Below are 122,341 nucleotides of genomic sequence, written 5' to 3' on the forward strand. Positions count from 1 at the left end.
ATTTTAGTGAAAGTCCCAACTGACCAGGCTAGGGCTTTAGCAAATTTATTTTTTTGTCGTGTTTGTGCACAAATTGTGTGCAACAGTGTCATTTCGAAGCATTTTTGTGTTGGTTTGGTTTCTTACCAACCTACCAACGGGAAAGGTTTGGCGTGATACGTAGGAAAAACTCCAAGATTGTCCTTTCTGTCACTTAATACGAGATCAAGCAACACACCACAGCTTTATTTTGATCATCATGTTCTTTTCTTCTTCTTCTTCTTCTTCTTCTTCTTTTTCTCCAGGCAGATAAAACAAAGATGATCTGCGAATGTCGAATTCTTTGGCTGAGATTTTACACGTGAAATGATATCACCAACACAATTATCTACGACTTAAAATAACATTCCTTTAAAAAAAAAAGTTTGATAGAACACTACACATACAAGGAAACATAAAGGAAATTAACGTCAAATATAACTAGTGTGTCTATGGAATGTAGATAATCTAAACTAGGTGGTACATTAAGGAGATATTTTTTCACATTAACAAAATCTGCACTATACGGTAACCGTGATTACGTGTATCTCTTCTTTGAAGAGAAGGCCTTTATAATGAGCATCGTGTATCGTTGCGATTAGAGTACGTACAAAAAAGCACAACGAAATATTTTGATGATTAGTATAAAGTTAGTAGAAATACAAAATGCTAAATGCTAGTGAAGTCAAACAGTTATGTAATAAATGTCATGTCCAAACGGTTTGATATAAAAATTGGAATATCATATGAAGCAAAACAATGAAAGTACTTCAAGAAGGATCCATTGGGTGGCATGTTAATGCAACCAAGACTAGTTCTGCTCTGAAATGGAATAAAAATAACAGAATGTTTCTCGCGCTTGGCGGATCCCAGATAAAATAATATATTCATGGTGTTCTAATCACAGATTATCGAAAACCAGTCCTGACAAAGAAATACGTACGCTTTAGCTGCGAGAAATATCATCTATCATAATCTGCGCAGGTTGAAGCAGGATAGTACAAAGAAGGAAATTTTTGGTCTAAAATGTGCAGAAATGGTGAGATACTATAATATAATAGTGGGTGTGCCTATTAATAGGGTATTCTTACCAGCTGTATATCGACAGACACGGATAGGCTTTATCATGTTTAATCAATACACGTTTCATGCCGAGAGCAGAATGGTTTAACGGTGTCACCTCGTAACCTTCAGCAACAATCGCTTCCATGCAAAACACGCGTAAAAGTTTTAAAATATCTTCAAAATTCTCGTGCGAAAGGACTGCATATATTATACGTAACAAAAGATAAAGCTCAAGATAAAAGGAGGAAGCGTCCCATACCCTCATCTGGACAACGACATGTATTGAAAATTGTTGTACCACATTCTAACATCCTGAAATCATGCAGTAAGATACCGCCTGCCGCCGTTAATGTCCATACCACGACATTGAACCTCACGTACTCTGGAATCAATTCAAGACGACCCCCTGCCATTACACTTTCAATAGTTCTCATCAATAATAATTTATTCAAACATGTAATAAAAAAACCCCCCACATCTTTCAATGCAATTAACATCCGTTGCAACTACAAAGGAAAGACATTCTTATGTGCACATCTGGTTGCTATCCGAGGACACCACAAGTAATACTTCATGACTTTTTCAAGAAATCGGTTAAAATCTTGCCTCGAAACTGTGCTATCAAACAACGAGTAATTAAATGGACTACATCACGATATCTCTATGGCCAAATACTCGCAGTATTATATTGGCCTTGTTTGCTGCCATCTGGTGTTGACACTTGGCCAGTGACCTGGAACTTGCTGCCAACACATCTCGCGGCACGGTAAATGCTAATTAAATGTTCGCCTCATCCCTATTGCCAACTGCATTTAATTCTTGCTCAATATGATATCCTCTTATTGGAAATATAAAGTAAGATTTTTACAGATCGTATTGCACTAGACCAGTTCTGCATTGTATTAAAAATTCATTTATGTTTTGTTCACAAAAGTATTATTTTGTCCCTAACAAAGATAAAGCTTGATCTACCCAGCAACAACTAAGCAAACTCCTGCTTATGGAACCTTAATGACAAGTTCACCTAAATATCCGTGTGGACTGAGTGAATGACGCAAATTAGAAGAACACATCACTGAAAGATTGAGGAAAATCTAAAAGCCCTTTCAACAGTTATGCATTTCTGAGTTTCTATGCAGTCACGGCTGGATATACTGCAATTTATTATGTAACATGCGTAAAATGATATAAGGAAAACATGAAGAAAATTACACAAAGCTTCATGTCTAGAACAAAAAAACAACAACAACACATTCCCTGAAAATGTCACTGACGTATGGTAAGGGTTATATTCCCCCCCCCCTGCCTTCTAAAAGAAGCAAGTCAAGTGCTCTTTTATTCAAGTTGTGCAATAAAAGTGAAAATAAGTTAATTTTTCTTTATCATTACATATTCTTTGATTATTGTTCTATAAATGTGACATCACAAGCTATAGAATAAATTCTTTTCACCCTGCGCTGGCGGAACTGAAATTTAAAAATTCATACATTTTGAATGGATTGTCCGATTTTCCTCAAACTTTTAGAGATGCTTTTTATTGATATTGCTGTATCGTCTTGTTACACATGTAATGACGAGGTGAATTTGTTCTTTAACGGGAGAGAGCAAGTGGATGAGACACTTCGTTGCTAGGCTGTAGGAAAAAAAAAATCCATGAATAGGACCAGTAGTACATCACAGAAACGGCCTATGCCACACAATGTTCAGTCTCTACACGCAGTCCTCTTCCTGGCAAATCTCACAGCGAGGATTGCAAATGCGCCCTATACAATCATCAGGTATTCATCACCACTGTCCTCCTCGCCTATAAACAGGTTGCGATGTCGTGTCATTTTACAGCTTCGAAGACGAGGCGAAGATTCGCTGCTCCATTTTTTTTTTACGAAGAGCACGTCCTACCTGGCACACTTTCTTTGCACCGGGGAAAGATACATATCACATCAGCTAACAGGGGTGTGAAGGTCGAATCCTTTCTAATTTCTACACCCTTCTTTCTCCAATCCAATTTTCGTTTATCAGAAAGAACAAAAGATGACAATCTATGCATACCATGATCTTTAAAGCAGAAATAAAAGAAACAGAAGGTTACTTGTCCTTGCAAGATCAATGTGTCGTCAGCGATTAATGTTACATTCCTTTACCACTTTTTTCCAGTGCCACTCATTGAAGAAGATCATGCATACGACTTTTGGCACGGCAGTGTTTTCGCGTTCCTTCCTTTATCAGTTCGGCTATACCAACACCACAAGCGTTCACCTTACACTTTGGGATCTGTGCATGGAGCACTACCAATTTCACTCCGAAAGGAGTTGAGGGCGTACCTCGATGACTCACGTGGTGATCACACCAACAGTCTGTTGGATTTCCTTCATTTTATGATGGCAATACTCTTGTAACTGATGACGATTTCATAGAATACCGCCGTCATCCATTGGATACCAACGAATCCTTGTCAGTCTACATTAACCCTCGAGGTCTCGCATCGCTTTACGGGGGAATCCCCTGTGGCTCTACCATTCACTTGATAGTCTGCTTCTCTCGGCATGAACTGTTTTTCACGTACCATACTGATGACAGGAGGCCATGTCCTATACCTCAAACTCCACTTCTCCGTCTGAGTTTCTTCGTATCGCCCCAAAGTGTTGCGGAGAGCGGTTGTACTTCAACGAGGAGTAGTTGTTACCGCCGTTGCCATGGTTACGGTCGCTGGTTCCGGCTCGCGAAACAGAGGGCGTGTGCACGGCGCGATGGTTGCTCGGTTGGGGTCCGGACTGGTGACTGAGGTAAGGGGCTACGGGGATTCCGATGCCGCTGTCGGGCGTGGTCTGGGGATGCAGACTACTGCGCTTCTTCTCCTCCGATTGAGAGGCCAGGTACTTCATCGCTAGCCTCTTCTCGATTTTGTGCTTGTCCCGGAGGTAGTAGACGATGCCCAGCACGATGAGGTTGAGGAGCAGAAGAAACGCACCAATCGCTATCACCATACTCAGTTCCACCATGAATCCCTCCCGCCCTTGCGTGTCGGGGCCCTGTATTCCGTTGGAATTTACCTCTGGCGGGTGAGTCGAATCGGCGCCGACTATTTCATTACCTGTGTACCCGACGGTCGATAGGGCCGTCACGCCGGGCGGAAACGGCACGTTAACGGGCGGCTCGTTGGCGAAACGTTTCTCTATCTTCGGGATGAGCTCCTCCCAGAGGGAGATCTTGTGAACGCGGTAGAAGTCACGTGACTTGGGATTGGTGGACAGGTAGAGGAGCCGCTCGGACCCCCGCCTATACCTGGGCCATTCTTCCAGCGTCTCGTAGTTGAAGCGGACGACGAAGTTGCGATGGAGGTCGGTGGCACTCTGTGAGTCAGGAACATTGGGGTTCCTGGTCACAAATAGAAGGGAAAAACATCAGAAAGTATTGTTGTGTGAAGTTTATTGCTTCTGCAGTCATTAGCGAGCTTTAGATCTGAGACGCGAACGCCAAGACGACGCTAATTAGGCCAAAAATTGTATTCTGCACATGCGCGAGACATCTATTCCGTTGTCCATCCAGGGAGGCTGCGTCGTCTATAAGCTTTCGCGTCGCAAATCTATAGCTAGCTACTCTTAGTCGTTAAACACTGAATATAATTCATAGTCTCTCACAACATGGATATATGAATGTTCATAAAAAATAGGAAAATCGTCGCTGTCTGCAGGTGATATGCCATGTACAATAGCAACCGACAAACATTGATAAAGAGCCATTTCTCGACTCATCATGCCCATGACTCTAAGAGGTGTCTTTGAGCCTTTATTCTGCATTTAAAGAATTCCTCCACTTTAAAACGAAAAACGGGAGGCGGCAAGGAAAAGTTTTTCATACCCAGATTTTGCAAAATTGGCCCAATAAGTCATGAGGGCCAGCGACAGAGCGGACTCCGGCTCGGTGTAGTTGACGGCGTAAATTCCCACGGGTTCCGGAACTACCGGTGCGCCGAAAATATACGGAACTTCTTCCAGATGTACGGTACCTGTTGGTTATAATGGAAATGACGTTACTGCATCACGTGACTTATCTTTCCGACAGCAGGGCCCCGTTTTATCAAAAGATATAATCGATTATCAGTTTCCGTATCACACAGGCTGCAATAGACTTATGATAATCTTAGAAATAAACTATATACTAGTAATCAATATCATAACTCTTCATAAAACACGGCCCTGGGGGCATTTCATGAAGCATTTTGGTCGGATATTTTTCTGACAAACTGTTACAAGCTACTGAAATCCTTGCATCTGATTGGCTGAGGGCAAATTTGTCCGACAACTTTGTCGGACAAAATACTTCATGAAATACCCCCAGATGTTATCACTCTTTAGGCCACGTTCGTTTCGAGAGTCAAGGCAGATTGTCAACGATAGAATTTGCCGTGCAAGGAGAGGAAGAAAATGGATGGTTTCCTTCTCCCATCCCTCCCCCACATCTTGGCATTTTTAAGGAGATACTGCAGTTTTATTTCATGATTATCTTGAATATTCATCCATTTTCCTGCTTGAATATCTTTCTTTCTTTTGGACAAAATCACTGTGGGTTGACGGGAAACCTTTTTGCTCAGTTTCGTGGCGTATATTTGAGAAAAAACGAAAATCAAAGGTGTAGTAAAGATAATCGCAGTATTTCCTTGCTTTCTGGATTTTTGCTTTATTATATTAAAGAGACTGATCATTACAAATGGAAATAACAGAAAACAACTACCACCAGATATATTTTGTTCTCTCTTTTGAGACTTGGCGGGGCCGTTTTATAATCAGTCCTCTGCGATAGAAATAAAAGAAAATATTAAATTCTGAAGAAAAGCTTAAGCGGCAGGATATAGACAATTATGACTACATTCTCTGCAATAATACTAATAAAAAATATACAACCGTTCTTCCTGTCGTTGTTATGACTGTCATGCGACATTTCAGAGAGACAGTTCCGAAAATAATAACATTGATTAATAACTGCGTAACAAGATTGTTGTCATTACTCAAGATTTGTTTTGTGATCTTATTAGGTCCTGGCAAGGCTCGCATTTTACATATCATGTGGTCATGGTGCAGTGCCTTAGTTATTGTTGTTGTTGTTCTTGTTTTTGTAGTAGGATTTTGTAGCGGAGGGCTTGACCTCCTTTTATGTTTATAGAAAAGTAAGATTGAAAAAGAAAATGTAATAACTACCTAGGATGGCAAACATTTCATACATGTTACAATCTAACCTTACAATGTTCATATAAAGTGTCCAATTCCGTATGCGTGAAAATCAGGGTAGTGACAGATTTTGATTCTTGGCAAAGAACATGCTCATAAGGGAGCGTATTACCCCGTGTCTGTCTGCACGTGTTCATGCACATTATCGACATGGGTTGTCGATGATGTGCGTACTGTATAGGCCTACCTGCATGCACTTACCGAGGAGCTCACTAGGGAGCTCGCCTAGTACCTCCTTGCTCTTACCTGCCCAGCGCGGGTAAGCGCTTTTCCTCGATCTATGCGGGAAGAGATAAAACCAGGCGTCCATCGAACTCTCGTCTGCCAGCTTGAGTGTTTGGATGCAGGGCGCCACCCACTGGTGATCCGTTAAAAGGTCTTGGAGGCTGTCCTTCAGCGTGTACCTGTTCCCCTCGCCGCCGCCCCAGTCCGTATACTCGTAGTAGATCGCATCACGAATGACTCTACTGGCAAAACGCAATCCAATTATTGCCACACGCACACCGAGAGATAGAAACAATCGGAGAAAAGGGAGGGCAGGAGGAACGCTATGTTAGTATAACGGGAGTTATGGGAGTGCGGGGCATTCAAGGGTCCACATGCACACACAAAGAGAGACTGGTAACTTTTCTACCTTTTGTTAAAGAACATCATGCAATGGAGTTTCAAGGTCGATAAACTGGTAGCATTCTCTGGAGTGTGAATGAGCGCGGAAATGTTGATTCCCATAAGTTACGCGGCCAACAAACAATGGAGAAACAAACAACACAACATGGAACAAACAAGGAGACCAAAGTTCCCACGATTCAAGACAAAAGGTACGCCCCGGAGCCAAACTCTCACAAAGAATGACGGATGCGAGGAAAAGATGCCGCCATTTTACAGAGGATGATTTTCATGCTTGAGAAACAGTCAGTCACCATGTTAACGGTTAACATGATCTTAAATGTTAATAAATCGACGTACAGCACTGCGGGGTGACGATATGACAGTTAGAAAATCGTTAGATTAGAGTTAGAGATAGTTACGTTACAGTTTAACATCAACATGGATTGTCATTACTTCGGAATTATTCTCTAATGGAGGATGGAAGGCATTATTTCAGTACAACGATTATATATATATATTATGTATATATATCTATATCTATATATATATATATATATATAATCGTTGTACTGAAATAATATATATATATATATATATATATATATATAGATAGATAGATATATAGATATATAGATATATATATACATAATATATATATATTGTAATTGCTATCTGATCATATGTTACGGAGTTTGCAAATGTTTATACATTTTGCTATACGTTTGTTTATGTTTTTATCATAGCTGCAATCTTACCTCTCCAATCATGCCAATCCCTTTCATTTCGTGTGTTTATCTTTGCATCCTGCAGAAAACATTCTGAGCTTTCCCATTACAATCTATTCTGGTGATTATATATAAGATCTTACGAAGCAACTTTTTCCATTTGAGAAAATGGTCTGGACGTTGTTGGGTACGTCCATCTAGCTCCTAACTCAATTTGAGTATATTGTGCCTGATTTCTGCTGAAATTGCAGGATATTGTCGTTTTCTACGTCTGCATGTATTCCGTAAACGTTTACTCCTTTTAGATAGCAAACTATGAAATACAAAGAGTTCCCCTTGAAGACTATATGAACGGGAGTGTTGTCCTATATCTGATGACCCCATGGTTTTACCCACATTCGACGCCCATGAGCATCGAAAGGTGGACCTGTACGTGCGCTATACAAGTAGCCACTATCATTATTATTATTATTATTATCATTATCATCATTATTGTCTTCTGACAATTTGAGGTAGGACGTACGTACCTGGCTTTCATGATGCCACCGAAGTTGTTCTGCACAAACCCGTCTAGGATGTCATTAAATGTCTCCAGGTACATGCGGCCGACCACGTCGGTATCATGTTCGATGTACGAAAATGCTTCATTCCGCACGATGCCACTCATGTAGGCAAAGTTCGATCGACCCGTAGTTCGCTGGCCGGCGATCAGCTGGTCCCAGAGGACGCTCGGCTGCGCCTCGATGACGTCCTCGTCAACGACGGGCGAAAAGGCGTACATGTAGAGCGGAGACTGGATGTCGACGTCGACGAGCTCAGTGAAAGGAACATTGCGCAGGCATTCGACCATGTTGAAGTGAGTGTCAGATTGGCAGTCGACTTGCTCTGCCAGGTACTTGGCGAAGCGGGCAGGTTCGCGGGACAACGCCCAGGTAGATATGGCCGCTCCGCTCTGAGCAATGACCCCAGCTATGAGACCTGCAAAGTGAAACGAGGATGAATGGATGGCTATAATCAAAAGGCTCTTTGAACTTCCATATGTCAAAACTCAGGAGTAATTGTAAAAACATCGTCCACGACGTCAACATCCGACAAATTGCAATAAACAACAGTAAAGTACAACAAACCAACATTGAACTAACGAACGAATGAATTTATGATATGGACATGACAAAAACAAAAAGATAAACACCTCTTGTGTGATTAGACAGCATCAGAAGGCCACAACTGGCGGCTCCCGTCCCAACCCCAAACAACGTCAGTCGATCTGGATTCCCGCCAAATTGGGCGATGTTGGCGTGAATCCATTTGATGGCTGCGATCTGATCCATCAAGCCGTAGTTACCTCTCGCGGCTGAATCGCCAGTACTGAGAAATCCTGCATAGGCGATAACAAAAGAGAGAAACGACCGGGTCATTGCAATGTCAGTTTTAGATTAATGACCGTATTGAGCATAATGATGATGATAGGAAATGCTACATTTATCACCATTCATCTACTACCATACATCACATAGTTGTCATAGCAACTCCATGACACAGGAAGTGATGAAGATGACACAACAATTTGTGTGTCTGTAAATCGCTATGACGTCACTTACTTTAACGTGAATCAGACATGAAGACTGTGGATGCCAGATTAAAGGAGTAAATGCATGACAGCAACATCACTCCTGCTACCCCCCTCTCTTTATTCTCTTTGAAAAGATAAAATACCGTCTGGTGAGTACCCTTTACAGTAAGCTGAATCAATAATCCCAGAGATGTTCCTCATCCCTCATTCAAACATGTCACATTTTTTCCGACTCGCTACGATTTGCAAACAAAGAAGAAATAAGTAATCTCGGGTATTGTTCCTTGCGCCACGGGACAAAAACATTAAGCTTTCTCCTGTATGGGCCAGAAATCTCCTAGGGCAAAATATTCTTCTTATCTTTTATTCATTTTCATACCAGTTGTGATGGATTTCCTTAGAATATCACGAGAAGCAACTGCATCCCAAATTAAGTGGGACGCAACAATTCTCTGGCAATTTTCACTGCAAAGTCTAGACATATTTCAACGTTACTGCATGATTTAGAGATGGGGAAAAGGGAGCTACTGCTATGATCATTTACCCGTGTAAACTTTAAACTGGAAATAGTGAGCTTTTCGCATAACATGATTCAAGCTGCTCTTTACATGTCATTTTTGAGAGAGTCTAAAAGGAAATTACTGTGTATACCAATATCTAAATAGACCCTCCTTAACAGTACATTCGTGGTTTTTAGATTGCATTCACTTAAAGGGGATGACTAGTAACTGATCAGTGGGAATCAGTGGGAATGCTGGGGGATGATTGTTCCAATCCTCAAGGGATTCATATAAGAGTACATTATTGTTGTTTGAAAAGTATTTGCTTCAGAACGGTCTAATATTCAAGTAATGTGCAGTTTAATGCCCCGTCACTGTACAGGCATGCTAACCTGGAACCATTAAACTGCACATTACTTGAATATGAGACAATTCTGAAGCAAATAATTTTCACACAACAATAGATATATAATGTACTCTTAAATGAATCCCACAAGGACTGTAACAATCATCCTCCAGCATTCCCACTGAATCTCACTGATCAGCTACTAGCCATCCCCTTTAAGTCCATTTTAAAGTTGTTGTTTTTTTGTCTTTGATGTGGCATTTTAAGTTGTTATGCAGTGCCTCATCATCTGTCCCAGACGCTTAGGTGTACCTAACAACAAAGTGAACATTAGATAGAAGTCCATTTTTGTGCTGAACACTCCACGTTCGAAGGCGCATGCAAATCTACTCCGATTAACATTCTTCGGGCTTGCTTTTCAAGTGTTTGCAAATATTCTCCTGTTGTTGTTTTTTTTTTTTCAGGAAATATTGGGATTGTGAGGCGTACTTGCCTCTACACATGCAAGGATTTTTGCCGCCAGTGGGATAAAACCTCTTTTTTTTTTTCTTTTTTGATAGGGGGCGTATATGTTCAACCAATAATATTCTTCCAGTACAGGAACCGAGAATAAAAACTTGTAAAATGTACACTGATGATGTCACAAAGAGTAGATATTCACAGAAGCATTAGGAATTATTACACAGAAGCATTATAGGGCCCCATTTCTCTCTCTCTCTCTCTTCTTTCGATCTTTAAAATAACAACAACAACATCAGGAATCCTATCCTTATTTTGTAAAATGGACATACAAAAAACGATGCGTCGAAGTGTTTATTGTCTTTGAATAGCCTAACTGACTATCTGATTTCAACAAGTATATCAATTTATACATTGCTGATGATTGACTGAAAAATTACATGTAGACAATGATAGATGAATGAACAAAAACGTCTCAGTATAATCTTTGAATGACCTATCGGACTGATTTTCTGATTTCAACAGGTATGTTCAGACATTAATGATGATTAACTGTGTAAGTACATACAGATAAATGAACAAATAAAAAATGATAAGAAGGAACAAAATGGGGTTAAGAAACATATTGAAATTCCCCCATCCCCCCAAATAAAATGAAAAGAATGGAGAGGAAAACGGGGAAATTATGAAGTCCATCAGAATATTTGCATATCAAAATATGTTATAATAATTTTTATGACTCACTCCTTCGAACGGAACAACGTCTTGAATGGCATTGCCAGTATGTTCTTCCCTATTCCAAGGGGGGGGGGGGATTTTCCGATGCCCAATGTAATTTGTATGATAAATAATGCATATAACACAAACACAGTCGATGTATAAAAAAAATCCTCAATAAAATCCTTTACTTAAGTATTCATTAATCAATGTGAAACAAACGTGTAAATACAATCTCAAGAAAAGGAAACCAATATTTGACAGATCTATATGAGCCCTCTGACGATCTGGGTCCCGTTGCATAAAACTTTTTTAGCAACCTTAGAAAATTCAGGTTGGGATTTGCCCAACCTGAATTTTTTAAGGTTGCTAATCTAAGAATGTAAAATCCGTTGCATAAAAACTCTGGTTGGGAGCTTCCAACCGGAATTTTGTGATTTCAACCGGAAAAAAATCCGGTTGGAGTTTTATGCAACGGGCCCCTGAATGGAAATTTGTGTATGTCGTGTTCTTAAATTCAAAAGCGAACTTATGTGACGTACTTCGGTACTGCGCTCCTCCCTAAAACCTCCAATCTGAGCAATCTGTTAAAACCCGAGCATAATGGCGACAGAGCCTTCTAAACTTTACCTCTGTTCTCTGAAACTCCCTATGAATTATAAAAAACATCCCAAATCTGTACTTTTATAATATTGATGTGGACACAATTGGGTATCAATATTAAATGAAGCAGTCAAGGGAAAAAGAAAACTCGTAGCAATCAGTCGATGCATTTTGATCTGTAAGATTTTGTTTAACGCGCATTCAGTCTCCTCGTGGTATTAGAGGGGATTGGGGATTGGGGATCGTGAAAATACCCATCAGTCTCCATTCCGATAACTAGACTTGAAAAGGAGCAGGCGGAATAGATTTAACACCCCTTAAGCTATCACGTCCTTGGAGAATTTGCTGCCGGATTCCATCATCTTCTGAATCCTTCTTTTCGTAAACTGCAGAAGGATTTGATTTGATTTGATTTAATTTAGTTTAATTTAATTCAATTTAATTTAATTTAATCTAATTTAGTTTAATTTAATTTAATTCAATTTAATTCAATTTAATTCAATTTGATTTGATTTGACTTGATTTGATTTGATTTGATATAGGTTGTACATTTCAAATCAAAGAAAATTATTTTTTTTCAAGCTCTGAAAAAATGCTCAAGAGTTTGCCAGTTTAACCCTAACCAGGCCGGGCTTTTTGGGGTGTTCTGTGGCCGGGGGGAGGGTTGATTCAACCCTCCCCCCCCCCCCCCCCGAGATCTCGGCCGTCGATCGCGCAATCGCCATGAAAATTGGCACACGCATTACTCGTGGCGTAATCTACCAAACTATACAAACAGAAATTGAAATTTTCATTATGTTAATCAATTATGCTGATATATGCATAAAATCATACATTTTGCTCTAAATAAGAAAGTAAAGCTCCTAGAATCCTGAATTTTGGCGATAGCATTTTTGTAGCATCCCTAACAATGCACTTTACAAAAAAATCTGGTATCAAAGTTAATTTCTTATGTATTTCTTTATTTTCCGACCTTTTGTTTTTTCTTTTTTTTTTCACAAAATTTATTACAGAGCCTATTTTAAGCATAATTATGCTAAAATTAATTGATTTTAGCCGTTGAAAGAGAAAATGATTATATCTTTTTGAATAAGGTGAGACAACTCTATTTGCAAAGACTTTGTACACAAAATCATGTCTTTGAGCCATTTTCGCTCTGACAGGCATGTATAAAAGGTCATGCAGCGTCGTAACGGTATGTGCGATTTCCACGAAAGTGGTGTCAAAAAATGTGCGAGACTTGAAAGTAAAAAGTCAGCTAACGGCGAGGTCAAAAAATTTCGCACGGCGGAATAGTCGCGAAAAATGTCGGGGGGGGGGGGGTATTCAACCCCCTGACCCTTTTAGGGTTAAAAGAGAAACAAGAAGTTCAATCTTCCAACTTAAGAATCAATTACACAACTATTATCATGGACACATAAAAGGGCTCAAATGAAAGAGAATGGTATGTTCTACCTCATGCGACAACAATAGTAAAAGATCTAATAAGACCTAACTCTAAACCCTTGAAGGATGTTTTGGGGCAGTAGGTTCAGTATTGAATATACAGTCAATACGTTAGGTGAGGTCGCTGTGGCATAGTGGATAAGACTCCCGACTCCAGATCGGAGGACCCGGGTTCGATTCCCACCAACAGTGCAGTGCTTACGTCCTTGGACAAGATGATTTTACCCACTATGTCCTTCTCGACCCAGTTGTATAAATGGGTACCTGGCAACGCTAGGATAATAATAATGGCATCTAGGGCCCTCTGTTAGAGCAGTGGCAACACTGAAGAGGCTACCATGGATAAAGAAGACATTATTATTATTATTATTATTATTATCATCATCATCATTGTTATTATTATTATTATTATTATTATTATTATTATTATTATTATTATTATTATTATTATTATTGTAATTATTACTATTATTAATTTACATCTCCACCTGCCTTTTAATAGATGGCCACACAAGCGACACTTAAATTCTTTCACTCTGTAATGCTTGTGCAACTATGTTACAAGCGATAAGCATTTCAACTTTATTCACTATTTTAGTGTTCATGATAATAACGAAACGTTTCTCACCGAAAAGACCCAAGCGGTAGTTTACTGTGATCACAATGACGTTCCGATAGCTGGCCAACACACTGCCGTCGTACATGTTGGCAGTACCCTCGTCGTAGGAATCTCCGTGGATGAATATCATCACAGCTAGAGGACTCATGTCTCTCGTCTCGTCTGAAGTGTGGAAAAAACACACAAACAAACAGACATTACAGTTACAGACAATTTCGAATAGGCTATATTCTTCAGCCTTTATACATGTTATGCAGGAAGGGGAAAAGAAATCAGACAACAATGTTGTTCCTTTCTCAAGTGCGTGTTAAAGAAACACACACACACACACACACCCACACGCAAACAAACAAACACACACAAACACACATTTGAAATAGTCGGATAAGATTAGAAACTTGATGGCTTATTGATTCAAATTCTACATTGTATCATTGCAAATCATTCATTAACACCTCGCCCGACTTATATTCACGAATAATAAGCAGCAATCACACATACATACATACATACATACACACATACAAACATATGCACAAAGTAAATGTACATGTATATCGTCAATCATTCGGGCTAATAAAATAGCGATCAATAACACGCCATTTTCGAAAGTGCTTCTTTAGACAGAACTTGCCATTTCGCAGGAGTTGTAAGATAGGCAAGAACAGCATTTTAGGCTCATTGAAACATAATCTGTTGGAAGAAAAATTTGTAAGCATACTCTCTGAAATAATCTTCTCGCACTTTGATTTCATCCTGTACATTTCCCCAAAACCAAGCTGTAATATTATTATACTGTACAATCACTATTCTAGCCATCTCATGCACAAAGATGCGGCTTTTCGGCGGCGCTGTAATTGGCTTACGGTAGAAGTTGAGACGATTATTGATCTAACTGAATCGAGTTGTGTGTAATTATCTCTGCGTAGTGGAGGCCGGAAGCGCTTCCCGCAATTTCCTCCATACCTCAAAGCCTAGTGTAAAATGTTGTCTTTATTGTTTTTTCTTCCTCTCTTTTTTTCTTGTAATACAAAGCTCGTTTTATCTTTATGCACATCGACTGCTAAGACGAAATGTGCTCGTAATATTCCGCCTAATCGAAAAATACTTGAATCCTTTATAAACTTATCTGCCTAAAAATGCAAACTATAAAACATCCACGATGTACACACAAACACATGGAATCGTTTCTGCGTGTTGTGACTGCAAAGACCAAGGAGGTAAACACCCTAGTATATCGTACAATTCGTGGAGAAATCAGGATCATTCAACTTGTTTAAATAGTTTGATGATAGTGTCATTGATGATGGTAGAAGTAAAAGCAACATAAATTATCATGTCAATGATTACGGTGATATTTGATAGCATTCCAAAACTAATAACAATTATTGACAACAATATTTATATGCATTTTTTTTTTCATGCAAATTCCATCTGGGAGGTTCTCAGTAGGAGCAGCTATAAATATTCTTTACACAGTAATGAAAAAAAAAATATAGAAAAGGAGCTTTCCCGATTATAGTTTGTGCGAAGATTTCTGCAATTTCAAATGGTACAGATTGATGTATGTGTTTTTGATGTAATGAATGTTGTGCGTATTGTATGGTATTATATCATTATTTTCCGCTTAAACAAACTAAAAGAAACATTCTATGTTAGAATATTAATATTATGATAAACGGCTCTGTGTGTCTGCATCTGTGTGTGTGTGTGTGTGTGTGTGTGTGTGTGTGTGTGCTCTTTTTTCTACATTCTGTAGGTGACAACTGTATTTCTCATTTTCAGTATATCATATCAACCAATTGTCAACCCCTAGAGCGAAACAAAAAATAGTCGACCGTTCATCCGCGTCATTTTGAATATCAAATTCATCTTGTGCTGATTTTTGTTTGAGTATAGTGCTGACTATCATATAACCACACACCCTGGTGTGTTGAGGTACAGTATTAGGGTCGTACTAATTTCGAGACAAAAGGCACACCAGTCTACAATGAACACTTCCCCCACAACTCGCCCTGCCCTGATGCGCCCATGTTATCGAACTCGCTCTCAAGCTTGCTTGACCCGTTTTCCGCTGTCTGGAGCACACTCTGCTTGCGCAGCGATCTAACGAGACGATATGAAACATCGACAGCGTATTTCAACCTTTTGAACGAACATATACACAGAGTATTATACTCTCCCTCTCTCCTCTCTTACACACACACAAACCCACAAACATGATGACACACGTGACAAATCATAATAGACACGCGCATTATGTACAGACCTGCTGTACATACGCAAAGCGCAGGGCCGATTTAGTGGCAAGCGGGAGGGTAAATTAGAGAAAAAGGCCTTCTCCGCTCTTGTTTCTTGGGCCTCAAGGACGGCTTGTTTAAATACTGGGAGAGAGAGAGAGAAAGACGAACTCCGGAGCTAAGGTCACCCCGAAGCTGAAGCCAAAAATCATCCCAGGCAATTGGAAAGATCGCCTCCAGGCGTGTTCGTAGAATGTAATCATGAGATAAACGACATTTATGCGGTCTCCCCTTGAATGACGGCGCTCTTCACCAATAATTGTGCGCATAGCATCATTCCAGTCTTAACCCGATCATATAAACAGTTTGAAGATGGCGATCAAGCGAAAGATGGGTGTGTGTGTGTGTATGTATGTATGTGTGTATATGTATGTATGTATGTATGTGTGTATGTGTGTGTGTGTGCTTGAGTGTCTGTGTGTCTGTTTGGTAATGGGATTGATTTACAGGGGAAGGAGAGAATCGTTTATGGAGAAGTTTACGATGTTGGGTGGGGGTTTAAAGAGCAGACCAAAGAATTACTAATAAAAAAAGAAGAAGAAGAAGCGATTGTTGTTTGTATTTGTATACGTGGGGGTGAGGGTGGTGTTAAAATTTCATTTACACTTGTTTACAGCTAGTGTACTCTTTGACATGAGATATGTTCTATGATTTGCTCATCATTCTAAACATTCAAGCGGAATGTTCAAGTTTGACAGGAGGTATGTTTCGTTCATTCATTTTTGTAACATTTGAACATTCAAATGGAATAGAGGGTAATGAATTAAATTGAAATGAAATAAACAAAAAACATCAAACAAAAAGTATGTCAGTGGTCAGTTGAGCGTGCAAGAGACTTAACTGGACGGTGTCAATGCCCTTGGGAGTAATCGCGAAATGTTGACGGCAAATCTTATAATCTTTCCAGGTGAAGAAATACACGCCGTAGAAAGACATGTAAATAGCGTTGCGGAGGCGGCAGGGGTGTGGATAGCAAGTGACTACATATACCTTTGCTTTTTTCACTATGGCTTCGTGAACTTCTATTTCTTGAATTGATTTGAAGTCTGGAAACCCTCGCGTAGGAAGTGTTTGACCTTTTCATGCTGATGTCACATGTTACCAGCCTAGTCAGCGTCCCGCCAAAGATATCTCTCAATCTCCGGGCTTTGCTATTTGGCGAACGTGCTGGAGGCTCTCAGAGGAGCTTGTGACGCTGGATCAAATGTAACCATTCGTCTATAAAAATCGCTGAAAAACATCACAAAAAAAAATTCTCTCTCCCACACACACACACACACACACACACACGCACAGACAACCACGGTCATGAACATATAAACAAAGTCAGATATACTCACACTCATGCTCGAATCTTTGCAGCATGGTGCATGGAAGTTGAAAGTGTATTAGCACACTCTCCTTTCAAAATGTCACGAAAGGTCTGGGTTTTTTTTTTTTTTTACGTTTTTGCTGAAACGTTGTGTCAATTTACCACAATTTATCACCAGCCTAAGCGGTTGTGACCACGATGCATTATGCAAGTAGATGAGCATTTTGATGACTTACAAACATATCTCACCCACTCATGTTTGATTACATATATATCAGAAAATGGTTTCGATTTCACTTGCTGAAAGATCGTGATAGACTGAGTACATTAATGTCATGATACCGCTGAAGTGGTTAATGCTACACTTACAATTATAATTCTAAAGAGTGGGCGAAGTCCACAACCATTCATCGTGACAGGCTGCAGATTAAATACAATGTAAAGCCTGTAAAGATCAACTACATGTAGAATATGACTACGTTAAGGACTACTCCAGTAATAATTATGATTTAACCCGTTCCATATACGGTAACCTGGTGGCCTGTGTATTAGGTCTATGGGGATGTTAGAATTTAGTATGGAACGGGTTAACGTATAAAGTTGTATAACCTATAAATTCATTTTTCTATTATGCAAGTATCGCACTGTGACTACGCAAGGATAAAAAAAGAAATGATTGATTAGTATACGGTATATTGATTTTTTTTTTTTTTTTGGAGTATATCTGGTCAAATGTATTAACCTCCAAAAGAACTTTCTCTCAATATATCTATCTCTCTCTGATTTGTTGTGAGCCCATTACTTTCCAAGATTTGTTTCATTTTTTTTTTGTATGTACATTTTGAGATCATTACTAGCTAACGATAGTACCAAGTGGCAACGCTGTGAATAGATTTTTGTCCACGTGCGTGTAAAGGAAGCCTCGGGGCGATCTTTTTTTTTTCTTTTTTTTTCTTTTTTTTTACGAGGCTGACGTATAGTATCGGAGAGAGCTTTGCAGCTGTTGAAGATGATATTAAGGTATGGCTTGGCACGTTTTTGCCGACGCAAAGCGAGGATTATGTTGTAAAGTTCATGAGGCCACCTTTATAATCTCTCGGGAATTTGTGATGGGAGCTTCAAGACAAATTACAGGTGGTTCACTGATCTTTCAATTGTTACATTGTTAAAAAGCCCGCTATCACACACACACACACATACACACGCACACACACACACACGCACACACACACACACACACACACACATACACACACACACACACACAACATCGTTACAGTTACTTCATATCTACTGCAGATGAAAATGATATGAGGCAACAAATTGCTGAATCTCTCTCTGTTTCTCTCTCTCTTTTTCTCTCTCTTTATATATATATATATATATATATATATATATATATACACGTTTATATTATGTAAGCATATATATATATATATATATATATATATATATATCACTAATGTTGACAAAACTCCCACTTTTTCAGAACGTCCAACGCAAAAATGGGATATATACTAACGTACTCACTGCAAGCAACTTGATACGTTAGCTTGCAAATCATTTAATTCCCAGCTATATATCTTCGTTCCATAACAATTGGAGCAATTTCTTTGAATGTGTTCGGATAATCTTCAGTTGTGGAGATATCAGCTAAAGCTGAAATAGTTTCTTAAATGATAACGTTTATCAGAAAGGACGCGACGCGTATTGCAGTCATTAGACGTGCACATTCTGTACATTATTAGAAAGAATATTCACAAGGACATGTGTTCTCATGTACGCTGCCATGGCAAGGACGTACTAATCTAATACTTTAAAAGGGCATTCCAGACGATTTTCATAATCTCACATCCTTCGGTACATAAATCAACAGCTCCATGTATAGATTTGAGGAGTTTATTGTGGTCCTTGAGCAGAGAAATCAATACTAAAAAACAAAACAAAACAAAACAAATTACACTGAACAAAGATGATGACATAGGACCCTCACATGAATTTCAGAAACGTAGCATTGTAATTCCATTATAATACCACGTGCTAAACAAGTTCACCTGTGTAGAATTTATGCATGCTTTTCTCTTTTGTTCTGTCCCTACTCATGCATTCTTGGAATGAGGCTGCCATGTCATCATCCTAGTTCATTGAGATGTGTTATACACTTTGAAAACACTCCTATTCCTCATCCCAATCACTAAAATTCTGAAACTCACTACCCAGTACACAATTTATAGTTGTTCATAATTATGTGAAAGTATGAACATTATCTGGAGGTCTCCTTTAAAGCTGATTTTTCTCGTCGAAAAATCACTTTTGAAATTTCAAGGGCGCCAACCTTCCCTGCGACCTCGAAAAGGAATGTCTTGGTGGTGGTATTGTGACGTCACAGGCATACTTCCCCATACATGTTTTCTTAAATGGAAGCCCCTTCAATCTTACTTTATAGATAAGATAGCTTCCTCCTTGTCGCTGCTCAAGAGGTGTGATTAAGTTTTGATGTCTTCGTTTTGGCAGTCGTATTTTTGTTTATTCATAAAGACACCATGTGTGATCATCAGATCACTCACTTATATCAATTACCAATTCTGGGGGTTCCTTGAATTCTTTATCAATTTCTTACATCACTCTGCTGATTTGTCCTTAGAACACATTTCCTTTTTTCCTTTTTTTTTTTTTTTGGGGGGGGGGGAGCTATAAATCAACTGATGATAAGAATCATTGCTTCAAGCACATCAAGTAACGTGTATGCTGTAACACTTTTATACTATTCATTCTACCGAGTACACAGTGTTGTTATGCAACATTATAAACAACATATGCATGAACAGTATCAACAATGAGTGTACATGTACAATGACAACACAGAGACCAATGAATCAAATCAAATCAAATCAAATTGTCTATCCAATCAATCAATATTTGTCTATGTCATTATCGTTTAATTTGTATATTAGCAGTACTGAATAACTATAGAACTATTATTTTGTTTTGAATTGCATGTATTTTTTCTACACACTGTATCAGTTCTTCGTTCAGTCGACATGAAAGATACATTCTAACATGAATGATCACTACCATCGTGTGGAATTGATAAATTTGCGGCTCTTTGCGCCGTCCATTCTCATCTGCGCTTGTCCGCTGTTTACATCCCAGAAAGAGGTAGAAATGATTTAATGTGACAGCGACCAATGACAGCCGTCAAAATTGCTGTAGCAGGCCAGTTTGACGTTCGACTGATGAAGGAAAGCAATTCACCCCTACGTCTTACCCTCTTTTCCACGTGTTAGCGGGCAAGAGAAACACGACGACAGCAACTCCATCCCCTTCCTACAGATTTCCAAAATTCGCGCAATAGCCGAAACTACTTTCCGTGAAGGTGCTAAGTTACGCGCGCTTCAGCTACAATACTTATCATGCACAGAACTTGATGACAAGTAATTGAAAAGAAAACATAAAAGCCCACGTAGATTAAAACTGCTCCCTACCTTCGCGATGGCTGAACAAATCAAAAGCATTAGATCGACGCCGCACTTTCTCTCGTCGGGGCAATTAAGCAAATTTGGTTTCATGATTAAGGTGGAATATACTAACACGCTGTGATCGTTCAGCGTAATAGTGGTATATTGATATAGGCCTGACTCCATGCAAGGTATTTGCACAGAACACAACGGTATTGCCGGTTGAGAGAAATCCGGGAATTCTTCGGATGGCTTGTTGTTGTTGTTTTTTCTCTTGTATTTTTCTTAAATAAAAGAACTGTCAAATCGTTCGGTTAGATTATACTAATGCGTTTGTGCGTGCGAAAAGTTTCATTGTAAACACAAAATCGTGCGTGTCCTATCATGACTGGATAGAAATGAAAACGTTATTATGTCTTCGACATGTCTTATTCGCTGCGAGATTATGGAACGGCGGCGTGAAGACATGCTTCGCTTGCAGTATTAAAGGCAAACTATGCGCCTCCGCAAGTTCCACAGTACTCAACTAATTCTGACCCCCAAACTATCTAAGAAAAAAATACTTTACCATCATAACAAAGTAGTTTACTCAAGAAGTGTTTCGTCCCAGTCCAATAAAGTTTTAGCATAATTTTATGATCCTTCGTAATACACCTTCTCCACTCCGCACATACCACCCTGCATGAAACCGATGGCTAACGGTGCATGCTGGCTATACCCCTACTCATGTTTCCAGGCTTCATGCCTTCGCTTCATGATTGACATCTACATACCTCTCAGATGAATTCAAAGGGTTCCGCATTTTTGAGACCACGAAGCGAAGTCTTCTTAAATTACTCTACGTTATTGCATTTGAATATTCTCCAGAACGCTGAAAAGTTAAAAGCAACAACAACACACTGCAGACACATTAAAGGAAAGACACAAGACAAGACCAGCGGGATATTGTGTATATTTGTGTCGAAATAATTAGATGTGAAAGCCAGCCCATAACAATTCGAAAACAGAAGTTCCGCAGAGGTAAATACAGAAAGAACATTAAAAAAAAGTGAATAAAAAGTACATCTTTATCAGAATATGAAGAAGCGATGAGACTAACTGAGGTAAGTAAAGTGACAAAAGAGAAAGAGAGAGAGAGAGAGAGAGAGAGAGAAAGAGACATGGGTGAAGAGAAGCCGGGGTACAAAGCTGAAGAAAGTGGGGGAAAGAGATATGAAGGGAGGAAAAGGATCCAAGACATTGCAAGAGAAGACGATGAAGAACAAGAAAGCATCTTAATACAGTAGAATACTCAGAATATGAGGAGAGCCAAAAGCAGATACATAAAAAAAGGTCGTACACCCCAGGACAGAAAGAGATGGGAGAAAGGGAGAAAAAAAAAAGTTTGTGTGGTGGCGGGGAGGGAGAGATAGAAAGACAGAAAGAACTTTGATAACAATAGGTAAAAACTAGAATGTGGGTGAGATTGTCTGTTGGGAGTCTAGGCGCCACGCCCACACGTGGTTCCCTCTACCTCCGACTTCCGGTTCGCGTGTTCGCGAGGGAAACTAATCCCTAAGAACCCAACCAATTCATCACCGTCTCCTGATGAAGGGAACGGGCTGACATCACAACCAGCTGCTGATTGGAAAGCCATATTATCTTTGAGGACAGATGGATACCGCGAACAAGTTGATGTCATAATGCATTGCAGACTGCGAGAGGCTTCCTTGGAGAACAGGTTGCATATCATTCGTGACCTTTTCCCCCGCGTCTTTTTCACGTCTGGAATTCTGGTTCCTTTCACATCGAACGAGTAACCCACAAAAAAGAAGAAAAAAATATGGAAGTGTTGTGATGAAACTTAGCTTAGATGAGGTATACGTTTCATATAGATTCACGAAAGCGGTGCACACAGACTGTAACCAACTATTCCGACTTTAGCATTAATACTCCCTTTAACATTGTCATCACTTTTGCTCCTATGTCGAATTACATGCACATCGATTCTCTTTGAGATGAAGGGGAGACAAACGCTATGCGTTATGTAATCATTATACATGTACCTTAATGAATACGTCAACATCAAGTTGTGGTATATGAGTAGGCCTATCACTAAGATTTTTTTTCCCGTACGTCACCCGCCAGGTTTTTGGAAAACCCCATGACCCTTTCTGCCTTTTAATTGTCTCGCTCGTTGCCCTATATCCTTTGTAGTCCGCCATCGAAGGAGACAGTTGTCAAATGGTCTTTGCCCCCGATGATCGGGTATGACAGGGGTAAAGAACAGCCGACACGGCTTAACTCGGTATACCGTCTTTTAGCGTGGGCAGGTGGTCGGATGCGGTGCTCAATGCATTAGCCCGCGTGCCGCCGCGACGAGCCCAGATGGTCGAACCCGAGGCGTGTGTCGGCACGCGAGGTTGGAACGAGCTAACCATAACGAGATATTTCCTCCGAAAAACCGGAGGAAAGCAGAAAACACTCACCAAATTTGCCTGAGGATATGAAGTAGTAGGGGTAACCCCCCCCCCCCCCCCGCCCTCACCTTTACTGAGTACGACGCCAAGCGCATTACTGGTAAACAACTCATGCAAGCGACGAAGCAATCTTGTATAACGTTGCACAAGGGTCACATCATTATTGCTGATTTTGATGTGTTTAACGATTTCGTCGACAAGGTTTTCAATATTATTCACATTTGTCATCATTGTGATTACCATTTTGTTTTGTTTCGTTTTGTTATGTTTTGTTTTGTTTTTTGTTTGCAGTGGAAAATACAACGGGCAGTGGCAAGGATGAAGTTCATACTCTGCTTCTACCATTGCAGAATCCCATAATTCATCGCCTCCCAAATAATTCCAAGTCTAAGTAATAACATGGCACATCGTGTTTCGTCGGCAGTGTGTTAACAGCACCAGTATAGTCGCACTTTAAGTGGTAACCACCTAGGTTATCTTGTTGACGTTAAGGGTAGAAGTTATACCAGAGTTAGAAGCAAAAAAAAAAGTAATTAAAAAAAAAACATCGGTTGTGATATACACGAGTTGCATATGTGGTTGAGGTAGCTTTAATGGGAGCAGCGCTATTTTTTATTTGATTTGATTTGATTTGATTTGATTTGATTCGATTTGATTTGATTTGATTTGAGTTGATTTTATTGTTTCAAATCTCAAACACAGATAAAATGATAAATCGATAGAATATGAGACAGGCCATAACCATAATCAAAAGACAATCGTGAGGAACCTACTAAAAAGCAAAGCTTGCATTGCATAGGTCCGAAAAGTTAAAGTCTATGAAAGCGTTGAACGGAGGGAGAGGGACGAAGAGGAAAAGAGAGCAAAAGGATTTTACTGGTAGAATATTATTGGTATTTAAGTAGAAGTAGTTGCGGGAGTTATAGTAGTAGGAGTTTAGCGGTAACGATAAAAATCATTACAGGTAATTGAACACACACATAGCAATAGCAGCCAGCCAAGAGTAACAACGTACTCTATGATTTACCATACCTTTAACCTTCACATGAAGAGATTCTTAATCTCCATGGACATCGTTTAAATTTCCCGCCAGATTTCGTGCTGACACTCCGACGTTAGCCTTAAAGTGGTGTCACGTAGATAATGTTTTAACATTAAGTCAGGCCTTGATCGATAGTGTTAAGAAAGTCCTACCATCTACGCCAGAGAGGTAAATACAGATGGGGAAGAAAAAAGCGTGGGTGTAGATTGGATAATAGGACCATATTTCTTATATCTATAATAATGTGACACTTCTTCAATAATCCAAGAGCCTTTGTACGAAAAAGCATTTAGTACTGATTGATGTTATAGCTTTTGAATGTCCCTCCCTCATTTTTCTTCCGCGATCTTCAACTCATGGGTACGCGTTTACTCACAGGCAAAACAAACTCTGACCGTTCGTAGATATCTAGTGACGCATGGGTTTAGTTTGTTCTTTAATATTGAAAGACACTCAGTCCTAAAGGGACATTGGACAACACTAATGGCGCGAACAAAATGCCACATTCCTACTATCTGCCATGTTTACTTTGGCATACGACTCGAAAATGAAGTGCGATTGTGCTCTTTTAATGAATGCATACACATGAGCGACAGAAGAGAAATGACTATAATTAATGTGTTATGTACCCGGTAAACCTTTTTGTATATTTATGAATACTTTGTCTGTTTAAGAATTTGTGTCATACGTCTCGAGAAGTTTTTCACAATAGTTGGACAAATCATTTTCCTTGTCACACTGTGATGAGCCGTTGTCAGTAATATTGTAGGTGTGACGTACATACCCATCTGCAGTACGTAGCTTCATACAGTTTGAATATCGCAATGGATTTGCACATTCTTTCGTGACTTTTGATAATTGCTTCACATTTTTCATTGATATTATTACGACACCTTTAAATACTAAATCACAACATTTCCCCAGCAATGTTGACTGCAAGAAGTAGATGCTTGACATGAAATGTATACCGAACTACGTATCTGAAATCATTAATCAAAGCATCTAAAACCTTAATCATGTTAATGCTTTTCTGCCTACACAGTAAATGTTTTCAATCGAGTGCGACTGATTTCTTTCACCCCTAATCCTGATTCCTCAGTCCCAGTGCTTTTCTTTCTATACACACGAAGGTCATAGTATAATCGTAGCGCGCTACAGATACTCGCCAGCCGCGATGCTCGTAACACAATACACGGTTTCCACTGTAGTGAACTTTGCATAGCCTTGGCCACGCACTCTATAGCGCAGCGCATGTCGTCTGCTATTCTTAATGTAAAGCAACGCAAGAGGAAATGGCAAATCGAATTAATTCGGTACACAGCGCGAGGGAAAAAAAGGAAAGCAAGCCAAACGCTAGAAAAGGGGGTAGGTGACTGTGTGCTGTCGCAGCCTTATACATGTACTAGAGACGAATTACCAATGCACAGAAAATACCAAGAGAAAAACAGGTTGTTCAACTATACAATAAATTGTAATATCCTGTGCATTTCATTTGCGCAGAGTAACTGATTCAGTGCATGTACAAACAAGTTGTTTTCGCATGCATGTACAGATGCAGTACTATAATATATACATATTACTTATATTATATATGATATACATACATACATACATACATACATACACACACACACACACACACACACATATATATATATATATATATATATATATATATATAATATATGTAATGTAAACATAATGCGCACACATGCATTTATGTATTGTATATACTATCTAGATAGTAATATCTATGGATGATCAAACGTACGAGGATGACCATATACATTGTTTATAATCTTATGAAGAGTTTTATTGCAAAATGTGTTAAGCACCATTTTTAAACATTTCAAAGTAAGTTCATCATCAGACAGAGCAAAATAAAACCTTTTCAGTAATACCTCACTTGGAATTGAAACAAAGAATATTCTAGAAATTATGAGTAAAATATCCTGTATTTTCTTATGATTTTCTTTGCTTTTTCTGCAGCTTTAATCACAAAATATCTCAACTTAACAAGAATGGAGTTAGTTCGTTTTGCGATAAAAACTCCTTATATTCATGCATACACACTATTTACATACTAACAAATTAATGTTTATGTTTGAGATATTGTATTTATGCCTAAACATTACTCTCGTTGCTAAAAGAGATATTAACAGCCGTCAGCGCAATCGGCGATATTATCAGTCGAATTAAACAGCATTTTTCACTGTCATGTCGCATATAGCCACGGTACATTTTGCTGATGAAGATATCATCTGAAGTGAAAAAGAATAGTGAGGTTTAACATGATTTATGATAGCAGATGCAGAATGAACGTGTAAGCACACACGCAGACAGATATATATATATATATATACACACACACACACACATATATATATATATATATATATATATATATATATATATATATATATATATATATATATACATATATTCCCTTAGTCTATTCGACCAGCTTGTGATAAGCATTTGGCGGTAAACGGTTGGCCGATTTTTTCGCTGAGTGTATACGATTGTATGTCTCTTTTTTGTATTGATCACGTATATAATTTTAATGTTATCTCTGACGGGTTATGATTTTCAACGGCACGTAAGTCAAATTTCACATATTTCTTTGTACATTCTGTTGAAAAAAAAGTGAAAATAAAATTTGAATCATTGAATCATTGAATCATTTAATGTTTTTGTGTCTGTTTTTGGGTGCCGACATGATGGTGTTTGTGTGTGCGTGTGTGTGAAAGAGAGAGAGAGAGAGAGAGAGAGGCAGAGAGTGAGATTGAGAGAAAGGATTTGCTGTTAAATCGTTGGAGAGTGATCCCTCTCATTTTCTAACGAAGTTTCGCTCTACACTATAATTGTAGAGGAATATATGTATATATATATATATACTATATATATATATATATATATATAATATGGTATTATATATATATATATGTATATATATATATATATATATATATATATATATATATATATATATATATTCACTTTCAGTTCATGTCATATGCATTTTACCCAAGTCAGAGGAAATATTGACATACGAAACTTGTTTCGTACACCTTCCATGAAGTACTGAAAGCAGAAAAATGAAAATGACAAAAAATGCTCATGTCTACACACACTTAAATGAAGAAAAGTTTGATCATTCAAAAGAAGTATCTATCACCATGGTCATAACTGGGAATGCTTATACCTGTGCCGCGTTAACTACGTCGGTGGTCTTTGTCCGACAACCGTTTTAAAGGGATGTGCGTATACGTCCATTGGGCGAATGTTTAACAGGTGTTTACCCCTTCCCGGCGCTGTGTGCGCGAAAAGATGGTTACTGTATCAGGGAATATCACACGTGGATAATGATACCAGTAGCAGAGCTGCAATGACCTTGGGGAACGGTATATGCTTTATACTTTTAGAGGCAAATCAAGAGAACATTTAGGAGTATATTTGGCTACTGATTCAAGGTTCATAGAAAATGCATGACATTGTTTATGAGAAACTCCCCATGTATGCCATGGTGCAGTATTCTCTTGTTTTTGTCTAAATAGAATCTAACTTCTTATTCGCTGTTGAGCTGCTTTAAGATGTTGCCTACAAAGATATTTTTTTCCATTTTTCATATTGCAAACATCAGATTATGTCATTGTGATTTCAACAGCACCACATCTGTCGTGATGCAGACATGACGATCATCAAATCGGCAACATGCAATCTGATAGGAACGAATAACGTGACATGCAAGATCAGAAATGCTCATCAGCAACTACTTTCGTGTTCCGCGTCGGAGCACAAAACAGGTTAGAGTTGACGGCGGAGGTGGTCCAAATTCTGACTTTCTTCTGTTCTTGGAGAAGTACACCTAAAAGTGATTGCATTGAGAATGTGTGTGTGTGGGGGGGGGGGGGACGGGTGCATTATTACCACGTTTTCGACCACTCAAGATTCAAAGGAAAGTAATTTCTCTATCCTACACGGTGTAGAAATCTGCACGTTAACAACGAAATCAGAACTAGACGCATAAGCTATGAATACTAAGAAGGGCCGAAGTGGTTTGTGCGTGCTATACTCGTTGAAACTGCCAATTGCATTGCTGATAATCTCCTCACAGCTTTCATAGCGAGAGTGCAGAAGTCGCAGAAGAAAAGAAGAACGTCAACACTTTGAGGAAAGCAACGATTCCGAAAAAAAAAAAAAAAGGTTTCATTACTTCTCAATCACTGAGTTACTTTAATATAAAGATATTCCTCTTTAAAAAAGAAAGCCTTACGCATGAAGACCATAGATGTATGACGTGCCACGTATAGCTGTTAAGTACACGTGGGATAAAAACTGAATCCTCCCCGGGGCTTTTCAAAATCTGGTCATCAAAAGTATCCCCGATTTCATCTTCTCTGTCTCGTCGGAGAAACAGACGTCCCGAATAAGCAAAAATGGTCTGCCGTTTTAATTACTTCTCTCTTCTCTCTCCCTCTCCCCACCCCGTCTCCCCCTCTTTCTTTTTACACACTTTTGATGTAGAAGTGAGGGGGAGGCGAGATTAAGAGATAACGCCATCAATAATTTGTAAGGACACGTTCCTTGTATCTTCATGCCCGACTTGCTCTCTCCTATCCCGTCCGTCCAGGGCAGACATAACTACCCACTGCAATTAAAACTCGAGGCACAGGCATCACTCATTCACGCTCCAAGAGTGCGGGGAAACGTGCCTGGTGTAGCTTTGAAGGCGTTGTTGATCGCCGATTTTCTTCGAACTTTTTTGGAGATTTTTTTTTCCTTTTTTTTTTTTCATGTCCGCAAATGGTTAGAGGGTGTTGTGCTGATAAAGCCGCAGAAGAAGAGGATTACAGAGGATGAGGAGCGTCTCTGTGGGGTTTTACCGTCAGCGTGATGTATAGGGTTGTGTGTGTGTGTGTGTGTGTGTGTTTGTATGTGCGTTTGTATGTACACACGCCGCGAACGCGCACGTTTTTCTTTTGTAGTCAAAACTTCATTTTGATTTCTACACACTCACATCTCGCATGACTGATTGCAGTAATGAAAGTGGTAACGTGCCTGGATTCGCAAAAGTCACGTCACTCATCCAAACGCCTCTGCGACATGTTTTACAGCTCATGTTGTTCCACGATCATCATCAAATATGCAACGCCACTCATCGTGTAGGAGCTCACATGTGGGGGAAGGGGAGGGGGGGGGATGTGTATTAAACCGACAATCCAGATTTGTTGAATGTAAATTGGCTCATTTAAGGTTGCGGAGTCATCTTGTCTGTACCATAATACAGGAACTTCGAACTTATTGATGCCCACAAATCACTGTCAAGATGTAATATTTATATTTTGAAAGATATTCTTTTTGGTGTTTTTGTTTTTGTTTTACACATACAATGTATATGTATAAAAAAAAAACACTTTCCCTGGATGACAAAGAAGTAACAGTCGCTCTCATTTCCTATAGCCTGGTTTAAAGTTTGATCTGAATTTTTCAAGTCTAATTCCGAAATCAGACAGTATCTTCGGATGAAATTTGCATGAATGCTCTCCTTCGCCCCTAGGAATACTGCAGAACGCACTTGTCTGACAGATGCCAGCCCTAGACATGCTAACAGTGTCCTTGGTGTACTGTTTTCATGGATTTATGCAACTTTAAAGGCACAGAAATATTTTGAATATCTCGATGAGTAAATAATGTCCGATGATTATGCAGTGGAACAACGCCAGTGGTTGCTACCCAGTCGTAGCATAGGCGGACTTAACACTGAATACTGAACAAATAAATGAAGGCAAACAAATAAACAAACAGACACAAAAAGTTCTAAACTTCGTATAGATTCTTCATGGCAGTCATACGAATCTAGATAACTAGATTATCAATCATTAATCCAATTGTATGATCTATTTATGATAGATATTATTTAATTAGATATACTGGATAGGAAGCGATAATGTTGGGAATTCAAATAGTATTTCCGTTCTCCTGAGAGCTGTTACGATACTTCACACTAATGATTAAAACTTACTTCGAAATAATGGCATACAATCACCAGTCGCTATAATTCGCTATCATATAGATGAGGGTCGCTATATCCGGCAGAGAAAGAGGAACCCTATAGACTCATAACCATGACATTGAGTTTTCTTCCGGCCGTTGAAAAACGAATCTACTGCTGATTTGGGAAAACTGCTTGGCCGATCGACGAACATTATATCATGAACAAGACCCCTGGCCACCGTTTCGCTTCGAATGTGGTGAATGAGTATGTCTGGAATAGCAATCGAGGCGTTTCTGCTTGGCTTCGTTTCCCGACATCTGAGTAATTGATTAGCCTCTATGCCATAAAGTGCTAACCAACTTTTCAATCACGCCGTTTACGAGGGGGAAAAATAATCAAAATTCAGTTCCGCAAATTTCGATTCAAATAGTAGACGATTGTCTTTACGGTTGGTACATGGAACTACAGCTCCATGGCTGGTACATGTATATAGGTAGATGTATAATTAGCAGTCCAATAATTATCTCTTCCCATTGAACGTTATACTCATTCATCCGAACCAAGTAATTGTTGCGAGCTATTCATTTCAAACACAACGTGTATACACTCATTCCAGTATAGTGGTCACTGCGGTTATTTTGCATCCAATTTCTTTTTTGTTTTGTTTTTGTTTTAATTGCATAATTGGTGAGAGAACCCAGGATCTGGCGGTAACACCGTGACGAAATTTGATGAAGTATCCCAAAGATGATTGGCGGGTTTATTGTGGTCCAATATAACCACGCAATCATAGCGAAATTAAATATCAAGCTAGGGATCAGATATGCATGAAAATTAGCATTCCATTTCCCTTTCAAGAATACAAAAACCACCCAAGTAAAGCGAGCAAATTCATGGAACACGTGCAAAGCATGCAGGCGTCACAATTTTCCTTTTTTTTTTAATTTCTCCTATATTAATCAAGCTGGAGCGCGAACTGATTGAAATGTAATAGCAATTGAAATCGATTTTACATACAAATAAAAAAAAAAACACGTTAAAAAAATGTTCGTTCCTTATAGAACCAAACTCCCAGTCAGCGAGTGCAGTATGCAAGATTTTCATTGATATTTAGTGCATCCATATCTACATTTTATGGCGAGTAAACACGACGTTAGGTTGTCAGAAACGTGCTGGGCAAACGGCCTGAGAGCGGAAGAAACGATCGCCTTGATTTGATTTGTGAACTGCTCCCCACCTTTTTCTCCTCCTCATGCACTTGATTTCTTCCCTTTCCCATAATTCTCCATTCGACATCATTGCCTCTCGTAGTTGAAGAGTTGTAGTAAAACGACGTGATGAAAAAAAAAAAAAAACACCCAGCAAAGTCACTCTACAGAGTTTCTGTAGTACCAACCATTATATAAACACTATTAGGATGCCGGGTGGAATTGGCAGAGGATCCGGAAATGATACATGCAGGGTTTATTCCTCTTTCACTTTGGCTTTTTGTTGCTGGCGGCGACAGGGATTGGCATAACCAAATGATTGGAAATAAGGGGGAAGACTCCAATTGCTCCAATTCTATTGAAACATAATAAGGGGCTTATACATTCAGAAATAGCTACTTTACAACAAGACAAAGCGTGGAATTTGTGTGTTTGTGTGTGTCTGTGTCTGTGTGTGTGAATGTACGTATACTACATATATAGAAACATGTGATATCATGTCTTTACTGATGACTATATGTATACATATTACGAGCAGAAATGTATTTATGATGCACACTACAATAAACATATTATATCACAATTGATAGTAGATAATTCAGAGAGAATGTGGCCAAATGGCTTGAAGAATAGTTTGGAACAGATGGATAAAATGCATTGTTTACATACAAGCATTCGCTATGAAATACTACCAAACGTACCGACCCATATTATATACATTTTGTATACGTCATACACCTACCTATACGCACAACTACAATGTGTGTGAATGATATAGTATGTGTTTATTCACGGTCACTTCCACTTACTCATTGCAACCCGTCCATACAAACAAAGAAATAAAGAGAGGGAGAGAGAAAGAGAGAGAGATGGGGGGGGGGGGGTGTAGAGGGAGATCTGATCATTCAGCAGTGTCTAGTATCGTCGTATCGTTGCGCCAATCGGCATTACGTAAGCACTTGCCAAAATGTCAGGACCAGCAGTGCGGTAGCTCGCAAGGGATCGTCCACATCCCTCGGGGGTATACTATCAATATTTGACTGAAACATTATATCCTCCAGCTCGCATGTGAAACCCTACCCAGGAGAAGGAGAGACCGCGTATATACATCGAAATCAGCGGAATACATATCTCAGGGCTCAGCGCTGACGTCAATGAAGGTATACGCCACGACAGATTTTTTTTTCTTTTTCTCTCCGAGTAAATTCGGCGGTGGGAGAGTCGATGGGAATTTCCTACCATAAACAGTCAGGATGCTTTCATTCAATCATGTTCGATGGGCGGTTGGTCAATGACTGAAAATGCGGGGACAGGGGAAGAGAGAGAGGGAGATGGGTGAGGAGAGAGCAAAGGGAGCGATTGAGGTAGGGATGAAGAGGGTAATGAGCACGGCAGCGAAGGGCGGATGAAGGAATGTAAGGAAGGAGCCACAAATGAAAGAAAAGAATATGAGTGAAGGTCTGAAGACAAGGATTAATGAAATTGATATTTAGAGGAATTGTATACAATTTGCGGATAAAACAAAAACCCAGCTTTAGTGCTTCAAAATGAATCTATAATGTGAATTAGGGATAGAAACAATCAATGTAAAAATTTTAATCAGTATAATCAATGTTAAGTATTGTTAAGTATATGAAATGTGAACAACAGTTATAATAATTATATACAAAATTTCTAAAGTAAACCGTCTACAGTTATGGCTTATCGGAAAAATAGTGAAATCTCCTTTTATCTTAGGTTTTATTGCAATATATTTATGTGTTTGGATGTTTTGTGATACAACTGACCTACACATGTGATAACTCGAACATTCTTTTAAATCACTGCTCCCAATGGTGAACAATACCTTTAAGGGAAAGACGGCAAGTGGCAGAATATGGATGGGAAGGAAGAAGAGAAAGAATATAGAGGGCGGTGAGGAGCTGAGGATAGATAAAAGGTGTAAGGAAAAGTTAAAGGGGAAATCCAGGACAACGAAAGTTAGTCTAAAAAGACAGAATAAAGTCATACAACCACAACAGTGAAAATTTGATCAAAATCGGATGAAAATTCAGGAAGTTATGAAATTCTGAAGTTTCGCTATTTTTTTTTTTAACGAAGCAGTTCTTGAACAGCAAATATGAATATGCAAATACTGAATGCTGAATTGATTATGTCATTCCCTCACAATTTGCCATGCAGTATGTACATAAAATAAATTTCCATCTTTTTTTTTTTTATCAAGCGCAATTACGCCCCAGTCTCAAATCCTGATAATGTATATCTGCCTGATCATTATTTTGAAGGTAGTCAGCCAGGAATAACATAATGTGTTTTACACTTGCATAGCATACAAATGTAACTGCTATAATTATGGCGGCTGAGTTAGGAATTCAGTCATTTGTCAGTGAGAGGTAATGCCAAGATAACTATAATAGGAAAAAAAAACACAAAAAGACAACAGTCGTTATCACAACTTAAACCTTGAAATCGGCCATTATACTCTCTATCTATCTATCTATCTATCTATCTATCTATCTATCTATCTATCTATCTATCTCTCTTTCATCCATGTCCATTGTGACTCCGCCAAGCTGACAGCAACACCTGCAGTCTTTCCCTATTGTATCCATATGAAAACATTACACTTTATGGGAAAATCATTTTCAACAGTCGGAAGCCTGGGGTGATACTCATTAATGTAAATGCCTTTAAGAAAAAAAAAGAGACACTTTAGAGCAAAAAGAAGCAGATATTTGAACTGCAGATGACACTTAGTTAGACCTATGATAAAACTCGACAGAAGGAATGGAAACGCTTAATTATGTTACCAGTGACATACAGTATATCAGTAAGTATTCATTGAAAAAAAAATGCAGACGAGAAAAATTATCCTTCTCTTTGCATCCTAACATAAATATGGCATTCTTCATTTGTTCTTCGTTGTCTTCCTCCCAGAGAAGAGCGGAGAAAGCAGTGGTACATGAAGTGAAATGATAGGTATGATAAAATGAAAAAACAACAATAACGAACAACAAAACATAATCCGTGGTTGCTAGATGGCATCCTTAACGATCTGTTGTTTACCTGGTTCAGGGCTCCATCTCGCTTCTTTCAGACCTTTGTTTTTTTCTACATTTGACCAGCACGAGCTCATATTATTCAAACTGCGGAATCAAGAGGTGGTGTTGCTATGGTTACCGTGAGCTGCAAAGCATGTTTGAGCATAATGATTTGTACTGCATTCAAGCGGAGCGTGTGCGCCATGCCCACTGAAAGAGCACGCACGCATTATACGTTTTGGGCAGACCAATTTCCGACTGGATCACTATCAAACATTTGTGATTCTATTTTTTTCTCGAGACCTATAATTTCCGACTGAAAAGAATAACAAACAAAGCATGCACTCTAACTTGTTCAATTCGTCGGAGAAGCAGAGATTGCAACTTCTCCGGTAGCATGGATAGGTTTGCAAGCGTTTCTAAGAGAACAAAAGGCAAGTTTTCTGTCAGTCCCGCACATATTACATTTTGTTGGTTTTGCTAAACACGTGATCTTCGTTATCAATGCAAAATGCGTTCCCAAAAGAGGCATTTGCTCACATGTGCTAATGTTAAAAAAAAAAGCAGAAGAAAAAATGATGTCAGTGAAAAGAGACTTGCAAACAGTATGACTATCGTATGGCTATACTGTATTTATGAGAACATCTCGCAATGGCCAAGTTCTCTCAACTAAGTTGATTTTAATCATTCTTCTCCCTAAGACGTTATCACGGGCTGTCAGTGAGTTGTCATAATCCTTCCTCGTGTTTAGAGAGCAATCATTACAATCGTCTGTCATGTCAAACATCTAGATATTGACAATCAGTCTCAATTACTTTCTGTCAGTCCCACACTAATAAGATTTTGTTGGTTTTGCCAAACACGTGGTCTTCGTTATCAACGTTGAATGCGTTTCCAAAAAGAGGCGTTCTGTGGTATGCTTATGTTAAAAAAAAAAGTGAAGAGAAAAAGATGCCAGTGAAAAGAGACTGGCAAACAGTATCACTATTGTATGGCTATCAGAACATCTAGGAAATGGCCACGTTCTGTCAACTAAATTGATCATAGTCATTCTTCTCGTTAAGATGTTATCACGGGCAGTTAGTGAGTTGTCATAATCCTTACTCGTGTATAGAGAGCAATCATTACAATCGTCTGTCATGTCAAACATCTAGATATTGACGATCAGTCTCAATCAGTTTCTCGATCAGGTGAAAGATATCCTATTAAAGGACGAGTTCATCCAAATATAATGATGTGAATTGAGTGAATGCAGCAATATTAGTACACATCACTGAAAGTTTGATGAAAAATCCGTTCAAAAGTTATGAATCTTTGACGTTTCTATGGAGCCATCGCTGGATGAGAAGACTAAGTCTTTTATTAAAATATAGTTCGTGACGTCACGTATGTACAACAATATAAAGAAAATAGATTAATGTTATCAAAAGTACACATTTCCTCGACTAGTTACTGACAAATGCTAAGGATCATATCATTCCACCTATTACTTTCTGAAAGAGGCATGTGAGGCGCTTTTAAGATTTGCTAGAAATATAAAAGCCTTTTAAATTCTGTTCATGATGATCTGCTTTATATCATTGTACATAGTACGTGGCATAATCATAGTCTTCTCATACAGTAATGGCCGCAGACAGAAATTTTGAAAATTCATAATTTTTTAACGGATTTGTCTGATTTTACTCACACTTTCACTCATGCGCTTTACTGACATTACTGCATTCACTCAAATCAAATATACTTTTTGTGATATCTAGGATATGGATGCGAAGGTTTGGTTTCACTCTCTATCCCTTTGTAAGTTACTATTCTTCTGTTATACATGATACATCGTGCTAATTTTCGTCATGCATTCATAAACGCTGTTCTTTAAAGGCAGGCTATGCAAATTTCTCAGGTGATTATAACTGCTAAAGCTTTGTAACAAAAAAAAAAACACGATTATCTCATAAATGATCATTTGGATGATAAAATCAAACAAAGTGTATTGATCTCCGGGGCCTATTATGGTCATAGCCTTGACGTAAAACATCAGTTAACTTAATAAGTGTTTATGAGTTATCATTTCACTAACATACTTTATAACTATCATTTTTTTTTTGAACAAGCATGTTGGCCTTGACAGTCATTTTCCAATTTTCACTAATAATATTTGATATCATGGGTACAGGAATGAACAAATAGCGAAATTAACAAAACAAGTTAAAACTGACACGCTCTGAGAGAACACAACCGGGAAGGTCTTCTTGCACATGTTTTTTTTTTTCTAATTCTAATAGAAAATTCAACCTTGGCCTCTATTCATTATTGCGTGCGTGTTTTGTGTGGGTGTGTTGATGTCAATGTGTGTGTGTGTATGTGTGTTTTCAATTAACGAAGGAGATGCTATCTTTTTTGTTGTTGTCAATCTTTAATTTCTACTTCTACTCTGCATGAAGAAAAAAGAAAATGTTTCTTTGTTCTTAAACTGTGTCCAAATTAGATAACTGTCCTCGTATTATTTGAATGGAACGGAATAGATACCATTAAAAACATGTATGTGTGTGTGTGTGTGTGTGTGTGTGTGTGTGTGTGTGTGTGAGGTGAGGCGGGAAAGGGGGAATGAACAAACTAAACTATAACTCCACTGTTTAATACACAGCACGTTTGCATGATGATGTCAACTATTGCAGCTGATAGCACAGCGCAAAAGCATTCAAGTATTACAAGGCAGAGCTACATTACTTCAATAACACATATCGGGATTTCGATCTTGTTTCGTGTTAATGTCAATATATCCTGGAAAGTATAGTTCGACAGTGTTGTTCGAACGAACATTGTTTGTTCGGCGAACTTACTTATACCACGTACTTTATAGTATACAGTGTACGCATGTGTATGGAGACATGATTCCTTGCATTGATATTCTAGAAAGGTCATCTCCATCAAAAAAGAAAAAAAAAAGAGAGAGAAGAAGGACATGTGAACAAGTACACTGATATGTGGGTCACCCGTTAACTCATTCTACCGTGCGTCGTCAAAAAGAATTAAAAGATAGGGAGTGATAATGTCTTTATGAATTATACGAATGCAATCAGCAATCATATACAGCGACAGGTGTGCAGGACGTCCGTCTCCTGCATTTTATCTGACTACTTAGACATATCTCCACAGAATGAGGGCATGTGCTAAAGCTCGACAACTTATTAAAGAATATGGTATCTCCATTTACAGAAAGAAATCAATATCTCAGAATTGGATGATTCGTCACTTGCACCCTTTTGCCAGCGTAGCGTGACGCCGTCGTGCCATTAATCAACGCCAATGGCGCGTCTATTACAGGTTGGCATGGCGTGAGGAGTTAACGGATGGCGCAACCGTGGGAAATCAATGACGAAGTGGGGTGGTGGCGTCCGACAGATGGTTCCATCATAGCCAGGCGTAACGGAATGAGGGAGCGCTCCCATGTGACGCGAGCTTGCCAACCGTAACGCGTCGAGTAGAATTCGAGGACTTTACCAGTAGGAGTTTTTCAGATGCTGTATGCATGGCTTTCGTATTTTTCTTTGCCCCCCACTCTGCTGCATACGTGTCACTCTGGTGATGGAATAGGAAGTGTCAAAGTTGAGATCGAACTGCCTCTGCAATGAGCAATTAGAAGGCCACCGCATTCCTCTGAAAATGTGCGTCACATTTAAAAGTCGCAGAGGCGTTTCCAAGTGCCTCAAAGCTGCAGTAGTTTTAAATTCCTGTAGGTAACGTTTAAATTTTGATCATGGTTCAATCACGTGATATGTTCATGTAAGTTCCTTTTTTTTTCTCGCCATAAAACATTCTCTTTTGGGTCACACTGATGCTTTGCCAATGTGGGCTTTTTACAATCTATACGCTATCTATAGTCTTTGATAGTGCGACCTCTCTTCTGCCTAAATGAATTAAAAATCCATATCACATGAACGTTGTTTTGGATCAAAAACTCTCACAAGTGAACAACAGACCCATAGACTTACTGTTTTTAACTCTATCTTCTGTATGAACTTTTGCTTTGTGTTTTTGTTTTCAGTTGGAATCCAGAATGAAAAATAGCGAAATATGACTATCAGTATCGAGCGGAAATATCGAACCTTCCCCAAGGGACTCTACTAAGTGGCAAAATGTCCAGGTTTTGAAGAGGCTCTTTAATCTAATAATCTTCATAATCCAATTTCAGTGCTCAGAGGAGAAATCAATGCATCCATTTCCGTGAATTGTTGACGAGTCTCAAAAGTGTCTTATCTTATTATATACTCTATGATCCTTACTGTATGTATTTCTTACAAGATGATCAAACAATAATTGTGTAATATATATGCTTTGTATTTTGATACAACTTTTGTTTGATGAAAATAAATGATGAATTGAATTGAATTGAAGTAATTCATTGACTTAGCGGCGTAAACGTAATTAGATAAGGTGAGCATAAAACAATTCCAGCAGGATTGAAAACAGGCATATATCTTGCATGAGATTGTAACTTAATTGTTCCGAAATGATGTGTCATCATAAACAGTTGTTATTCTTTAAAATATAAACATTTATTAAAAAAAAAACCAAAACAAACCAAAAAAAACAACAACATAAAGGAAGCCAAAGTAATAAACGCAACTCTCGTTCATGGATGAGGAATTTAACCTAATTGCTAGTGGATCTTTGATGTTTGCGTCTTGACGGTCGTATAGCAAATAATGCGCTTCGAGCAGTCCATGCCAATTACCCGTGTGGCCCGTCATGATCGTACATGAACGGATGAATGTCTTGCGTCGACCAGACAGGTTACAAATGAACGAACAGTTGTCCAAGAAGCAGTAAGCTCCTGATGACTGAAAAAAAAACAATAACGTAGTTTTCCTCTCGATTTGTATCCATTCTATCTTTATATTTAAATCTCAAAACAATCTAGCATTGAGTACACAAGTGTCCATTCTCATTCAACTCGTCATTTTTTTTTCTTTTGATATTCACTTGAACAACCCCAGACTATATATCTGCCCCCCCCCCCCACGGAAAAAAGCAGTAACTGACATTTTTATGAATGTTTACTTTTTTGCAAAAATGAATAGTTTACCCAATGCTCTCCAATGTTAATAGGTCAGTTTTGCAAAAAGAAAAATGAAAGTGACCAAAAATACAATTTTTCACTTTTGCAAAAAGCAGTAACTGCATCCAGTTGATTCAACTTTGCAAGTTTCCCCACGGAAAAAAGCAGTAACTAACAAAGCCCACGGAAGAAAGCAGTAACTAACAATTTAGTCTTTATCATTCAGACTCTGTATAGTCCTTCCTGTATATTTTTTTCCCTAATACCATTTATTTTTTCTACTATTTCTTTTTTTAACAATGTAAACAGCAGTTTCTCCCATAATTTAGGAGAGTAGATATAAAAAGATTGTTTCACCAGTAACTTGACTCTGCCCGCAGGGAATCATATGACAAGTTGTAGAAAAAGCTTCTTTCTGGAGACTAGCAAACCTGGCAGACTCAGCGCGCTCAGAGTGCAGAATACGCGTGCAGCAGCTGCATGCGCATAAATTCTGCAGCATACAGTAACTAGCTAAACATTGCATCACATCACAGTCATCACTTGCATGCACAGTATTGCAGGTCTGGTACAGTTTGAGTGATCATGCCAGTGCTAACCATGCTGTCACACAGTTTCTGCGGTCCAGGCATGCCTGTAAATCTATCATGAATTGCAGAGGAAAAGTCATAGTAGCCATGGCTTTGGCCAGAACCAGAAAATCTAGGTGAGCTGAAAATATATTGAAGGGAGATGAGCACTAGTATTAATGCACTAACGTTAGTCTAATGTTAGATGTAGGCCCTAAAGTTTAAAATAGGTCTAGGCCTACCAGATCTAAAGTTACAGAGATGTTGTAGATCTAGATTCTAATCTATTGTTAACTGTTTAGTGTTACTGTTAGACAAAATGTCAGTAGGCCTAATCTAACGTAATAGATCTAGGTCTAGCACTAACATTGGGCATAGATCTGTAGTCTAGCTTAAGTGTAACGTCAGAGTTCGACTAGGATCTAAGACGAAGAGACTTGACTTTATTGTCTAGTCCAGGGTCATGTGTCAGGGGCCAGGCCGGGCACTCCAAAGTTCAATTAGGGTACATAGGTGTCTACCTTATTTTTACACAGAATGCCATTCAATCTTCAAGACCTAGTCTAGGCCTAGCGATAGGTCCTAGATCTTATAGATCTAGAATAACCAGAAAGTAGAAGAACTTTATAACCTGGTGGTGGTAACAATTCTCCTCCTATGGTCATGTGGCATGTGCAGTTACTGCTTTTTTCCATGGGGAAAACAGCAGACTCCTGGCCGTCTGCAGTTACTGCTTTTTTCCGTGGGGAAACTACCCAGAATCAAGGGTGAGCCACCGCAGTAACTGCATTTTCCTAAATAACATTTAAAAAATAACGGAAACATCATTTTTTCCTAGGTACTGTTAGACAACTAGGTATGGTGCATAATCATACCACAAAATTATTTTTGAATGTTTCTGTGTTTTTAAAGAATCTGCAAAAAACACAAAATCGCATTTATCTCAGCTCAGCAGCTATGCAGTTACTGCTTTCTTCCGTGGGGGGGCAGATATATATATATATATATATATATATATATATATATATATATAATACATATGTAATATACGTATATAAATGTTCTTATCCATATATCAGGCACAGTAGTCATGATGTATGGAATTATTCATTACTCGAATGTATAAAGGCTGCCTCTTGTCTGTTTTCTTTTATGACCCTAATAAGAAGCGCTTGCTGGTGAAATACAACCATAAAGGATTGAGTTAAATGTCAATACCTGGTCATGCTTTCTCTTCTTTTCTTCTTAAACCAAACAAAATCCATCTTCGAACAACAGAACAATGGCAATATTACTTGAAAAAAAAAATCCTAATTTCCATGAACATGCACAGTGCACCATTAGTACACTAACAAACGTGTATGCAATTTCCTGTGAAGATATGAAAAGTGGCACATTATCAGTAGAGTGACACTAATGAATCCTCGACATCACCCAAACATATAAGCGTCTTTTTAGGTACTATTGTTTCAATCAACGGCTTATAATAGTCTCGCCATGAGCATCATTCGAAATTGTATCAATTTTAAACAAGATTTTGTATAGAATATTATGTCTATGTACGCTGCGTTGTTAGTTTGTTTATCATTTGATTCTGTCATTTTTTCTTTCACACCATTCAATACAATTGTTGTTGTAATTCATTATGAAATACATGCAGAAAAAATATCTGCAAGCAAACAAAAAAACATAATCTATCGGCAATAAGTCGAAAGTATGTGAGTCACTGCATCCACACATTGTCAGAAATTCCAAGGGTTGCTGTTTCGGCTTTGCTAGAAAAAAAAAAAATCGCTAGTATAAAGTTAACAGTCGGCTGTAATGAGCGCTGCGAGAGCGTCCCGTAAACCCCTTCTTCAATCCAAGCGAAGACACGATTTTTGTGTTTTCAAATCCCACCATATTTGGAAAACAGACTGCGGCCGAATGGACAGGTGGTGCATGTATGCCATGATGTGGTTAACTTCCGAATAACACCCTAGATCGAGTTAATTGATAACGTGCCACGTCCTGAATATAATATTGCACACTTAATGCAACAAAAGGTGTAGAACGATGGATGTTTTTACGCATGTACACTTTAATAATTGAAAACGGCACGTGAACGTGTGTGAGAAGTAACGGAAATCATTGATAAGTCCATTCGTGAATTATGAACGGCTGACAGCAAGCGATTGGGCTTTTAATGAATGAAGTTAGTCATTTTCCACGTTTCGAATGAAACAGCCGTTGGCTAGTAATCAATTATTGGCAGACAAGTGAACTGACGCGATATTCTGTTGTAATTTTGAAGTCAGTAATTTGCTAAAGGTTATATGAAGTGTACTGAGTGCCAAGCAATTGTACTAGAAATCAGAGGAAAGTATATGACTTTGAAGGATTAATGGAAAGACAAACAACACTTCAGGACCGACTAATGGGATTGGTGAATATTTCACTTGATCGATTAGCAGATTAATTGATTGATTGATTGAATAGCGACATGCAGTGGTGATCAATATAATTTTTCGCTAGAATGCATGGTTGCATTGATGAATGCATAAAATTAGTATTGTCTCCGATAATTTATCCACATGCGAAGAAAGCGTGAAGACTGTGACCGATATATCCAGAGCGGTTTCTCTTCGTCAAACAAAGTCTACCTCACAGAAGTGAAAACGAAATTTTCCATTTGGGAAGCAATTAAACAAAGCCCAATGATTTTCGATGCGTTGTCATACGCTTACAAAACATAACATAGATTTACACGTTCTATGATTTAAACAACAAATTAATAAATATGGGACCACATTTTATTGAAAATGAATATGTGAAAATGAAAATGGATTTGTTCTCGCACACAGCGAAACGTGCAAATGACACCTATACACGCTAAAAGAATGTTTTACTTTTGTGGACTATTATTCAGCTATCGATCAAAATGACGCATACAACATTAATGTCGCTCTGTTTCGCACTCCTCTCAAATTAATCAGTCCCTGAATGGCGACACCGGAGACTTACACGAAATAGTCAGAAAGCCTCTTTGTGGAGTACAAAATCCACTGACTTATCCTGAGCGGTGAACATGGGATGGTGATCAAAATTTGTCCGTTCGTTCAACTCCTGCTATTGCGGCCTACTTCGTGATTGATTAACCGTCGTACGCGAAACCATTGTCACTACGCAAGCCCCCTTTTCCGTATAAACTTCCCTCCTCGGGCATCCATTCATATTAGTCAGCTCTTCATGCAAACATTGGGTAAACGGTGCTATCTCATTTAAAGATTCTTCGTCTATTTGCCTCATGATATTCATCGACATTTTAATGTACAATCATTCCACTGTGTTCATTCTTACGCTACTTTAGTTTAGCAGTAGATTAAACCATATGTCTCGCACAAAGGCTTGACTTTGTAGTCAATTTTAAGATTGACGATCATCGTGTAAACAAGCGAGCCAAGTACACACGCATAAACCATGTTACTTCGAGCCTCTTTAATCTACGTTTACATATTTGTTACTTAGTTGGTTAGTTAGTTTGTTTGTTTGTCTGTTTGATTTGGTTAGATTTCCCTGGTGCAATGTCAATCACACTGGGTAGTGTTTTTTGTGAACATAGCTTAAGTGGTGCCAACTTGTTGAATATTAGTTATTGAATAAGTACCTTTAGTTTACAGAAGTTGAGGTATGGAATTATGCAATAATTTCACTGCTCTCAGGCTAATGTATAGTTTATCGGTAGATTTATCAATATGTCTTGCACTTTGTAAAATAAACTACTCCAGTAAGCTGGTATTGAAATTCTGCATGGGTCATCATTTAGGGCATACATTTTGCATAAGCGGCATATGTCGCTATTTTTTTCTCTTACTATTCTTCTTAATGCATTACTAAAATTCCTTCCAAATATATTACCCAGTAATCTGCCATCTATCATGAACCTCGGATGCCTTTCACTTCTACATAACTCTAGGATTATCCCGCTTCTTGCGCTTTTATGCCAAAATGACCAGCTTTGGATGCCGACATGATAAAGCCTTTATCATGTCGGCATTCCAAAGCTTTATTAAAGGATCTCATTGCGTTGTTACCAGAGAGACACAGCGTCATGTACATGTATAGTCCAACAACGACATTCCCCGCATCTCGGGGGTTTCTGCACTGTTATTTAGTGGTACACTTCTACCTGCTCAGAGTTGCTGTTTGCTGCAAAGTCCTTGATGTATTGGGATGCATGTCCCATACTATAAATCATTTCCATTTTGTAATATTTCACCACGCTGGTTAGAAAAAAAAGGAGGATAATGTTGGAAGATTCTCCATTCACTAAAGTTACAACAAAGAAAGTTTGATATTTTCCTTATTACCTGATGTCGTCTGGGAGAATCGCTGCATGGCGAACTTACCAATATGGATATTGCGACGGTAGCAAATGAGATTACGGGAGGAAAATTGAAGGCTGTGATCTAATTCAGTCAAACTGTTGTGCTGAGTTGGCAACGCGTGAAAAAAAAAAAAGAGATAGGGTTGAAAAAAAAAAATAAAGAGAAGAAGAATCAGGTCTTGTTACTTTTTTTTTTATCGTTGTAAGCCAGCAAGGAAATTTAGCGCAAGCGCGCCAAAACAAGATTGCTGATGTAGACGTACTATGCGGGCAGTTATGCTTCTCTGCCCAATCTCGCTTGCTGCGAATCGACTCAGCCTGTTTCAATAATTAAGTTACTTCGTGCTTTACTTGTCTGTATTTGATTCTCTGTAGCAAAGCCTGTTCGATGTTTACACGTCTGTGTACTCGATACACTTGCACTCGGGGAAGCAAATGAAAGAAGAATGAATACAAACATCAAAATTGATCACGTCGCGTTAACTCTGAGAAAGACGCGTCCTCTGTTTTAAGGACAGGGCCCCTGACACCAATGATTATAACAGCAACAACACATGAGCAATAATAAAAATTGCTTGATGCTAATACCAACACAACAACGGCCATGGGATTAACAGTAATAAAGCAATAACAACAACAACAAAAAGACACTTGATACTTGGTGAAGTTAAACCCTTCGGTAGTTCATAAAGGAAGCTATACTGTGATGAACGTTATGATAATGCTAAAAGTAATGATAACAACAACTTTGCATGGAATGTTAACAATGGCAATGGCAACATGTATAGCAGCAATAATGAAAATAAAAAATAATGATAATGACACCATCAATTGGATAGAGTTATAGTAACAGAAATATGAATTGAACAATGTTGACGATAATGGATCATACTGGGAACACGACATCGGTAGATTTTTTTTTTTTTTGCGGCACATTCTGGTGATCAATGACGCATCAGTCACGTTCAGTCGATTAATTAATCAATCAATCAATCAATCAATCAATCAATCGATCGATCGATCAGGACCATCATTGCAAGGACATAAAAGCTGATTAGCTGATGATAATATACAAAGTGCAATCTCCTTTATTTCATTGGTGTTGTCGTTTGCAAGTACTATTATAAGAACATAATTTCGCTCCCAGCTCGCCTATATATAGTACGCCTCTTATTCGTCTCCCAGGCAACGAATCATAAATTGCCCGGTATATCATTTTAGATTGAGCTTATTTGAATGGTTGTACGATACCATGAAAGAATTCCTTTTGTCCGTGACCTCTTTTTCCTCCACTTACAGACACACTATACATCAGGAGAAGTGAATTCTTGAGTGTATAAAGAATGCATAAAATGGGAATTGACAGTGGTAAAGTGAAGAGGGGCCATTGAGACAAGCCATCTAATTGCGACTGGAAGTGCGCTGTTGACGCCGTGCGCATTCTAGACTTTTGTCAGACATAGATATCTTATGAAGATGTGAAAAGCGGGTTTCTTCCTTCCTCCCACTTGGCTCCCATACAGAGTACAAGATCGCAAAAAGGTTGGTGAGTGGATTGACGCGTACCTTCTTCTAATGCACGGCCATAAATAGAAATCTACACCTGACTGCAACCAGTGAGGCCGTCGCCCTTTTCTTTTTTTATTCCACCCATCATTCTGGTAGCAACGGTAGCAGTCACAATACCCTTGGCGCCATAATTGGTTCTTTGTTACACATGTTATAAGAAAAAAGTGGTAGTTCTCACACACACACACACAAAAGAAAAACACACATACACATACATATTCTCTCTCTATATTAGTCTAAATGACGATATGCACTGTGTATGCATCTGTTCAAAGAAATATATTGACATAACATAGCGAACGTGATCAACTTTGTATCGATTGATTGTGGTAAGAGAACAGAAATACACTGCTATGGGGTAAAGGTGAGGATGTGAGGAATTGGTATTTTATATTTCATACATAAAACAACTGACCCTGATTCTTTTTTATGTCCTTCGCAAAAAAAAAAAAAAAAACCTTAAAGATCGAGCAATACATATATATATATATATATATATATATATATATATACACATTCATAATTATGAAACTCTAAAAATAAATGGTAAATCAACATTTTTAAGGTTGTCACTTCTCCAGATTTTTGCATGCATATCATATCATACATATTCGAAAGCAAGAAACGGTAATAAGCATCTTGATGTTAAGCCTAAACTGGAGCACGTTTCAGTAGATCGTACGGTGGTTTTCAGAGGAGCGTTCTCCAGTTCGTCGAGCTCTATGTAAATGGATGGCCTTTAGGGAGGTGTGAAGTGATCGTTACTCGGTAAATTATCCAGAGAATCGAGAAATCGTGATGCCAAGAGAAGATTATGGATGTGTCCTCCTTATACACCACGGAGCAGCGACAGTCGCATAGCATAGTATTCGGCTACTAGGTAATTTAAATACCTGCTCTTTTTTTTTTCTCACACCATCGACTTCCAATAATGAAGTTGAGGAAATCTGAAGAGCCCAATCTATTGAATAATGTTATCGATGCTGTTTTTCTTGTTTTTTTCTTCTCAGAAGGAGACGGATATTGAAGACAAAGGTGCCTCGAAAACAAGGTTGAGTCGAGAATTCTACGTGGACTCACTGCTATAGGAATATGAGGAGATTGTTACGGATTTTCTCGACGTAGAAATCGACATCTGACAATGTCTGAAAAAATCTTGTTTCTTTCCGTATTGTCAGAGACGTAATGAATAGAAGCAGATGTCACACTGAAATATGGTACTAAAACAAGACACGAAGCAGTTCTTATGAAATAATTCATACAATTATGGTTTTAATGATGCACCAGAACTGCCACACCCCCCAAAAAAAGAAATATAATAAAAACAAAACATGAACTTAAAGAACTTGCAAAAAGCACGTATGTTATTCTCTCCCCCCCCCCCAGAAAAAAAAAGAAAGAAAAGTTAACGGGTATAATGAGATATACATTTACATCTGCATAAGACAAAACTATCCCGGACATTTAAGTTAATAATTATTTTCAATTTCAATTTCAATTTCAATTTCAATTTCAATTTCAATTTCAATTTCAATTTCAATTTCAATTTCAATTTCAATAGTGTATCGGAACTGATGCCGGAACCTCACTGCTCTGCCATCACCCTTGTATTAACCCGGATGGAATACGGAGGTCATGAGAGACAAGATTTTTCTCGCGCAGCCCGAGATCAGGGAAAATCCTGCGTGAGTTCAAACTGACCCATTCACCGGTCCCCTGGAGGAATTCGACGAGTAAATACAGGTAACCGGAGCTTCGTCCTGTGAGCGCTCGTCTTTCACGGGTCATGCAATTTAGGGGCAAGCGAGGACGGAGATACGAACACGTGTGTTCTGCCGAAAGCGTGCAGACACACACGAACACACACACATACACACACACACACACACACACACACACACACACACACACACTCACACACACAACTTGCAATGCCATTGCAAGGTCACCTTGATTTATTCTGGTGCAGAAGACTAATTTCGTGTGGTTCAGTTTAGTGAGGGAGTCCCTTATGAATTACAGTTAGTGATCAAATCATCAAGGTCTTCGAAGTTAAATTTACGAGCCGTCAGTAATCATCTAAATGCAACAAACTTTGTGCCTTTTAAGGCAAATGTTTTAACTGCATTATAAATAAAAGGTATTAATTCTGTCTCTCATCAAGGAGGGTTGTGTAGGAATTCATCGCGTGATATGTATGATTGGCGTAATTCAATCACCACGCATTAATCCGCCACATGTAGCAACTACATTTTTTTACAACGTTTTACTGGCGTCAAAAACGACACGAGTGTGATGTACGTGTGCACCACGTGATAACGCGATGCTGAATGCTAAACAGAACAGAGTGTGCAGGCTTTTGCAGAACAGATGCGAGCGAGGTCGCCGGGGTAATCGATGCGGGTTTAGTACCAAAGGTGATACAATAATGTAATACATTTCGGCGTAAGTGTGTCCTGCGGACACACACACGTCGCATTAGCTCTGAGGACTTCCGGGAAAGAACATCGTTGAACCATGGTGTGAACCTTTACGACCTTTTGTCAATCAGGGGGGAAACCTTGAAGACAACTTCCACGACTATGAGCTGGCTACGAGACTGAGACATGTCAGGGAGTCTCTAGACTGGAGCTGTAGTTTGCCAAAGACAAAATGAGACGGATTTTAGCAAGGGATGGAGACTGCGGTATAATGATGGGTCTGGCGCGCACTCCATCTGTTAATTACGCCGTCGCATGGTCCGAATCAATTACTGGTTTGAACGTCATCGGACTGAAAGCAGACGGTGTCATTCTAGTCTGCCAGGTTCAGAACTAGCAGTTATCAAAAACGTAATAATACACACAAACATTAACAAAAGAAAACTCTATTTGAGGAAAAATATTCATGAAAGTCAGTGATTGTGTGGTACATTTCTTGATTGTGCCGAATTTTTCTTTGAGTGAGAGCAAAATTTGAGAAAATTATATGTACATCAATTCTCGGAGATCACGTTATCTGCTGCAATTTACAAAATCAGAGACAGATGGTTGATAAAGCGAACTGTTGGCGGTTATCAAAAAATGGCTTGCCGTTGTTCAGACATTGTTTTGTTGAATTCGCATTCTCCGCGGTATTCAGTCCTGTTGGAAAACTGCGAGTTAAAACGTATTGTTGCTTATACACACAGATATTATTAGGAAATGAAAACGAACTTCATGGAAGAATAACGCTTATTCACGATGATTATGATGATTTTAAAGCGATGATGAAAGTAACAGTGATAGTTATAACAACACTTCTGATGATGATTATGACACCATAATTCTAATCACGATATAAAGTACCATGCTATTACTAAGTATCGGTAATAGAAGAAAAGACGCGACAGTGATGCTGACTTTAAAAGTGAACAAAACAAAACAAATACAAAAACGACAAACAAACAAACTTGTCGTTGCCATGGGAATAATGCTAATGTTACAGGAATTATGTAACACAAATGTTAAGACAATGATACTTCAGCTAGCATTTACAATGATATACTGACTACGATGACTCTCCTTCTACTGTATATAACCGTTCTCATTATTGATCATTGTTGATTGTCTCTGAAGACAAAAGTCCATGTCATTGCATCATTGCATCCGATGGAGCAAATGGCGCCTGCATGCAGTCAGACTATATAGCGGAATGAGGAACGAGCGTGGCGGCAGCGCACGGTGAATGGCGCCGGGAAACGTTCGATGGCACGCTATCTTTAGCTCGCCAGGAGGAGGCGCATGTTGAATTAGGTATTATGTCCCCGCCGAAAGCGGAGGAATCGCTGAAAATGGCCCAAGACGAGCCATCCATTGCGCATTCATTCTCCCAGACGCCCACGACTCTCTTTCAGGTGACTACAAAAATTCTGGAATATGAGTCCTACCTGTGCACTTTAGATGATGTCAGAGGATTTGTGAAGACTTAATGAAATCTGCTCACATACGGCAGCTATGAGGGAAAGCAGGACAGAAGCTCATCTTTATTCTCTAAATGTACTGTAGAAAAATAATATTATTGCAAGAAGTTACACAAATAGCACTGCGACAGCGTTGTCAGAAGCGATGCATGCATGTGTGTGTGTGTGTGTCTGTCTGTGTGTGTAAATGAGTGTGTGTGTGTGTGTGTGTGCATGTGTGTGTGCACGTTTTTCCTTGCTTTATTGTTTCTGTTTTCTCCTGTCCTCTACGTTTCTGGGATGAAAGCTTAGCTCCTGTCTGATGGGCAGCAGAAGATTAAATACTGACCTCGCACCCTCCACGCTTTTCCAGCACGCGACGTTGCGGGTGAATGTCACGAATAATCTAGTCTGACGTCATAATTGACATCTGTGCGATACAAATCAGCGAAGGTTCAACTTAAATGTGATTAATTAGTCGAGAAGGTGTTATCAATTAGGCCCTCCGCCGCCACTATCAGGACGCGTTCTTTGCATCGTGGTTTAGTGCTGTCGAGAATTCGCCTAAATCGAGCGTTCCTCCCTTCGAAGGACAATTTTATATTCGTCTCCCTTCCAGGCGGGCGGGCAATGATCTCTACAGCTTACGCCCCTATACTGGTGCTGAATGTGACCGCGACGTGTAGATATGGACAAGGGATTTACGGCGTGTGGTGAATTCCAACTAAAATTCAGGGAAGGAAAGAGAAAGAATTCAACCTATTAAGCCGGCAAATAATATACTAAAAGTTGCTCTCTTTTTTTTTCTGTGATGCGGAGGACTGACTTGATTAGAATTCTTCTTTTGCCTTGACATTGACCCAGACTTAACCCCAACGAATTGCCTTCTTAAATAATGCTGTGAATTGCAAAAAGATGCGAGATGACATTTAAAGTCCAGATGGTGTCTCTTTGAACGATTTTTTTTAATCATCCATTACAGATTGTACTGAAGTCGAGCACTTTTGATGCCTTATGAGATTGAATAAGCATCGTCCTTCGATATGAGCAAGCCAGCCGTGTCATCAAACCCGCATGCAGGCGAAGTAGAGGCGTTGATGCAAAAATAACTTGTATCATGTCGGACAGCAGACACCAGACGGCAAAGAGAGCATGCAATAATTTGATAATCTTTATGCGGCAATTTCTCGAATGTCGCCTATTTCATCTTTGATGTGGATATTGCCGTAGAAATATATGCGATTGGATACTTTTTTTTTCCTTTTTTTTTACTACAAACTTCGAAAAATGGGACAAAAGTGGAAATACATTCACTGGGACGGATCAGCTGTAGATGTAAAACATAATAAAAAAAATAGCAACATTCGGACGTATAGGCACTTGACATTTCAACAAATTCACTTCTGAGAAGAAGTCATTTGCGATTACACTGCATTCTAAATCGAGGATAGACGGAAAGGAGATGAAGAGGGCGAAAGAGGCAGGGTGGGTTGCCAGGGGTCGGGGCACTAGAGATTGGCTAGATTCCTTTTCTGGAGTCATCGAACATAATAAGCACTGCACTTGAGGTGGTATAGCTCTTCCTTATCATAGTCACCATGGCTCCCGCATCCCCGAGGAGGGGAGGTAAAGCGACCGGATAACAAGCATACATCCTGTCCGCACCTGGGCATGGCTCTCCTCCTTTTTACACACTCTCATATCAACACTCAGCACACACACACACACACACACACACACACACACATACACACACACACACGTACCTAAATCACTCATATAGACACACACATCCTCTCTCTTTCCGCGTTCTATCTATCTCTCAGATCTCTCTCTCTATCTCCATTCTTCTCACACTTTCTCTCTATCTACTTCTCTGTCCAATCAATACCGATCGATTTCCGTACGCCATTTGCGAACCAAAATTATGCAGTCGTATTTGCATCGCGCTGATCGGTATGGATTTTGGAAACATTCGAGCGAAAGGTATTTCCGTGGAGCGGGAAATCATTTTCTCGCAGCCGCGGGCTTCTAACATAGGGAGAAAAAAAGACTTTAAAGAGAAAAGCGAGTAAACACACAGCAATGCGTGATCTGCCTCTTTCACTTCGAGAGCAGTTTTCTAAATCTGGCATCGGCTGATGTCTCACTTCTCAGTATGTTCACGTTCGCTAGAGTGAAGACTACCCTCCTCTCCCCCCTCCCCCATCCCCTTTACCCCGTATGTGACCCCAACAGAATCTTCAACCCGATCCCATGTTGACTTGTGTCCCTTTATTGTCTCCTGAACGATAAAAGTTGGACGTAAATTCAAATTTTTGCAAGGTAATGATTGACAGGGAGAGATAACGGTGATAACGAATAATGTGTACGTGGTATGTTTATGTGTGGGTCGTATTGTAAGATATTGTGTGTGTGAGTGTGTGTGTGCGTGTGTGTGGGTGAGTGTGTGTGTGTGTGTGTGTGTGTGCGTGTGTGTGTGTGTGTGTGTTAGGTATTTGTGTATAGAAAGCTCGGGGGTAGGTTGACAGGTGAAAGGAGAGAAGAGAGGGTGAAAGGGGATTGAACAAAATCATAGATAAAAGGGTCAGGAGGGGCAGCTGTGTAGAGCTGCGGGGGAGTGGGGTCTTTAGTCAATATATGGTAATAGATTTGTATGACCACATTGTATTTTGCAGTACGTGCTTGTTTGGTGTTACAAAGTGTATTTTCTTTTTCATTTCAATCATTATTGAATGAGACACTTACAGAGTAGATTTTATTTTATTTATAATATTATTACTTCTGCATCTATTTTTCTCTATTTCTCTATATTTCCGTATCCTTTTCACGCATCCCATTATTTTTCGATATAATTCTTTCGAGGATCGCTGGATCTGTTTTGCCTTTCTGTCCGTTGTATTGTCTTCCTGTTATGTTAGTCTTGTCTCGTTCTGTCTTGTCTTTGAGTCTCCCTTTATTAGTTTCGTCGTCCCAGTATCGTTTAATGTTTATTCGCCTGTGTATGTGTGTCTGTCTGTTACTCTGTCTTCTTAGTGGGCTTCCAGACCTTTTTTCTGACTTTTTTCCCAACCTTTTTCCCCTTTTTGCATCAGTTCATTTTTCTATTTGACATTCTGTACCTGAGGGGCCCACATTCTACAAGCTTTGTCTTTTTAGTGGGTCCCTCCATTTTTTCGATGTTTTGCGTATTGTTATATCGTCTTTATCACTTAAGTCAGTCAATTTTCACTACAACGTATTTGTTACCCCCAAGGTTCCACAATTATATTTTTCTCAATTAACTTTGTTTTGATTATGCAACCTTATTCTCTGTTACCAAAGAAAGCGAAATGTTAATGTTCTTTTCGAAAAATGAAATAAAGTTTGAATTGAATTGAATTGAATTGAATTGAGTTGAATTGAATTAAATTGAATTGAATTGAATTGAATTGAATTGAATTGAATTGAATTGAATTGAATTGAATTGAATTGAATTAGACTGAATTATTTTTTTTTTTTTTGATGACTGGAATGCCACTCCAGTTTTAATGTTGTTTTTATAAATAATATTAGGTACATTTGTATGTATCATTACCCGAAACATATGTCAGAGACGAGTCGACGGAAAGTTTTTTTTTTCATGTTTGACTGTAGAAGAATAAATATTATTGAAAAAAAAAAATGTGTGTCTGTGGGTGCCTGTGTGTGTGTCTGTGTGTTTTTGCGTGTATATGTGTGTATATCATGTGGATGCGGAGATTTGAGCCGAACGACGAGCGACTCTATGAATCAATGATGTCCTTTCCAATTCATCACGATGAATACATCATCTGTTCTGAATACCAGGAGGAATCTAAAGGAGATTGATTACGTAAATAAGACTTTATGTGAATAGTTGAGCTAAAACGATAAATTAAGGACATCTGTGTAGCGGTAAACTCCGGTCAAATTTTAAAAAGTATATATCATGTCTAGATTTGTTTGCTGACTATGTCCAATTTACCTTTAACTTCATACGGTATGGATTCTGAGCAGTGTAGGGAGATACTGCACTGTCACTAAGTCGTGTGATCCAGAACAAACCTGTACAAACATAATGTCATAACATAGAGTATTCTGCTGAGTTGAATTCATTTTGCTATCTGCACTCTAAATTGTGTATGGGCATAATTTGAAATCAAGAAACATCGGTTTTGAAAAGAAATACCAAAATTATAAGTAGGAAAATGAAAGATTTCAAACGAACATATCGGTACTTCAACAAACATGGCTTTCAGCATTCTTTGTGCAAACATCATTATTTAAAGGGATGGTATAGTATTGGTGGAGATGAGAATTGGGCTTTTAACTTTTTGTGAGATACCAAGAAAACTCTTATGAAATAGTACAGAGCATACCATTTCAAGAGGAGTTTAAAGTCTATTTGATGAAAATCGGGTTTTGAATGACTGAAACATCCAAAAACAAAGTAAAACAAAGCGATCGTAATAAAAGGTGGGTCCCACACTTTATTAGAATCGCTGTGGATATCTCAGCCATTTCAAAACCAATTTTCATCAAATAAACATTGAATTCCTCATGGAATTACATGTTCTTCCATATTTCATAAGAGGTTTCTCACTATCTCACCAAAAAATATTAGAAAACTGAAATTGGGTCTCAACCAAAACTATATGATCCCTTTAAGTACGCATCTTTTGGTGTGTATTTGTGTGCACAAAATGTCCTGTTGCCACGCTGCAATGTTAGGAAAATGTATTTTGATAGTTGTGACAGTGACTCCACTACTAGCACCGAAATATGAAATAAAAAGTGGTAATGAAGACAGATGTGAGCAGTGTTTGCAAAAGCTGTGTGTTTAAAGGTCAGCTCATCACTGCTCATTATGACGTCACAATTATGGGGGGGGGGAATTACTCTACAAACGTATTTGCGGGAGTGAGGCACTCCCCTCGTGATGCAAATGAGATTTGGACATTATCGATTTAGGACTTACACATGAAGCCTCAATTAGCAGCAACGATCATCAGGGGATGATACGTGCTTTAGACAATGTTGTGCTTAATAGACCCATTTGAAATACAATGTAATACTTAATATTTACGCATGCAAAGGAGCACATCAGTCTACGGCTGGAAGGTTACTCAAACGATATAATTCATATCATCATAAACACTTTGATAAGTGCGCCGGTTGTTTGTTTGTTTGTTTGCTTGTTGTTAGAATTTAAGTGCTTTCACTTCATGGGGTTGAAATGATAATTTCGTCAAATTGATTTTTTTTTTTTAATTAGCAACTTTATATGATAACTGTCATGGGTTGTACACAATGAAAGTTTAAAAAGAAATTTAAAGCCTAAATTTTCAAAAATGAGAATAAAAAACAAAACAGTGAAAGAGTCCGTATAACATTTGTTTTGATTTCGTAGTGACTATACGTATATTACCTTCTGACACAGAATTCGCGGCAGCAAGAATGAATGTACTGATGCCATCTACTGTGACCGTCAATCTTCCATCTCCTATATTAAGGTCGAAATAGTCTCATTAAATCATCTGTGTTGAGCGCAGTAAATTTCACTCACGAGAGTATCAATGAATAATTTCATGCTGCGGTAGCCGCTTTATCTTTTTAACATAACACACTATTTCCATCCGTGATGCAACGTGCACGTAGACTTTTGTCTAATTACACAGACATCTTTCATCGGTGTGTCAAGCAGCTTGACCCCCCCCCCCCCCCAAAAAAAAAAAGAAAGAAAGAAAGAAGAAGAATAAACAGAAAAAACAAAACAAAACAAGATTTCCTACTGAAACGTGAAAATATCATTAGCAAAATTAAATGCCATGTGGGCCTACACATATTCGAATTTTCTTCGAAAGACTCTAGTAAATTAGTGTTACCGACGCATTTTAAGAGACTTCCGAACACAGTGAACCGAATGATGGACCCGCGTTCATATTTTCAAGTATTTTACTGAACAATTTCATGTGATATATTTGGCAAATACAATGCATGTGAAGTGTACATCATTACACCGTTAATTTAGAACCACACAGACACCATAGACGGTAATAAAGAGGTAAGATATTCTGCAGTTGCTACATATAGAATCACCTTTACGATATTTTTATTAACATGATTATGGCAACACATGCATGTACATTGGAATGTCTTTGGAGAGTAGATTATTTTCTGTTTTTTGTGTGTTACACGTGTTAATAATAGTTCCACTCATCCATCTGTATCCTCGTCTATCTGTTGCTTTAATCTCACTCCTCTCTCTTCCTGTCTATCTATCTATCTATTATCTATCTATCTATCTATCTATCTATCTATCTATCTATCTATCTATATATCTATATATCTATCTATACATCTATCTATATATCTATCTATCTATCTATATATATGTCTATTTATCTATCTATCTATCTATCTATCTATCTATCTGTCTATCTACCTATCTAGCTAGATAGCTAGATAGCTATAGCTATTTACATATCTATCTTTTGCTTACATGATTTTGGTTTACAGATGAATAAGGGGATTTCTGTCAGTAGATGTAAAGAAATTAATGAATACAAAAGAATGGTATTCACATTGGTGTCGAAAAATGCACTTCCCTGATGAAGGTTTAGATGATAGTAGAAAAAATATGTTGTGTCATTCCAATTCTATGCATAAACCAATCTAGATTTTGATTTTGCCACCATAACACATTCTCATTATCGAATTTCCTTATCAATCATTCAGAGCTAGTAATGCCCCCCCCCCTCCCAACGACGTCATTACATCGATAAGCTTACAATAATGATGATTATAATGTCATGGTAACCGTGCCAGCCTCGTGCCAGGAGAATTCGAAATACGCAGCGGGAGATCTCCGCTCTTCTTTAATCTTCTTGACAAATCACTGTCATTTCTGTCAAAGATTTGATGCTGTTTATGCCCCGCGTCTACCCTCTCGTAATAAATTTTCTCCGATTTTCAATCGACTGCATGTGTGGGCCATGGAAGATTGACGCAGCGAAGGAGGCGAGCGTAAACTGTATAGATAGACACAGACCTGGATTTATTCGAGGGCATGGCATGTACCTATCAACTGCGATTGCTACATGCTTCCTTCTTCCTGTCAAGCAATACAGATTCTATGCCTCCCATAGCAATGGCAGCGTTTTAGTCTGGTTAGGACTCTATCTGAGTTGCTTTCAATCAATAAAGCAATTTATGAAACGTCTCGAACGCTTTGAATCCATCCCATGAAGCCAGCACTCGAGATATTCATAAACTCTCGTTGTCAAGTGAGGCTCTTGGTAGCAGTTTGGCATTTCGGAATGCGAAGATAGACTCATATCTTGGCTGTTGGAGGATGCTATTTAATGATTGCGTGCTAGACGCTGCTTCACAGTCAGTTATCAATTCTCCGTCTCCCTGCTGCACTTCATTGCTTCGATCCTCCCGGCATATACGAGCTGCAATTCACCTTTAAAGGAGACCTCCAAATGATTTTCAGACTTTTGCATTTGAACATCTATGAATTGGTTATACTGGGTACAGAGTTACAGAATTTACAGTGATTGGGATAAGGCTTAAGCATGTTTTCAAAACTTACAGTGAACAAGGATGATGACCTAGCAGCTTCACACAAGAATTCATGATTGGGTGCTCATTGAAACAGAACAAAAACTGCATAATTTCTACACAGGTGAACTTGTTAAGCAAGTAGTAGTGTAGTGCAATTACATTGCTACATTATTGGAATATGTGAGTCTCCTTCCCATCATCCTCGTTCAGTGTAGTTTATATAAAGGCGTTAAATCCATCATTTTTCAATGGATTTAGCGTCTTTTGGAAGCAAGATCTTCATAATATATATATATATATATATATATATATATATATATATATATATATATATATATATTGTTTTCAGAGAATTGGTTTGTCTGCTGAAATACCACAATAGAGTCAACAAGTCTATCTATATGACACTATCAGTTTATGTACTAAATAGTGTATTGCATTCAGAAGATTTTATTGAATTCAGAAGCCATTTTCTGATTTTGAACAACATTATAATATATTTCCTTAAAGTCTCATCACTTTTATTGACTATGAAGTGGAATCTACTGTGCGCTGCTCATAAGTTGCAGTTTCCATCGATTATCAACAACCTCTTAGTACAAATGTAATGTTGTCATGTTCTTAAATTCTCAAAATCACAATCATGACAGCAAAACCATTTGTATGATCAACGTGGCAACACCATCGTTTATGTGTTTATATGCACGTCTGTAGAGCATTTGCAAAGACTTGGAGATGATCAATCATTTGTTTCTCACTTCACCAATATATTTCTCTTTTCCAAACCTGCAGAAGCAAACACAAAATCAAATGTTCAGCACGGACATGGAATTGTAGCTCCGCGTGTTTTATATAGCTCTGTCAATCTGTGGTCTGAGTTAAGGGCAACGGCCTCTAAATAACTCAGGGATAGCATAACGACATTGTGTGGTCGGGAATGTTACTTAAATTGGGTTCTACGGAGGAAGATAAGGGAGTCAACTCGATGCCGCTGGGTCGAGAGCCCGGAATTCTACGAGGTTATGACGTTGCATATCGCCTTCAGATAAAACTCCCGACAACTCTCTCCGTTTTGTCAGGGGTGCGGCATCGCGCTCTTTTCTTTACACCGCATAATCATTACCTCCCAGCAGTGCACGTATCGATGAGAAGAGGGCCTCTGAGAGCAACGGTGAGAGGAAGGCAACAACGAATGTGATCATCACAGCGACTCTAGTGGCTTTGTTACGTCAGAAGCTGGGGGAGAGATATATAGCGGAATGTGAAGAGAAAGCAGGGATTCATGAGTTTTGTGGCTGGAAGCGACGGGGAAAGATAGCAGGCCTCCATCAAGAAATGTCTCAAGACGCGTGCCAACATAGGGGCCATACATCACCGGGGGGCTGTTATCACGATCAAGTCAGTATAAAACAGGGCTGAGGGCTGGCAAAAAGAGTATACTACTCATGTTGTCATTGCCATCGTAGTATAAAGCGGCATCATTAAACGAGTAGCGTCTCGGAATAGGAAACTATACGTCAACTCATTGAGTTCCCGTCGGCAAATCAAGGCATCAGAACAGAAAAAAAGGGTATAATTTCCTTACGTCAATACTACAGTTTTGAATGAACACAGAGCCATTTATTGCCATTGCGCAAATCTTCTTTTTCATTTGTGCAAAGAAAACAATTACAAAACACGTCAAGAAAGTTGCGAAGTTATTGACTGTTAGGTCTCATGTGCATTTTTTTTTTCAAATTATGATTTGACCCGTCGCCATTAAGTCTTAAAAATTCGACGATTTGGACATGGACTGCCTAATTTGGTGTTTATGAATTCTCTTAATTGTGCACTTGCTAACGATGTGGGCTGTGGCTCTTTTTTATCTCGAACAACAACAACAACCGCAACAACAAACAAACAACAAACGAACAAACAAACAATCCTATGAATACTGAAATGGTAAGGAAGCGGCAGCTTCACGAGCACAGTTTTGAGAAAGTCGGCTTTAAAGCCCAGATGTTATCCAGCGTATATCTAAAATGTATCATGAGATTAAGCATTAGAAATAAAATGGACTAAATCATGTAGTCAATCATACTCAAAACATAGTAACATGAGTTTCGAAACCAATAAGTTTTGACTTTTTAATCTGAAATTCATTTCTAGTTCAGTACGGGTAACCTAATGCCAGGTCGAATTTGTATATCTATATTTTTACATATCTCTTCAAGTGTCATAATTATTACTTTCACAGTTGACTTCAATCTCAATTTGATGTTATGTTTTCAAAGGTTACACATCTCTGTACATCTTTCAGAATTTGTTTCTTCTTATATATGATGTATGCATTTTTTTAATAAATACCATTTGAGCCAGTCACATCTCAATTTAATTGAACATTTTCTTCTGAATAGGACCTCTGAACGGAAACCCTATTTCTTTTTAATCATATCTGTATTGCGTTATTTTTTTCTTTGATAACACTAAACAATGGCTGAAGAACATTGTCCAGAAGTTTCAGAATATAACAGAAAGAAAATATCGATTGTAAAAGCACAGGCAGGGGGCATGTGCTAAAAAAAATCCCAATGGCACTACCGCAAGCTGCCCACACTCCTAATAAACTGGATGTGCGCGTGCCGAAAATTGACACCAGTAGAACATTACGTATATTGCAATTGATACTGGCATTCTCTCACCACGGTAAAATGTCAGATCTATTAAGATAACTTGTAATGTAGCACCTTCGACTGGTCAGCCGTCGATGGTCGTTGTGTGTGAGTGGTAAAGGGTCATGCCGGCAGTCTCCATGTCTGACATGAATCCCAAATGAGGTCTGCACACCGACAACTGGCAGTTCATTTCGCTTTACAGTTAAAATGATGAAAACGAGACCGAGAGTAAAACGCGCTTGCCAGCAAAGTTCTTCTCATCTCCGAGGTAAGGAAAAATAATGCATGATGAAATTATTCTGGGCCGGACTGACTATGCCTTGTGACGACTGATCGTGTTCGTGATTGAAAAAAAAAAAGAAAGGAAAGGAAAGTGCAATTTATTGCGTCTCGTTTATTGTTGATATTAGGACGGCAATAAAGCAACAAATGAAAATGAATCATTATTGTAGTGATATCATGAATGATCGAGCTACTGATGCTCGGTTACTGCAATAAACTACGTTGTACATGAGCAATGTTCATGCGTGGTATAAAGCATCTTTTTTTCCTCTTGAAAAAATACTTTTTCCCTCTTCACTAATAATTACTAGAAGCAAATAACATGCAATGTATTAAGCAAACTTACTTTAGATCAAACACAATCCCCACATCACGTTCCATTCCTTTAAAGATGGCTAGGGCAAAAAAGAAGAAGAAAAACAAACAAACAAAAACAAAACAACCTTCCGGCGATAGGGAAGCAGCAGTAGACACAAGCATGTTTGCTATCACCTTTTTTACCGCTGGATTTCAAAACTCTGTGCACGTAGCACGATCTGTTGACCGCGAGTTAGAACGCCAGAGGCTGGATTTGTATATTTGAAAGCATGACAATCTTTCGGAATACCAACAAGGGGCGACCTTGTCCGAAGAACATTTCGCGGAGATCAGATAGTCCTAGAGCGCTGTGTACAGAAGAATCGATTAGTTGGGGGTGGGGGAGGGTGGGGGAGGGTGGGAGGGGGGGATTACCTTTCTTCAAAGGGGTTACATGACTGTATTCACAGATGCAGTGCACTCCCGTTATAACTAGCACGTTTATAACAGAATTCTCGTTACATCGAAGTGAACATTCAGGTCCCAAACATCTATATCTATCTATACTTGACTGTTCGGTTTTAACGAAATTTCGATATAACGAATGAAAACTGCCGTTCCCGAGGACTTCGTTATGACGACAGTGTGCTGTCCCATGTGGGAAAAGTTTTATAAAGTAGTGACATGATTTATAGTCCGTGGCAGCCAGCCATTTTCGCAAGCTTGTGAGGGCCACTACCAGTTTCAAGCTAACTGAATCGCACACGAAAACCATTGCAATCCGTTGATAATCATACACTGGCAGCATTGCAGAACGCAGAGACATTTTGTCTTTTAAGTACCTGTCATTAGTATTCTACAATCCGGTAAAAAGTAAATTTTGGTCTTCAGGAAAAGAAAAGAAAGAAAAAAAGGAAAAGAAAAGAAACAGACTTGTCATGTGATGGCTCTCAGCCAACCATTAGATTAGGATCCCTATCACCATTTTCATAAAAGCAAATAACTACGGTAGACCCGTTGAATGCTGGTGGTTTCCTAACAAGGAACACGAATTCAGGCTAATGACGTGCTATTCGTTGCTCTGTAAATGTGATAGTCTTTTTCACAGGCTGAAGTCTGCATTCTTATAAGCTTCGGCCTGCTCAATCAGAAGAAAGGGTAAAAAATATGAACAAAGAAAAAAAAAACATATGCTCCGCAAGAAATGAATGTCTCACTTCCGAATTGGCAGTCACGTGGGACCTTCTTACCAAAGGACGGATGAGGACTTTACGATGAGTTAATTATTCAGTGACCACTCGTTTCTCAAGAGGCAGCATGAAACACGGTGTCTTGTGTTCGACACCGACTTCAGTTTGAAATGCACTATATAAACTATACACTATAAAGAAGTACACCGTGAAATTGTACAGACTATGCCTACAATAGGCTCTACACTAAACACTAAGCTTGTTTAGAAGTGCACGTGCTGCTGGTCAAAATGCCCTAGTGAAGCTCCTTGTCATCTCCTATAGGGGCCAAAAAAAAAAAAACAACAACTAGGATAAGTAGTAGCAGAAAGGCAAGAAGAGGGCATCCATAATCATATGGGCATACTTATAAGCGATAAAATCGGTGTGTTTGTGAATGCAATGCACGATTAAAAGCGATTGTTGGACTTCATCAAGTATCGCCGGGCAGTTCTCCTCTATTTATTTGTAAGTGAGAAGCAGAATATATTGCCACGCAGGGGAACAGGGGAAGTGTTTACTGGAATACAAAGTATACTGATCCTTCCTCGGACTGGAAATTTGATCGGTAGTATCGATTGCAATTAAAATGTCAAGCGTATGAAATGAGCATGCCCTTTTGAAAGATGGCGACTTTTCAAAGCTAATGAAAGATAAATGACCCATTGACTTTGTCTCAATAGATTAACACAATTCCACGATATACCAAAGCCGGCAACTAATACGCATTCAAAACAGCAGCCACTGGTAGTTACATTTTCAATTCATTTACTCCTCGCTTTTTTCCGCGGCTATGCATTTAAACAGGATCGAAATGTATGTGGACGATAACTTCGCATGGCATAGGTACTTTCTTCCTTAAATGTGATGACAAATCGCATAAGTTGTGCGGAAAGGGAGCCCATGCTATTTCCAGAACAAAATTTATCAAGGCCCTTTATTTACAAACCCGCGTTATGACCCAACTAGCTTTGATCTATTCGAATTGCGGAGAGCATCAAAGTAAGAAAGGCTACCGCCAATAGACTTGTATTTTCTGTCAGGAGGTCCAGGAATGTTCCATTTACTTCCGTCAGAGAGAAGTCAGAGAAAAAAACCTTCGAAGCCCGTTGCTTCGATCTTCTGTCTGTTGGAAATATTCATGTCAAGAGCCCCCCGTTTGCTATCATGTCGCGTAATGATTCAAGAACCATCGTGGTCAATTACATCAGCGAGTTTCTGCAGAGATTCAGTGTAGCCAATGGAAGCCAACAGCTAGGAGATACAAAATAATGATTATTGTGGCACATGAATGCACAACTTGTTTGTGACGGTTTGGATCTGCGAAATCTCTTGAAGTTTTTCAAAGAATTGGTTGTGATCCAAACATACAGATCGAGCGGTTCCAAATATTCATCTAGAGACATCTTGAACAGACCATCGACTGTGTGACAACCCAGCTGATTTCACTTTGGACTCACGCAAGTCCCCTTCCCACGAACCCCCACCCCCTCTCCCGTCACACGGAAACTGGTTTCGAAGTGAGATGTGTGTGCGTGTGTGCGTATGTGCGTGTGCACGTTTGTAAACCATTGTTCAACTACATCTACTCTCACTCCGTCACTGATGATTTCATTTCCCTACACGCACACACACAAACAAACACACACACACACTTGCAAACACACATACACCTTCCCCTCTTTTTTTTTGGGGGGGGGGGAGGGGGGTGAGGAGGGAAGTTATACTCCGGATCAACACCAAAAAAAAAAACAAAACAAAACAAAACAAAAACCCCCGAAGTGAATTTGACACCGCTTCTTCACAGCCTCTTGGACGGCTCTTCAGCTCACTTCAACATCATCCGAGATGTGATCAATAAATATGTATGGAATATTTTGCCGCCAGAAGCCGAGATAGACGAGCCGTAGCATGGGCTCGCGAGGCTTAAAGAGCAAGGGCGCTGAAACGGCGCCGAGCACAAACCCGTATAACGCCCATTTTCCCCTGGAGCGCCAACGCCGGAAGGTGCCGCCTATATCTCTTTTCAATGAGTGTGGTATGTCGAGGGCGAAAGCGGAAAGACAGCGTTTGCAATGATAAAAGTACCAAGAAAAGAGACTCACATAATTATAATTCCTATATAGACTGATGTATCCAGTGGAACACTTGCAGTACACTCGAATGATATCACCAATGCCTTTTGTCTCATCTCGCTGACTTGAGAGTGGTTTATTGGATGATTCACATTACGTTCCAGGAAGGCAAACAAACTTGGAATTTTCCTGAATAGCTCTGCGCTTGTAGCCTCTTGGTACTGTGTCCAAGCAGGTACATAAAGAGTCACACATTTGTTTGAGAATGATGTCATCTCGTGGTGTGGCAATTTTCACAATATGAATCTTTCCACTTATCAGTGAGAAATATTTCTTTCCTTGTAAGAGGTTGCTCTGCTCTATCTTATATTTTTGCTTCGGAACATGTATGACTCGATCTCCAGAAAAGAAGTTCCACGGTTATTGGAAAGAAGGGTTGGAATTAAAGATGAATGACAACATGGTACAAGACGATGCCGCAATTTCATAAGAGTACCAATCCGCACCTCTAGTCCAACAATAAGGGATTAGGAAATAAAGGTATGGTTTATTAGAACGTTCATGTCACCATATATCATATTCCAGGAGAAGTATGATTATAAATGTATACAAATAACAATGAGTTGAAAATGGATAGTGAATAAATAGAAGAATTAATACACGTATTTATAGATAAATAGGTAAATGAATAGAGTAAGTGAATGAATTTATAGATAGATACATGATAATAGATGAATGATTGCGTGATAGATTGAATGATGGGATGAATGACAGAAAGTGACGTAAACCGGCCAATCCCACTCATGGTGCAGCAGTTCCGTCTGTACCATGCCGCTGCGACGTAAATAATCGATCCGCCTCGCCTGTTTCTTCTGCGGGAACGCACAACACATCTGCGTGGCGCATGATTACCAATGATGAGTTCGTGCACTCTCCCGAGTAAGTCAGTCAGACTTGAATTGAGTCTATGAAGTCACACAAATGAAAAGAACACAATGTGGGGGATGACGGGACTAATTCCGGGTTCGATGAGACGGAAGGAAAGGTAATATTCCTTTCCGGATTCTCCTACGCCGCCCAGGTTTGCTTTAATAACATGAATCTTAATGAGATGTGAAACTAGACCAGTCGCAAATGAAAGGAGCTTTAGGTAAGCAATTCAAATGATTAATACAGAACGAAAAAAAAAAAACAGGTTTACAGTCCGACTGCGAGCATTCCATTTCATCGTATCTATACTGTCGAGATTTTCTTAGAATACTTTATTTCTTTTCGCATTGTATTCGAATTGTTTGAGTTCATTTTTTTTGTTCTTCTACATTCCTCTTTTTTTATTGGGGGTGGAAGAGGAATAAGACATAGCCTCTTTGCATTGCGCACTGACAGCGCCATTGAATCAAGGGATAAAAATTTGATGATGTAAAAACCAAGATCTGGATAAAACAAAGCGGTAAGTCAGTTTTACGGCAAATTATGCCCAAAATCAGACTAAGAATAAGTATTGAAAGAAAGACGCTGTCGTGAGCAGACATTTTTATGATTTAATCTAAGAATGCAGTATCGAAGCATTGCTACTTATATAGATAATGAAATTCTATTCATGCTCCGAGGGGAATTCATCAGATTTTGTAGAGACAGAATAACAACTAACCGCATTTGTTGTCATCTGTTACTTTTTCCTTAATATTGGGATTTTGGTGATGAAGTCGTTCTGAGGCGAACATCTAAAAATATCAGCGCATGTCTGTCTGTGGTATATTCCTGTATATGAGCATCACGTTGAATGTCTTTATGCTAAAAACTTATACGGAGTGATTGAAGTCAAAAAGCGGATGACATTTTGAAAGTGGTACATGTCATTCATCCCGCAGACAATCAGGAAATTCTAAAGCGCAGCTACAATGCATGACATATTGAAAACAAAGGGTTTATAAGAATTTTTCGCATTCGTAACAACCCCCAAAATAGAAATTCAAATGAAGCGTATTATTCACTCGCTTTCTTTGGGAAGGGAAGAGAAGTTTAGCTCATTTCGAGCCTTCGTAAGACAACACAACATGCATTTTTAACCTATTTTTTTTTATGAAGATATAACATCTCAGCTGTCTTTTGTTGCTGAAGAATGAAGCATGAGAGGGATTACTAGTATATGACATTGGTCATGTTGGTAGCCATACCAATGAGGCACGATATGACGATACGATTATCCATGAAATTATCATCGTATGTATCACAGACATATCTTTTCTTGTTTGAGGGAAACTATTACTCATATGTATATTTTTTTTTTCATATGCACACATGCTCTATCTACCTATCTAATGAGTATCTATCTATCTATCTATTTATCTATCTATCTATCTATAAATTATCCTTATATCTATATGTATACATAATATATAAACATATTTTTCTCGTGTATTCAAATGTCATATTGTACTTTATACTTTTGTTGGAAATGAAATAAAATGAATACTTATAGATATATACGTATACATATACAGATACTATACATGTGTGTGTATATATATATGTATATATAAACAATATATATATATATATATATATATATATATATATATATATATATATATATATATATCATAAATAAAGAAGAGAAAGATTGAATATATCGTGGGTATTAGAAAACTTTAAAGAAAATAAAGTTTTCTAATACTTTGATGATGATGATTATGAGGAGGAGGAGGAGGAGGAGGAGGAAGAGGAGGAGGAGAGAGAGGAGAGAGAGGTGTTGTATTAAAGTCATCTACCTAATAATACCAACACGAATAGAGATGAACAATTTTGACTGCTTTTATTCATCTGCGTACAGATTGCCGTGTGCAATGGGTTTTACGACATTGTTTTCTTTTCAACCCCAGGTTCTTTCCCGTTGTGTTTGACAAAAAAGTGTGTGTGTGTGTGTGTGTGTGTGTGTGTGTGTGTGTGCGTGCGTGAAGGGGGGGGGGGGTAATTTTGCCTTCAAGGCATTTCTCACCTGTCACTGGTAAGACGGATACCACCATGCACGCAATCAAAATACCGGAAACCTATCCGCTACCTGACGATTATGTTTCCCATGCAGCATTTGCATTGGATGTACCGCAACCTAACTGATGGCCAAAACAAACGAAAACTGGATCATGGAATAAGCGTAAGCAAAAGATCTGTCTTTCGGTGGATTCTATGCACAGATTTTACATCACTCTTGATTTTTATACCACCTTTAGGCGGGTGAAAAAAAAAATACGAGTGAAATTATTAGTGCCATCAATGTCTATTAATTTCTGTGCGAGTGCGGATGTGTGTGTGTGTGCGTTGATGTCAGATAACATTGTAACACTGAATTTTAGTTTTTGTACAGGCACTCTGCAGATTTCGTAAATGCTTTATGTCACAAAAGTCTCAACCTTGGGAGCACCCCATCTGGGAAAAATGTCTAGTATGTTTGCATTATCCATTTGTGCTTGTCAGTGCCATCGCTTATACACTTACATTATGAATTTGCAAAGAAACAGGAAAAAAAAAAGAGGAATGAAAAAAATGACGACAAGCAAAATGTACAACAAGCTCGTGTAACACCGAGATTGTCTCATGGATCATGGATTAATTGCCAATTTCAGGACAAGATATACTGTGTCATGGAGTTTTTTCACGTATACCTGTCATTAAGTGCTTTAAGTTTGACAACATAGATACAAACGGCACATATACGCATGCGTGCAAATAAACAACAACAAAAACTAATTCGTTCATTATACAGTAAACCTCGGATAAGTCGACGTCGAGTGAGTCGAAAATCACTTAACTCGAAGCAAAATAAAAAGTCCCGATTTTTCCCTATGTATTTTCTCTAAGAAATATTTGGATAAGCCGAAGTACGAGAGTCGAATTTCGGCTGTGTCGAAGTAAAACATTCAGTCCCTTTTGTACAAAATACACGTAGTTTACATCACTTGAGCCGAAGAAGATTTGTCTGGCATTCTCATACATTTAGAGGAGAACAAAAAAATCGGCATGTCGCAGAACCCCGTCCCTGGCCTGCTACAGGTAAGCATGCACACTCACCGTACCGCTCTGCACGCATGTCTAATACGTACACATGTATACATGTATACACACAGCACATCGATCCATATACTTTATCCATACACACAGCACATCCATACTTTATCCATGTCAAGCCAGAACTCCTTGGTCAACCAATCGCTGCTTTAATATTTAGTGACAGGCCAAGTGGGCGGAGCTTGTTTGTGCGTGCCCGGCTGGCTGTATAGTTTTGTTCAGTGGAGGTGGGATGGGCCTGGGAGAGTGTTTGTCTCAGGGTAGGTTGACAGAGATGGCTACTTATGTTGCACCATAGACATAGCACATGCACATTGCCACATTAGCGCAGACATTCTCAGAACTACGTTTAACTACTAGTATTGATACAAATTCCATGTTCAATTTAGAACAAAATAAGAACATTATCTTCAAGAACAGACAAATTTGAATGCAAACTCACATACGCACACACGCACACACACACACACACACACACACACATGCATGCAAATGTACTATAATACATGTACATAACTGTGAGTCGAAAAAAATTCGACTCTCGCTAGAGTCGAATTTCACTTAAGTCGACGCATTTTTGCCAGTCCCGAGAGCTTCGACTCGTGCGAGGTTTACTGTATTACTATGCTTTGCGATCTCCAAAGCCCGCCGCACACTATAACTACTAACGACTATACAACTGACAGACTTTGGATCTGAAATTAACAAGCGTGTTTATTCTAATTTATTGGGATTTAGTTCGGATCCAAAGTCTGTCAGTCGTACAGTCGTGAGTCGTATAGTGTACGGCGGGCTTAACATACACACACACCACACACACAAGCACATACATTAGATTCGTGGACTGGATGTGGGGTCACGTGGCGTCACATACCTCCTTTCATAATCATCTTCGTAAGTTGCTATAAATAAGCTGGTGCAAAGAGTCAAAATAATCGTGAGCTGGTCCAGCGTGCTCACCTGTGTAAAGATATTAGGAGAGGTCGCAAAGTCGGAAGGTATTCGATTTCAGTCTTGGCCTCTGTGTCAATATTGGCCAAAAAAAAAAAAACAGAAGGAAGGGAAATGAAGGAGAGAAGGAGAGGGATTGAGAAATGGGGAGTTCTAGAAAATAAAATTCCTGCTTTACTCGTGTATCTTGTGTGGTGTGAGTGAAAATGATCGTTCATATTAATACCCCATGCCTACAGCGTGATATGTGCGTGATCTTGATTTATATTCAAATTACAATCTACTTCTTTAATTCACTCTTTTTTTTTGCGAATGTAATGCGTTATTTACTTAACACAACTTTTTGTGTAAGCTGATTCCTTAGTAGTTCTCGCGTGTTTTTTTTTTTTTTTTTTTTTTTGGGGGGGGGGGGTGGAGGGAAATATCAAGAATCACCCCTAACCTGAAACTTACAAACAAACAAATGAATCAAATACACAAATGAGTGGTACAGTGTATCTATAGATATTTTGTGTGCGGGGTTAGCGCTTTCTTGTGTGGTTAGCTTGTGCAGGTGAATGCAATACTTATGTTGTGTTATGTGTATGTGTATGTGTATGTGTGCATGTGTGTGTGTGTGTGTGCGTGCGTGCGCGCGTGTGTGTGTGTGTGTGTGCGTGTGCGTGTGTGTATGTGTGTGTGTATGTTGTTTGAGGTCGGGAAGAGCACTCAGATCTTACAGGGTAGACCTGGATATGTCTTCTCCAGTGGCATATATTTGGCTGATCGATGATAATCGTTTAAATCAGACGTTATTGAACTGACGGTGCGGCCTCAGCCAAAGGTTATGGATATGATTTGGATGGATGGCGTGTTGTCCCACTACGTAGCAGTTTGTCATCGCTGCATTACGCGCTCTGACATCTTCTACTTGCCCGCCACAGTGTAGGGTATTATGGTGGTTGTTTTCAAAGAATAACACGAGCAAAGCACTTGCTGTACGACTGGTGGCTTGTCGGCAATTAGTGTCTAAGAAATTTAGTAGGATGATACTGCGTATTTTTCATTAAAGCGGGGCTACGTCATTATGATTTATTATTATTGCGTCGGGACATAGTTGTGCACATCTGGGAAAGGAATAGTTCTTGCATGCAGGTTGCTGACACCCCAAGATAATTTTTCAGGGAACCTTATGTTAAAAAGATGTTCCAACATTGTGTGATTTTGCGAAGCTCAACCTTATGTTGTGAGATTACACATTGACAATCATTTTCAGTCAGGTTGTTTACATTACAACACTTTTTTGTTGCTTTGCTTCACTGCCATTTATCCCTCTATTACAAAGTTGCTTGGTTAAGTGTTGTAGCCCTTGTGAATTTAATCAAGTAGGTGCTAAATACTGAGAATCATAACTTATTCAGACCTCGTATATAAGGAATATGTCAGACTTCATCGCATATTGCAAATTAATAGCGAGGAAAACTCTTCAGTGATTGTTGTTACGAAAGGAGTTCACTGAACTCACCACCAACATGTTAATACAAGCCTTCTTTTTAATAACACCTTCTGCCATTGCTTTTGACTGAAGATTTTACATAATGTGGCATACTTACAGTTTCCCCAGCTTCTGTGCAACCCCCCCCCCAAAAAAAAAACCCAAGGAAACCATTTTCTTGTTTCTCAGTAATATAGTTAACTCTGTGATTACCATCAGCAATCTGATTGTGCATAATGCGTATGGCATTTTGAGGTGACAGTCCTGAGCGGATTAATAAACAACATCATACACAGCTCACTACACGCTTTGTTGTTGTTGTTCGCTAAACGGAAGCCATGAATAACCACACACACACTTTCATCGCAACGTCTGGAAACTTATCTCACGACGATTTCCGAATTAATTACGTAATTTGATTATTTTTCTTCCCCTTTGCTCTGCCATGGAGTAATTTGATTTGACACAACGCTACAACGACTAACGTGTTCGGAATGCAGTAAAGTGAATAATAACATGAGCGCGAAGCATTGCCGGAAACACTTGTGGTGCGAACACTACATCACAAACTGTAGGTTGGCTTCCAGGCTGGATAATTTCTGCAAGAAGAAATACATCTGCTCACCCAGCGTTATAGGAAGTACGACCGCATCGATGCATTGCATATACGAATTGTATGACATTGAAATACATGACTATGTGTATGTTATTTGTCAGCCAACTTATATAAAGTCCGCTACATTTTACTCATCCTGTCTCTACATAATTCCCTTCTTCTTTGTCTCCATCCCTCTATCTCTTTTCCTCTTTTCTTCTTCTTCTGGACTGTAGTTACTCCCCCTCCAGCCTTTTTCTTAGGATACTATACGAAGCAGGGCTAATGTCACAATTTGAATGGATGCATGGATGCCGATTGAGGGCGGTTTCCATGGAGAAAGCGCCACAGGGTTCTCCAGCGGCCGACGGCTTTCACCGGCATTTAGCGTCACATAGGCTTACTCGCGGGCATCGGTCCTGGCACACCGAGTATACTGGATGTTTGAATATTTTCTCCTCCAGTGCGATGCATCGCTCGCCAAAGTGCATCGCACGAGAACAGGAATTACGGTGGCGAATTTTCGAGAAGGCTGCAGTGCATTTTCGAGAAGCCTGCAGACTGCTTGCAGTGCATTTTTACTGGAGTTGCTTCTACATGTGACATGATGCTACAGACTGCATTTGTAAAGGTTGTCGCATTTCCAACACGAAAATCTTTTCTTGAGGATTAGCATAATCTAATTCATACTGCTCACAAAGCAACTTACCAGGCAGCACAACAAAATGGGGCAGCAAATAACAATTATAGTATTGCATCATTCAATGTTAATTCCTTAACATTTTCCTAAAAGGAAATGTATCCTTGGTTTTGAAAAGAAACATTATGACAAATCTAAAAGTCAAAAGAAAAAAAAACAGTGTATATGAAGAGCTTGCAACCAAAAGGCGCTAAATTCATTAAAAAAAAATGATGATAGATTTAGCGCATTTTGGAAGTAAGCCCTTCATAATATACCTATACGTAAAGTCCATCGAAAGGACAAATCGATAGTCGCAATGAATACACAAAATGAAATTTCTCCAATGTGCAGCTCATGTCTGGACTAGTATTTCGCAAGATGGTTGGAAGGTGCCGTTAATACGGGTGCACGTCACGAGACCGACACTCACGAGTCATACAGCCCACGAGTCATACAACCCATGAGTTATACAGCTCACGAGTCATACAGCTCATTAGTTCGACACTAAGCTAACAAGGCCAACTAGACCGACACATTAAGCACCGTGTTGTATCTGTCGAACTCGTGGGCTGTTTTTACCTAGTGTCGAACTCATGGGCTTAATTTGCCTAGTGTCGAACCCATAGGCTGTATGACTCGTGAGCTGTTGAGGACTCATGGACCTGTTTTCAATGTCGAACTCGTGGGTTGTATGACTCGTGGGTGTCGGTCTAGTGGGATGACCCCGTTAATACAACTGCTATCAATTTTACCGGACTCATGTTCAGGTTGACGAACGCTTATCATTCCTTTCACCATAATTCAATCATAACGGACGCCCAAGCACACGCAAATTACATGTAATGCATTTAGCCTCAGCTATAAGTTTAACTGTTTTGATAAAGGGGGTTAAATCCACGAGCATTTTCTGCGAAGAGGACACAAACGATGTTTTATACTTGGTGATATCCCTTACACTGATCTATCTGCAACATTATTACACCCCATTTTGAAATAGGCTACTTTGTAATGATTAAGTGCGTCAAGCAATCGGAAGCTGCGTGAAGTAATGCTATCATGGCGCCCCATAGGTTAGAGGTCGTGACACGGGCCCTGGAACAGGTTGGGTCTGAGAAGACATTTGATAGATAGATACTTTATTTTCTGCAAATCAATATACATAAGTTACATAATCGTGAACATGTGGGAAATATACAAAGTAATCTTAACACAGTCGTTTGACTTGCATAAACAACCATATGATAGGAAATTAATGATATACAGTATGCATGTCTATGCAGCAGGGATTACAATAACAATTGCAGTTAAGAAGCGATTATGCAGAGGGTCGCCATTGTAAGCATTGCTTGAAAAGAGGGCCGGCCCGAGGAAAAGGTAGGGACGTACTAGATTCGTAACAATACAAATTCTGCTGCGAAGATAGCAGGGGAAAATAAACTCTGACGTGTGATGGTGGTGAATGAGCGTGCAAGTGCTTGGAAAGTGCACAAGGGCAGATAGGCTGGAATTTATAAATTCGCATATCGTTCCCTCTTCCAGCAAACCATTTCTATTATTCTATAGAATAATAGAAATGGTTTGCTGGAAGAGGGAACGATATGCGATGTTGCTATCGAGAGACCAACATTAATCATGTTGGTCATATTTTCACAGGGCTACCCTGTGAAAATAAAACGGAATAAATAAATAAATAAAATCATATAAATTATTTGTTTTTAGTTCGTATTTGAAGTATACTGTAATAAAATGTGCTTCTTTAAGTTTACTTTGAATGAAAACAAGGAGGCACATTGTTTCAACTCCTCAGGAAGAGTGTTCCGTGTTTCCGGACATTGTTTTCTGACATCACAAAGAGAAAACTAGCCTTTTTTGGCCATGCCACAATAAACATGAGTGCCTTGAGAAAAGAATAATTCAAGGGATGGTCGAAAGGAAGAGAAGAAGGGGTTGACCAGCAGCACGTTGGTTCGACGACATCAGAAAGTGCACGGGAACAAACATCGTTGGCTCTACTAGAATAGCAGCCGCACTCGGTGGAGAACTCTCTTGCGGACCACACCAGCGTATGTGTATGCAACGTGACAAAGAAGGAAAACACGGAAAACGCGTGGTGGTGCTTATTTTACTTTGACCTCAAAGAATAACCAACCTATCTTCTGGAAAAGACTAGAAAGAAAACGTCAACAAAAACTTTTAAAATCTTCTTTTCAAGGCAAGCGACAGAACAGAAGAGACTGATACGATATAGGCCTAAATCCGAAATTCAGCGTCTCATGTCTCTGTTTGTCTAATGTGAGAAACTCATTATCAAGCAGCGCTTAGTCTCCGTGTCAACTTATATAAGCTTGTATGGGAAATAGTACACGTTCCTGACCGACAAAGGCTCACTAACTATTATCGCACCGGCCTTCTGGTGTTTCACCGATGAAATATGTACGGTACCGCGCTTCTTCAAAATCGATTGTCACGCCACAACAGGTTTATAGACCCTATATAGTTTACATGTTATTTTTGTATCCATTATAAGCGCGTTGCTATTCCAGCCTGGTTATACAGATGTGGGTAATGCTACCACATCGACCATCAACAAAAGCAGAAGAAAAAAAAAAGGGGGGGGGGGAGACAAAGATAAAACAGTTTGCTTGCAGTTCCTACGTGCTGTTTTTAATGAAACTTACTCAAGCTATTTCGAGGTGGTGGTGTCCAGTTCCTGTTTAGACACGTATTGATTTGGCGCCTATAAGAAAAGAGAGAGAGGGAGGAAGGTACGGACATGGCGACATAGGGAGAGAGGAAGAGATAAGGAGGGAAGGGGGGGGGGGGGAGAGAACCACCAGAACTGCCAACTCAGTCCATTAGTGGCGTGACAGTCGTCACACGCAGCGCGTGCCGGTGTCCTCCCGATTCAACTGATTACTGGGACACGCAGTGCTGAAAAACTGGCATCGATTTCTACACTAATTCGCCCCCGTACATTCCACCTTTTTCCCCGCGTCGACACGCAATATTTTTTATTGCCATGGGCATATTATTTAGCCAGATGTGTGGCGAGATCGAAGAGACATTGTCGTTTAGCACTTGTTTTGTTTTGTTTTGTATTTTCTCTTTCCCTTTCTCTGTGTGAGAGAAGTTTCCCCATTATCTTAATTCAACGTACAAAACGAATGAAGAGATGTGAGCAGATGTTGTCCATGGGCGTATCAATTATGTACACAATAGACGTTGCGATTCTAGAACACCTGAGGTGGTGCCATAAACGATGCTATTTTCTAAGCCCTCGTTAATCAAGATAGTGTAGCACAAGGTGTTTTGGGTTTTTTCCTTCGATAGAAGTGCAATGAAGGTTACCCTCAAGAAGCAATGACTATTATAAATGAAAAAAAAAAGCCTTTTGTTACTATTATATTCTGAAATGAAATGGGCTCGTAATGAAAAGAATGCGAACCTCATATTTTGTCAACTGGCGACAGGGCTATGAAACTATAGGAGTGTTAAAAAAAGTCTCTGCTTTCGCTTCACTTCTGAAACCTCTCGACAAATTGAGCTGAACTTCAGCATTATTTTACGCCAGCTTCTTCCGGTAATTCTGTAATCCTGTAAATATGTTCTAAAGATATCAACCAAAAAAAAAAAAAAAAAAAAAAACACTCAAAAACTTGATCAAAAGGACAACATGGATGGTCATATTCTGACTTAATACTTCATGACGGCAAGGATAATTCAGTATCTGGTTATCAATCATGTAACGGTTTCGAAAGAAAAGATGTCTCCGTATAAATCCGAAAGACAAGCTATCAAAAATGATGTTTGATTCCGCATCAAGAAAATAGTTCTTGATTCGAGATGTTTTAAGCTGATAGTTTTTGCCGGTTGCAACAGCCAACAGTAAACAATATTGGCTTCAAAAAAAGTTTTGCGTAGCGTGCTGACTTCATAGACTACTTTGAGCTGAAGAACGAACAAGGTAAAGATAGGGAAGTAGCGCAAAACTTCAGCTCTATCATTACTTTTCGTATAGAAGAGTAGATTAAAGTTTGGTTAAACTTACGATTGCAAGCAGAATACATGGAATGAACATGACTAAAAGACATGAAGGGGAGGGTGAGAGGGAGGAGAACAAGACAAATAATTCTCCCTTAGGCCTAATGCACGGTGAACCTCCTTCCACCCCCACTCCTGTCAGCTCGCTATTTGAATATTGATTTCAAAATTACAATTTACATATTTCATCCCGCCGTACGTTGGGAACCAGCCGTCGTGGCCCGCGTGATGATCATTACACCCTGCATGCCATTAGCTAGCCCGAGAAGGCTGACTTGCAAGTTGCCGACATCATGCCGAACTAAAACTGTCATGTCTTTTATGCTGTTGTTGTTGCCGTTTTTTACTGATCATGGTTGCCAAGATATATATTTCGCTCTCAACGCCCCTCTATCTACCCATTACGCGCGAAAGCGCGCAAAATATCCTCACTCCACACGACTGCAGCTGCCTGCAATGATGCTGTGTGTGTGTATATGACCGATCTACTTTTGGCGCGCAGTAATTAGTAAAGTGACAAATAAGGGACCTGCGAACGACAACATTTTACCTCGACACTCTTCCCCGTGGTAATTCTTCCGTAATGAATTATAGATCGATGTGATTGAGTGCAATTGATTTCACAGCAGGGCTTACAGACAAGTAGGTAAAACCGATTCAATTTCTTGATTATAGATTGTACTGCTGCAAGGGGTATATGTGATCATTACGTTTGCACGGGTATACACTCAGCAAAAAAAAAAAAGAAAAAAAAAGAAAAAAGAAAGAAAGTAAACACTTTTTCGAGTTCATATTTTTCATAGCGGATTCTGAAGAAAATTAACGTATTATGTACCATATTAAAGGTAATCAAATTGTCTATCAACCTAGTAGGTCAAAATAAACGGAAACCTTACGAATGAGTGAACACATTTGTTTTTGTCCTCCAAGGCACAAAAGTAAAAATTGCAAAAATTGACATGTTGTCTTTCAATTGGAAATGCCCTTGAAGATAACAATGGTAACAAAAGACCACTTTAACACAACGAGAGACATGAATGAAATAGCAAGAATGAGTTTTTATTCTCTTTTTCTCTTTATAAACTCAAACAAAATCAAAGTGGGAGACTAAAGGGGGAAAATAAGAATTTTCTTTAAACTCAAACTTCAAATGACATAGGGAGTAAATGCATAAAGATGATTAAATGAACAGAATAGCTGTATCTCATTCTTTTAATTTAGTAATTTAAGAATTCATGAGACAAATTTAAGAACCAAATATCATTTACAATGTTCCTAATTTGAGAAATCAATTCAAATTCCTACCATTTTTGTTTATATTGCTTCTTCTCTTATTTCATTCGAATTTCGATTTAACAAAAGACTCTTCATTTCCCTCAATTATTTTAGCTCTTATTGGCCTTTTGGGCTTCAAAGATACTTTTATTGACCTACCAGGTTGATAGCCCATTAAATTACCTGTCATATGGTATATAATATCTTAACGTTTGGTCAAATATTCTATGAGAAATATTAACTTGAAAAATTGTTTACTTTCTTCTTCTTCTTCTTTTTTTTTTTTTTTTTGCTGAGTGTACAATGACCACATAATGTTGTTAGACAACTTTCGTCTTTAAATTTCGACATGCATTATACCTCTTTTTTTTTGCAACTCTTTTAAAGCCCATAACAAGCAACGAAAGCAACACCAAAAAAGAAGCAAAGAACCATTCGCTGCACGATTAAGTTGGACAGGGCTTTGGATCTGACATCTTGTGTAACGCGCTTGTGCAACGTGATCTCCGTCAAAACATGAAATACCATTCTCGAGCAAATCACAAATTCGGATCTCTAACCTAACTACACATTTTTATGAATTGAACAAGAAACAATCGCTTTACGCTGTTGACTATATGATAAGGAACAAGGATAACAGAATCCACATCCTCGGCAACACAATGCTGAGGAGTCGTTGTCGAGGTTTGCTCATTCTTAATTGATATCTGCCTTTAACGCGGTACGAGCTCCATAAATAACGAAGTTTCCTCGCGACACTTCCGCAAAGTTGATGCAAAAAACACGTCACAAAATGTTCAAGCGTCAAACAAAAGCGCACCTCGTACTGTGGTCCCACATAATCATTGCAGCAACCTGGAAGAAGTAGACTGGTAGTGATTGCTTAAAGCATCTTGGAGAGATTGATGACATCAGGTCACCTCACATTTTGTTGACATGCGGGTTATTGAGGTGTAAGTGTATACTTGCTGCTCATGTGTGTGAGAATGTGACGGCGTGTGGACGCTGTAAACTCCTCAAAATATGTTCTGCAATTACAGTTTGATATATCATATTTCTGTTATACCCGCATTATCTTCATTAAGTATGACATCATAAGAAAGTCTGATTAATTGTCTTTAAAATGACACCTCACTTGCTATGATTGGGTATTTTTATTTGTGTATGAAGTGTGATGATTGCTTGTGAATGTAGAGATGTATTCATCACATTGTGTGAGGTGTATTGGACATGTTAGAGTTGTTAAATTATGTGTGAGGATGAGTTTGAAGGTGTAGTTTGCCTGTGTATAAGAACGTGTATGTGAGTGTGTGTGCGTGTGTGTGTGTGTGTGTGTGTGTGTGTGTGTGTGTGTTTGTGTGAAGTTTGCGTGTGTGTAAGAATGTGTGTCTGCATGATGGTGTGCGTGTGTGTATTTGTGTTGAGCTCATGTACCGTTCATTTCAGTACATCGATAATCGTCGCAAGGGGGAACAACACCACAAGAATCTACAGTATTTCTCTCCGTCCGCATCAAATTCACAGCGCCACGAACTGAATTTGCCCGGCCTTTGCAAGTGCACGAAACTTCTGACGTTACGTCTTCTGTGGAAAAAAAAAATCTACAAAATGATTGTTACTTTCGCCACTCGTTCAATCTAATTCTAGTCGCGAGCAACCCGCGTGCATATGGTACAATAAAAACACAACGGCGCCTCGCATCTAAAGGCGTCAGATTCAGCAAGTGGAGTTGAGGTCAAACAGGTGGATGATTTCCGATGCTGGCTTCCCAAGATAGACCTCCTCGGCATCTGAGATTCACAACATTGCTCGCCTCCCAAAGTATTCTAAATGGAAATCGGATTTGGAAATCAACCCGTTTATTCTGACCGACTGAGCGGAAAATACCCGTCGCCAAGCCTTGAGTCGAAGTCACTCGCCGCACTTCAAAGCCCAGTGCCGAATATTGATTTTTTTTTTTTATTCTCCCTCAGCAATGCTTTCAAGAATATTATAAGAGAAAGTAATTGTATACCTTTATACTTATGTTTTATAGGTATGACATTTGTGGGATGATAGATTATAAAGACAAAATTTAGAAAACATAATATTGTATAACGATAACCGAAGAAATCAAGCAGTTTTACACAGGAAATGGATTAGTGCCAGATAAATTCTTTTTGCCGAATTTCATTGATTTGAACTGAAAGCACAATATTCATGCGTTTTTTTTTTTGTTTTTTGTTTTTTTGCATTCAAAGAATAGTTACCATGGTGACTGGTTAGCATTCAGAACTTTGTCAAAGAGAATAATCATCATTTTGTTGCTGTTGTTTATGAATACACGTGTATGCAGGCGTGTGTATGTGTGCCTGAGTGTGTGTGTGTGTGTGTGTGTGTGTGTGCCTCTGTGTGTGTGATGTCACTGCCATTCCAATCAGAATGCAATACAAAAACCGAAAAAGCGTAAAGCTATTTAATATCAAAAAGAAATCGTGTTTTGGCTGAACTTGAAATTTAGGAGTGTATACCTGTAACTTGATGTCCGCCATCGCTATGCAGTGCATGAGGTTAAGACATTCCGTTGTCGACGATGTACGAAATAATATCTTACACACTCACACACACAAACCTATAGATTACGATATACACATATTGAGTACTCTGTAAGTACGTGCGTATGCCAACGTCAAGACTTTTATGTCATTCGGCATAAGAGTGCAAACCCAAGATTCAATGATCTGAATTACAGTGCATCAATAAAATGAGAATGAAAGTCAAGAATTCCGTGCCCTTTCTGAGATGCTGTGCGTACAATTACGATCAACTGATGCTGTGGCGATATTGGTATATTTTTTTCCTCCTCAGCGCGTTCGGCCAAAAGATTAGATCGTCAAAGCGAGGTGTGTATAATTGTGAGTGACAGGCGATGGAAATGTGTAACTTGCTCGTAATGTCGCCACAATAACAAGAGCAACATGAGAAAGTACATGCTGGCCGGGTAACGGCGACCTGTATACGGCAGCAGAATTGTTCGAATGCGATTACTGTGGGTTTTTTTTTTTCTCCCTCTCTCTCTCTTTCTTTCGCAAAGTATTGAATTGAGCGATTATATCGTGAGTTCTTAATCATGAATATTTGGCATAATGTAGAAGATCCATATTGATCACCTACTTTATCTGACCTATGATTCAACATCTACTGATGATAGCTTTCAATAGTGTGTGTGTGTGTGTGTGTGTGTGTGTGTGTGTGTAACTTTAATACGTCTATGGCATGTCATTACATGAAGAGAAGTATATATGCGTGGTATATGCACGTCATGTAATGTTGTATAGTCTGCATGTGTTTAATTATTTGCCTGTATAATAGTATAAAGCGTGGGTGTGTGTGTGTATGTGTTTGAAGGTACGTGAAAGAACGAACGAAAAGGTCTAGTTTTGAGTACTTTGGAGTACAGAATGCGTATTGCGGACAACACATGGGAAAGAGAAATAAATGGCTGAAGAAATACAGCAACAAGAAGAAATTTCGTCCCTGATTTGACATTACAAGCCTGAATGATGTTGATCATGCTGCCTACATCGTCACTGTGACAGAAAAAAATAATGTCACTCGGCTTTAATATTTGCAACATTTTCTCATAATAGATTTATCAGACAGGCATATCGTATTTGCACCTTCATTTTAATGATTGATCTCAACAATTATATTTATTTTCAAAGGAATCGCACCATACTATCATTCCCTGTCAGTCATCTCGTCATGAAACTTTCACGAGTTATACCAGTATTGCGATTGCACTATGAAAACATCCGAAACCATTTCTAGTTATTTGATGATAATGTGCTGAGGAGGAAAAAAAAAGCTGTTTTTGACGCAGTCTTTAAAAAGACACGACGTGGAGACCATTATGAATTCTGCTCCCATACTGGCGATTTGCGCTGACTGAAACACATTCCGAAAAGAAAACGCGGTACTATAAATGCATATTCACGTAGCTCACAAAGTGTGTGAATAACCAATCCTGATGCACGTCCCAATGAGTTCATTCTGATGTTTGGTTACTCTGTTCAACCTTTCCCTTCTCTCCCAATCGTCTAATCCCCCTCGTTTCTTCAAATTTGTGGCACGTGCATTTTCATTCGTGTCTGTTCCATCATTAACAGGCGCCTCAAATTTGTATTCAGAAGACGACAGTGTCTATACATTTCCTCATGAACGGCTTAACGTGGAAGTCGACTGGTTTTCTTTTTTAGTGCACCACATTTTGCGCACAGTGTCCCAATGTATTATTTGAATCCTACACAAGCTTCCACTTCTCGCAAAACATTTTACTATAAGGAACAGGTCGTTTTGCCAACACACATTTCTCCCTAGTACCATAAGACATTTGGCTAGACGACTGGAAAACTCCCGCTTGTAACAAGGGTCGTTAGCGCCCTTTTTGCAAGCCCTAACACCCCTGATCCGCATCGATGACTTGCCATCGCCGCGTTCGAATTGATTGATCGGTTTCGCCGTCTCCATGTCCCAGTTACATGGCGTGATGAAATTAAGTCTTGCGGTGCACAGAGGACCAGACCGAGGCACCGGTTACGTGTTATCAATTCGAGCAGGAACAGCGACGTAGAGGCCATTGTAGCCTTCGTGCATCGGCTCAGAAGCCTTTGTGAAATAATACTGCTATCTCATGTTGCTAATGAGAAGACGAAACAAAAAAAAAAAGTATTAATTCCAAACCTTCTCGAGAGACAAGACCAGTCCTATCTTTCACATCTGAATGTTGGCGCATTGTCACGGTATTGTTAGGTGGTGACAAGTTATATACGGATGAGGCGTGTTCAAGAAAATAATGCAGAGTTAGAAATTCAATAATCAAACAATCTCAAACATTAAGTTTGCACGATATATCATAATACTTATAAATTGAACAGACAAACAAACCATCAAACCCGACCCCCCAAAAAACAAACATGTTGTCACCGAAAAAAAATGAACAAAAAAATAAAGAACCAAATAAGAAATTTATGATTGCAACTGGTAAACTCGCGTGGCCATTGTGCTTATGAAGGTTCACAGACCCGAAGTTTGAATATTTTGACTTCTACTTTTGTGTATATTGGAATCTTTGCGAGGCTTGAATACTGATGTCATTTTTGCCATCCAATCCCATTCCAGCTACAAAAATGCTATGTAATGCTATACAACGGTGAATGCCCTTGCTCCACACAGGGTATTACACGTTTGATACTGTGGTATGTCGTTGTTTTTGTTTTTGTTTTTACTTCTTTGGTTGCTTCATTGATTTTCTTGTTTCTCTTCCTCGTCACCCCTTTTACAATCAGAACGACCATTGCGACTATTACAATAATAAACATGATATATCCAAGGGCAAAGGAATGTTATACCGTTAAGTTTCGGACTAGCGTAATTATGGGAAAGCGCACCTGTTTCTTTGGAAGGTGCATTCTATATAATTATACGTTTTGTTTCTTGGACGATCCCAGATGAACATCGGGTATGTATCTCTCTGGGTACAGCTTTCACAGGACTCCGCTGAGATGGCAGTACGCCCAATATCTAAGAACAGCGGAAATGGTATTCCGTGGAAATTTCAGATTTCACTGTCATACCACTGCGATTTACCCCCCCCCCCCCCTCTGTTTTCAGTGTTGGTGCCAAGACTGATGTGAAGCATCAAGGTATGGGATGGATGGGGGGGGGGGGGGGGGTACTGCGCGTGACAAGTAAGTGCACGTAGGTGTGGAAAGGTACTGAGCATTATGAAGTGTTTTTCATGATTCTTCTGATAATGTCAAGGGTGACGCTCTGGGAGGTACATGTATGTTAGGGACAGTGCATGGCTCGTCTGGATTGAGTTAACTGCATCCCCCGGAAAAAAAAAAAAACCACACACACACACACACACACTCACACACGGACATAAACAAACCGAACACTACGTTGAACACACGCGCAGATACGAATACACACACGAACAAACAAACAAACAAACGCTCTGAATGAATAGACTGGCCAACGTATCTCAACTTCGACTGCCATTAAAGAAGATAATTATTTTCAAAGCCAGTGCACATATAAATGAAGTTCCTGAAATGTTTTAAAGCAACAAGCCGGATGTTATATACTGATGTATTCATTGGTGATATCATATTATGTCATATTACATGCCTTCGTTATATTTCTGCCTTTGCCCGTTTATGTGATCATGACACATTCATTCTTTGACATCGTTTCTTATACACACTTTCCATCCGTCTAGGGCCCCGTTTTATCAAAAGATAAAATCGATTTTAAATTTCCTTATCACACAGACTGCCATAGACTTACAGTTGAAATCAACTATATAATCAATTTTAACTCTTCATAAAACAGGGCCTAGATCAACTGATATTAATCAATTATTAATAGTTGTCATGAAAAGAAAATGTGCATGTTCATCCTACCTCTCTCTGGTACGTAGATGTTGAGATACAGACAATCCTCACTCATGTTGCTAAGAAACGGTCTCTTCGCCTTTAAGGGTCGACTCCTCCATAGGGGTGTATCAGCTGTTAGTTCGGGGATCTTTTGAGGACAAGCGGGGCCAAACGTGGTGGCGTTCCGAATTCCTTCCCAACTTGGGACGGGAGTGTGTGGGGGTCTGAAGCGGCGCGGGCCAACGGGAGGGGTGGCGTAGGGGACCCCCAAATACTGGTAGACGGGTACGAGTCTCGAGTTTGACATGACAATTCGCCTCCCCTCCAGTTCCCCACTCTCCACTTGTATAATCGGGGCCCGACCCACCTCCATGAAAGCTCTCGTGATATCGAGGCCACCGATACAGGCAAAGACGAGCAGCAAGAGACTTTGGGGTAGCCGCATTAATACCTCGTTAACTTCCATTTTGCGAGTCACTATCAACACTGGCAGCGATGGCGCTTATTAATTTTCAAGGCGACGACCCTCCTATTATTTGAAGACAGGTGGCTGTAAACGGGCAGTATCGCAGAGCATAATTAAAAACACGCGACGCCGAGCCTAACGCTGAATGCCCTATCACACAGCGGAACACATCATCAACGGTCGTTCTTCCAAGCGGAGCATTGCATGGTGTTTCCTTCAAAATCCAGTCTTGCAGTAAGAGCCGTGATCAAAGTACATGCCTCATTTGATAATTGAAATACTGCTGGGTACGTACACATCGAGCGAGAGATGGGTACATTGTGGATGTACCTGCGACGAAAAGTTAAGTTGGAGTCAGCGCGAAGCGAGCGCGCGTTGTTTCTCCTCCACAGCTTTCACCGCGACTGAACGCACTACCTGGGTAACCGGAGCATTTGACTCAGAAAATAAACCCGAGCACTCACTCCTTCCGTTGGGTGCACTGCATAGCTCTCGCACTTGCCATTCGTCCTATGAGTCTCGCTTTTGTTCTCTATATAAAACAAATATTGATGAACATGGTTTAAGTCTAGACTTTTTTCCCCAAGATGTATTAGTAGCATGTCATTTAACGCATGTAAGCAATATTTATAATTCAGCGCTTCCATTTTCGGTTGATCTTGAGTTTTCATAAGAGAATGCTTTTAAGATTTTATTTTGAAACTTCAAAATAGATATTGATACAATGTAATGGATTTGGGTTTTTTTCTTCTACTGTTCCATTGACTCTTTTCCTTGTTTCTCTTTTCTTTACGTGCCGATGTAATAACCAAACGACATACACACATACTAACTCACACAACTTCAGAAACAACTTGCACGATGACAATCCGAGAATATATACCTGCATGCTTACCGTGGACAACCATGATAACGACATGCTAGGTAGGGTTAACACCGTGTAATTGTCTATATTATGTTTGATGTGTGCATCTAGTACACATACATAAATACAAACAGATTGTACTTATATCTATAAACATCATAATATTTTGCCCTCCATGTTCATTTAAAGACGTCTTGTCCTGAATAATGTATTGCTTTAATTATTTCAATAAAATGATGATTGACAAGTATTTCTACAAACACACACAAACACACACACATACACACACACACGCACACACACACACACACACACACACACACACACACACACACATATATATATATATATATATATATATATATATATATATATATATATATATATATATATATGTATATATTATATACATATATACATGCTAGGAATGAAAAGAGGCAGAGATATAGAAGGAGAAAGAGAGAAAAAAAAACCGCTAAACGTATGCAAAAGTCAGTTGACAAACATCCATCTCTCACGCGCACATGACTGTTTATTCCTAATCCAATCGGTCAATGCACACCACTACTGACGTGTACTGACTGTGCAACCAGGACGCACGCGCATCGCAAGAGTACACACAGATGATGGGTAAGAAACACAGTGCATTGCATCTCACCAAGGCAGAAATACAAGTTACTCTCACATATCTTTGCACTCGGCTTCTTTCCTCCTGTGTTCAATCTTCCCTTCGCTCTCCCCTCTTTCTTACACTCTCATCCATTCCCTCAATTAGTTGGTGCTGCAACCATCAATCTATCATCCGTATTCATCCTTTTTCTCCCCCCCCCCCTCTCTGTCTCTCTCTCTATTCCTCGGCTCGTGGTGTTTTTCTTTCACCATCCAAGTTTTGTCCTGGTGGGTAGCCGAGCAACCCCTGCGATGTATGCGCATCGGTCAAACTGTTTTTCCGTTTGCTTCGGCCCACGAGAACCGCAGATGTGAATGATGATGATTCTTAGATGGATATTCCCAAAAGAAAATGTTTGTCGCCCTAATGGATCTTACACAGGGTGGTAAAAGTCGCTATGGCCACGGCTTCGCCAATATTATGTATTAACTGCCATGTAATCCTTTATACTTTTTGGAACAGTCTCCTTAACTATTATAGGACATGCATGCTATATTAAGAAAAACACAAGGTGGAAAGCAAGATGCAACACTGAAGGCACATCATCATCTTGATTGCTCGAAAGTCCAAAAGTTCCTGTATAATGTGACATAATATACAACAATGTACAACGAAACACAAAATATTACTATATCACTATTGTTATCATTATCATTATTGTCTTCATCATTGTTGAATCAACTCGTAATCTTTGATGAGAGACGTTCTAGATCAAATACCTCTCATGACGAACGTTCAGAGTTTATGCATGTTTAAGCATTGTTAAGAACATTTTTTGATTCCAGTCAGTTTAAATCATTCAAATTTCTCCCTTGCCCCGGATGATGTTATTATTCATTCTTGCAGTGAATGTGCATGATTTAAAAAAAAAAACAAAAAAACCATAAACTCAATTGTCACAGATTAAAGAAATATAACTTTAATGTGTTTCTGTGCTTACCAGCGGATTGACTAGAATGGAACTGTCAGTAATAGATTACAAATGATTGCTTCTTTTATTTCAGATGATTTGAAAAAAAAAAGTCACGCAACTGTAACACACCTTAACCTTAAAGATATAATTATGTTTTGTAAAGGAATGATCGACGTTGCAATGAAGGTATTAAAATATGTATGGTGTGCTGTGGAGAAGAGGGGATGCCTGTGTATTGAATACACCATGTACACTGGCCTATGTGGAATGCACGCATATCCTGGTCTTTATACGCATCGTATCATAGAAGCCAAGATGTTCCCGTGTATGGAAGATTGTGACGTTTATTCTCAACGCAATTATTGCATTAGCAGAAGCCAGGCAGCCTAAGAGCATCTAGCAGCACACTCGCTGATATCGCCCGAGCCAATACACCTAGAGCAGAACACGTCTCCCGGACAACCTTATTATTTCGCGTATAGATCGGTGCTGTTCGATAGCTGCCAGCGATGAACATCGCGTTTGCAATCGTTTGATATCGGCTTACGTCTAATCAGGCATCGCAGCATACTGAATGACACACAAATTACTATCCCTGGAGATCTGGTACACGCACTACAGAAATCTTCATGTTCTATGTGACCACGATCTGATGCAGTTCTCGTAGATGATACCAAAACTATGAAAAAGGAGAAGGGAGCGGAAAGAATGAAAAGAGGAAAATGAACGAGGAGGAAAAGGAGGAAGAGGAAGAGTTGAAGAAAGGAAAGGAAATATGGGATGGAGACGTGATGAAGGAGAAGACGAAAAATAGGAGAAGGAGGAAGAAGAGCAATGACAGTCTCTTTTTCTTCGTATTGCCTTCAATTGATGTAAATAATTCATTGTAATCTATACCCTGGTACGATTACCACTGCAAAGCCGATGTACGATAAATATCACTGGACAGCGTCATCTGCATGGCTTTTCTATTGCGGATATAGTTATAGGAACGCAGAAATTGGAGACTCGAGGGCTTGTAGTTATATAAAACTCACTATGAAACGCGCTATGTTAAACTGGAGCCAAGAATATTGTGTCGCAACTGGTGATACTTGTGCTTATGCATATCGTTCCGAGTGAATTGAAAAGAATATGGACAGTGTTGGACTTTGTACATTAACAGAGCGAATAATAACGGCGTGTTTGAGATAGGTGACAACGAAATGGAATAATATGAGTATAAATATAGACACACAAACACCACAAACACACACACGCACACATACACACACACACACACACACATATATATACATATTATATTCATATATCTCCTAGCAGTCAACGTTAATATGTTATCAAATCCATAATCATCACACACAAAAGCTTTTATGCTGTCAGCTGGTGATATGAGCTTCGTTTGTCATTCTATGAACTGCCGCATGAGGACAAAACTTGGGGACGAAAATTACCGTATAAATTATGTCCTTTTGGACCATTAGTAAAGGTATGGCAGTTTGCTTTTGTGTTTGGTGGTCGTTGTTGTTGTTGCTGCTGCAGCTGCTGCTTTTTTGATAAGTGGGCTGACTTGATAACAAATTGGTTGTCCAAGCACAGGGAATGCGGATCATTTTTCTTCTTTTTTTTTTTCGGGGAAGGGGGCGTTCTCATTGTTTCTGGTGGGGTCGACGGACACCCTACAATAAAATGAATGTGAGAAGAAGAAAAAAAAAAGAGGAAGAAGAATATAAAGGGATAGTAATGATGGCAAAAAGATTGTTGTATTTTGAAGGTTGAAATCGAGGGATGATTCTTTCAAACAAACCTGGCACACACTCTGAAACTCCTGCAGTACACCTACTGCATTTACCATGGCGTCATTTATAGATCTTACTCACTCTTGCTTTTAGCAATGTTGTTTTGAACTCCATACATCAAAACACGCCCTCGAGGCACTACAACAAATCGTAGGAAGTGTCCCAAGCGCAGGTGTAAATGCAATGCAACGCCTCTTCGCAAGGCATTCTTCAGTCAGTCCACATCTACTGTAGATGTATTATTGTACCACCCTTTCCACCCGCAAACAGGGTCCCAAACTACAGACGCGCCCCACACGCATAATTTTGCATCAGAATGTGCGAAAGCTTTACATGCTAACAAGCGCGGCAGTCGCACGGCAACACTCAGAAAATGTTCCTCTATCCCAGGCGTTAGGCTAACGAAATGAAGAAGAGAGGGGAAAGGGGTGGGGTGGGTTCGGGGAGGGGGGGGGGGGGGTTCGCAAAACAAGGGGATCGCCTATGTTGTCTTTCTCTTGCGTGAGACCCCCCTAATGGAAACATGATCTCCTTACCGATGAAGAGTACGGAAACCATCACTCAGTGATGCAAAGCTGTACTGATGGAGTTTTCTCCGCTGGTTAGGGGAGGTATGGATGACAGACAGAAGGGGCCTGGGTTGCAAAGAAAGGTTGGTAGGACGAGATGAGGTTAGCCAGTGGTACCAATTGCAGGTCAAAATCTATACTATAATACCACCTTTGGTCTCTCACGTTGCGTTTATTGCAATTGTTCTGTGATTCCTATCGACAGAAATTAGAATTGTTTTCTTTATAAATGAGAGAATTATTTTGAATACCCGTGCTGCTGTATACTTTACACTATTATCCACTTCATCACTTTCTTTTTGCATCGGGGCATCAAGTAAAATACAATTTTGATAAGGATAACGTGCTTTAGAAATCACGTATTTATTGCCCACTTATGTTTCACTACATTGTAAAAACGTTTACAGGTTACACACGCACACACACACACCACACACACACGCACACGCACACACACACATATGATATGTATATATATATATATATATATATATATATATATATATATATATATATATATATAATATAATATAAATATATATATTTATATATATTTATTTTTATATTTATATACATATATATAAACAAATAAAAAAAAACCATATGACCTGACAGCCAACAAAAGTCTATTAGATTTACTCATGAATAGAACAATAACTTCAACATCTTTCCCCTTCTATTAATACTGTAATATTGCAATAAGCCGGTATAGATGACACTGAAGGGATTGGATCCATTCGACCATAAATAGTATAAAATCATTATATACAATATATTTCATAATGTGTTAGCAAAGTCGGCTACATTCTCCTTAACATAAAAGTCCTTGAAATAATGAAGATCTAAGTCAGCAGAGAAGCGTGATAACTATCAACATAAACAGAAAAGACTTCGAATTTATACATGGGCGTTCGCCTGCACTCCTAGAGACATTGATGACTGAAGTGAAAAAAGAGAACGAGAGAGAGAATGAGATAGAGAGAGGGGGGGGGGTGGAAGAGAATATATTTCATTTTCTTCTGAATAACGTCGTGCCATCAGCTGTTATGTCTCCCTGCGACTGCCATTGATAGAAAACATAAATCACATTTATGGATCCCATTGGGGACTGTGACGTGTTGAACGCATTAAATGCACCAATTCCAAACAGAGAGCGATCACCTCCCACTTATATGATCTCCCTCTCTCCATCTCTCACTCACTCCCTCTATCTCTCTCCTTCTTGTTGCACAGTAGTCCTCCGAGGTCGTAACTTATCCCACTCTTAACGGTTCCCATAGAAACGATCATCACCCTGCGATGGTCTTCAAAATGTCATCTTTCGTAATTTACCTTAAAACGCGGCAGCGTTCGGCCCTCACCAAGTGTGGTATGAAAGGGATTAGGATGCAACATATTCAAGACATGCGCAAAAACAGTGTGGTTACACTGAACAAAAAGGGCGAAATCAATCAAACTGGCACGATCAAAGCTTTAGTACACATATACCGTCCCCCCCCCCCAAAAAAAAAAAAAAAAAATGGAGTAAACTATATTGTTCTCAATGCTCCATGATAAAAGTTTTAAATGAGTAATGACAGGAGGCTCTGCTCTGTAGTTTTCTGTTAATAAACGCTTTCCCAGAGGGCTTGTAATTTTTCTTACTCCACCGCGGGTATACGCTGCCTATTTTCACAACTCTGCGAGGGAAATATCTTGGGTAAATTGTTATGGTCAGCGATTTTACTCATTCTAGACGGTGGAAGTTTGTGTTCAGAGTCCAACGATTTGTTCCCGCTGTATTTCCACATCACAGAGCTTCTTTAAGATGTACTTAAAAAATGTCAGGAATAAATAACCATGCATGTAATACATGGGTATGTTATATTAAACTGTAATCAAGCAGAAAGAATATATCTCAGTCCATAGGCTGCACTAATATTGATCAGAAGTCCGTGTAGGCCTACCACTGTGTTGCTAGCGCCTCATATTATGGAGGAAACGAAGTGCATACAGATCATTTTGCTTCGCAATCACCTCATGATAGTTTTGAGAGTTGCCCAGAAGCAAATTCTGCTTTGAGTATCTCCAGGTTACCAACGCCATTAGCCAGCCCGTTTCATGCTTAGTACAGTACGTGAGTAATTAGAGGGGGAAACCAGTAATTAGACTGAAACGCGTCAAGTGGCTACCAAATTCTAACTCGATATGACATCCAGTGGGAATTTGGAGGAAATGAAAGAGGAGGGCATCGCCCTACCGAGGGCACAGAGAGGGGTATTTGTTTTATAACTTCTCATTTGGCGCCGTAGCAGGTCCTGTTTGTAGTGATTTCTATCATACAATGCTATTTATTTACGAAATGATCACAAACTTTGCCATAATGTTTGCAGACCACCGATTTTTCGAGTACCCAACAATACAGTGCTCTTCTGTACAGTTGTCCTCTTTAGTATTTTGTCTACTATACTGTTCAATAGTTTGTTTCCATTGATTTTTGATGAGGAAATACTGATAAGAAGATAATAATAATGATGATGATGGTGATGATGATAATAATAATTACGATAATGATGATAACGATAATCATCATCATCATCGTCATGATAATGATAGTAACGACAATAATAATAATAATAATAATAATAATAATAATAATAATAATAATAATAATAATGATAATAATGTAAATTCATAATCATAATAATAAATACCACTTATATATCGCTTAATACTGGCGTTTCCAAGCGCATTAACACCTGAACACAGAAAAATATTAAATGAAAATACAGCATATTATGATTACCAAAAATTTACATTATAACAAAATAGAGGAGCGTATTTATTTTGTCTTGCCAAGAATCATTTCAGGCATTATGAATCGAGAGTCCTACTTTAAAAATCATATGGACAGATGTAAGAAACAAATGAAAAGTTAGTACGCTGAATTTCGTGGAAATTTGGCGCCAGTGCTGACTGCCAGCACATTTTGCCCTCGACGACCGACATCTCTGCGCTAAACGATGTGTGTCGACGCGACGAGCTCTGGGGAAACGGGCCCAGATTTAGATGTCACAAATCGAAGATCATGGGTGGGAAAAATTAATGAGAGATCGCATCCTGCTCCTCTCTCGACCGAGACCCTCCTTTTCCTCTTGCTCTTTTCACCCCGCTGGGCATTTTAGCGGGTTTCGCTGGAGGCCTATTATGAGACGTATACACGTCGTCACAAAAAGAGGGAAAAACATAGAGGAAAATTAGGACTTTTTAGCTGTCGATTCGGGTAAAGCCATTTGCTTTCATTCCAAGCTCTTAAACCCGCTGGGTGTGTTTTCTTTGGTTCCCATAGTTGTTTGTTTTGTGTTTCTGATGTCTTTTTTTAAAAGCATATATTCCTCAAGCATGTGATAAAACAGGTAAGGCAACAGAGTGTCCCTGTCTCCTACATGTATTCCACATCGGCTGCTACACATGAAATGAAACTCATGAGTGATGCCCCCTATTGCCCCGAGTGTGCTTTCTGCATCAACGCTGATGAAAAAGTGGAAAGAGCAAGCATCGAACTTTGGTGGGCTTGATGGGATAATCTGGAGAAAAGTTAGCCGCGGGGCGAAAAAAAAAAATATTCTCCTTGGCGTTGACGTAGTGCGTTTAGACGCCTCCTGAAGAACAGGAACGTAAAGTATAAATGAAAGGACGCCAAATTTTATCCCCGCATGAGTATTGAAAACAAAATGTGATATAGCTCTTTGCTTGTTATCAATAATGCTGGCATAACCGCAATGGACATTGAGCCTCAAGGATCCCCGTAAGAGTGCATTCATTGGAATAATGTCCCATTCCATTTCAGAAGAGCTATAACCTCTTTCTCTCCACATAATACCTATATACGATTCCCCCCCCCCTCATCACTGCTTCCAGCTATTATATACTTTGTTCTATCACAATGATCACCTCATAGTTCATATACATGCGTTCTTTCTACTTTTGTGTGTATGTATGTGTGTATGCGTGTGTGTGCGTGTGCGTGTGCGTGTGCACGCGCGTGTACGTTGATAAGTATAATTTTGCATAATAATTGGTATGAACTGTAATAGTTTTGATATGATGCTGTATGTTTGTTATGTTAATGTAATCGGTATTTATATTTTGTCATTGTTGATATGTTCATACAATGTATGTTGTTGACGTAATTGATACTTATGTTTTCAATATGATGCATAATAATTTAGCCTTCGGGCTACTACTTTGCATGCTTCTTTCAATAAACAATTATCAAATCATATCAAATCTTCTGATCTTTTCCTTCTTCCCCTCCTCCTCCATTCTTTCCTCGTTTGTTTGTGTTTTTCCTTAGTCTTTCATTTTCCCTTTTCCAACTATATCTCCTCTTCCTCCACCTTCTATTCTCCATTCTCTCTTTCAGCTTCTCCACTCTTTCCTCCTTTAAAGGTATAATTACCATTTGCAGATGAAAAAAACCCCCAGCTTTAGTGCTTCAAAATAGTTCTAAAATGTGAGTTAGGGATGGAAAAAACCAATGTAATAATTTGAATCAGAATAATTAATGTTAAGTATTGTTAAATATACAAAATGTGAACAATAGTTATAATAAAAATGTTTCTACACTAAACCGTCTGCAGTTGCGTTTTATTGAGAAAAATAGTGATATCTCCTTTTATTTTAGGCTTTATTGCAAAAATTGTACATGGTAGGATGTTTTGTGATACAACTGACCTATATGCATTAAGATATCTCGAACATTTTTAAATCACTGCTCCAAAAGGTAAACTGTGCCTTTAATATGTTATTGTTCATATCATAATAGCTTACTGTCTTATATTACCAACAGACGCAATAAATAATTATGATCGCTTGACAGGTCTGCTTTGTTCGTAAGGTGGCCTCATCAGTCCATGTTATTGTCACTCTTGGTTGTCGTTTTAATCGATTTCTTTTTTTTTTTTTAAAGAAGATGCAGAATCGTGATTACCCGTCTGTCACTAATCTAAGATCCTCGTCCCTCCATGAGCAAAAGAAAAAGTGCAACCAACTTCCAGCATATTGTCTGTAAGAACACGGATAACCTATAATAGCACATTGTCTCAACACAAATTGTTCCTTAACAGCTGCTTAAAGTTTGTTTTGTTTTGTTTTGTTTTGATTTGTTTTGTTTTGTTTTGTTTGTTTGCTTGCCTTTTGATACGCGCTTTTGCGAAGACAGAGGAAAATCTGTACGCTACTTTGGCGTCAATGTCGGAACAGATCGTCAAACAGGGAAAAAATATATGTTTTGGAGCATCACGTCTACATTAGTTGGCACAGCTGCGTGCCAATTAATAAAGATGAATCGGGACACCCCTTTTTTCATCAAGATATGGAACGCCCTCCCCGTCACGGCCTGTAGGTAGGACACCTGTCCCCCTAAGGGGTAGCGAGAGAATGCTCCATTAGGCATGTTATGAGAAGAGAGCAATCGCGGATGATGATGATGATGATGATGAAGGGTCAAAGTCTCACCCCTCCCCTCCCCACTCCCCCAGCACCAGGCTACAACCCAGTCGGCATCCGTCAAAACATCCTCGAGATTCGCATGATTTACCCATCCGAGAATCTGACGCGCAATTAGGTGGTAATACCAAAGGCGTGCATTCGTCACCCTGGGTGATGATAACTACCCGAGGCGAAGATGAGACGATTGGGACAGTCAAGGTCATACTTCATCTCTCCCTTTCCTCTCTCCATCTTTTTTTTTTTTTTTTTTTTTTTGGCTTTTAATCCATCGTGTATTCCAACCAAACCACTGATCTTCTTTCTGTACTATCCGTTAAACAACATTTGGCCGCTAAGCATCCACACACCCATCAAAACTTATTCAGCATCCTAAAGATAGCTCCAAAAATGTGTCATTTTCTTTCAAGACATAAGTAGAAACATAATGGCTGGAGACATAATATCAAATACAAAGCGAAATTGAACAATGTTTCTTATCTATTTGCACTACCTGCTTCTAATATTCATGTTAAAAAGCACAAGCATAGGCTCTATGTTAAACAAACAGCCATGGCATAAACATTTTAATTTTTGAAGAAATCATCATGAACAAATATCGACGGTGGAGGGATTTGGATCGACAGTATCATCAGTCTTGAAATATGATTTACAATAATCACATGACGGAATACACGCGAGGCTACAATCATTGTGATATGATATAGCTCTCTGATTACAGTATAAAACAGGCCGTAAAACTGTAACACAAGGACGCCGTTTCCCATTTCAGTTCCGAGTTTTGGAATTTGCATTAAACCAGTTAATATCGAGTGTGATCGTCGGATATTAATCTTAATTGGTGAGCTTATTTTTGTCATTGTAAATGGGTAACGATTCTATGTAACGTCGCACTCCCGCACAAAAACCAGGTGTAGCGCTCCTATTTGCCTGGCGACCACAGTACACATACATACAAACAAATAGGCCTATTTGCTGTATTGATATTGATTTTCCCCATATTATGCATGCTATATGAATAAAGGTTGAAACATCAGTAAATGGTGACGCTACTAAGTGGGTTACTCAACATACGACCTGGCAAGATAAACCTATTGCCGCCAATTAATCGATCTTCTCAACTGGGAAAGACGGCTATTCGTACTTTTGTTTTGTATTGATCAAGAACGATCGATGAACCGGTTTACAACGGGTGTTCATTAGGTTTGTTTACACGATATTCTATGTAGGTGAATGAGCATCCATTCATCATTTGAAATGTTTTGCATTTTGCCAGCACACATTCACGAAGACAAGTTTGCTCATTAATAATGGTGACAAGAATCAAGGGCTAATCTATAAGCCAGTTCGTAATTAGCTCATGGGCACATTTTCACAAACGACCTTGTCTTTTTTTTTTTTTCCAGTTGTTAGGCACTTCCCGGGGGCACTTCACTCATTGTCAAAATGACACAGTCATTAAGCCCACCATAACATTTCATGGAATTTATGTTCAAACAAATTATGAACTTGCGTGGACCAGGTGACAAAAATTTGCCCGTCAATTAACATTTCAAAAAGCACCTGTTTCACTACTATGCATTGAAAATCAGTTCATTAACTGAAAGGACTACCCTCTGAAAATAAAATGGAATACATAAATAAATGAATAAACAATGAATAAATAAATAGATAAATAAATGCACTTACAATCGATACCTACATATTTTTGCCAAATACAAGGCTTTACGGAAATAATTGTGATAGGACATACACTGAAGGCCAGCTACCTTTATTCACCACTTGAAACGAAAAGCGGTACACACACATGCACACAAAAATGCTGCAAAGTCGAAAAGTCGATGTTCTATTATTGTACTAAGAGGTGCAAAAGCAATGTGCGAAGGATTAACTTTGTACTGAGCAAGTCCATTAATTAAGGCCGTCGGTCATCGGAATAAAATGTAATACACTATGCTGTCATGAGAATGGTATTATTCTAGTGTATACCACTGACGTCAATCATAATACTGACAAGTCTTGGAATGTATCTAACCACTATACATATATTTAGCGCTGTTCCCATTGAGCAACCCTGCAGGAAAGAACGCAGTGTCTCAGTGTGTTCAAATTGTGTTCACATAGTGTCTTATGTGAGAACGCTCGAATTTTTAAGTGTGAAGATGATTTCATACTGTGTGGTTTTTTCACAAAGAGTTCACATAATAATGTTCAGTTTCCCACTGTGCATTGATGATTCCCAATGTGTTCACACTGTGGGACACTATGCTCTTTCCAGTAGAGAATGTAAAACTGTATCAGAAACAACATGTTTTGTGTAGTGTTTACACTGTACCTATTGAAATAACAATCTGAATTAGATTCACTTTGGAAACATAATCCTCAACCCTAATGAATGATACCATATTTCACTGCTCCATCAACTAAAGAAGAAGAAGAAGAAGTACCATCTTTTGGAGAACTTTGAGATCACATTAGATAAGTTGAAGATGAGCTTCGAGGCAGCAGCAACAAAATCTGATCTTGGATTTTATTCGTTTGCTCAGAGAAAATGAAAGAGAGGGAGAGAGAGAGCCAATTTGTATGAATTATTGACTGTGAAACTAAAGAGGTTTGACTTTCCTCACAACGCGCCCCAACCTGACCCAGGTTTCCAGGCGTACATGTTGCATAAACACTACAGACCCTAATCAACTTACAGGTCATCTTCAATGAACCGATCACGAGCAATTTTTTTGTTGTTGTCACTGCTTTCAAGCTACGTTATAACCAGCCATTTTCAGTGTGGCGAGGTCTCGAAAGAGGGCGGGCCACTGGTTGCGCTTGTTGCCACGATTGCACGCATAGCGAAGTGGAAAATCACTCTCGGTCCACATCCTATTTTTTATCATTATTATTTTTTTTTAAGCTTCAGTATCTAATTTTTGCCTCTTCATCAGAGTCCCTCCCATTCACTTCCATGTCTTTATCGTTCAACAGACTCCCAATTGGCTCACTAATTTGCCAATATGGTTAACAGTGAAACGTTAATATCATGGTGTAGACACCCGCGATTTCTGAATGACGTTTCGACATAATCATATTGTAGCGCACGTCTGTCTCTAAAATACATGTATCATTTCGGACCATGATTGAATCCAAACCTTTGTTTGTGGGAAATAATCTTTGATTATAGTCCTGGCTGTATGGATGTTATACATTTGAGATGCAAAAATCGATATTATTATCACTTATTATTTTTCTATTATTTGATTACCTTAATTTTATTTAAGAAAAAACCCACAAAAATACATGCATATGTTTTTGCATTCAAACTCTTACTCTTTGCGAAATGTTGTGCCAAAATCTGGCCATTTCAAGGGCCATTTCAAGGGCAAGACGCAATTGTCGCTATCCACACACACTTATGACAGATCATGCGTCTCCAAACTACCCACATTTACCTTCACATGTATGACCATCTCGTCATCCACACACAACTCTTTTCTCATCCCATAAGGTAGGGATAACAAAGCTTTCAGTTCGTTGACACAAGGGAGTAGGCATATATGACTGAAGGAATTATTACAAAACTCGAACATAGAATGAGACAAAAATGTAATGGATTACTCATACATGAATTTATATCATTATCTATTACAGTTCTCATATCTTGCACATGTATATCAGGTAAATCACATTTACAGTATAATTGTAAAATATTACTGCTAATTAACAAAAATAATTGATTTCAGGTCTGCTTCCCACAAAATGATAACAAGTTTTCACTTTAAGAACATTGTTCAACATTTTTACCAATGTATGTAATTTTAAAAGTGTCCATACCACGTGTAATTACTGTACAATGTATCAAAGATAATGCTTCTGCATGCAACATCCTGTGCATACATATTTGCTGCACATCTGAAAATACACACCCCCCCCCCAAAAAAAAAAAAAATGTGTTTACACTTCAATTACTCCCAATCACGGAGGCCAACAACCGTGTGACTATCAGAGCAATTTGCAACATAAGGCATGACCATTCTCACCTCTTTAGAAAGGAGATGAAAATCAGTTTTAAGAGTGTCTGATAGTACCCTTTAACGGCTCCTTGGGAAGATGCCGAGTTATTAAGCGATGGAAGGAAGGGACATGGTACATTGTAAATGTACATTAACTTTAACTAATGTAGATTATCATTCATCCAGTTGAAGTGTAACTCCACAGTTCCCATTCCAGTTTTGTGATTTATAACAATTTTGGAGTTACAGGTTGTACATGTACTTTACTTTCAGAACTTTTGATATGTCACCCATGCATACCAACTGTAGAATTTGTGTGGTCCGTGATGACGGCTAACAGGCCCATAGATAATTGATTTGGATGAGTCAATAGGGAGAAATAATCTAGTGGTTAATCCATACAATGTATGTAATGTATTCTGCCACGATCACTGTAATCACCTACATGCGGACAAAAGGGGGCGCTAGACCACAGTGGTGGTGAGCTACATTAACCCGACTTTTCTCCTCCTTGGGCATAGGAAAACGTCCATTTGGGCAGGAAGTAAGGTGAGGGGGATAAAGTTACGGGATAAAGCAAGTTTATGTTTTGATTTACCATCAACACCTTTGATGGAAAGTTGACTTGAGTCAAGTTACATTGAATGCGATGCATTATTTCCTTGACTTTAAACAGGAGTTCTAATCGCAGCAGTGTCTGTGACTACTTGGCATCACTGGTGCCACATTAATCACTGCAACAGTTAGAATGCATCAGTGCACTACCATTGCTTACATTGGCAATTATTCCTGGTCTTGTATCATGTTTATACTATTGCTTTTGTTGTCAAATACATGTGTACGTTGCACCTAAGCATACTTTTAAGACAGGCCTATGAACATGATCAAGTTCCCTATTTTTGGTACATACTTGATTAATTCCTCTTAACCCTATTCTAACTGGGGGGGGGGGGGTCAATTTGACCCCCCCCCCCTCGACGTTTCGCGCCACGATTTCGCAACGCGCAAAGATTTTGCCACGTCGTTTCACGACTTTTTTCATTGAAGTCTCTCGCATATTTTGAGACCAAATTTGCGACGTCCGGGTACACCGTTTTGAAGTTACGTAATGTTTTGCATATGCGTGTCAACCAAAAAACAGCTGAAATTCATGATATCGTGTGCAAATCCAATGCAAATTGTGTTTTTTGGATAAATTGATATAAATTAGATTATTTCAACTTTAACCATTGAAATTAATCAATTCTAGTGTAGATAAGCCTGAAAAGGTGCCTGCAACAAATTTTGGCAAAAAAACAATAGAAAACAAAAGGTCGAAAAAACAATAAAATACATAAGAAATTAACAAAACAATAAAAAACAAAAGAAATTGATTTCGATTGTGCTAATTTTTTTCAAGGAAATTGTTTGATGTGTCTTGAGGAATTCTGACACAAAAATTTAGCTACCCTCCAGTCTTTTTAATGGAGTTATAGGTGAAAATATGATTTCATGCACAAATTTGCATAATTAATTTATTAAAAATAGAAAGGCAATATTCTTCTATTGTATGACCATGTTATCTTGTAGTTTACATCCAGCTCTATCTTCAGGCAAAATTTCGCGGCGATCGCACGATCAGCGGCCGAGATCTGAAGGGGGGGTCAAATTGACCCCCCCTCAGTAAAAACTTGGTCTCAAATAGCCCAGTTAGAATAGGGTTAAATGATCTACTTTGAATATCAAAATCTACACAATGATTACATCACCAGATCAATCAGGATGAAAATGAAAGTCATCATACAACCAATCACTGGCTTATATTACAACATTACAACAAGACATCACAACAAGTCATTATAGGGCAGTGTTTGGGAATGTTGAATATTGACTTAAAAGAAATTAGTGTACATTAGACCTCTGTGCTACACATAATATTACCTAACTGACCAAACAAACAAACCATTTGAATTTCTCAGTTTTGAACTGTTAACTCTGGAAGTACTGAGCTAACATTCTTCAAGAAAAATGACATACAGTAGAACACAAACTAAAATGGTCTTATAAACAACATCAAACACCTACTCAAACAACATCCTCTCTCTCTCTCTCTTCACACACACATGCACACACACGCGCACACACATGCACATACAAAATGAAATGAAAGATAAAGACTATATATATATATCGTCTGTAGAGAATGAGAAGGGCGTTAAGTGGTCGTGAACACACTGGCCCGAATTCACGAAGGTGGTACAAATGAAACCATGGTTTAAACCATGGATAAAAACCATGTAGCGCCAAGTGTCGCACGGAACATTTGGTTATAAAAATCAGTCATTTCGTCGATGAAATGATTATTTTGTAACGAAATGACAACATTTTGTAACTAAATTAACATTTCGTCCATGAAATGATAATTTCGTTAACGAAACGGTCATTTTGTCGACGAAAATCATAATGACCAATTTCGTAACGAAATCTTCCGTGAGACACTTGGCGCTCCATGGTTTTTGTCCTTGGTTTAAACCATGGTTTCATTTGTACCACCTTCGTGAATTCGGGCCTATGGGTTTAGTGGCAACTTAACGCCCTTATCATTCTCAACCAACGATATAGTGCAATGAATGCATCAGATGTAAAGGAATTGTTAAAAAAAAAAAGAAAAAAAAAGCTATGTGTACATGCATACCAGCAATTTAGTGGCAGCATTGGGTCATGTATTGCTCAAAGCAGTGGTAGAGGTTTCACTCAGTGAACATCCTTTATCCATTTAGTCATGGCAAGCACACAAAAAAACATTCTACAGTACTTATCCACAAACAATTACTGTGCACTCTTGTTATAATGAACACAGTTATAACCATTTTGTTGTAACAATGAAGTAAAATTCAGGTTCCAAAATCTGTGTATTTTTATATATTTTTTTTCATTGTTCCGCTATATGAAATTTTGATATGACAAAAGAAAACTAGCAGTCCTGTGGACTTTTTGGTAATAGCAGTCACCCGTACTAAAAATGTCCATACATAGAAAATAAAATCAATCCTATGGAATCATTTTCATCATCAGATCACATCAGGCCTGCGAAGCAACAACTGTACAACATGGCTGACATATAATGAGAGTATGAAAATCACATCTTTCACTGCAATAATTCGGCAGATTGATTGCCTCTCCAGACACAACCAACTGACAGGAAGACGTATGATATCCTGCCCTACTACAGTCATCAAGACTGTGTCTGTAAACCACCTTGTCACTACATCAGAAATCAAGACTTCTGCCAAAGGAAATGCTTTTACACACCCTCAGTAATGAAATAGAGTGATTTTTCCTCAGATATCACTTGTAACACTGTTCAGTGATGAAGAATTGAGACATTTAATCTTGTTGTTGCTGTTCTGGTGATGTGAAGGGTGAAGTTTGACTGCATGATGCAATCTCATTGGCTGTAGTCCCATAAATACCCAGAGATGTACTCTTTATTTTAACTCATGATTTTGGAGACACACCAAACTGTTCACTGAAATAAACAATGACAGCTACTGACCAGGTCTTAAACCAATCAATCAATTAAACATACAAACAAACAAACAGACAGACAGACAGACAAACAAACAAAAGAGGATCATGGATTTCCTCGAAGATCTTGATATATGGAGGCATCATCTTCAGCATAAAACACACAGTGAACCAGTGTAGTGATTATGTATCAACCAGACTGGCACTGCACACTTTGCACAGTGACCATATGCATCACAAAATGTGGTCTGTTTTGACTGATTGCCAATATCACATTGAGTTGCTGAGTTCCACTGCATAGGTACTGCATAGAACTGCCTTCATCAATGTGGATGGGAAGTCTCTAAATGGAATGTTACTACTCCGATTGCGATTTTGTGAAGTTCGATGCCATCTCTTCCAGCAACGTCATCAGTTTTTCCTCCTCTTGTTCGGAAGAGTGGGTCCAGGCGAAAGTTAGATGCTTTGCTTGAGGCTTGCGATCTGAAACATGATGATGTACACAAATCAGTATATAAGTACAGTTCTTATCAAAAACACCATACACTTTAAACTCATTGCTGCAATATTGAACTGCAAGCATTAGTAACAGTATTCATGAATTACACTGTGCTTTCTTCATAGAAAAATAGTAAGAAACATAAATACTGAAAAAAAAAAACAAAGAAGACACAATGGCCCGAATTCACGAAGGTGGTACAAATGAAACCATGGTTTAAACCATGGACAAAAACCATGGAGCGCCAAGTGTCGCACGGAATATTTCGTTACGAAACTGGTAATTTCATTGACAAAATGACCTTTTCGTTAACGAAATTATTATTTCGTGGAAGAAATGTTCACTTAGTTACAACATGTTGTCATTTCGTTACAAAATAAACATTTCATCTACCAAATGACTGATTTCGTAACGAAATATTCCATGCGACACTTGGCATCCATGGTTTTTGTCCATGGTTTAAACCATGGTTTCATTTGTACCACCTTCGTGAATTCGGGCCAATGTTTCATTCAGTGTGTTTTAGAACAGTGTGAAAGAGATTGCTTATGATATACTGAATACCTACCATTTCTTCTTTTAATCACTGAGAAAAGAAACATGTTGCAGTGCCAAAGTAAGCTACTATCAATCCAAAAAGATTATGGACATAAGCTGATATTACGTAGCAACAACATTTAAATAAGTTACCTCATTATTGTCACACATACCGAGATAAAACCCCCCACTCTTCTCCTCCTGAACTCTGCTCGCCAGGCACAGCCACACCAGGGTGTCCGCCCCTTGCTCCGGGGTCCTCAGCCGGTTCTTCATGCGCTCGTAGAAGTCGGGCATGGAGGTGCGCACTGCCGGGGTGTCTGCCCAGCCGGGGTGCATGGAGAAGAACTTGATCTCTGGGTGCCTCTTAGCCCACTGTTCAGTCATAATCACCTGCTGTCTCTGTGATGTTTAGGAGCAGGGGTGGGGAGGAAAATTGACATAAGAACATTGAGAGCAGAAAAAAGAATACAATGTTGGTATGTAAGTAATAACCCTTTTTTGTTCATAATTGTTCATTTGTAATAATATGCAAAGTGTTAATCACTCAATCAGTTACAGATGTGTTGAGGCAACTACTGTAAAACGAGAAATGTTCGCGTGCATTTTAATTTCGCGAATTTCGCGAGCACCAAGATTCGCGAAATTAAAATGCACGCGAAATTTCTTATCTACACTATATGCATTGAACGCAAGAGGCAATTCGCGAAAATTTCTTGCCATGATAAAGGCCGTCGGCTCCTATTCGCGAAAATTTCGTGCCGCGAATATTTCATGTTTTACGGTATCATTCTTCATGCCTTCTGGTGGAGCCGGGCAAAGTGTTCTTTTGATTTCCTTATAAAAATATTTTTGCTCCAGAAAAATCCAGATACAATCATGTTGCCCTTATGTTACACACACACACACACACACACACACACACATATTATGCACACTCACATACAATATTCAATTCAATCTTATATTTCCGATTCAATATATAAATATACAAAACTACATGTGAATATGAGCAAATTGTACAAAAAGTGAGTTAAAAAACAATGGAAACATCAACAAAACAAGGCGAGATTATGATAAAGACAAAAGAATAAAAACCACATGGGGAAAACAGATATCACAGGTACAAAAAGAACAGAAACTCATTAACATTGTGTGTTTGGTTGATCGGAAAATGGTATGCGCGTCGAAAGCCAGAATAGGCTTGTTATGTTGCACATACCCCGCATTATAATCATTTTAAAATCACTTTTAAAAAAAAGAAAAAGATTAAACACCATAATACAAATAGAAGAAAGACCAATATACCCATTTTTACATGTATATCAATACTTACTAATCAATAATTTCTTGTACTGTCTTTTGAAAATATTATTAAACCGTGTTTAATAATATTGAACTATTCATTCATTGCAATAGTTTAGAACAGGCCATTTGTACTACTAAACAATGTACAGCTTATGAACTCTTATATTTACTGTATGATCACAGTTCTTAAGAGCTAACTAATATGTGTTCAACATCCATTTCTTTAGGCCTATGATTCTAAGTTGCATACCTTTTGGCCAGCATAGACGGCTGTCCCCTCAAAAGTTGACACCTTCTTGTTCTGAAGGTCATTCAAATTTAGCTTCTGTGTGTACATTCCACCTGATGAAACTGTGATCTGTGAAATAAATACATATCAGATATTATCACTCTAATTTGCAGCTCATCAAATCAGTCACATTCAGCATAGCTGCATTGATAATGTTCTGACATAAATCTGACATCAGTTAATTAGCTCTCGACTCTTTATGCACCATGGTGTAAACCCCCTGTGTAATCAACATCTGTCATGTGTTACTATACAAATGATGCACAGGATAGAGTGCGTTACTGGAGGCGTAGCGCACTCGAGGGTATTTACAATTGTGAAACATGCACGAGGCGAAGCCGAGTGCAAGTTGCACTTCATTGTAAATACCCGAGAGTGAGCTGCATCTCCACTAATGCCACGAAATAATCCTGTGCATCATTTGTTTTTATAAAATGGGTCGAAAACTAACAGCATTTTTCACGTACCTTTGTGGGTCAATACCAGTCAGCTACATGTAGCACTCGCTCGAGAGAGTCGAGTCAAGCACGTCGCACTTGGAAATCCCGCACATGTAAGTACTGTACGTATAAGAGTACTGTATACATACAACTGTACGCCACATAATATTTTATGCACACAAGAAAGGCCGGCCGGCAGCCCGAACTAGAAGTTGTTTACAGGATTGACAGCGCGTATAGTCGCGTGCGACGCACTTGTAACAACCGATTGAGTGCGCACTGGTACTGCAGTGCAATGGTACTAAAGTAATCAAAGCCCACGTGACTCATTTCAGCGCTTCCTATTGGCTCCGTTCTTGAACCCATTTTATAAACTCCAATGATTGACATCTGTTTCTTTTGGCCCTCCTTATGGTATTAAAGCAATATAAAAAAATTCATGTTAACTCGGGAGACATCACAGACATGGACTCTCTTCAAAGGAAAGTGGCAAAATATGTTTGTCTTTTCAAAGGTAAACTGTAATTTTCAAACAGCTGGACCAATGGTCTTTGTTGCTGCAATACTGTATACGCCAAATATTTCGCAAGGTTTTTATTTTCGTGAATGGCAGGGCCCTCTGGTAGAGCAGTGGCAACACTGAAGAGGCTACCCTGGATAAATAAGACCTTATCATTATTATTATTAATTTTGCGAGTCAGGTGCTATTCGCAAATTTAACGACACACAAAAATATAGACTCCGATCGCCACATAACATGCACGAATACATTTCTCTGTTCAGTACTGTACTCCGCGATCGTGAATCTTGCGAAATTGTCGGGGACGTCCAATTCATGAAAATATAGACTCGCTAAATATATGCCGTATACAGCAATACATGTCTTACCACTCTTGCATTCTCCACTTGCTGGAGGAGAGGAATAAGCTGTGAGGTGAGGATGTAGGTGCCCAGGGTGTTGGTGGCAAAGTTCACCTCATAGCCAGCAGCTGTCTCCTGCCTTGTGTTCACCATGCATCCTGCATTATTGACCTTTGAACCCAGACAGGAAGTGGTCAGAAGAAAAACCAACATTTTTCACTTTGTAGAAAAGATGGGAAAATTCTTGTCCATGTATTCTATGGATTGGTCTCTTTGTAACTGCTGGAATTTGGGGAGCCTGGCTTGTCAAAAAACAAACAAACAAACAAACAATAACAACAACAATAACACTCTCCCCCATTGTTACATGTTTATATCTCACAAGGAAAAATATATTATATACATATTTGCCTTCAAAACTTCAGATGGTGCTCCTGGAGTGTAAAACTAGTCTCTTCCATCATCATCATTACATCAAGGCTTCAACATTTAATTATTTGAAGTATATATGCATCTACTTGGAGCAAGATTCTTTGTTCCCTACAAGATCAAATACGCTGTACATGGTATTTTTAGACATTTCACCGGAACAAAAGCAGTCCATGAGATCTACTTGGGCAATTCCGCGGTTAGTAACGTTACATTTGAACAAATTTAGATATTTGTTTTTACCACTAAATTACTGTTTATTCATTTCAAGTCAAAATTATGTCAAAAACATGTTCATCCTTCCCAGGTTTATGATACAGAAAAGAATGAACACAATCCAAGAAATATTAGAATTGCTATAGCAACTTAAAGGGCTGGTTAGTAACGTTACGAAAAAAGGACATGACAAAAAAATCAATGTCTTGTAACAAAAAGTGTGCAAAAATTCAAGTTACTTCAAACAAAGTGTTGCATTAATTTCAATTATTGCATCATGACAAATGTTCATGCAATTTTTTTTAGCAGTTCGACCGATAATTTTTTAGCTAGACCCCCAAAAGCATGGTTAGTAACGTTACATTTGTCCGGAGTAATTCCGCAGGTCATTTCACCCTTTTGTAATTGACAAAATGTCACATGACTTCTGGAGTATTTAAATGTATTCATCTTTTACCCTTTAGCAAAACTTTGAGGAAAAAATTTCAAAGGAACCCACTGTAATTTGCATTTAAGTGAATTTCAGCGTCCCCAGTCCCACATGTACATTTTAAATGATGGTTTTAGATCTCGCAAAATCAATAAATACGAAAAATAAAATCTACTGAATTTGAAAGACCCTAATGATTGGTGAACATCCATGGCATTAGTTGATACCTAGATCAATGGGTAAGATAAAGAGGCACATTTCTTTTATCCATGTCATGTCCACCTAACTGCGGAATTGCCCACTTCCACATTTCTATCGAAGGGAAAGCAAGTCTTTCCATAGCATGGGTGGAAGAAGTTTTCATTTAGTTTGTTTTTGCCTCATTTTGATCTTTTTATAAGGGTGCTGGAAGTAGAATTACTACTACAGTACGGCTGCTGGTAGCATTAAAATTGTCAATAAGTTAAAACATGATAATACCTCAAGGCATTGCTGAAACAGAAGATTAACAATGACTACCAAACTGACATTCAAGTGTCATGGAAGCATCATTTCTCATTCATCTAACTGTACCACAATAAACCTAACCTGTCACATTGCTCTGAAGATGAAAGACGAGACAATACTCACAAGAACGTGCAGCTGCTTGCCACTATTGACAAACTCCTTAGCAAAGTCTGCTACCTTCTGTGAGTCTGACATGTCGACTATGTGAAGATGCACATCCTGGAATGTAAAAAAATATAGTACATGCAAAAAAAAGAATATAAAAGTGCACATCAACAGATGTTTTACCATCAAGAAACCACTGAAAACTAAATGCAACAGAGCAATGACTGAAATCAATGAACTTCTTATGTTGATAATTCAGTGCCTGATTTTGCAAATAGTAGATCGCATTTGGCATTTACAAGATTACATTCTAGTAAAGTCTGAAAATTGTATCACTAAACAAACCCAAACAAAATTGTAAGCGGAAATGAAGTTTGATTATAGAGCCATCTGCTTGAAGATTTTTTTTTCAGGTTAATGCATCAATTTTCTTCAGTGGTCCACCTACTTCATGCCCTACAAACTTATTTAAGGTCTACCAGTACAATCTAACAGAATGATTGCATTCAAAACTGACAATATTCACTTGCTAGAAATAGCAATACCAGTTAGCATTTGTAAGGCCCTGTACCAGCTTCGTCCAGATATGCAAAAGGGTAGAAAAAAAAAAGAAGTGCACAAGGCAGAACCAAAACAGGCAGAACAAATGAGGTGTAGAAAAAAATGTGATCCATTAATCACATGAAGATTTAAACAAACATGATTCAAGATCTGGTTTGAAAGTTGTCCAACAGATGGACTTCGTTTAACACAAACCTCATTTCCTGTGGTTTCTGCAATCTCTTTTCTGGCCTCCTCCCCTCGCTCCTGGTTCCGACACACCATGTGCACAGTGCCACCTTCAGGTATGATTCAGCCAATAAGAAATGAGAAACACTGATCACATGACGCCAATATTACAAGGGTCACATAACAATGCTGCACATTAGAACAGGAATAGCCGAGTATTTCAATAAAGATATTCATAGTGCATATTTTGTTCATCTTGGAACAACACGTCATCCGTGTCCATGAATTAAGCCAAGCAGCTAAGCTGAGTTATCTTGGTTTTCACTTCAAAGACAAGAGACCTCTATTAAAAACAAGGAAAACAATGTTTTAACAATGACAAATCATCTGATCTCCTAATGCAGTTTATTCATTAATATTGGACGGGTGAAAACAACTTCTCTTGAAATACGTTTTCTGTTAAATCAAGGGATATGTTGTAATACAATCACATCTGAATCATAGGAAAAAATCAGCATTCACACATAACCTATATTTCTAGACTCCCTCCATACAATTTATTGTACATTTAGATACTCTTATAGCCCAAGCACTTCCTCACACTTTTCCATGAAAAAGTTGATTTGCTCACATCTTGTAAATCACAATTGAGTACTTCTTTTCTCTCTACCAAATAATGAAGGTTGACATGACTTTTATCAAACCAAATGATAATCAAGACAACAAACGGGTGTATACTGGCCTTCAACAAATACAATCATACCTCATGAATCCATACTCCCCTCTCTTGTCTTTCTAATACAGTATACATGCTATGAATAGCCCACTAAACATTTTCGAACATGGAGACATTCAGCACACCTCTCTGAGCCACAGCGAGGGCAGTGCTCTTCCCGATACCACTGTTGGCCCCAGTGATGAGGAACGACTTGCCGCCGACGTTGATATCAAGGGCGGTCTGATCGAAGGACTTGGCGGCACGCTCGTAGCCACTCCTGAGAGAAGAGGAAGAGAGATAAAGATGGAGAGAGGGAGGGAGAGAGAGAGGGGGAAATATATCATATCATTGAGTAAATATCCTTCCTCCTTAAAAACTTTTAAATACCAAACTAGTTTCAACAGGAAAATCTCTTGTTTGGTGTGACAAAGTTCTAGTAAACAGATCTTTCTCCATTGTAAAATATGCAGCTAACTTCAGAGGTGTCAATGAGTTGTTGATGGTGACAAGACAAAAAAAAAAAATCTGCATCAAATAGAACCTATGCCCTCTATGGAATTTCAATGTAATTATTATAGTAAACAGATGAAGTACAACTGTATAATATGTGCTATTAGAGTAGTATTGGTTAGATTGCATTGCGTGATCATGTGAAAGTTTTGGTATAGTGCACAGCCATGCCCTACAATGTATTTATGTCAAAATGCTTAATATAGCTCACCTAAGCCTGTCTATGCACAGACTATTTTAGTTCTTTCAGCATATTGTGTAGAGAGCATGGGACACAGAAAGTATGCCATTTATGGATCATAAACATTACATTTTTTTACTAGTTTTCACAATTATCCTTCAAATGTGACTGTGCGAATTACCCTGTTATACAATGTACATGTAGTTTACATTCTGGACAGATACAGTCCTCTGAATCTCTCTATCAGATTTATGGTGAGAATTATGACATCTGAATTGGACCTTTGTACATTATTGCTGTTTGCCTGAGGTACATAATACCTGGCACTAGCAAGTCAGGACTGTGTAGACCTTTTATTGGGGAAATTTATTCAGTACCTAGGTACATCATGTAATAGGTCTGTACATGTGTATTCCATGGTTAAATGACATTTGCTCCAGCAACAATTGCTCCCAAGATAAGCATTCTGTACATTATGACAAACATAACTTCTGCCCACAGTCATAACTCTTATCCTAATCCTCCAACAACACCAAACCTATTTCAAACCCTATGACAACCCTAACCCTAAAGTCCTGAGAGAAAATAAGACCGGAGCAATTGTTGCAGTCTGAGCAAATCATGGCGTTGTCACCATATTATTGCGTCCAAGTTCATATCAACAAAATAATACATTGATTGAATATCATGACTTAAGAATGCTTCTGTGACTGTATCATGGGTACATTTGTTTCAGTACTTGTAGTGTGAATCATGCAGGTAATATGAAAAGTACAGCACAAATGTAGACATGTTTTCAACTGGACCTGGTTTTCAAAAAGAATTTTAACACTACCCATTAGCAGCATATTCATCTAATTATATCTTGATGTTTCATGGTGTAAATCCCCTGTGTGCCACATTATTCTGAGACAGCAAGGTAGTCATGCTTTGGTAAAGCACTCTGTTTTTCAAATCTATGTAACTTTTTACAGATTTTTGTTACCCTGGACATGTCATGAGCAAAGCTGTAGAGAAAATGCAAAGTTTGCTTTGATATAAATTGTATGGCAAATCTATGACTAAAATTCTTTCAAATGACCAGTAGCTACATTATTGCAGAGTCATGACTTTTACACATAAAACAGTGACAGAAACTAAGAATTTACTCACAAATCCAGTAGGGGACACCTCCTGATAGTCAATCACCACAGAAAATGCAAGCTACAAGTTGTATAGTAAGGGTACTACAGATAGGTCTCGCGCAGGGACTTAATGATCGCGCATAGCATAACTGCGTATAGCAAGCAATATTACGCGTAGGACTAAGCGCAAAACTTGCCGATACGCCCATGGAATAAAAATACCTGACAACCGCTAAACATGAGAAGAAAGCAGGTAAGAAATTTTGATTTCAAACAAATTTTGCACCAAATTTCCAATTTTTTGGAACAAATTTTTTACTAAATTTCCAATTTTTTACCTTATAATTTACCTACCTTAGCTTAAAATCTTTTTTTTAAGGATGTTGTAGCCTAGACGTGTCGTCTCGCTTGTCTCGTTCGTATGATCGTAGCCGATAGAATTCGTAATTTGTTTGATCGATCGTTGATAATATTCTACGAAAGCCGAAGCACGCTACAGCCGCAGAGAGGGGCAGACACTTTCACGCATGAAACTACATAGGGCAGCTGCGCGATCTTTACATACCCCGAGAAGGTGAACGCATAAAAAAAAGTCCGACATACAAACGGCGACAGCGCACTACTCCGTCATCGTATCATCAGGAGATTCTGGGAGGTGATTTTTCTGCATTTTCGTGATATTCATTGAGAAATTCAGGTACGATTATGGAATAACTTCTATTATAAGAGCATTTCAAATTTTCGTGCGCGATATCTAGACCCCTCAACCATACATTTGTGACAGGAATGGAATCGCGATAAAACACTTTCACTGCACTGTGGTGTTTGCCGATTAATCTATCAGTTTTTGCAGATTTGAGCATTTGAGCAGTATATAAATGTGAACTTGGCACACTAGCGACTGACTTGGGGGTGCAAACATGGCACAGAAAGAGTCAAGCATTCTTGACTACTATTTATCCACTTACCTGCAAAATTCCCGCAGTCCCTTCACGACGAAAACTGAGCTTCGATACAGAGACATGATTTGGGCCTTGTGTGGGTCTCAGTAATGCAGCAAGGTGAAAATCAAATCAGTGACCTATGTGTGAATAAAATGTGAAAAGAATATACAGCAGTAGATGAAGCATACAATGATTACATACTGTGATCCAAGAGGGGTAGGGCAATAAGATGCAATGAAGACCTAGGTACCAAGTCTCATGCATTAGGTGTGAGACTCACGCCTAAGGGGGTCTTTCTCACACTCACGTACCACGTGCCCAACAAAAAAACATCCCCCCCAAAAAGCATAACAAATAAATAAACAATCAAGGATTTAGTATTTAAAATCTTTTTTTTTTTTCTTCATTGGAATAAGTATGATTATTATTTTTAGTGTGCACAAAATTGTAAAATAAGATTCCATCCACGTACTAAAAAAGAAGTTACATTGAAAATTGAGACAATCGTTTTTCTTTATTAGAATAAGTTACTAATGTAAAATAAGATATTAATGTTCATGTGCATTTTAGTTTCGCGAATTTCGCGAGAACCAAGATTTGCAAAATTAAAATGCATGCAAAGGCTGTTTTCTACACTGTATGCATTGAATGCCAGAGGCACTTCGCGAAAATTTCATGTGCACAGTGAAAAAGGCCGCGGCTCCAATTCACGAAAATATCATGTTGTACAGTAGTGTGCACGAGCCTGTATGGCACAGCTTTAAAAAGGGGGTGGGGGGAGGGGGGAGGGAGCTAAAGCTCCTATCCCTGGTGGCATGGGATGGGCAAAATCCACTCCAACACCTACAGCCTGATAATTAAAGCCAAAGACTTTCAAACTCCACTCACTTCCTGCAAAACACAAACCTATCATCAGTTTGAACATCAAAATCCACAAGATTAAACCATTTGCAGATGAAACAGAAACCCAGCATTAGTGCTTCAAAATAGTTCTTAAATTTGAGTTAGGGATAGAAACAACCAATGTAAAAATTTGAGCCAGTATTATCGATGTTAAGTATTGTTAACTAGATATACAAAATGTGAATAACAGGTATAATAAAAATGTTTCCAGACTAAACCGAACCGTCTACAGTAACGGTTTTATGAAAAAAAAAATAGTGATATCTCCTTTAGATACTTTAGGCTTTATTGAAAAACAATTAATATGGTAGGATGTTTTGTGATACAACTGACCTACACATATATGCATAAAAAGTGATATCTTGAACATTTTTGAAATCACTACTCTCAAACTAAAAGGTATTCAACAGGACCTATATTAACCTCAAACTGGAAGATATAATCCAGCCCAAGCACTAAGAGATATGTCACTCTGTATTTACCATGCCACATCCTGGTATTCTGAGGTTGTTTTGTTCCACAACCATAAGAAGAGGGAAAAGTTTGGTATCATCATGAAACAGATTGATCCAAAATTCTGATACATTCAAAGACGTGCTCCAGCGTCACGTCACCTCCGTCTTGATAAGCTGCACATGGATTAATATCCAGACTTTTTTTTTCTCTGCGCTCTCAACCAGATGAAGTCATGCTTTGAACGAAACGTAGGGGATGAAAAATTCTACAAAGGAAGCTCAGCTCATCCTTGATGCTACGCATCGCGGCCACGGCCCAAATGCCCATACCCCAGTCCCTACGCTACGCGGCTAGGGTACACACCCGGCCGGCCCGCTCCGCTCCTGCGCCACCAAACCCCACAGACCTTGCTGGCACATCGGTGGTGCATACACAAACTGTGGAGCTGTGGCGACGAAGTGATCTAGGTTTTTAGGCCTAAAGTACAGTGCAGTTTCTCTTACCTTGCAGCCGTGAATTATCTCGTTAGATAATGAGCGATCTGGAATGACTACAGAGGTCTTGTGATTTAGTTCTTTTGTAGATTTCTGTCGACGACGTCGAGATGGAATGTGTTTGCTTCTTGAGTGCTCATAAGAGGCGTAGGACACGAGCACAGTTGTACACAACCTTCAGAGGTTGCGTAACGAACTGCAAAAATTAGTCTTAGATCAAGGCGCTAATCTCTACCCTCGTGAGGGAAGTCTTGTACATAGTACAGTACGAAAAGTTACTGTACCTGTAGTACACTGGTATTTGCAGCGCATGACGATTGTGCACGGGCGTGCTAGGCTCTGAGGGCGCTGATTTATCATTTGTATACTTAATTACTTAGGTGTAGAGACTGGAAGCAAAGCTTATTTGTCCCTCGTTACAGTTCTGTCCCGTCTCAGGTAGGGCTCATATTTGATTTGGTTATTTCTCCAGTGTCTTTCTAGGGATGACTTGAATTGGTTTAAATGGTGGTAGCGTTGATGACTTCCTTGGGTAGTGCATTCCAATTGTTATTCTTATTGAGAAAGCAGACTGCCTCAGACTAGAATGGATACGTTGTTTGACAAGTTTAAAGATCATGACCTTTCGTTGTTGAACCGCTGGCCAACTGGAAGAATTTAGAGGGATCTACTCTGTCGAAGCCCTTCAGGATTTTGAACATCGCTGTATCAAGTCAGCCCTCTGTCTTCTGTAAGCCAAAGTGGGAAGGTGCAGCTCTCTGAGTCTTTCTGGGTATGACAACTGTTTCAGTTCAGGAAGAAGCCCAATTGTTGCTCTAGTTTGCTGGACTTTTTCTAGCATGTCCTCATCCCTCTTCAGTGTTGGGTACCATACTGAGTTGCAGTATTCCAATGTTGGTCTCACAATTATATTGCTTTAAAGAGTGAGAGAAAGCCCTTCTTCTGCAGAGTTGTGAAAGATCTCTTTATCATTCCCACTTTGATGTTGGCTCTTTTAGCAGCATCTGCTGTGTGTTTACTGAAAGACAAATTCTCTTGAAACAGCACTCCCAGGTCTCTTTCTTCACTTCCACATGTAATTGAAATGGGATTTGTGTCATTCCAGTGTATAGTCATACCTGTGGTTTTTCCTTCCGTATAGTGCACTACTTTGCACTTACTTTAGTTGAATGGCAGCTGCCATGATGTTAGACCAATTTGTTACTGCATGTATGTCCCTCTGTAATAAGTCTGAGTCGATTTTGGAGTCGATCCACTATCCTGTATAACTTAGTATCATCTGCAAATAGTTTCACACTTGAATCAACTGTAGAAGGCAGGTCGTTTATGAAGATGTTGAACAGTGATGTTGGTCCGAGCACACTACCCTGTGGTATGCCACTTGTCACAGGAATAGATTTTGACTCCTTCCCGTTGATCGTCACTTTTTGGGTCCTATCTGTAAGGTAGTCATCAATCCAGGCGAGTAAGGTATACCATCTATTCCGTATGATCTAAGTTTGCATATCAGACGTCGATGTGGCACACTGTCGAATGCTTTTCGGTAATCGAGGTAGATACAATCTATGGCGTGACCCTGGTCAATTGCATCAGTCCACTGTATAATTTTATATTTTGTTCATTTTTCAGATTGCTGGCTGCTATGCAGGCATTAGCCTAATACATTGTGTAGGTACTACTGGCAAAATAACTGCATCAGCGATGTCAAGGATAATTTAATGGTGATGATACTTGCTGTCATCAGCATGATTTGCATTATTGTATCATAACTGTCATTATCATAGCTAATCATGAGTATAGATAGCGCCTATATGACTTTCATTGATAGCATGGTTTGTTTCGTTTTTACTGCATATAAAGAGATCATGATGACGATAACAATGTATTTCGAAATGCGATTAATATCTCTACACTTCTAAACCAAGGATGGTGATTGGTTTAAGCAAATCTACAGCCAATGACATGGACCAATAATAATAAAATTGGACTACACAGTCCTATAATTGCCTTATTTGGTAATAAAGAGATGAAAAAAATAGATAAAATCACATCAATTAATATTGAATGCCTTTTCCTATTGGTAGATTATCCTGGTATACTAGTTTGACGTATATTAATCATGATGTATAGATATGAAGTTATGTACTGTATGTATATGACTATTAAATGGATGATACAGTTTTTTTTTTTTGAGATGTGGCTTCAAGAGGTTTCAATGTTTTTTGATTGATCATTTTTAAGATGATAAGAAACCTCTCATGAAATGTGAAAGAGCATGTAATTCTGAGAGGAAATCAAAGTTCATTTTATTTTGATGAAAATCAGTTATCGATTTGAAATGGCTGGGATATTTTAAACAAAGCAATTCTAACAAAAGGTGGGACCCAACTTTTATCAGGATCTCCTTGTTTTACTTTGTTTCTGGAAATCTCAGGCATTTCAAACCCCATTTTCATCAAATAAACTTTGAATTCCTTTTGAATTGTATGCTCTTTGACATTTAAGCGATTTCTAAGTACATGTATCTGGCAGAATGTTTAAAGCTGAATCCTCATCTCAACCAATACTATACCTTCCCTTTAAAACATGGTTTGCACCAAAGTGTCAATGCATTCTTTTTTCCGGTTCTAATTTGTTTCTTTACACTATATTGGTATGCCATATAAAGGCTTTCTCATGTATATTCCATTTTTCATCATTACATGTATTGTGCACTTTGTACTGATTTGTAGAGTGCATGTATCATTACTTTGTGTTAACGTTGTTTTGATTTGTATGTTAGATGTGTTTTTAGCCCTTTTTTTATATCCAAGTGATGTTTTATTTGGTACTCAACATATAACATTCTTGAAGTAATCACAGCTGAGAGGTACATGACAAAGAATAAATTTTGTTCAGCTTCTTAATTATACATGCACATTTTTCTCTTGAGGTATGTTGTCTGTGTGGGTTTATAATGGAAAGGAATGTTAAAAGCTGACATAACCGGAAGGTTGCTAACGAGATGCCGAGTGGTAAGCGCATATTATACACAATCTAAAATTATTGAAATCTAGGCCTATGCCGTATCGACAAAAACACAAGAACAACATGAAACATGAAAAATGACAATGCCATGGCGAAGCATTTAGTGGAAAAAACAAACTAAAGCTCAATAATACCGCTGAGTGGTTCCCATTTCCGGTTATGCACAGTAATCTTTCCTTGTCTCTTTGCAATAATGTAACTCTTCACGATATGATTTTGTTAAAGGGTGTGTACAGTTCTGGTCGAGGTGAGGATTTAGCTTTCAGCGTTTTGCGAGATATTCAGAAACCACTCTATGAGATGTCAAAGAGCATGCAATTCTAAGGGGTATCAAAAGTTTATTCGATGAAAATTGGTTTTGAAATGGCTGAGATGTCCAAAAACAAGGTGAAACAAAGAGATCCTAATAAAGTTGTGGCATGTCGCCTTTTATTATTAACACTTTTTTGGATATCTCAGCCATTTGAAAACCAATTTTCATCAAATAAATGTTGAATCCTTCTTAAAATTACATGTTCTTTCATATTTCATAAGAGGCTTTTCATTATCTCACTTAGGAATGTTCAAAACATGAATCCCCACCTCAACCAGTACTGTACAGTCCCTTTAACATAGCCTTAAAAAAAGGACAAACAGGGAATAGTGTTGTTACATCTGCTTGCACAAATACACCTTTTTCCTATAAGTAAAATATGGTTTACCAATATTTTGTTTATATCATTCTCTATAATTCCAGTTAATACCGTCTTCACATTAAGGAATGGCAAATCTGTAATCGAGGGAAAAGATGTTATTTCCCTCCAAAGTGTTTGTGACACCTTGCAGTTCCACATAATGTGTTCAATCGTTTCATTCTCAATGCATCCAAATGAACATAAAGGGGAATACACTAACTTCATTTTAAACAGCTTATAATTTAATGGTAATATGTTATTAAGTATCTTAAACTGAAATTCTCTTCTTCTTGCATCTATTGACGCTTGCACTATGAGTTTACGTGTTTTTATATCTTGCTCTGTCATATCAAAATTAGACTGCATTGTAAAAGCACTAACAGACGTTTCATATTTAAATTCTACTAATACATCATAAAAATGTCCTGCTCTTTAATCGGGCACTCAGACGTAAGGACGACAATGTCTTTGAGGACTTGTTGAAATTCTGTGCTAACTGATAGAACTTGAATTTCTGTATTCTTTTTAACAGCTGACCAAATACCTTGTAACCTCAGATAATCGTTATTATCAATACCAAATTCTACTTGTAAAATACGAAAATCTTTAAGATGTCCTTCAGGGGATATAATTTGGTGAAGCAGACATATACCCTTGCACAACATTCTTTTGTAAAAAATCATCTTTTTGTCAATCTTGATATCGGCACTGTTCCAAATTATCTGTGATCTGAAAGCTTGATTTTCCATTGGTATGGATATTGACAGCCATTTCTGCAAAAGAGAGGAGTAAAATCTGGGTATATTCGGAGAGAAATTGCTCATTTCATAATTGCAATTGAAAATAAAAATTCCGCCATATTCATCTAAGTGATATTTCAGGACTTGAAACCATACTTGTGAATTTTCAGGTTTCATCCTATTTATCCAGGTCAACTGTTGTGCATCGATAAAAGATTGTACATCTAACATCTTCAGACCGCCCTTGATCAATTCTTGTATCATCACACTACATTTGATTCGATCTGGGCCATTCCACAAAAAGTCAAACATTCTTTCAATCTCCTTTACTATTTTTCTTAGGAATGATAATGGAGGCAAAAAAGTGAATAAATTTTGAAATTCCGAAGGTTTTAAGAATAAGTATTTTTCCGAACAGTGTAAGTTTCCTAATTTTCCATAAATTCAACAATTTTCTCAATCCAGACATCAATTCGGCCATTTTATCATTTTGAAACCGCTCTGCGTTATAATCAACATAAGTTCCCAAGATTTTTTTTTTTTAGCCTTGTTGAATGACGGAAATAAATAAAATGAAAAAAAAAATAAAGTATGCGTCTTCTTCAGAGTTTCGGACAAGGGTTTGCACTAAAATCTCTTCTTTTTATCTTTTGTGTACTGGAACCAATACGTACGGACAAAAATCTTCTATAATAAGAAAAAGCAGAGAAAAGCAAAACATGTCGATGGTTCGTATGTGTGTTTGCTTTATTTCTTTTTTTTTTTGTATTTATCCCCGAAAAACATGAACACAAATCAAAATGGCGACAAAAATGACTTACAAAATGACACGAATGAACAATGATCTAAAAACAGTTACTATAAAAACTTACAATTTGTAGATTAAGTGGCGTAATAAAAAAAAAAGTGCTTGGTAGAATATCATGTTGACTTCATTGCATCTTGCCAACAACCACAACAGCATCAACAGTGAAGAACGAAAATTCAGGAGATCGCCATCCTTAAGTATAGCCTGACTATATTATGTGATATGGCAGTGGCCTCTTAACAAAATTAGGAGAACATTCCAAGGAAATCCTTAGTCAAAAAGGAAAAAAAAAGGAGAATGTGCATGTGATTATGCGGCCACACCCATCCTTATTCGCTTTTCCGTTGTTGTTGGTTTTTACAGTGAGTTAAGTCCTGATGTTCCACCTTACCTAAAACTTCAAAATCCATTCAGTTTATTGAAAGAATTGACATCAGAAATTGTTACCAACATCAAACAACACACGAGACGTATTAATTATTATAGTAATTGTGGTTGAGGCCAGGATTGCTAAAATGTTGTTATATACAATGGCACCTGGGGATCAAACGATGGATGATAAAACAACAGCACCTACAGGGAAACTCCAGACTAATGTAAGTTAGTCTGGGGGAAAAGAGAATAAAACATGACAAACACAACAGTGAAAATTTGTTTGCTCAAAATTGGAAGAAAAGGAAGAGAGTTACGAAGTTTTACAGATTCGCTATAGTTTTTGTACACCAGGTCTTGAACAGTATGTTGATATAGGAATATGAAAATGAATGAGCTTATGATGTTGATATCGCTCCACACAGTTTCCTATTGATTGTGTACCAAAAATAGCACAGGATTCAATTTTCTTGCCTGAAGGTGTAAAACATTGTGTTATTTTTGGTAAAATACCTTCAAAATAAAGATCAGTCAGATACCAAGATTTGATACATGCATGGGGCAGGATTGAGTTTGATTAAAAAGAAGGAAATTTCATGATTCTATGTAGAGACATGATAGTTATTCCAAATAACTTTGTGACGGGATAACATCATCAATAACTGATGCAAACGGTGAATTATTAGCAATGCTCGGTACTATGCATAATCATATTGTGGGGGCATCCCACGAGACCGACACCCACGAGTCATACGGTCCACGAGACCGACATCAATAATAGGTCCATGAGTCATACAGCCCACGAGTTATACGGCTCAGGAGTCATACAGCCCATGAGTTCGACACTACGCACAAAAGGCTCATGAGACCGACACTAAGCAAAGAAAGCCCACGAGACCGACAGTAGGTAGAAAAGGCCCACGAGACCGACACTAAGCTAAAAAGGCTCACGAGACCGACACTAAGCAAAGAAAGCTCACGAGACCGACAGTAGGCAAAGAAGGCCCACGAGACCGACAGGATAAACAGCGCCATCTACATGTCAATCACCTGTACAGGGTGTTCCATGAACGGAAAAATAAGATACTGGCGGTTGTAATTTGTAAATTTTAATGGACATCAAACATGTATTTCTACATACTTCTGGTGGGGGGGGGGGGCAAGTGTGGGAGCGACATTGTTATCAAGTAGAAAAATAGAATTGTACTCTTCATGCCCCCCCCCCAAAAAAAAAAAAATAGAAGAATTAGTATTCTTCATCCCCCCAAAAAAAGACCAAAAAAAAACAAACAAACAAACAAACCCACAAATGAATTAAAAAGAGGGCAAGAACGATGTACGGATTAATTTTAAAGTTTTGATAATGCCATCGTGCTATTTTAATAGGCTTTCCCAGTTTTTAGCTAGAAGATGGACAGGATATAATTTTTACCTCTTCTCTTTCCCTATTCACTAGTTACTTATTCTATTTTAGATTTTCTGCCCTCCTGCATGGAAGTTTTGCAGTCAGATCTATTTGTAATTTTCTCTGTAACTGTAATGTAATGCTACTGATTAAAACGTTTTATATCGCAGGGATTCACCTCAATTTGTGGCTTGTGTTATTCTCCTCCAAACAGTACATTTTTCGTGAAATACAATAGCTGTTTTCATGGAAGCATCTAATTTTTTCCGAATCCCTTACGCTACCTTAATAGACGATTACGTTATTTTCATTTTTTATTGAGACTAAATCAACACCCTCGCAGGTTTATTGTAAAGATCTGTTACACACTTTTACTGTACTTTGTTCATTTTGTTTCACAAACACACACCCATGCAAACACAATTAAAGATTCTGATCATTTCGGGGGGGGGGGGGGGGGGGGCAACTGATGGGGTTACACCCTGCCGGAGATGGCAACTCTTCTTTTCCATCTCTCATATCTTCCTATGCTAAGTATCAGGACACCCTATACAATTTATTGGTCTATAGGTGGCGCTGTTCATCCTGTCGGTCCAGTGGGCCTTCTTTGCTTAGTGTCAGTCTCGTGAACCTCTTTTGCGTAATGTCGGTCTCGTGAGCCTTGTATGCGTAGCGTCGGTCTCGTGGACCTTTTAAGTGTAGCGTCGGTCTCGTGGGCTTTGTTTGCTTACTGTCGGTCTCGTGAGCCTTTTGTGCGTAGTGTCGGTCTCGTGAGCCGTATAACTCCTGGGCTTATTTTACTTGATGTCGAACTCGTGGGCTTTATTCACTCAGTGTCGAACTCGTGGGCTGTATAACTGGTGGGCTGTATGACTTGTGAGCTGTATGACTCGTGGGCTGTATGACTTGTGAGCTGTATAACTTGTGGGCTGTATGACTCGTGGGTGTCGGTCTCGTGACGTGCACCCTCATATTGTTAGTATTGACTGTTCAAAAACTGTGTCGTTAAAACTAGCAAAACTTCACATTGTCATAACTTCCTTAGTTTTTATCAAATTTTGATCAAATTTTTCACTGTTATGCTCAGATAATTATACTCTTCCTTTCTAGACTATCTTTAATTTGTCCCGGGTTTCCCTTCAACACACAGAATCAGTCAAAATTTCGTATCATGAACCAGCTCCTCCTTCCATAATAAATAGATGAATAAATAAATAAATAAATAAATAAATAAATAAATAAATAAATAAATAAATAAATAAATAACACTAGTGAAAAGTGGCGATGTTGATTCAAATGTGTGCTGATATGATTTAACAACACATTTTCATTTTCAAACAAAAGTCAGCCAATAAGTTAGTCCATAATTAGCACTTGTCTGCAATGACCTCTGGAATACTTTACATTCAAAACATGGAACAATATTTTAGGAGAGCAGTTGAAAACAGGCAAGCAAGTGGGTATTTACATGTAAGTGCTGCATGAAAGTATAAAAACTTGTAAATCTTGTTGGAAAAGAACACACATTTATTTGTATAT

General features: G+C 38.7%; 2 protein-coding genes across 2 annotated transcripts; both read right to left on the minus strand.

Annotated features, from left to right (window-relative positions):
• Positions 1-3,541: 3,541 nt before the first annotated feature.
• LOC140244313 (neuroligin-2-like) lies at positions 3,542-84,141 on the minus strand. The gene is made up of 7 exons (XM_072323955.1): positions 83,841-84,141; positions 13,915-14,067; positions 8,835-9,020; positions 8,170-8,620; positions 6,555-6,775; positions 4,942-5,089; positions 3,542-4,458 (listed from the first exon to the last, which is right to left on the minus strand). The coding sequence occupies exons 1-7, from the start codon at positions 84,118-84,120 to the stop codon at positions 3,672-3,674; spliced, it is 2,226 nt and encodes a 741-aa protein (XP_072180056.1). The 5' UTR covers positions 84,121-84,141; the 3' UTR covers positions 3,542-3,671.
• A 17,061-nt stretch (positions 84,142-101,202) lies between these two features.
• On the minus strand, positions 101,203-112,040 carry LOC140244239 (dehydrogenase/reductase SDR family member 12-like). Its single transcript, XM_072323874.1, has 8 exons — positions 111,948-112,040; positions 109,308-109,441; positions 108,474-108,556; positions 107,736-107,831; positions 106,058-106,201; positions 104,691-104,798; positions 103,306-103,534; positions 101,203-102,579 (listed from the first exon to the last, which is right to left on the minus strand). The coding sequence occupies exons 1-8, from the start codon at positions 112,001-112,003 to the stop codon at positions 102,455-102,457; spliced, it is 975 nt and encodes a 324-aa protein (XP_072179975.1). The 5' UTR covers positions 112,004-112,040; the 3' UTR covers positions 101,203-102,454.
• Positions 112,041-122,341: the final 10,301 nt, after the last annotated feature.

This window comes from Diadema setosum, chromosome 21, assembly GCF_964275005.1.
Source record: "Diadema setosum chromosome 21, eeDiaSeto1, whole genome shotgun sequence".
Taxonomy (NCBI): domain Eukaryota; kingdom Metazoa; phylum Echinodermata; class Echinoidea; order Diadematoida; family Diadematidae; genus Diadema; species Diadema setosum.

What these genes read in the sequence shown, in the direction of transcription:
- LOC140244313 (XM_072323955.1), bottom strand. Translation starts at nt 84,120, where the DNA reads ATGTCAAACTCGAGACTCGTACCCGTCTACCAGTATTTGGGGGTCCCC. An exon ending in GCTGTCTAATCACACAAGAG is followed by an intron (nt 8,621 to 8,834) that starts GTGTTTATCTTT and finishes TTCACTTTGCAG; the next exon opens with GTCTCATAGCTGGGGTCATT. An exon ending in GGTGGCATCATGAAAGCCAG is followed by an intron (nt 6,776 to 8,169) that starts GTACGTACGTCC and finishes GCGTTTTGCCAG; the next exon opens with TAGAGTCATTCGTGATGCGA.
- LOC140244239 (XM_072323874.1), bottom strand. Translation starts at nt 112,003, where the DNA reads ATGTCTCTGTATCGAAGCTCAGTTTTCGTCGTGAAGGGACTGCGGGAA. An exon ending in GCAAGCAGCTGCACGTTCTT is followed by an intron (nt 106,202 to 107,735) that starts GTGAGTATTGTC and finishes CTGGGTTCAAAG; the next exon opens with GTCAATAATGCAGGATGCAT. An exon ending in GAGTGGGGGGTTTTATCTCG is followed by an intron (nt 102,580 to 103,305) that starts GTATGTGTGACA and finishes ATCATGTTTCAG; the next exon opens with ATCGCAAGCCTCAAGCAAAG.